We start from the raw sequence: 144179 nt of genomic DNA on the forward strand, positions 1-144179 counted from the left end.
TGAAATGTCCATTGAGTGCCGCCCCCATCATTGGAAATTGGGAGAGGATGACAGGGCAGAAGGGGGCAAGACCTTCTCTGACAATCATGCGCACAGACCACGGAGACACCAGCTCAGGTGTGCCTCATACATCCTGGGCTGCTCGGTGCAATGGGGGTGAGGCGGTGCCCTGAGACACATGCGCCCCACTGCACCTTGCAGTTAGAGCAGTGAGCGTGTAGAGGGGAAGCGAATGCAGGCGCATTCCATGGCATAACGTGTAAGAAATGTTTGGGGAAATGCTTATAGCGCTGATGTAGACGTCATCTATGCAGTTACACTAATTTAACGCATGGTTCTGATCCATGTCCTAATATAAACTGGTTCCTATTATTTCGCCTTGCAAACAGTGGAAAAGTTTAATAGGAGAAAAGGTCCCTGAGCAATCAATTAAATATGTTTTCAGAATGTATTTGTGTATATTCATGCAAAGTGTTTTTATAATACCTGCATTCTTAAATTTAAACCTGAGCAAGGTTTGTAAATTTCTATTGTTTAATAATAGTCTGCTATCGTTTTTTTTTCCAGTGTTGACAAGTTACTCGTTTTCAACGGATGAGTGAGTGCTTGTGAGTGATACTCGAGCGTGATTAGGCGAGGGCACCTTTTCTTCGCATATTTCATGTTATTCCTGAAAGGAATGTCTGTTCTGGCACTATGCAGTGCTACTGCCCACCTCTGTGTCCGGAAGTCTTCCTTTCTTTACTTCTAAACACTCTGCCGATAAAACAATAATCCGGCCTACAATGACCAGAATGCATATCGATATCTGTTTGAAAACCTGGAGTGGATTTACAAAACTTCGGACAGGGTGAAAGTGGAAACAGCATTGTCATGGAGCTTAGGGGAACCCGATGCGGGACAACAAACTTGGAAAGAGGAGCAGTCTTGTGTAGACTGAAAAAAAATGATTTACAACATGTTTGCAAATGTGATTTATTTGATTATTTAAAATACACCGTTTGGCAGGCCTTCGGCCATCGAGTGGGCTTTCCAACCCATTCCAGTGAGGGCGCAATTGGGTGCTGGAAAGGCACAGCGGCAACATTGAATACAGGATATTAGCACACTTCATTTCCCTAGGGGAACACGACCCGGGGAGCAGTTCCCATTTCAAAATGCATGACTGATATAAACCTGAGCATTGTGAACACGGTCATTTGAAAAACTCCCACAGCTCACAGTTGCACAGAACAGGGCATCTTTTCTTACAAGCAATGTAAACATAGTGTGCAGCTGCCTGCTGCAGCCTAGTTCAGGCGCAGGGTGTCCTGGGAAATCCATGTCAGTGGGACAGCACGTTTTCAGTCCTGTGCTTTCGAGTTATACACTGATGCATTCTGGGAGCTGTGGTCTTGGTGTTACGGCTGCGCTAGTGGTGATATGTACTAGCGGCCTTTCGGCATGTAGTCCTCTGGTCATCCAGCATTCAGGCAAAGAGGAAACCGCAGGACCTCGGAATTCCAGCCATTAGATGTATTCGGATTAGCAGTGTCACGTGCTGTGTTTCCTGTGACAATCTCCATTCACACATGTAATCCTTGGCGCCTCAAGAGCAGACTGCACCCCACCCTCCATGTTTCACAAATGAGTGGGGCTGCATTTATGACAGCTCTGGGGCAGGGCCTGGGTCCCTAACATGTTCACTGGTCCCAAAAATGTAGGACATGCTTAGAAAATACAGAATGGAGCAAACAGGGTTTCCCCCAATCTGTGTTATCTAAAAGAAATCTTTGCACTGGAGCCCAGTGGACCCCGAGCATCTTATTTGCACTTTATCTCCTGCACACAATAAAGATGCATGAGTTTCGTGCATTTCTTTGCATGCAACACAGCGAGCAGAGTAAATAAAACAATCCACCTCGTTATTGCCCGAGTGGAACCCTTTCTGCAGTCCATGGATTGGGCCTACACCTATTTGCTCCATTCTGTCATTTCTAAGAAGCAAAATTGGTGCAAAATCAATTTGCACTATATTTTTGCACAAGGGCAAAGTTTTGATAGTCTGCCCCGGGTGCATTTATGTTCTGATAATCGTGTTCTCCACGCAGGTGGTCTGCACTGTCCCACTAAACAGTTCTATGTGGTGTCATCAACCGCACTTACCTCGTCCAATTGATATCCGGTAATCTTATGCCCATACATATGGCCGCCGGTAAAAGGCAGTGGCAACTGTATATATGGTGGCCATATTTATGGGGTCAAGGGGAGCTGGGGTCAAGGGGGTGTCCCCCGCTCCCCTGGAACACAAGAAAAGGTTTTGGAGGTTGCAGGGGTGTCCCCCGCTTGTTCAATGTGATAATGTCCCTGCAAACCGCAGCCATTTTCTGGCGACATTTTTGTCAAACGACGACATTTTTGCAGGGAATCGTCGAATTGTAGTTCAGCTCCTTTTGGTAGAATGATTTTATTTCTTTTAATCGGGTGGGGGTCAACCCATACCCAACTCCCCCTTCCTCATCGCCACCCCCAACTCATACCACCTACCCACACACACACATATATATGAGGATCGACCGACCAACAGGAGTCGAACTAAAAGTTAAACTAAGCCCTTTTCTGTGATGCCTGGAGTTCATTATGACGCCTCTTTCACCTTCCCACTGCTGATAGAATTGCAGCTTCAAGGCACCAACTTCACCCCACGCAAAACAAACCAGCTTCCTCATTGAGCAATATGGCACCTCAAACCATGTGCTTGTCCTCAATGCTGGAGGCTCGTTAGCTATGAACAGAGGCGTAGCCAGGATTGTTTTGCAAATGGGGCCTGAAGCTAATGTAGTTGGGCCCACTGTAGTGACATTAACATCTGCAAATGCCCACACAGCGCTGCTGAGTGGGCACTTACAGATTTTGGGTGGGCCTTGCCCACTCAGGCCCTACCCTGTCTACGCCTCTGGCTATGAATTAAAATCAAGTACAGATGCGATTCACCTGTCTCGGGACTTGCATTTCCTCTCTCTCATCTTTACATTAGTAAAGCTGTTTATTCCATAATCCACAGCGGGCCCATGCATGGATTGTGAATTGCATGTGCTAAGTGCCAACAGGTGTTTCGACTAGTGGTGGAAATGGAAAAAATGTGGAGGGGGATCACACAAGGGCCGGTGTGGGACGAGGTTTGGAGGAGGCAATGGTCAGAAGGGGCGGAGCTGCCGGTTGAACTCCGATCAAAGGAAATGTTAAAAATAATATTTAAAAAATAGCTCAATTTCTTTAATTGCTTGAAAAGTACACAGACCATAGTAAGCGTACACAGACCATAGTAAGTGTACACAGACCGTACTAAGCGTACACAGACCATAGTAAGTGTACACAGACCATAGTAAGTGTACACAGACCGTACTAAGCGTACACAGACCATAGTAAGCGTACACAGACCATAGTAAGCGTACACAGACCATAGTAAGTGTACACAGACCGTAGTAAGCGTACACAGACCATAGTAAGCGTACACAGACCATAGTAAGTGTACACAGACCATAGTAAGCGTACATAGACCATAGTATGTGTACACAGACCGTAGTAAGCGTACCTTGCTAGGGTTTGTGTACTTTTCAAGCCAGCACCATCCGAGTCAAAATGTATTTTGACATCTCAAAATACAAATACCAGAACTCATTTCGAAAAGGAAACTTTTCCAACTGGATTCTGCTTTCTGCTCAGTCACAAGGTCTTTGACTCTCGGCAAACCTGGGTGCTCACCTCAGTGATGTGATCTGCTCTGTGCGAGCACGCTGGGCACAGATTAGGTCACAGAGGCGAGCCCCCGGGTTCGCTGAGGATCTGCCTTGGCTCCTGCTGCCTGTGACATAGGTGGGGCGGACCCAGAAGAATGTTCATGGCGCCAATGTGCTGTGTGCGGCTCCGCCCCCCACTCCCTAGCGTAGCACGGAAAACGCTTTTTTTTTCTTTTCAAAATCCTTTTTTTTGTGATGGGCTATTTGGTGCTGAGACTGGCTGGATCCCGAAATCCGGCTACACATCTGGTGCCGGATCTCGGATCCGACGAGAGCCAGCCCATTAGCCAGCGCTGGTTTCAACCTTTTCACGGTCCTCATCAAGGCTGGGCTTATTCTGCACACAAATTCATTGGGGACGTTGCCCAGCAAGAGAACATCTGTTCAGATGTGCTATTCCTGGTAGCAGAAATGACCCGTCCAGATGCAACCTAATGGGTTCAGCACTTTTAGGAATCCAGTCTCCTGTTTAAGGCGAGACCGCTTGCCTCATTGGCGTCCCGCATGCATCGACCACCAGGAGGTGCCATATTGTTCCATGTTTTAAGTCTACAGGTTGTGGGGACACCTACAGGTGCCTACCCAAGCAGCAGTCCACCTAGCTTTCATTATTTTCTCCCAAGTGCAGCTGAACCTAGTTTGCGCTGGAGCCTTCTTATTTGGTCTGTGCTTCCTGGGGAGTACATCCTCTCTGAGCGGAAATAGTTCACGCAGCGGCGTGCACGTGTCTTCTGCCAAAACATATTTTTCCCACTTTAAGCTCCTCAACAATTGTAAATGTTCAAATATAAATATACGCTTAATTCGGTTCCCGAGTCTTTCCAGTAACTGACCTGAAAGCACGAAGAATATAGCTGTGCCCAGGGTCACACAATTTGAGATGAATACCAGCACTAGAGTTCAAGTCAGTCTATTGTTTTTCAACTTGACAGCCGCTAACACCCTGTCCTCCTTTTTTCCAGGATAACGCGTTGCATCGAAGGTGCATTTACTGTACAGGTGGAGTAAAGCTTTTGTGCACACACGGGCCCTAGCCAACTTTATTCATAAGTGCTTTTTAATTAACAAATCATGTTGCCAAATGGTTCCTGTTGACAACGCTCTTCTTAGGCCTCGTCTCTCTCTCTCTGTCTCTCTCTCTCTCTCTCACACACACACATACACACTTCCACACAAAAAGGAAAATAGGAAAACTATGTACAGTGTCTAGTTTGTGGCCAAGTTACCACAGCAAACCCACCGTCCCCACTCTGATAAGTTCTCTCAGGTTGACCATCTCCTTAATGGCCTGGAACATTTACAGTGTGTTAACCACTCCTTGTCCTTCATGAAGTCATGGCCTGTGTTGGCAGGCATCCGGATTTCTCTGCACACACGTCCTGCGCCTTTAAAGTGTCCCTGCACACCCACCTGCACCTTCTAAGTGTAACAGTCCACAGTATTCGTATCTACTAAGTGTTCCTGCGGATGCCGCCTGCCCCTTCTAAGTGTTCCTGCGGACACCGCCTGCACCTACTAAGCGTCCCTGCGCACTGCCCCTGCATCTTCAAGGCACTCCTGTGCAGGCTCAAGCGTGGTCCAGGCTGCATTTGCAATCCCAATTCAAGGCCCCAACGAGGGGAGGCGTTTTGCCCGCGCCAAGCCAGTCAAGTAGCCCCTGAACGCTGTTGGACTTGGCAACATGTCCTCTTTCTGTTTCGCCTGTTCAGTGGGACGCTGTATCTTCTGGGGAGGGTGGGCGGGGCGTCGCCTCATACGTCGATCTCGGCTCTGAGCACTCAAGGTCCACATTGGCGCCCTCCATGTCACGTGCCTCGTCGTCTCGCGCGTCCTCTGGGCCTAGCGCCGCGATTGGTCTATCCTGCGCAGCCAGCTCGCTCATTTTCTCCTCCGCCTCGATCTCCTCCGAGGAAGGGATGGAGTTTTTCTTGGGGCGGCCTTTCGGTTTAGTGGGAGCCTCCTGACCCCCTTTCAGCACCTGAGCAAAAGGAGAGAAAGAGGTGGAACAATGAAACCAGTGTCTGGTGTGCTTAATGAGAATTTCTCCCCAAAATGACCAAGAAACAAAACGTATTTCGAAGAGTTAAACAGGGAGGTTGCTCTTTCTGCAAACTTAAAATGGCGAGAAAATGACGTAATTTAGTACCAGAAAGCACTATACTCATTGTACACTATACAGAAAATGACATGCGGGGTTATAAACAGGTGAGCTCAAGCATTCTACCTCTTAACGTTCAGGGTGCTTTCACGCGGAGTCACCTGACTGACCAGGGGCGGGAATAGCATTCAAAAGGGAAAAGCCCCTGTTTAATCAGGTGACTCCACAAATGGTAAACAAGCAATGGCAACAGTTTGGGCTTTTGTGTGGGCATGGGAAAAGCACTTGCCAGGCACTGCAATAGTGGTATTAATTGGCTATCGATGGTAGCGGTGTGACTACCTGGGCATCAAATAGCCTATACACAAGCCAAAACTATTGGTTTTGCCAATGCTTGTTTTTAACAGGGCTTCAGTGAAATGCTTATAAATCGAGTGGCTGAAGGCAGTCCCGGTTGACACATTTTTTTTAAAAAACCAGTAGTGGGTTTAAAGCTCCAATTAAGTCATTAACTCTCAGAAGACTGTCTTGTAAAAACACTGGCAGGCAATTTCCGTGCAAAGTTTGATGGTAAATCTTGTTTAAAGCGAACTCTAAGACTTCTGATGAGGAGGTGTTTGGGGCCCGGAGGATAGGAACTGGGTGGGTATGGCCGTAGGGAAAACATGGCCATGGACAGATAACAGTGGGTAAATATCCAACAACACCTACAGGCTGTTTGTCCATCCTCATATGAAACACGTGTGTATGAGCGCAATACAAATAAACTATCATATCATATGCCGGGGGGGGGGTGCGGGGAGCTTGACTTCACCTGTTCTTTTTTAACCCAGTCCAGGGGCCTGAAACCTGTTGCCCTCCAGATGTTTTGGACTGCAAATCCAATGACCCCCTCACCATTGACTCTGCTGGCTAGGGTTCATGGGAGTTGTAGTCCAAAACATCTGGAGACACAAAGAAAGAAAATGAAGCGGTTATAATGACGAGGTAAAAACTTAACAGAAAGTAATGCAAACAGTAAACATGTAAAGATTTGTTGAAGAACATACACATAAATAAATGTATTATTTTGCATCTGTTTCTTAAAAAGCACGTGTTTTTCATGATTTATTTTTGCTTTACCAGAAGCAAGAGAATACCCCACTTCACCCACCAGCTAACCCCATGACCACCTTATTTGTACATACCGTTTCCCAGTTTTACAGGCATACTTTCCAAATGGGGGAACCCCAACCCCCATCCCCCTCCCCCCCGCTCTCCTCACCTGTCCTGAACCAGAATATCTCTGACAGGTGCCCTTTTTTCTTTTGGTCTATTTTATGTGTTTAATCTTTTTTTTTTTTTTTTAGTTGGGATGTTTGCTTTTTTTATTTTTACATGTTATTTTCAGTAAAAGTAGTTTTTTCCTTTTCTTTTTTATGATTATTCCAGGGTTATTTTTACAGTCTATAATTAAAATAGTACATGAACCCAGATATGGCTGAATGTGCAGGCCTATTTTACACAACCTACCGCAGCCAATAATAGTCCCACTGAGGGGGCCGCAGATGTGTTTGTGGACCCCTATGCAATTCTTTGCGTGCGATTATTGTCCCACCTAAAATGAGCACCTAAGTATAATAGCACCACTGTCAGCGTTGTCATCCTCTTAAGCAGGCCCAGCTGAAGATGTGTGGGTCCCCATTGCAACATGAAGGCCGGGGTCCCCTCTTGCTTAGATCGGATACAGTCTGAGGCACCCGTGGTGTGCATACATTATAATCGCGACTAAGATTATCATGAGTTGGCCACTAAATGCCCACTGAAAAGCTATACATCCTTCTTTGTCAGAAAGTAGCTGATGTGGAGCAACTGGTGTTAAAAGGTAACAAAGGGACAGCACTTCGGTATACCTCAAGGTAAGTGCCGGAAGCGCTCCAGCGAGTGCAGCTTGTAAGGCGAGCGCTGCAGAACTCACATTTAAAGCCCCAGAACGAAAGTAACAGAGGAATTTATAAAACTGTTGCCTGGCAACATGAGGGCAGTTGCTGGGAGAACCCTGTGGCTTGAGGCTCCTGTTGTTTGAAAGACTTGAAAAGGCCCTGGTGCCGTTGCTGCTCCTAAGTGTCAAGTATGCGCTCAGCGGCCAGCCATAGGAAACATCTTAACAAGTTTAACAACAAGCGTTACATTGTGAGTTACAAAGAAGAGACAGACTGCTAGGATGCAGCAGGGGGTAGGGAGCGGCCCTCAACCTAGCCTTGTTCCCAGAAGGGGCAAGCGGGCCAGGGACTGCGATGCAACAGGGAGCGGCCCTCAACCTAGCCTTGTTCCCAGAAGGGGCAAGCGGGCCAGGGACTGCGATGCAACAGGGAGCGGCCCTCAACCGAGCCTTATTCCCAGAAGGGCTAAGTGGGCCAGGGACTGCTATGCAGCAGGGAGCGGCCCCTCAACGTATCCATGTTCCCAGAAGGGGTAAGCGGGCCAGGGACTGCAATGCAGCATAGAGGTAGGGAGCTGCCCCTCAACGTATCCATGTTCCCAGAAGGGGTAAGCGGGCCAGGGACTGCAATGCAGCAGGGAGCGGCCCTCAACCTAGCCTTGTTCCCAGAAGGGGTAAGCAGGCCAGGGACTGCGATGCAGCAGGGAGCGGCCCTCAACCTATCCTTGTTCCCAGAAGGGGCAAGCGGGCCAGGGACTGCGATGCAACAGGGAGCGGCCCTCAACCTAGCCTTGTTCCCAGAAGGGGCAAGCGGGCCAGGGACTGCGATGCAACAGGGAGCGGCCCTCACCCTAGACTTGTTCCCAGAAGGGGTAAGTGGGCCAGGGACTGCGATGCAGCAGGGAGGTAGGGAGCTGCCCCTCAGCCTAGCCATGTTCCCAGAAGGGGTAAGCGGGCCAGGGACTGCGATGCAACAGGGAGCGGCCCTCAACCTAGACTTGTTCCCAGAAGGGGTAAGTGGGCCAGGGACTGCGATGCAGCAGGGAGCGGCCCTCAACCTAGCCTTGTTCCCAGAAGGGGCAAGCGGGCCAGGGACTGCGATGCAACAGGGAGCGGCCCTCAACCTAGACTTGTTCCCAGAAGGGGTAAGTGGGCCAGGGAATGCGATGCAGCAGGGGGTAGGGAGCGGCCCTCAACCTAGCCTTGTTCCCAGAAGGGGTAAGTGGGCCAGGGACTGCTATGCAGCAGGGAGCGGCCCCTCAACGTATCCATGTTCCCAGAAGGGGTAAGCGGGCCAGGGACTGCAATGCAGCAGGGAGCGGCCCTCAACCTAGCCTTGTTCCCAGAAGGGGTAAGCGGGCCAGGGACTGCGATGCAGCAGGGAGCGGCCCTCAACCTAGCCTTGTTCCCAGAGGGGTAAGCGGGCCAGGGACTGCGATGCAGCAGGGAGCGGCCCTCAACCTAGCCTTGTTCCCAGAAGGGGCAAGCGGGCCAGGGACTGCGATGCAACAGGGAGCGGCCCTCAACCTAGCCTTGTTCCCAGAAGGGGCAAGCGGGCCAGGGACTGCAATGCAGCAGGGAGCGGCCCTCAACCTAGCCTTGTTCCCAGAAGGGGCAAGCAGGCCAGGGACTGCGATGCAGCAGGGAGCGGCCCTCAACCTATCCTTGTTCCCAGAAGGGGCAAGCGGGCCAGGGACTGCGATGCAACAGGGAGCGGCCCTCAACCTAGCCTTGTTCCCAGAAGGGGCAAGCGGGCCAGGGACTGCGATGCAACAGGGAGCGGCCCTCAACCTAGCCTTGTTCCCAGAAGGGGCAAGCGGGCCAGGGACTGCGATGCAACAGGGAGCGGCCTTCACCCTAGACTTGTTCCCAGAAGGGGTAAGTGGGCCAGGGACTGCGATGCAGCAGGGAGGTAGGGAGCTGCCCCTCAGCCTAGCCATGTTCCCAGAAGGGGTAAGCGGGCCAGGGACTGCGATGCAACAGGGAGCGGCCCTCAACCTAGACTTGTTCCCAGAAGGGGTAAGTGGGCCAGGGACTGCGATGCAGCAGGGAGCGGCCCTCAACCTAGCCTTGTTCCCAGAAGGGGCAAGCGGGCCAGGGACTGCGATGCAACAGGGAGCGGCCCTCAACCTAGACTTGTTCCCAGAAGGGGTAAGTGGGCCAGGGAATGCGATGCAGCAGGGGGTAGGGAGCGGCCCTCAACCTAGCCTTGTTCCCAGAAGGGGTAAGTGGGCCAGGGACTGCTATGCAGCAGGGAGCGGCCCCTCAACGTATCCATGTTCCCAGAAGGGGTAAGCGGGCCAGGGACTGCAATGCAGCAGGGAGCGGCCCTCAACCTAGCCTTGTTCCCAGAAGGGGTAAGCGGGCCAGGGACTGCGATGCAGCAGGGAGCGGCCCTCAACCTAGCCTTGTTCCCAGAGGGGTAAGCGGGCCAGGGACTGCGATGCAGCAGGGAGCGGCCCTCAACCTAGCCTTGTTCCCAGAAGGGGCAAGCGGGCCAGGGACTGCGATGCAACAGGGAGCGGCCCTCAACCTAGCCTTGTTCCCAGAAGGGGCAAGCGGGCCAGGGACTGCGATGCAACAGGGAGCGGCCCTCAACCTAGCCTTGTTCCCAGAAGGGGCAAGCGGGCCAGGGACTGCGATGCAACAGGGAGCGGCCCTCACCCTAGACTTGTTCCCAGAAGGGGTAAGTGGGCCAGGGACTGCGATGCAGCAGGGAGGTAGGGAGCGGCCCTTCAGCCTAGCCATGTTCCCAGAAGGGGTAAGCGGGCCAGGGACTGCAATGCAGCAGGGAGCGGCCCTCAACCTAGCCTTGTTCCCAGAAGGGGTAAGCGGGCCAGGGACTGCGATGCAGCAGGGAGCGGCCCTCAACCTAGCCTTGTTCCCAGAAGGGGCAAGCGGGCCAGGGACTGCGATGCAACAGGGAGCGGCCCTCAACCTAGACTTGTTCCCAGAAGGGGTAAGTGGGCCAGGGAATGCGATGCAGCAGGAGGTAGGGAGCTGCCCCTCAACCTACCCTTGTTCCCAGAAGGGGCAAGCGGGCCAGGGACTCCGATGCAACAGGGAGCGGCCCTCAACCTAGACTTGTTCCCAGAAGGGGTAAGTGGGCCAGGGAATGCGATGCAGCAGGGGGTAGGGAGCGGCCCTCAACCTAGCCTTGTTCCCAGAAGGGGTAAGTGGGCCAGGGACGGCGATGCAGCAGGGAGGTAGGGAGCTGGCCATCAGCCTAGCCATGTTCCCAGAAGGGGTAAGTGGGCCAGGGACTGCGATGCAGCAGGGAGCGGCCCTCAACCTAGCCTTGTTCCCAGAAGGGGCAAGCGGGCCAGGGACTGCGATGCAACAGGGAGCGGCCCTCAACCTAGACTTGTTCCCAGAAGGGGTAAGTGGGCCAGGGAATGCGATGCAGCAGGGGGTAGGGAGCGGCCCTCAACCTAGCCTTGTTCCCAGAAGGGGTAAGTGGGCCAGGGACGGCGATGCAGCAGGGAGGTAGGGAGCTGCCCATCAGCCTAGCCATGTTCACAGAAGGGGTAAGCGGGCCAGGGACTGCGATGCAGCAGGGAGGTAGGGAGCTGCCCCTCAGCCTACCCATGTTCCCAGAAGGGGTAAGCAGGCCAGTGACTGCGATGCAGCAGGGAAGTAGGTAGCTGCCCCTCAACCTAGCCATGTTCCCAGAAGGGGTAAGCGGGCCAGGGACTGCGATGCAGCAGGAGGTAGGTAGAAGCCCCTCAGCCTAGCCATGTTCCCAGAAGGGGCAAGCGGGCCAGGGACTGTGATGCAGCAGGGAGCTGCCCCTCAGTGCATCCTTGTTCCCAGAAGGGGCAAGCGGGCCAGGGACTGCGATGCAGCAGGGAAGTAGGGAGCTGCCCCTCAGCCTAGCCATGTTCCCAGAAGGGGTAAGTGGGCCAGGGACTGTGATGCAGCAGGGAAGTAGGGAGCTGCCCCTCAGCCTAGCCATGTTCCCAGAAGGGGCAAGCAGGCCAGGGACTGTGATGCAGCAGGGAGCTGCCCCTCAGTGCATCCTTGTTCCCAGAAGGGGCAAGCGGGCCAGGGACTGCGATGCAACAGGGAAGTAGGGAGCTGCCCCTCAGCCTAGCCATGTTCCCAGAAGGGGTAAGTGGGCCAGGGACTGTGATGCAGCAGGGAGGTAGGGAGCTGCCCCTCAGCGTATCCGTGTTTCCAGAAGGGGCAAGCAGGCCAGGGATTGCGATGCAGCAGGGAAGTAGGGAGCTGCCCCTCAGCCTAGCCATGTTCCCAGAAGGGGTAAGTGGGCCAGGGACTGTGATGCAGCAGGGAGGTAGGGAGCTGCCCCTCAGCGTATCCTTGTTCCCAGAAGGGGCAAGCGGGCCAGGGACTGCGATGGAACAGGGAGCGGCCCCTTAACCTAGCCTTGTTTCCAGAAGGGGTAAGTGGGCCAGGGACTGCGATACAACATGGAGGAGCCCTGAACCTAGCCATGTTCCCAGAAAGGGTAAGTAGGCCAGGGACTACGATGCAGCAGGGAGTTAGGGAGCTGCCCCTCAGCCTAGCCATGCTCCCAGAAGGGGTAAGCGGGCCAGGGACTGCGATGCAGCAAGGAGGTAGGGAGCTGCCCCTCAGCCTAGCCATGTTCTCAGAAGGGGTGAGTGGGCCAGGGACTGCGATGCAGCAGGGAGGTAGGGAGCTGCCCCTCTGCCTAGCCATGTTCCCAGAAGGGGTACGCGGGCCAGGGACTGCGATGAAGCAGGGAGATAGGGGGCTGCCCCTCAACGTATCCATGCTCCCAGAAGGGGTACGTGGGCAAGGGACTGCGATGCAGCAGGGAGGTAGGGAGCTGCCCCTCAGCCTAACCATGTACCGAGAAGGGGCAGGCAGGCAAGGGACTGCGATGCAGCAGCGAGCTGCCCCTCAGCCCAGCCATGTTCCCAGAGGGGTAAGCGGGCCAGGGACTGCGATGCAGCAGGGAGGTAAGTAGCTGCCCCTCAGCCTAGCCATGTTCTCAGAAGGGGTACGCGGGCCAGGGACTGCGATGCAGCAGGGAGGTAGGGAGCAGCCACTCAACCTAGCCTTGTTCCCAGAAGGGGTAAGTGGACCAGGGACTGCGATGCAGCAGGGAGGTAGGAGGCTGCCCCTCAGCCTAGCCATGTTCCCAGAAGGGGCAAGCAGGCCAGGGACTGTGATGCAGCAGGGAGGTAGGGAGCTGCCCCTCAGTGCATCCTTGTTCCCAGAAGGGGCAAGCGGGCCAGGGACTGCGATGCAGCAGGGAAGTAGGGAGCTGCCCCTCAGCCTTGCCAGGTTCCCAGAAGGGGTAAGTGGGCCAGGGACTGTGATGCAGCAGGGAGGTAGGGAGCTGCACCTCAGCGTATCCGTGTTCCTAGAAGGGGCAAGCGGGCCAGGGACTGCGATGCAGCAGGGAAGTAGGGAGCTGCCCCTCAGCCTAGCCATGTTCCCAGAAGGGGTAAGTGGGCCAGGGACTGTGATGCAGCAGGGAGGTAGGGAGCTGCCCCTCAGCGTATCCTTGTTCCCAGAAGGGGCAAGCGGGCCAGGGACTGCGATGCAACAGGGAGCTGCCCCTCAGCCTAACCATGTACCCAGAAGGGGCAGGCGGGCCAGGGACTGCGATGCAGCAGGGAGGTAGAGAGCTGCCCCTCAGCCTAGCCATGTTCCCAGCAGGGGTGATTGGGCCAGGGACTGCGATGCAGCAGGGAGGTAGGGAGCTGCCCCTCTGCCTAGCCATGTTCCCAGAAGGGGTACGCAGGCCAGGGACTGCGATGCAGCAGGGAGATAGGGGGCTGCCCCTCAACGTATCCATGTTCCCAGAAGGGGCAGGCAGGCAAGGGACTGCGATGCAGCAGCGAGCTGCCCCTCAGCCCAGCCATGTTCCTAGAAGGGGCAAGTGGGCTAGGGACTGCGATGCAGCAGGGAGGTAGGGAGGTGCTTCTCAGTCTAACCATGTCCCCAGAAGGGGCACGCGGGCCAGGGACTGCGATGCCGCAGGGAGGTAGGGAGCTGCCCCTCAGCCTAGCCAAGTTCCCAGAAGGGGTAAGCGGGCCAGGGATTGTAATGTAGCAGGAACTGCCCCTCAGCCTAGCCATGTTCCCAGAGGGGTAAGCGGGCCAGGGACTGCGATGCAGCAGGGAGGTAAGTATCTGCCCCTCAGCCTAGCCATGTTCTCAGAAGGGGTACGCGGGCCAGGGACTGCGATGCAGCAGGGAGGTAGGGAGCAGCCACTCAACCTAGCCTTGTTCCCAGAAGGGGTAAGTGGACCAGGGACTGCGATGCAGCAGGGAGGTAGGGGGCTGCCCCTCAGCCTAGCCATGTTCCCAGAAGGGGTACGCGGGCCAGGTACTGTGATGCAGCAGGGAGAAAGGGGACTGCCCCTCAACGTATCCATGTTCCCAGAAGGGGTAAGCCGGTAAGGGACTGTGATGCAGCAGGGAGGTAGGGAGCTGCCCCTCATCCTAGCCATGTTCCCAGAAGGGGTGAGTGGGCCAGGGACTGCGATGCAACAGGGAGCAGCCCCTAAGCCTAGCCAAGTTCCCAGAAGGGGCTAGGCGGGCCAGGGAATGTGATGCAGCAGGTAGGTAGGGAGCTGCCCCTCAGCCTAGCCATTTTCACAGAAGTGGTAAGTGGGCAAGGGACTGCGATTCTGCAGGGAGGTAGGGAGCTGCCCCTCAGCCTACCCATGTTCCCAGAAGGGGTAAGTGGGCCAGGGACTGTGATGTAGCACAAAGGTAGCGAGCGGCCCCTCAGCCTAGCCATGTTCCCGGAAGGGGTAAATTGGCCAGGGACTGCGATGCAGCAGGGAGGTAGGGAGCTGCCCCTCAGCCTAGCCATGTTCCCAGTAGGGGTAAGTGGGCCAGGGACTGCAATGCAGCAGAGAGGTAGGTAGCTGCACCTCAGCCTAGCCATGTTCCCAGAGGGGGTAGGTGGGCCAGGGACTGCGATGCATCAGGGAGGTGGGTAGATGCCCCTCAGCCTAGCCATGTTCCCAGAAGGGGCAAACGGGCCAGGGACTGCAATGCAGCAGGGGGGTAGAGAGCTGCCCCTCAGCCTAGCCCTGTTCCCAGAAGGGGTAAGCGGGCCCGGGACTGCGGTGCAGCAGGCAGGTAGGGAGCTGCCCCTCAGCCTAGCCATGTTCCCAGAAGGGGTGAGCGGGCCAGAGAGTGAGATGCAGCCGGGAGGTAGGGAGCTCACCTGCCATGACACCTGCCCTGTCCCAGCTTTTTGAAGTTTCTGTGCCCCTCTCTGCTTTTTGCACTGGTGAAATTGGCTTTTTAGGTGCAATTTGCGCCAACACTGCCCTGCACAGCAGCACACCAACACTGCCTTGCACAGCACCACACCGGCGCCTAATTGCGAGTTTTCTGCTATTTGCTCTTTCTTCCAGAGTGTCTCCATTATTTTGCCCCTTCTCCCGCTGCACTACCCTTTTAGAACCAATCTCTGCGCGTCTCTTCAATGTGAGATGTGAGAGGGGAATGATATGGGCGAACTCACCGAATGATTTCGTATAAAATGAAAATACTCTCAGTGCAAGGCCTGCTTTGGAATAATTTCAGTTGATAAAAAATTCCAGAGACGTGCTAATATTAAATAAATGCATGATATGAAAAATGAAAGAGAAAGCTCTGGTATTTTGAACAAGCTCTGCTAATCTGGCTAACGGCCATCCATCACTTTGCAAAGTGTGTTTCCATATTGGTATTACTTCATGAAATTGAGTGATTTCTCTGAGACCCAATGTAGCATATTGTACACTGTCTCCTCACTACTTAATTTGAAAATTAGCACCCATCACGGGATAGCTGGCCAATCAGCTCACTCCGATGCCGGGCTGGATCCTGCATTATGAGTCCACGCTCAGATGTTATGTTATTGTGATTTATACCACGCACCACTGCCATTTTCATGGTGTACGGATGAAGATAAAAGCTGCTCTTGTGCCCATTGGGCTCCCAAGTGCCCTGCCCCCACACCCCTGCATCTGTCTCTCTGCCAGTGCGCACACCTTCCTGCAGCTAGTCCATCACCACGCAGTCCGATCTTACCAAAATGGCAGGACACGGCCATGCGGCCTCACCTCTCCACCAAACCGCCATGGACAGTGAGAAGGGACTTGTTCCCGAGACCCACTTGCATATGCTTGGAGGCCATCTTGTTTTCGTTTGATGAATGGCTCCAAGCGTCCAATCATTAAAGAGAACTTTTTTATCATTTGCAAAAGATGCTCTTAGCACTACGAGTGACATGCCCGGGTGCTGATAACAATATGAAACAATTTGCAACACGACTGGATCAATAACAGCCCTAAGAACTCACAGAGGTCCTAACTCTGATTGGACCTGTCAAGCTCGGCCTAGAGGCCATTACCGATCCGTTGCTTGCAAATGCGGGCATTAACACAACAGTAGATTGTGAAATGTCATTCTGCAGCTAAGACAACTCGTGGCACTGCATGTCTCTGACTGTGGGATGTCATCGGCCCATTTATTGGGCCAGGCAAAGGGGGCGGCTGCCTGGGGTGCAATTGTCTTGGGAGGTGACATTTTCTGCGGGCGAGTAGCGGCAGCAGGTGCTGGCTCTGCCCCTTCTGACCGCTGTAGATACTTAGTACTACATAACGTGACATGAGTCAGAGGCTCTCTGAGCCCGTGCCATGATGGGGCAGGTTAAAGCAGAAGTAAGGAAAACAGACCGGAATGAGCTTGTGGTTCGTGGCGCCAATTACTCACGTGCAGGCTCCCCGCCAGTGGCTCCTAACTGACTCACAACAATAGGAGAGGGAAGGAACGGCCGGCGGGACCATTGCTGAACCAGGCAGGCACTCGATGGACGGGACCATTGCTGAACCAGGCAGACACTCGATGGACGGGACCATTGCTGAACCAGGCAGGCACTCGATGGACGGGACCATTGCTGAATCAGACGGTCGCCATGCTGGAGCCTTCTGATTTCAAAAAGACTGGTCTCTTTTATGACTTTGGCCCGCAGAGGTGTGCTTTGTGCCTCGAGAGTAATAAACCAAGTAGCGTGTCAATGGAATGAAGAGAAATCGGGCCCGTAGAGCCAGGACAGTCGGGGCAATCCTGATAACTAGTCGCCCCCGCCCTATTTCATCTACAGAGAAATCTTGGTGAGGGTCTGTGAGCTGCGGGAAATGTTATGTTAGCACCAGAGTGATTTTTCTTTCGGAGACCTGCGCAAGACCCTGTGTGAGCTTGTGTACCAATGGCTCAATGGGAAACTCAAGGCTGGCATTTGAGGAAGAGGGTGGAGGTGGCACACAATGCACAAGGGTGGTGGCATGAAAATGGCAACAGGTGTGTTAGAAGTTTATGGAGGGGGACAAGTAGGTGGCCAAGGGGGTGGAAGGGAAAAACAGTTGTCCCTTTTGGTTTGCTTTCCATCCTGTCTGTACAAGAACTGATTTGGGGCATTCTTCTCATAAAATTCCAGAAATATGTCACAAATGGAGGTCAAACTGAATTTCATTTCGTTATCAACTGGTTGATACTGGTTCACTATTGGGAAATTGGTTATTTCAATGGGCTGGGAATGGGTGTACAGCTGGTTCTCCAGGGGAGGGCGGTTCTCTCTACTAGCACTGAAGAACTCCGGGTGTACGTTAATTACCGCTTTCGCATGAGTGGCATTCATTCCTCTTTCCTGTAATGTGAGTTGTCTGAACTCACCCCGAAAGAGAATTGAGTTAAAAAAGTTGTTGATTCAAAGGCTGATTTGGCTTCCATTAAAATAAAACTATTTACGAGGGTGTGGCTCAGAGGCGTAGACAGGGTACGGCCTGAGCAGGCAAGGCCCACCCAAAATCTGTAAATGCCGACTCAGCAGCACTGTGTGGCATTTGCAGGTGTTAATGCCACTGCGGTGCGCCCTACTACATTAGCTTCAGGCCCCACTTGTTAGACAATCCTGGGTCAGCCTCTGGTGTGGCTGGCTGCAGCATTCCATGGCCGCTTACTAAAGGAGCACTTGTGGCACCAGCCCGTTTCATGGGCATGCGATCCGGGCAGCTGCCCAGGGAGAACAGCTAAGGAGCACGGGGGTGCGGTGAGCAGGAAGGGGCTGCAAGGGTGCAGACGTAAGGCTATGACACAGAGGGGTTGCTGGTGATTATTAGAAAAGGGAAAACCCCATCTCACCCTAACTCTAAGAGGGGTTTCCCTGCCTCAAATGTCAGAATGTCCAAAGCAAAAGTCCCAATGTCCGATGTCAGAATCCTAACACTGCCTAGCGCACACCAGATGGCACCTCAATGTGACTTGGCACCTTGGTTAGGAAAGTAGAGTTCATTGTGTGTCACCATGCAGACAGGAGTCGATGGCAAATCAATTCACCTATATGTTTGCAGCAACGTTTTGTGCGCTGCACAAGTCACCACCCTGTGGGTTAATGGCGTCTATGTGGTGCTCCTCTATTTAACAGCACATGCCTGTTTTTGTCTGATGGGACCTATGTCCATACAAGAGCACACTGGAACGTTTTTTGTAGGTGGCTCTGACGAGCATGCCATACTGTGCCCACAATTAAACTCATAAAGCAATCAAAGAAGTTGCCCCAAGTTGTACATCCACGAGGCCAAGCGCCCTTTCTACTCTGCCACACCAGGATTTTCACTAACTGCAGCCGGCACTAATAAGAGATGGCAATGCCAGCTCTCCTAGATAAAGCATGGACCTGCTCTTTTTTGCAGAAATAACCCATGAGGCCTGCATAATGGCGAGGAGGTAGTGGCTGAGGAACTGTGGACCATCTACCATGCATTAGAAGCCGGTTTGGTTTAAAACGCTTCATCAGCTTATTACTGGTCAGGCTAAAGTTTGTATGAGGTACAATCCTTTCTGTGTAGCCTTTATGTACATTGTTTATTTGGTGTCTCCTGTAGGGTATCCTTTCTTGTCTATAGATATAAATCCCTAATGATGTTTCTGTATTGGGGGTTGCGGATGCTCACACTGAGACCCAGCCCCTCCTCATCTAATATTATCCAGAAATAAGAAACAAAAGAGCCCTTGTACTCCATCTGAGTGGCTGATATTGCAGCCATTTTGTACTTGCATCCAAAAACTTAAGCTGTCCAAATGAGCATGTATGGTTCATGGTTACAAACATTTTAATGTTAGGGTGAGTGCTGTAAACAGTGTTGTAAGCACCAAACCATGTGTCTTTTGTGTATTCAGAGAGTCACACATGCAACCCTTTTATCACAGAATTGTTGATCAAATATAGAGATCTCCGATCACTGTTATATTCCTGAAATGCTCTGTGATTTAATGCAAAGCAGACAGGAACACCCATCGGTGCTATTTGTCCCCTTTCCCACTCTCATAGAGGTATTTTACTTAATAGGATTGTACTTGACTGTCCATCTTGGAATGTTAACCTTCTATCAGAAAATAATTCACATGGTTAGTCTAGTATTGCCCCTTGCAAAATACTAGTTAGGTGGTATGAATAGAACTCCTGCAACACAGAGTGAGATGACAGCAAGCTGGTCACACCACAGTGTGCCAGAAGGGAAAGTTTGAAACTGCATTGAGGCGAGGCCTTCCCTAAGAGCAGGTGACAGAAGAACCATTTATTTGGGCAGCAACAGCTGTGTTTTCACATTAGATTTCTTCTGTAAAGTACTTGAATTACAATCTAATGAAACCAGCCTCATTTGCATGGCAATGATTTATTGATGTTGAGGAGAGGTTTTGTCGCGCGACACAGAGGTGTAGCTTGGGAGTCACGTGTGGCAGTTAGGGGAAGAGGGGGAGCATTGTAGTGTTTCGCCCTGGGCACCATGTTGGCTAGAAACTTCACTGGATGTCATAGTACATGCAATACCACTCGTGGCACCGTATGTCTCCCAGTCCCGCATTACGAAATAGGCAAAGTGGGCACCAGTCTGTGGGCCCCACTTCTTTTAGGGTCCCTGCGACAATGGATCAAAATAATATTGATTTGATCTTGAAAGAAAATTACAATCAAGCGTTCTTAAATTGTTTCCAAAAGATAGAAAAGAAAATGAATCAACTCAAAGAAACAAAAACTTTACATTAAAGACCCTATAGAGAACATACTGTATTCATGTAATGTACCCATTAACAACTTAAAGTGCATTAACCAGAGATGTCAGATTCACATAAAAGTGTGTCTCTTAAAAGCTCATCTTCTGGCAGCTTTCAATATGTAAAAAAAATCCAGTAGTGATGGTCATCTCCATATAGCAGCCGACGTGCACACTACTTCTATGCTCTCCCACTAGTGCGCGTGCACAAGAAACCTCCAGAAACTAAGCTTTCTGTGCGTTAGTGTGTCACAAGAGTTTCTGCCGACGCCAGACCCTAGTAGAATATTCATGAGTAGAAACTACGAGAACATCGACAAGTATATATACCCGACGTCTGAGTTACTGTTAGTTAGCTTTTGTGAGTTATAATGGAGTTTGATTAACTTCACCGTCTAATTTAATAGAACAAAATCTATCTTGTTCAGGCACTTTTACTCATTTTTGGCTGAGACTGAAGAATTCTTTCATTTTCTTGAACAAAGCGTAAATATTCTTTGTCGTCGCTCACTCGCCATTATGGCCACTGAATACGACGTCTTGCAAAAGGTAGAATTCCAAGATATCCTGAAAGATTTCACCACAAACACGTTGAGGAAAGTGAATATTTAACGTTTTGTTGGTTTATAAACATTTTAAAAATGTATGTTTTAAATAACATTATTGATTGCTAATGTTCAGTTTTGTGTAAGAAAATTGGTTTATTAAAATTGTTGGTTGGTAAAATTAAAAACGTATTAGGAGATCATTTGTGAGGGGGCCCAGAAATCTCGACTGCCATGGTGGCCACCACAGAGTTTAATCGGGCATGGATGTCTCTGACTCTGTGAAATACTAAAGCATGAGTGTCTCTAATTGATTAACAGCACGTTGCTGAGTCACAATGGAGTGATGACAAAAGAGGTGAAGAATAATGTTTCTATTGTCCCCTCCTGTGTCACTTTCCGATTATTGCAGAGTGCGGAGGCCCTGAATCAGCGATAATAAGGCAACAGTTGCCTGGTAATTGCAGGTTGGGGCGCTCTTCTGTGTATTATAACAATAATGATAATAACAAAGCACTGCTATTGTGCTCCGCTGCCTACTCCCAGGGTAGGAAAGCAATTAAGCCCTTACGCAATGACACCACTGCCCGCATGGGCACGGCATGCCGGAGCAAGAGGAACAGTTAGCTGCCCTGAGTCAGCAGAAGATCTGCATATCAGAGCGCAGCCTACTGCGTGGCAGCAAAGAAGTAGTCACAAATGGTTGGTGGGAGCAATACGTTGAAGGCAGGGTCTGGTTTCCTTAAGCACGCAGCCTACACCGCATTAAGGCCCACATGTGGGCAGCATGGTGCGCGTGTGATTTATCACATTCTTTTCAGATGGTGGTCCTAAACCAAATCATGATACAGAGAAGTATAGAAACCCGATCAGATCAGCATCGGAAGCCCGTTGGGTGGTATTGCGGAATCGCTTGCCGCCCACAAAATGCACACAAGGCGCTTGCTGTTGTGTGGGCTGCAAATGTGCCCTTGGAATGTGCCTGTGGAGAGGGATGATTAGCTCTTGTGCTCCAATGCAGACCCTATTTGCTCCCACTGTTGTATGCTGCATCATTCTGTGTTATTTCAGGACAACACAAGTTCAGAAAAGCATGTGGGTCCCAAACAAAAAAAATCCTAGAGCGCAAATTCCACCTGCATGTACAAGTCGATCGGAATATCACCCAGTGTGCAATGAAGACGACTACTCAATTTCACCTGTTCTGAAGAGTTCAAGAGAAATATTTGCTAGTGAGGGAATCGGTGTCTAAAAAGCAGAATGAAATCTATTATTCTCCAGGGTTGTTTAAATGTATTGTGTGTTTATAGTTCTACCACGCAAGCTATAATCTATCCCTTTTTTTAAAAAAAGTTAGGAATGATATTCCATCGTCTGTAAACACATTTCCCTTCAGGATTCTCACTTTAAAATCTTTGGGAGGAACTTCTGGTGAAGTTGCAGCCCTGGTTTACAGAGACCAATATCCTAAGTAACATTGAGCTGGGCTTCCGTCGTGGACTAGCTACCAACAAACAAGTCCTCAAGCGCTACCTGGTTATTGCTCTTCCTTTGCACGTTGACTCCGATTCTGAAAGAGATTAGATTTCAAAAGTGTTGCCCGGGCTTTGCTACCTATTAAAGGATGATTTTCCCTGAATAGGGTGGGCCCTGCTAACCTATCTAAGACATGCTTGTAAAATTAGGAAAAATCATGCATTATCCTATTATTTTAAGATAGCATGGATTACATTGTGCAACCTGACATAGTTTTAGATATACCGGTTGCTATATTTTGTATTTTAATTAGATAAACTTACTGCTATATTATATGGATACATATTTTGGGCATTGGTTAAGGAACTGTACATAGAATTTGTATATGATATCTTCTTTATATTGTCAATAAATATATTGTGATTAACAACCATTTTGTATGGTTGGTTTTAGGAATGAATTTATACATTAGAAATAAACGTGATTTCATTGGATTTCAGTTTTAGCACCTGTTTTTGGAATCTATATCGGTCCCTCCATGCTGTTCTCAAAAGCCCTTTAAAGTACATTTGATGAACCTTTTGGCTCCTCCTGATCAAAACATTTGAAGAAAAATTATCTAATTTCCGCTATTGACATCACGAGAAAGTGGGAAATACGGTATTAAACTGATAATCACTAACCACATTTCATCACTGCCATCTCGCGGCATCTAATTGCTTCCCACCTGGCTTTGTGGATCTAAACATGACTGCACGTGAGTCCTCTCCTTCTGATTTAGCTGTAGGTTTTTGGGTGAAGAGGGACGGGGATCTTCTTCACAGAACCGGCATGAAAACTAGACTTATTCCGTTGCCTGAACACTGTTTACAGTGAATTGCCCTCAAATCATCGGGATTCCCACTATGGTCCTAATATACGAACATCAAAAAGTCAAGCGATTGATGAGTGGATGGGTCAGGTAGTCCTCTTACCATTTTCTTCCACTTCATCCGGCGGTTTTGGTACCAAGTCTTCACTTGCAACTGCGTCAACCCCAGTGACTGAGCCAAGTCCAACCTTGAAAAGACAAAAACAATGAGTTACTGACTTGGTCGCATAGGAAAGAGGTTCTTGCGCATCCGCGTGTCATACCCAGATGACATCCCTCCCCGCACTTCATTGGAAAGTATGGCTGATGGGCCTAATACTTTTCATGTGGTAGCTTAGATAACTATCTTTAGTTAGTGGAAAAAGAGTGATTGCTTTGAACGCCTCCATTATTTCCATGTCAATGATCAGAGGGGTGGGGGGGCAGGTGTTGTCTGTATGCCTCAGTAAATCTCTGGTCCTTGGTCTGCAGGATAAGGTCCTTTTTACTCTGTGCCTTTTGTAAACTTTCAGGCCTTCGTCTTTAGGGGCTTTTTACTGGGTGCCTCTATAAATCTTTGGCCATTGGTCGACAGGCCATTGTTTTATTATGTTATCTTGCATAGTTCATGGCTTTGACCTGCTTTGCCAGTCAGAGATGTGAAAGAGGAGTATCATAGTATGTATTGTCTCGGGAGGATAGCTGAGGGGTAACGTGTTCACCATGGAAGCAAGATGACGCTGAGCAACACAGGTTCAATCCCTGGGTCAGTGCGTAGAAACCTCTGGGTATTAAGCGTGTTATAAATAACCTATCATATCATATCATAGAACATTGAGTAGTGGTAGGGGGGAGCAAAGTTGGGTAGATAGTTGGGATGAGGGTGAGGGATAGATGAGGTGCCCAGGAAGGCACGAGAAGGAAAATGTAGAGGAACTATGTGTACAGTTGGACTGATTTTCCTGTGGGACTTAACTGTATTCTATGGGGTGCAGCGCCAAGATGAGAGATCGCTGGAGAGAGGGTATGTCTGGAAATTACTCACAGCATGGGAAGCCAGGGCATGATGAAGCCATGCCCAAGAAAAGACAGGTGGCAAAGCCCTTACGCTTACTTCTCCAGGCCCCCAACAACATTTGGCAGGGACTGTACGTCAGAAAACCAAATTTACCAAGTTTGCAAAAGCTCCCTGGAACGTGAGCAAAAACACCTCTTTTTTCTTTTGTTGCTTTCCACATTTATATCATGGTTACCAAAACCCTAGGTTTGTGCTTGTGTACATAGTGTTTAAGGACACATAAACTGTCTATGCCTGCCTCCCTTAGTTGAACCTTGTGTTAATGGTCAGTGTGACATGGTCCTTTTCTCCAGGTCAATATCATGTAATTGGGCAGCGGGTGAAAACACTTTTCGTTGGGACCATTATGAACATCTTGTCCTTGTGTATTGGGGCTGGGCCCTTGTTTTGGGTGCGTCAGAAACCTTGTCCCGCTACTCTACTATGTTCAGTCAGAGACAATCCTACAGGGTCTCTGGGGGCGGGGGGGGGCTATAGCCCCAGGTCTTTTGGTTGTAGCCCTGGATAGAAGCTCAGGGGCTACCATCAAAGGCTAGCTAGCCCAGCGTCCCAAAATTAGCATAGCCCTGGATCTTTTCCAGACCTAGCAACACCCCTAGGTCCAGTCAATAGTCAGATAGTTGCTACACTGGGACGGCCATTGTTTTTATTATTGTTGTCCCTTAATCCGTTGTCCTTCCACTATGTTGTGTGCCTGGCACGGGAGGATCCCAGTTAAACCCAGTGCCGTGACCTTTGGGCAGCCAGCACCTCCTTTCAAAATGCTGCACTGTTTATTGAAAAGCTACTCCGCAGGTGTAAAATCCTTTGACATTGCAGCAAGAAAGCACCCAAAAAAAACAAAAAAAACTTAAAAGCTAGAAAAAAGGACTAACAACTAGATATGTAATATTAATTGTTGGTAAGATTTTTTCACAGTAACATAAAATGGCAAAATAGATACAACAACATTGCAACAATAAGAGCAAGAATCTGTATTTTAGTTTACCGGCCTCTTAATTTGAAAGGCCAAATAAAAGCGAAATAATTTAACTTTCTTCCTATATTTATACATCCCAAAGATTATGGTCTAGAATATGGTTAAAAGTAGGAGAGCTGATTGGAGAGGTGCCGCTGATATTTGCAGCTTGTTATAATATGATATATGATATGATATTTTATTTATATCGCGCCCATACACAAGTGTTTCGCCGTCTCTCACCTGTCTGGCGTGGAGAGGTACTTCTGCTTTTCAAATTTCTTCTCCAGGCCCATGAGCTGCAGCTCGGTGAATATAGTCCTGCTGCGGCGCGGCTTCTTTGCTCGGGCAGGATGCTGCTCGGCCTCCGACTCGCTGCTGGCGTGTGTCTCGCTGGCCGGTGTGTCTGCACGGGGGTCTCCCGCAGAGGAGTGTGGGGAAAGGCGGGAGGTGCTGGATGTGGGCACCAGGCGAGAGGCCACGGCAGACGGCCTGCTGATGACGGAGATCAGGGGGTATGCTCTCAGCGAAGGGGGTCCTGGAAAAAGAAACACAAGACTCGGATCAGAACACTCACCTGAAGAAAAAACATGTACACTTGCCTCCCATGCCAGGGTTTAACTTTTCACATCATAAACTCTGTATCCATAGCATCCACACACAGGTTGTCTCCATTGATGCATTCTACGGGTGAGCTTAATTTAGGTTTTTAGTTTAATGTCTCAGTGGCTGATTCACACATGTTATTCGTAGTATTCTTCACTCAAATTTAGGGCTTTGCGATTCATAAAGCTGGTCCTCCTAGTAAGTCTAGAGTAAGTCAGAGTTACTCATGGTGACTTCTCTGTGAAACTAATAACACTCTCCTGGATCAAATATGGAGTAAACCGGGGTTACTCATAGTAACTTCTTTGTGAATCAAATAGCCCTCTCCTGGTTCAAATATGGAGTAAGTCTGGGTTACTCATAGTAACCTGTCTTGAATAGCCCTCTCCTGGTTCAAATATGGTATAAGCCAGGGTTACTCATGGTAACTTCTGTCGAATCAAACAGTGCCCTCCATAGTAACTTCTCTGTGAATCGAACAGCTCTCGCCTGCTTTCAATATGAAGTAAACCAGGATTACTCATAGTAACTTTTCTGTGAATCGAACATCCCTTTCCTGTATCAAATATGGAGTAACCACGGCTACCCATAGTAACGTCTCTGTGAATCGAACAGCCCTTTCCTGCTTTAAATATGGAGTAAATCAGGATTACTCATAGTAACTTCTCCATGAATCAAACAGCCCTCTCGTGGTTCAAATATGGAGTAAACCAGGGTTACCCATAGTAACTTCTCTGTGAATCGAACAGCCCTCTCCTGCTTTAAATATGGAGTAAGCCAATGTTACTCATAGTAACTTCTCTGTGAATCGAACAGCCCTCTCATGGTTTAAATATGGAGTAAACTAGGGTTACCCCTAGTAACGTCTCTGTGAATCGACATCTCAGCGTCTATCAAATTCATTATTCTTTCGGTTTCCTGAATGTTTTGGGTTCATCCAGACCAATATAGAATAACATTATGGGTGAATTGTGATGAACATGAGACACAGCATTCTTCCCAGTAGGAAGTACAGTGGTTGGGATGATATTTGGGTTGCTGTTTTCAATATGTATTTGGTGTAGCCTCTTGAGAAAGAATTGCTGCCCAGACGTTCCGTCGATCATAACGTGGGACCTGTTGCACTGCTTGGTTTCAGAAACCAGGATGTGGGCAGGAGGGTGGTGCTCGAGAGGGTACAGGGTGAAACAGCAGTCACAGAGCGGCCCGGGATCATGACACACCCAGTACAAACGAAGTCCACCAAGAGGGCCGGTCATGAATGGGTGTTCCCGAGCTGTACGGCCTGGGTCTTCACATGCTGAAGGAAAGGGCAGAATCCAGATGCAAGGCGAACAGGCAGTTTTGGGTCAAAATGACTTGAATTGTTACAAGAGCTTATTTGGTTACTAAGCAATTTTTAGTTTGTGAGCAGGTGTAACACAGGGCAGGGCTGTCATGCAGTGATGTGGAAGGAGATGATGAACTGTGCAAGGTACCATAGCGAGAACGTTTAGCGGGGCCAGTTGAGTGCACTGAGCCAGCATTCTAGATATCTGTGGGGGGGATAGAGGTCTGGGGCATTCTAGATATCTGTGAGAGGGATAGAGGTCTGGGACATTCTAGATATCTGTGGGAGGGATAGAGGTCTGGGGCATTCTAGATATCTGTGAGAGGGATAGAGGTCTGGGGCAGAGGTCTGGGGAGTTCTAGATATCTGTGAGAGGGATAGAGGTCTGGGGCAGAGGTCTGGGGAATTCTAGATATCTGTGAGATGGATAGAGGTCTGGGACATTCTAGATATCTGTGAGAGGGATAGAGGTCTGGGTAATTCTAGATATCCGTGAGAGGCATAGAGGTATGGGGCATTCTAGATATCTGTGAGAGGGATAGAGGTCTGGGGCATTTTATATATCTGTGAGAGGGATAGAGGTCTGGGGCATTCTAGATATCTGTGAGAGGGATAGAGGTCTGGGACATTCTAGATATCTGTGAGAGGGATAGAGGTCTGGGACATTCTAGATATCTGTGAGAGGGATAGAGGTCTGGGGCAGAGGTCTGGGTAATTCTAGATATCTGTGAGAGGCATAGAGGTATGGGGCATTCTAGATATCTGTGAGAGGGATAGAGGTCTGGGGCATTCTATATATCTGTGAGAGGGATAGAGGTCTGGGACATTCTAGATATCTGTGAGAAGGATAGAGGTCTGGGGCAGAGGTCTGGGTAATTCTAGATATCTGTGAGAGGCATAGAGGTATGGGGCATTCTAGATATCTGTGAGAGGGATATAGGTCTGGGGCATTCTATATATCTGTGAGAGGGATAGAGGTCTGGGGCATTCTAGATACCTGTGAGAGGGATAGAGGTCTGGGGAGTTCTAGATATCTGTGAGAGGGATAGAGGACTGGGCGGAGGTCTGGGACATTCTATATATCTGTGAGAGGGATAGAGGTCTGGGGCATTCTAGATACCTGTGAGAGGGATAGAGGTCTGGGGAGTTCTAGATATCTGTGAGAGGGGTAGAGGACTGGGCGGAGGTCTGGGACATTCTATATATCTGTGAGAGGGATAGAGGTCTGGAGAGTTCTAGATATCTGTGAGAGGGATAGAGGACTGGGCGGAGGTCTGGGGAATTCTAGATATCTGTGAGAGGGATAGAGGTATGGGACATTCTATATATCTGTGAGAGGGATAGAGGTCTGGGACATTCTATATATCTGTGAGAGGGATAGAGGTCTGGGACATTCTATATATCTGTGAGAGGGATAGAGGTCTGGGCAGAGGTCTGGGGAATTCTAGATATCTGTGAGAGGCATAGAGGTATGGGGCATTCTAGATATCTGTGAGAGGGATAGAGGTCTGGGGAGTTCTAGATATCTGTGAGAGGGATAGAGGACTGGGCGGAGGTCTGGGGAATTCTAGATATCTGTGAGAGGGATAGAGGTCTGGGACATTCTATATATCTGTGAGGGGGATAGAGGTCTGGGGCAGAGGTCTGGGGAATTCTAGATATCTGTGAGAGGCATAGAGGTATGGGGCATTCTAGATATCTGTGAGAGGGATAGAGGTCTGGGACATTCTATATATCTGTGAGAGGGATAGAGGTCTGGGGCAGAGGTCTGGGGAATTCTAGATATCTGTGAGAGGCATAGAGGTATGGGGCATTCTAGATATCTGTGAGAGGGATAGAGGTCTGGGGAGTTCTAGATATCTGTGAGAGGGATAGAGGTCTGGGGCGGAGGTCTGGGGAATTCTAGATATCTGTGAGAGGGATAGAGGTATGGGGCATTCTAGATATCTGTGAGAGGGAAAGAGGACTGGGGAATCCTAGATATCTGTGAGAGGGATAGATATATGGGGCATTCTTTATATCTGTGAGAGGGAAAGTGGACTGGGGAATTCTAGATATCTGTGAGAGGGATAGAGATATGGGGCATTCTAGATATCTGTGAGAGGGATAGAGGTCTGGGGCATTCTAGATATCTGTGAGAGGGTTAGAGGTCTGGGGCATTCTAGATATCTGTGAGAGGGCTAGAGGTCTGGGGCATTCTAGATATCTGTGAGAGGGATAGAGGTATGGGGCATTCTAGATATCTGTGAGAGGGATAGAGGTCTGGGGCATTCTAGGCATCTGTGAGAGGGTTAGAGGTCTGGGGCATTCTAGATATCTGTGAGAGGGATAGAGGTCTGGGGCATTCTATATATCTGTGAGAGGCAAAGCAGTCTGGCATAGAGGTCTGGGGCATTCTAGATATCTGTGAGAGGGATAGAGGTCTGGGCATTCTAGATGTCTGTGAGAGAGATAGAAGTCTGGGGCATTCTAGATATCAGTGAGAGGGATAGGGTTTGGGGGTTCAGACAGTGATACGAATGGTGGTCTTCAAGGTTGTTCAGAGATATTGGATTGGTTAGTGAGGAGTCAAGGAGGATAAAGTTGCAGTATTTCACTTTACTGAAGGTTACGGTGGCAATTTAGAAGGCCCTTTTTGGCATAATTTAAGCAAACTTCCTAATTACATAGAGGACTGGAAATTGATCGAAGGACATGAGCTCTTAATAAAGGTGTTAAAAAAGAAGAGAGTGTTAAATACTGCGTAGCTTGCAATTAATTTCATATGCTTTGGGAGCACCGCATTTTCTTTCAATATCTGTCATGCATGTTACAGTATGTGAATCACTCTGATATGAACAGCTTCGTCAGGCTGGATCTATATGTGTGTTTTTACTTGAGAAGTGATCATCACAGGCAAGTAAATGGCAGTAAATGACCCAATCAACCATATGTTATGTTATGTTATGTCATTTTTCTTATACCGCGCCAAAGCCCGTAGGCATCCAGGCGCCGAGAGACAGATACAGTGACAGAAAGATACCTGCAGGAGTTCATACTAATTGAAAAGGTGCGTTGTTTCCAGAACGCAAGAAGGTCCTTTGTCTTACGCAGAGGTGCAGGCAGAGCATTCCATGCCTTGGCTCCTTGGGTGTGAAAGGCTGTGCCGAGCCCACGAGATCGTTTCACCCGGTGCTGTATTAGTAAGAAATCTTCAGCTGACCTAAGATTTCTTTTGGGCTGGTAGATGCTGACAACGCCCTTCAGATAAGCTGGTGCATTCCCAAAGATGCGTTTATGGCAGATATTTAGCAGTTTAAACTGAATTCTGGCTTCCACAGGAAACCAATGTAGTTTGTTTCTAGCTGTGGTAGTAGGTTCTGAACGTTTCATCTGAAAGATGGCGCACATGACTTTATTCTGTATTTTTTGTAGTTGTTGGATATCAGCTTTGCTTGCCCCACCTAAGAGTGCATTACAGTAATCCACACGTGGCAGTATGACGGCTTTCACAAGTTTGGTACGATTATCGACTGAAACAAGTGGAGCGACCTGCCTAAGCACTTTGAGATGATAGTGCTCATAGTGATGGCTGTGACATGGGCATCACAATCAAGGCTATTCTCCATAAATGTACCCAAAGTTTTAACTTTCTGCACAACTTTGATATAGCTGCCGTCTATCCTGAAGCCTGAATACTCTTGGCCCAGCTTAGTTTGCGCCTAACGGGGGCCAAGTAGCATTAGTTCAGTCTTTGAGGCATTCCGGCAGAGCCAATTTGTGGACATCCACTGCTTTATCAATTTGTACACCATATCCACTATGCGTTGGTCGGCATCATGTTCGCCAGTGATATCGAGAACCAGCTGAAAATCATCAGTGTAGTTGCAAAAAAGGGCCTGAAAGAGTTCTAATTTGCCGCAGAGAGGGAGAATATAAATGTTAAACAATAGTGGGCAAAGACATGCTCCCTGGGGTACTCCACAGGTTATAAATTGTGATTTACAGGCACTATCCCCCTAGTGCACCTGTGACCGTCTACCCTCCAAGAATGATCTCAACCAGGCTATGGCATTGACAGAGAAGCCCCAACAGTCTGCATCCTCTCAAGTAGATTTTTGTGATCAAGCAAGTCGGAAGCTGCTGATAAGTCCAACAGCATCAGAAGCCCCGACTTACTTTCTTCTAATTTAGAGAGCATGAATACAGACCATAGAGAACCATAGTACAGACCTACTAGCGCCCCGGATGAGTGGTCGCGAGATAGGTACACACTCCCTGTGATGGGGACAACGAAAAAAAGGTGACCAACCTCTGAGTACTTTTCTAGAGGGCCGCAAACCAACTGGGTGTTTCCTCTCTACAATTTAAATATTTGACCCATTTTATCCCTTTTATGGACTTCCTTTTTATTTTGTACACTTTTTTTAATTGACATTTTATAATGCATTCAAGTACTCATTATACAATCTAAATGGAGGTAGCCTTTTGTCGACAGAACCTAATTCATTTGGTAATTCATGGAGGAAGAATTCATCTTTTGGGGGTCAAAGGATCAAGAAGTTGAATGCATATGTCTTCTTTAGAAAGCATAGGATTTCCTGCACTGGCCTCCCCCTATGACTCATATGCTGGTTGCCCTCACTCAGGCAAGCCAACAGTTGCCTCACCACAAACGTCTTACAGCCCCTGTCCCACCACCTTTCCTCGGGTTTATGGCCAGTAGTCAAGGCACGGCCTTGTATTTTTGTTTATAATGCAGAATTAAAGGAAATCATGTAAATAAAGCAAACATATTCATAATTGGAGCGAAATTCCAAGATACATACGTTTTACTGATTTGTGGTAAATTCATATATTTAAAATAATAAGTACAAAAATGGATATGTGAAAATTATACAAAATTGTTGTTGAGGGAAATGATGGGGGGGGGCAACAGTGCTCTGGCATCATTGGGTATGGTGCACGCCACAAGAAATGATTAAATAAAAACAAAACATACCAAACAAAATGTAAGAAGTCCATGTTCTCAAAGTGCTAGGTTGTGGATTGGCCAATATGATTTGCCGGTGCATAATTCAAGCGCAGCCGGAATCCAACGGTTTTGGCTCGAGTGCACTATACCTTTCTCGGGAGGATAGCTCTGGGGCAACGTGCTCGCCTTGGAAGCAAGATGACACGGAGCACCACAAGTTCAATCCCCGGGTCCACGCTTAGAAACCTCTGGGTATTAAGCGCCTTATAAATAACCTATCATATCATACCTTCTTCACAGTTATACCAACAATGAAAGCCTCTGTGTCTTTGTTCCACTGGCATGCGGGTACCCTGGCCGTGTGGGCCTCACCCATCAGATTTCATTTGATTTTGCTAAAAGACTTTGAAATGATATAGTTCAAATTATTGTTGGATTTTAATCTATTCCTGGAGCCAGATTAAAGAAGCTTTGGCCAAGTGCAAAGTTGGACAGTATTAGCACTCGGGCAAGGTTTGCCCTATTTTAAAAAGCACTGGGACATATTAGAAATCTATTGCACCGTGAAGCATACAGTTTGGCATGGTATAAGTACTAGGGTGAAAATTGCCACGGCCAAAAAACATAAATTTTCACTGCATTATTTCAACTGGGCAAAGTTTGCCCAAGTGCTAATACGGAATGGTATCAGCACTATGGCAAACTTTGCCCTGGTGAAAAAACACATTGAAAATGTATCTTTTTTGCATTATGGTAATTTTTGCCCTGGTGCTTATACCATGCCAAACTGTATGCTTCATGGTGCTATAGTTTTCAACTGTGTCCCAGTGTTTTGAAAATTAGGGCACACTTTGCCCTAGTGCTAATACTGTGCAACTTTGCACTTGCACTGGTGCAATGTTTCTGTAATCCGGCTCCTGGTGTGTCCTCCAGGTCAAAGGTTGTGTGATGGTCCTCTGTGTGAATTCTTGTCAAGTGGCAATACTTGCACCGATGTAATCTAGAGGTCGAAGAGCACTGATGTCACTTGTATATCTGTTCTGTAGTTACCTCTGAAAAGCGCTCTATTATGCATCTGTAATGATGTACACCTCAATGAAGCGCTTTGTTGCTTCTCGAAGCTAGGTCCAAGACTAAGAAGAAGAAGACGGGAAGAAGAAGAAGGGAAGAGAAGAAGGAGAAGAAGAATGGAAGAAGAGAAGAAGGGAAGACGATGAGGAGGAAGAAGAAGATGAGGAAGAAGAATGGAAGAGAAGAAGAAGAAGAAGAAGAAGAAGAAGAAGAAGAAGAAGAAAAAGGGAAGAGAAGAAGATGAATAATAAGAAGGGAAGAAGACGAAGGGAAGGAGAAGAGGAAGAAGAAGAAGGGAAAAGAAGGAGAAGAATGGAAGAGAAGAAGAAAAAGAAGGGAAGAAGAACTGAAGCAAAAGAAGAAGAAGGGAAGAAGAAGGGAAGCAGAAGAAGTAGAAGAAGAAGAAGAAGAAGAAGAAGAAGAAGAAGAAGGAAAGAGAAGAAGCAGGGAAGAAGGGAATAAGATGAGGAAGAAGAAGAGGAAGACTAGGATGAAGAAGGGAAGAGAAGAAGAAGAAGAAGAAAAAGGGGAGAGAAGAAGATGAATAATGAGAAGGGAAGAAGATGAAGGGAAGGAGAAGCAGAAGAAGAAGAAGAAGTAGAAGAAGAAGAAGAATGGAAGAGAAGAAGAAAAAGAAGGGAAGAAGAAGGGAAGAAGGGAAAAAGATGAGGAAGAAGAAGAGGAAGACGAGGATGAAGAAGGGAAGAGATGAAGAAGAAAGGAAGAGAAGAAGAAGAAAAAGGGAAGAAGAAGAATGGAAGAGAAGACAAAGATAAAGGGAAGACGAAGAAGAAGAAGGGAAGAAGAAAAGGGAAGAAGAAGAAGAAGACGAAGAAGAAGAAGAAGAAGACGAAGAAGAATGAGAAGAATGAGAAGAAGAAGAAGGAGGAGAAGAAGAAGACGAAGAAGAAGAAGAAGAAGAAGAAGAAGAAGAAGAAGAAGGAGGAGAAGAAGAAGAAGAAGACGAAGAAGAATGAGAAGACGAAGAAGAAGAAGAGGAAGAAGAAGAAAAGGGAAGAAGAAGAAGAAGGAGGAGAAGAAGAAGAAGAGGAAGAAGAGGAAGAAGAAGAAAAGGGAAGAAGAAGAAGAAGGAGGAGAAGAAGAATGAGAAGAAGAATGAGAAGAAGAAGAAGAAGGGAAGAAGAAAAGGGAAGAAGAAGAAGAAGGAGGAGAAGAAGAAGCAGAATGAGAAGAAGAATGAGAAGAAGATGAAGAAGAATGAGAAGAAGAAGAAGAAGAAGAAGAAGAAGAAGAAGAATAAGAAGAAGAAGAAGAAGAAGAAGAAGAAGAAGAAGAAGAAGAAGAAGAGGAAGAAGAAGAAAAGGGAAGAAGAAGAAGAAGAAGAGGAAGAAGAAGAAAAGGGAAGAAGAAGAAGGAGGAGAAGAAGAAGAAGAATGAGAAGAAGAATGAGAAGAAGAAGAAGGGATGAAGAAAAGGGAAGAAGCACAAGAAGGAGGAGAAGAAGAAGAATGAGAAGAAGAATGAGAAGAAGAAGAAGAAGAAGAAGAAGAAGAAGAAGAAGAAGAAGAAGGAGAAGAAGGTGGAGGAGGAGCAGAAGAAGACAAAGAAGAAAGAGGAAGAAGAATAAGAGGAAGAAAAGAAGGAGAAGAAGAAAAAAGAAAAAGAAGAAGAAGAAGAAGAAGAAGAAGAAGAAGAATAAGAGGAAGAAAAGAAGGAGAAGAAGAAAAAGAAGGAGGAGAAGAAGAAAAGAAGAAGAAGAAGAAGGAGGAGAAGAAGAAGAAGAAGAAGAAGAAGAAGAAGAAGAAGAAGAAGAAGAAGAAGAAGAAGAAGAAGAAGAAGAAGAAGGAGAAGAAGAAGAAGAAGAAGAAGAAGACGAAGAAAAATGAGAAGAAGAATGAGAAGAAGAAGAAGAAGAATGAGAAGGAGAAGAAGAAGAAGAAGAAGAAGAAGACGAAGAAGAATGAGAAGAAGAAGGAGGAGAAGAGAGCTAGCCTTAAGATGGTAGTAGAATGAAACTATTGAAAGTGGTTTGGCTGGTGCATTGGGCACCCGGCTCTCTGCATCATCCTCAATGCTGATAGGAGGATTCTCCCTCATGCGGGATAAGGCCACTCCCTCACAAATCCAGGTCAACATGGCGGCATGCAAGAGTTGCTTGAACATTGGGAGAGGGTAGGTGGAAACGGGATAGGATGGTCAGATCACTCCCTCTGCATGTGCACGAGCGGGGGATCCAGGAGTGACAGTTATGGAAACTCCAACAAGCAACTCACACCATTAGGAGACTTCTGAGATTTACCAAAAGGAAACTCCAGATTAAAGAATGTCACCTGATGCTGACTTCTCCCTGATCCATGTATGAATAACGCGGCAGATCTACAGGCGGCACTGTTATAACATGTCTAACCTTCAGAAGATCACCCTAACCGTTTCATGTTTTTTTCAAATGAACAATTATAAACTTGAGGTAAACACATGGTGAATAATTTGTCAATACTTGTCATGTTTCTTATTTTTGACTTTATTAAGCAACTATCTTGAAGTATTCAGGAATGTGCGATTTCAACAGATCCAATAAAAGCTTGTGATGTGGGCGTATATCACCCCAATATAAGCCTGTGATGTGGGCATATATCACCCCAATATAAGCCTGTGATGTGGGCGTATATCACCCCAATATAATCTTGTGATGTGGGCGTATATCACCCCAATATATGCATGTGATGTGGGCGTATATCACCCCAATATAATCTTGTGATGTGGGCGTATATCACCCCAATATAAGCCAGTGATGTGGGCGTATATCACCCCAATATAAGCCTGTGATGTGGGCGTATATCACCCCAATATAATCTTGTGATGTGGGCGTATATCACCCCAATATAAGCCTGTGATGTGGGCGTATATCACCCCAATATAAGCTTGTGATGTGGGCGTATATCACCCCAATATAAGCCTGTGATGTGGGCGTATATCACCCCAATATAAGCTTGTGATGTGGGCGTATATCACCCCAATATAAGCCTGTGATGTGGGCGTATATCACCCCAATATAAGCCTGTGATGTGGGCGTATATCACCCCAATATAAGCTTGTGATGTGGGCGTATATCACCCCAATATAAGCCTTTGATGTGGGCGTATATCACCCCAATATAATCTTGTGATGTGGGCGTATATCACCCCAATATAAACCTGTGATGTGGGCGTATATCACCCCAATATAAGCTTGTGATGTGGGCGTATATCACCCCAATATAAGCCTGTGATGTGGGCGTATATCACCCCAATATAAGCTTGTGATGTGGGCGTATATCACCCCAATATAAGCCTGTGATGTGGGCATATATCACCCCAATATAAGCCGGTGATGTGGGTGTATATCACCCCAATATAAGCCTGTGATGTGGGCGTATATCACCCCAATATAAGCTTGTGATGTGGGCGTATATCACCCCAATATAAGCCTGTGATGTGGGCGTATATCACCCCAATATAAGCCTGTGATGTGGGCGTATATCACCCCAATATAAACCTGTGATGTGGGCGTATATCACCTCAATATAAGCTTGTGATGTGGGCGTATATCACCCCAATATAAGCCTGTGATGTGGGCGTATATCACCCCAATATAAGTTTGTGATGTGGGCGTATATCACCCCAATATAAACCTGTGATGTGGGCGTATATCACCCCAATATAAGCTTGTGATGTGGGTGTATATCACCCCAATATAAGCCTGTGATGTGGGCGTATATCACCCGGTACGCGGGTGGTTAAAGCAACGCGGGCACGGATCCCGCTGTTGGAGGTGTAAGAAAGAAGTGGGCTTGTACAAGCACATCTGTGGGTGGGGTGGTGGCTTGGTTAAGTCATTTTGAGACAGGACACTGGGGGTGCTGTTAGAGTTGACTGGGGTTGGGGTCCAACTGACGGTGAAACATTGCCTCTTGGGACTATGTCCGAGGAAGAAAGGTGGGCGTAATAAGATGCTTGATAAGGCGCTGTCGTTAGGGTGAACAGACGTCCTGGTTTTCCAGGGACAGTCCGGGGAAATCCCCCTCTGTCCCGGGAGTTTTCCATTTTACAAACCCTTTCTGGGGTTTGCATGGTTTGGTGGCTACAGTCCCGGTTTTTGCCCAGACCCGAATTTGAAATCCCCAAATCGGTCCCAGCGCGACTCTTCCTGCGTGGATAGGGGCGTGAAATGCTTTTCACACCCCCATTTCCTCCCACTTCCCCTCCCCGCACTCTCCTCCAACGAGAGGATTGTGCCTGTGAGCACATCCCCGCCCCCTTCACGCCCTCAGCAGGCCAGCGACATAGAAGTAGGACTACAGTCTTATTTATATTTACTTGAGTCCTACTTCTATGTCTATGACCTGTCCCGGTTTAAAAGAAATAATCTGGTCACCGTCTATCCACTGATTGGCTGTACCTAGGTGAGTGGAGGCTGAACTGGGTGTGGCCAATACCAGGGGTACCACTGCGGATAGTGCTGAACGATACAGTGTCTGGCACGAAATCTGGAACGTGACCTCGGACTTCAGACCACTCTAGACTGCATGCCAATTGGTCGAAGGCTGGATGGTTGTTGGAAGGCTGTTTTGTTGCGTGGGTGTGAGGGCTTGAGGAAAACATGGGAGGGTGGGCTCTGAGACAGTGGGTGTGCCGCCAGTGGCCTGTGAGTATAGGGCTTTTGCCAGTGGTCGGACAGGGGCACGGACTGTGATGGACAATTGAACAGAGGCAGGTTGGGTTGGTGTGCAGTGATGTGAGCATGGGGAATTGGTGCAGCGGGACACCTGGATGGATGGGTGGTTGGTCCCGGGGTTTGCCTCCTTGGGGTTGAAAGTGTTATACAATAACAGGATAGCGATTGTTTCTGTGGAACATGACAAAGGTGCATATTGTTGTGTTGCACGTCTTGCACTTTTCTTCGTGTGCTTTCTGAATGAGACCTCACGTGCTTGATAGTGTAAGCAGGCTTTGGTCTTAACGTGATGGCCAGCGCTATAGGCCCGCACTCTGGGCCCACATGCCTGCCTGTCAAGAAGAGATGCCCAGTTATTCAGCACAGGTTGCACAACCCTAGTCAGTTTCAGGAAAACAAGCCCCAAGTCCAGCCAGTCAACAAACCTTCAAGACATGTCATTCAATCGAAGGCATGAGTGATGTTCCCCAGAGAACTAGCACAATAAATAGTAGAACAACAAAATCAACAGTTTAAGAAACTCCCCGCTCTCTGGTAAGAAAGCATATAATGGAAATTATATTTAAAACCCCTGCGAAAATGCCCATTTTGATCAGGAATAACCTTATAAACGGAATACACTTCCGATTCCAGCCGCTGGGTTGCCAGATAATGCCAGTCTGTCTTGCTGGTTGAGTCCTACATTTGCACCAATCTGACCAAGAAGGCATGGGAACAATTCCAATGTTTTGCTTTACTTGCATTATTTCCATACATGTGCATATTAGTCTCGAAAGTGTGTCAATAAAAATAGACTAAGACAATTATGTTGTTGAAATGAACACAACTCCTCCACCTCCAACCCCAAAAAAGAATAGAAACATAACATAGCGTCAAGCCCCCCCTGTGCCCCAATTCCCCCAGTGTGCTCCCATGGACGTGAAGCCATCCTTGTGGATATGATTATAGGGAGATGGGCATGAAGACGTCTGGAGCGGTGCTGGGGGGGCATTTAAGACCATCGGGGGTTGGGGTCAGACTCATACAGCTTTCTTATATGGTCATGGCACAGTTCTCTTAGCAGGCCACCACATGCCCGTCAAACGTTGAGACACTCTCAAACGGCCTCCATGTCTGGCAAGGGACTGAGCGAAACTGAACATGTGCTCATGCCAAGAGCTGTACAGCCAGGGGTCATTTCACTCGATACAATCATTCCAGAAGACTAGGACTTGACGTACTTGGGTTTGGGAAAGTTGAAAGATCTCATGAAGGGTTAAAAAGACAGAAACCGTTATGATCAGACCCAGAAGCAAAATGATTGAGTGTCCCCATGATGGGTCCTTTACTCGACTAATAAAATGTTATTGGTTAGTAGAGAAGTGGAGATCCTTATTAAGGCTAGAAACTGGGTCATATATCTTCTAAGTGGCGAATTCAGAAGAAGAGGAAAGAAATGATAGGACCAGTATGGGAGACTGGACACAGAACACAATGACAGCCTAAGGCACTGAAGCCTCAAAACCAAAAGAAAATAGGAGGGTGATCTTTTGAAGAGCCTCTTAGGCGTACCTCGGTCCACGTCACCCGTGCTGGTACTTTGGGAGTGAGCACCTGGTCTAGGGATAGCCGCTTGGAAACCTGAACCCTGAGATCATTGGCACAGCACTGGAGCACATAATTGCAAGAATGTTGCTTGTCAAACTTTGTAATATCAGAACTGAAAGGAATGGGCTGGGACCGTCGGGATAATATCAGGGACGGGACATGTCTGGCGGCATTGCTGGAAAAGTGGTGAACATTGTTTTTAGAAAGGCAAATCAATGAAGGGACCCAACTTTTAGGAGACGTGTGAAGAGTAAAATGCTAACTTATCCCGGATCTGGAACCACACATGACTCTAATTGAAGAAGCGGGCATGTGGCAATGGGCCACCAAACTGCGATTTCAACAGCTGCCCTGAAAAGAAGGTTTGTAAGATGAGCAGCAGGTATGCCTGGGGATTTCATCCTTAAAAGGGAGAAGAAGACAGGGAGAGCACTGCACACACATCTTGTATTACACTTTCTAGAGGAAAAGCAGGATCAACTAATTGAAGCCTGTTCGGGAAGTGCTCACATTTGTAAGGTCCCATGTCCCATGTGGCCACTTTGGCAACATATGAGAGCCACTTGGGTGCTGTGAAAAGGCGTAGGGAGCTTTTGTCGTGCGAGAATCCATCAAATTCGATTTCAACAAATTCTTTTGATCGATTTTTTGCCCCAAATATATGTGAGTGGTGGGTTTAGGAAAATGACTAATGTGGGGGGGGGGGGGGGTACCGGAGCTGGCTGTGGGGGTCTCCCCCGGATATAAAAATTGACCAAAAGAAGAAAAAGAAATTAATGAAAACGGATTTGATGGATTGTTTTGGACCAAATGACATAGAACGCTCTGGAAATACAGTGAAAGTGCCGTAAAGATTGGAAATCATCAGAAATCACCAAAGATGAATTCGAGTTTTTCTGTCTCAGCAGCAGATTGTGAAAAGCCATAACATAGTGTACTGAGGATGTCTATTTACGAAACGGATGATATGTTAAAAATAAATATTATAGTCATAGCCTTTGATCATGTTTGAAGTCCATTTGTTGATATCTTTGATAAAAGTATACATGCATTTAAAGTGTGTGCTTTACATACAGGTATAATTTAATTAGATGCCTTTACCTGTGTACCAGGGCCGAGTACATGTCGGCTGGTTTTTACAACTTCTCTGCCACGTATTGAAGAGACTTTCCAATAATGGAGTTGAAAGCCCTTGAGAATATTGCATTGCACCACTCATCGTCTCCCTTGAGGAGTGGGAGTCAGAGCAATTTTGCATATTTGTGGACTGGATGCAGAATGATCCGGATATGCACGTGTTACGTCATGCATTCTGTGCAGTGTATCAGCCCGGGGCACAGGAACAAAGAAAGGAAAAATGTTGATGAAAGAGAAGGGAGTGGGCGGCCATACTCAGTGAATCTTGGAGGAGGGGGGGCATCCTTTTGTGTTGGTTTTCACCTTTGGTAGACGAGGGAATGCAGTAATGTTTCAGTAATGGAAAGCACAGGGAGTGCAAGCGAGACGACACGAAAGAAGATGGCTGAGTGTCCCCTTGGTGGGTCCTTTACTCGACTTGCCAAGGCAGTTGGTAGGTAGCCATGCCCTGTTTACACAGGGGATAAGATTGGCACTGACTTTTTGACACTTGTCTTAATTAATCAACAGCCAGGAACTAACATGCATAGCTCTGCTTCCCACCTGCACTCTGTGGGTGTTCTATGTGCTAGGTCGCCAAAACATTCCAAAGTGGCGAAGTTAACCAATGGGCGCGCACATCTGCCGAAGATTGTCTCACCTGCCTTCCAGCTGTGGCAAGATTAGGCAAGTGAAACCTGCTCAGTTGTGGAAAGAAAAGTAACAGAGCAAGCTTGGATTTATGAAATAGAACATCTTTTGGCAGCATCTCAAGGCCAGGGGGCATAATGAGGTAAGCTTTTGTTAATGCGAGCAAATTAAGTTATATAAATATCCACCGTTTTCCCAGGAACACATCTGGATTCCGGACCCTGACACATCACTTACTGACATAAATCATGGTCTGGGCGATGAAGCGGATGAGATGAAGCTGTCTGCTGCACTTTCCAGCCGCACCTCTCACAATGGTACTCACCGAGCCCGAGCCACAGTGGCGCCGTGCCACAAGATTCTGCAAGCGCGCTGCTTGCCACGCACTGAGGCCCTCCATCTCTGCATGTTATGTTATGTTATTGGGATTAATACCATGCAGTGCTCTGGAAATGAGAAAGCGAGACGGTGGGTGAGGTTATTGGCGAGCGAGGGGAAATGCAAAATTGCTTGGCTGTTGTGTTGATGCACACAAAGTCGAAGATTCCTGAGGTCTGCATGTGGGCCTTTTAGGAGAGGTTGTCTGTTGAGAACATAGAGGCGTTTGTGTGCAGATGGGAGTCTTGTGGGGCCCCGGCGCTAGCATGCACTGGTCAGGACTGTGACATGTAAGTTGAGTGTAGCGCGTTTGAGAGTAGAGCAAGAGCATGTTAGTGGGGGGGGGAACAGTGGGCCACTCAGCACTTCCAGCCGGTGTGGTCATGGCACCATCGCAGTAGGGGCGCTGCTTAGGCAACGTCTCAATAGCAGTGCCCTTTGGGTAAGACACTTGAGAGCTACGTTGGAAGGTGCTGGCATCTCAGACTGTGAGCACTGTGCAAGACAGTGGGTGAGAAGGGCCCTAGAGGGGCGCTCATTGCAGGCACTGTATTGAGGGCAGGGTCTGTGCACGGTCTCTGGAAACAAATCAGCAGGCCACGAGGTCAAGCTGCCATACTCTGGAGCCAGTCACGCAAAGTACAGTGGGCATCAGAGACAAAAAGACTCGGGGAACAAATTACAGTGGGCTCAAGCGGGCAAAAACGTTATGAGATATCAAAATAGAAAGTGGCAAACTAATATTACAACCTACCCAGCCTCGCTATCAGTTCTTAGCGCTGTCACTCATGCATGGAGAGGATGCAGGAAAAGAGGGCTGAAGGCAGTAATGCCACAGCTTAAAGATACCACATGCAACCAAGTGGCAGGTCAAAAATGGGCCAGGAGGCGACTGGAGGAAAGAGGGCTGAAGGCAGTAATGCCACAGCTTAAAGATACCACATGCAACCAAGTGGCAGGTCAAAAATGGGCCAGGAGGCGACTGGAGGAAAGAGGGCTGAAGCGGGTAATGCCACAGCTTAAAAATACCACATGCAACCAAGTGGCAGGTCAAAAATGGGCCAGGGGGCGACTGGAGGAAAGAGGACTGAAGCGGTAATGCCAAAGCTTAAAAATACCACATGCAACAAAGAGGCATGTCAAAAGTAATTGGGGATGGGGAGCAGGTGCAAGTGGATCTAGGTCACCTGGCCTTAGCCCAGTCCACCTGGTGCCTTCCAGATTGCCGCTCTTTTTCCCCACTTAGCAAGACCCGCCCACCTGGTGCCTTCCTGGTTGTCGCTCTTTTTCCCTACTTAAGAAGCCCTCCAGCCTCTTTTCCTTGCAGATGGGGAGCAGGTACAAGTGGGCCTAGGTCACCTGGCCTAAGCCCCACCCACCAGGTGCCTTCCAGGTTGCTGCTCTTTTTCCCCACTTAGCAAGCCCCACCCACCAGGTGCCTTCCAGGTGGCTGCTCTTTTTTAACAATTTAGCAAGCCCCGCCCACCTGGTACCTTCCTGGTTGTCGCTCTTTTTCCCTACTTAAGGAGCCCTCCAGCCTCTTTTCCTTTGCAGATGGGAGCAGGTGCAAGTGGATCTAGGTCACCTGGCCGAAGCCCCACCCACCAGGTGCCTTCCTGGTTGCCGAAAAATGTATTATTTGATCAGGGGGGCCTTGGCATAAAACGTTTGAAGAGCAGTGCCCTACATGTTTAGGGGTCGCTTTGCAGTGTGATTGCTTCTTTAGCAGGATCTTTCCACATAGAGCCCTGGACATTAAAACGGCTCAGGCCATGTCATACCACTGCAGTAACATTGCATATAGTTGGCTACAAATGTAAGGACACATATTGGCCTAAACTTGCTTGCAAAAAATGCTTTTGTATAATTAAAACCTGTTTAAAGGCATGGACCAGGTGTATTATAAAAAGTGTCTAAAAGAGTGTGCATAGGTAAAACTGATATTGCTTAGGGCGCAGGAAACGGTGCAATCGCTTGCACAAAAATGAATTAAAAGTTGTCAAGCTTTATTTGGAAATTAGAGGAAACTAGAAGGTGGAAATTCAATGGATCTGGGGTTATTCCACCCACTCCTCCATGAATCTTATGGCCAGTCCTATGTTCCAATATGTTTCCTGTTGAAAATAAAATAGAAAGAGTGTTTATGGTCACAAGCAGCGAGGCATTACATGAGGTAGGTGGCTTGCCGAGGCGGATGGTAATGCATTTCAGCTCTTACAATCCTTCTCATCCTTTTCTTTTATTTAACAATGATCTAGCGGTGTGTGAAGGTGAAACGTTTGCATTTATTTTACTAAAATTAGCAGTCGTAACGTGGGTAGGGCCATTTGCCAATCGGTTGGCTAGAACAGCAGGCGAGAATATATTTATTTAGGTGAGGCAGCAACAGGGAGCTTATCCATGTTGCCTCCCTGACTCCTCCCCACTTACCTACGAAACCAGAGCTTTGAGCTCCGTGCTCCTTCCGATTCCGTCTGCCACAATGGAAATGGAAAAGGGACTTGGTCCATTTTCCCTATGGTGGCAGCCATCTTTTTTTCACCCCCTCTCCCCTTGGGAGATTGGCAGCGCAAGGGGGGAAAGTAACCCCAGCAGGGGTAGGGGAATGGCTGGTAACGGCCCAGAGCCCTCACTGAAACCCTGGCTTCACTGGGGCCTACTGTGGCTCAGGCTGGAACGCCATTACCGGCCATGTCTGACCCCTGTCCCCTCCCCCCCGCCGGGACGTGAACTCCATATTAAATGACATACATAAAACACTATAGTCCCCAGTGGGGGAGGGGGCAGCAATCTCAGAAACATGAGAGGCTGGGTCATTACATTGAGAGTAGAACCTGTGAGAGCCATACATCAACATACCTCATTGATCTAAGTCACTGGGTATATATGACATTGTCCATGTGCTTGATTGACTTAGGATTGGGTAGTTCTGTGGGCCAGAGATGGCTCTTTTGAGAGGTGCAGACTAATATCTTATACTGCACTACGCATCATGTTTGCTATTAAGTACAAGGTGCACACAGTTGGAAAGTCTTATAATGGTTGAAGCAATGAATAGTCATTTGTACTGAAAATGTAAACTGCAAAACTGCTGTCCATATGGTGTTTATGGTACCCTGAGTTATAATGAAATGTAGGTTTCAGTGTCATGTGTTTGGTGTCATTAAAGAGTGGTAAACAAGATATTCAGGTAGGGTGACCAGACGTCACGGTTTACGCGGGACAGTCCCGGAAAATCTCCTTCCGTCCTAGAGTCCTAGGAGTTTTTTAATGAACCCCATCCTGGGATTGAAAGTGTGGGTGGCTACGGTCCCGGTTTTTGCCAGGGACCCGATATCGAAATCCCAAAATCAGGCCCGCTGCATCTCTTCCTGCGCGTGAAAGAGCGTGTGAATCCTTTTCACGCCCCATTTCCTGCCCCTTCCCCTCCTGGCCGCTCTCCTCCAATGAGAGGAGTGTGCCTGGGAGCACACGCCTCCCCTGCCCCCTGCAACAGGCCAGCGACATAGAAGTAGGACTACCGTTTTTTTTGTGTTTACTTTAGTCTACTTCTATGTCTATGGCCTGTTGCGTTTTTTTAAATTTTTTGTAATCTGGTCACCCTATATTCAGGATTAAAATGAATGGCCTTTCATATTTTAAGAACCCAGAGTATTGATAGTAATATTGCTCGTGGACCTTGACTGTCAGTGCTGTTGCTATCAGAGCTGCTGCTGTTTTCTCAGTTAAAACCAAGCAATAGGGGTTTCCACACACACACACACACACTGTGCTGCCATGCGCATGTGGGGCTCTAAACTGCGAGAACCGATTGGTGAAGTGAGTGCACACACCCGAGTCTGCTGTCTTTCTTCCTTTGTTTCATTTCCTTAACGATGATGATGTGGACCTTGACACTGTCAGCTGTTCCAGACATGGACTCAGTGACACTATTGATCATGCAGTGGTGGGCTGCGTCGCACATCTGGACCTAGTTACACAGCTGTTTTGTACTGCAGAACTCCGTTGTACTACTTGGCTCCCCTTTTAGCAGGGCGCTGGCTCCAAGTGTACATTATGGAATGCCATCATGGGGATGAACTGTGCCCCCTGGTCTGAGCCACTCACACCCGGGGAAGGGCCATTGGCCATTCTCTGCCAGCTGTTCCAACACCCCAGGCCCTACCCCATGTGGGGCCATATTTTTCGGTAAATAAAATACGATAGAATCGTATTTACAGACTTCAATGGCTAAAGAATTCTTTTTTGCCAAAATGCTCGAAGAACAAGATTCCACGGCAGGAATGGATGCTTTTGCGGCAGAAAAATCTACGATAGTGTGCTTTATTCCGAAAATGAACATGAAATCATGAAATTAACTACTTTTTTCCAATATTTTTTGTCTACTTTGCTGCGTCTACTTATTACAATAAAGTACTTTAATTACAGGCAGTAAAACCAGATTTTGTTTGGAGTGCACTCATTTTTTAAATGTTGGGCTGTGTTGAAGTGAGTAGGTTTGTGGAGTCGAGGGTGTTGCACTAGGCCCTGATCTTTCTTGAAAATGCGTGTAATTATCCGAGAAACACAGTGAGGAAAGTCAAGGGAAATATGGTGTGTCCCTGTAAGGTGCTAAAAACTGACAGAGGAACCGGAGGTGACCTGGTATTTAAGGGCAGCCTCTGTATCATGAAAGACTCACAAATATCCAGACATGGGAGCGGGGTTGGGCGTGAAGTAGCTAATGAACGCAGCTGAGTGTATGACAAAACTCCAACACGCAACAAAAAAGCAAAGGACTGTACTCACTAATTTATGTTGTCATCAAAACAAAGTGGGGGAGGAGTCAGTGGAAACAGTATGTCAATTTTCTATGGAAATCACGGCTTAAGAAGTATTTATTCAAAAAATGGCAAAGTACCCCGGACCCTCGTATCGTAAGATACAAGGTCACCACAAGCAACTATTAAGGTCCAATTTGAAGACCCCATTTTGGTCAGGGTAAACAAACCACAGAGATGTACAATTTGCAAAACAACAAATTAACATTTGGACAACAGAGCAACAATTATGTCCATGTTGTAAATTTAAGCCTAAAATATTTAGGCTACTTCTGACATCACAACTAATCTGTAATAAGAAAATGACATCACAACTGGTCAGTAATCAGCTATTATGCTTCAGTTGTTACATCACAATGCCTACTGCTTGAGCCAGCAAAAGTCAGTATTCCAGTGGTCACTGCAGCACTTCATTAAAGCTGTGAAAAGCTTTTCAAATTCCTTGCTTACAGAGTAGTTTTCTGTGACACGTTGCAGCCGGTAATTGACAAGGAACTGTTTATGGTGGAATGTTTCGACTGTGCACTGCTGTAATTTAACACATGTTAGCAAGAATCTGCAGGTTACTTATCATAAAGTACAAAATGAAAACTTTTTTCAATACATTTTATTAAAATGTTTAAATTATATTTCTGCAACATATGCAGAGCTGCATATTAGCTTTTTAAAATCCACACAGATTGTGCATTGATTACATGGATGAGCAGCTGGAAGATCCCTGACATTAGATTAAGCAAGAGACGAGGAACTTAAGTGGAGGCCGCTTGTGGCCATGTTTTATAAGGAATAAAATACCCCCTGCCTTATGTGCAAGTCACCTCAGAGTTCTGTGACGAAATAGAGGAACAAGGCCTCGGTGACTGGCAATATCCTAATAATGCACGGGAGGGGGTACTTTCCCCATATATATCTAAACTCGCCAAGAAGCATCCCAGGCCTCCTGATGAATGAACACACACTTATTAATTGCCCTCATTCATTATAAATAACATTAAGGCTTACAGTGAAAGTAGCACATTCTGTGAGATTCAATTGTTACGCAGACACTCAACCCCAAACTTGACACAAAGTGTAACACACTTCCTAAAGGATCACACATTAAATCTAGGAGGTCACCATGGATCACACTACCAACAACATGATCAGTTACAGAACCACATGTTTTAAAGTGAGGAACTCCAAATGACAGACGAGGTCCGTTTGAAAGGCCGTCATTAAGATAATTATGGAGTGATGTCCGAAAATATAAAGCTATATCCTTGTGTATATTTAAGGGGAAAAGGTTCAGATGATGTGAAATCACATTAAGGGCAGAATATTGTTAAAACGGAAAAAGCAGAAGAACATGGCCGCCCTGTAGCGCCTAGAAGTCAACGTATTGGCTCAGGATGTACTTCGTGACATACAGAAGCCGATGAAGAAAGGGTGGATTTAGATGTTTAACCCCTAAACTGCCAGGCTATTATGCAAGTCTATGCAAAAAGGACAGGCATACTCATCGTTGGAACTTAATGTAGCGCACCTCAGAGTAAAATATCCCAAGCCATATGTAGAATGACTTAGGTTAACCCATGACAAACTGTTTTCTGTATCTGCTGTCGTTGTTTCATTTAAACGTATGTATGCATGTATATCTATGATTTTCAGGGCCATACAAACATGTAGCCACTGCCACTGCAAACAGACCTGTATGAGCAGAAAAGTCAAAGAGCCAATGAACGGGAAAACAAGAAAACTGCACATGAAAAAGTGGGTTTAAACTCTTTTTAGGATTCGAAGGTACGCATTTTAATATCAAATGAAAGATGTTTGAGAGAGGGGCAGAGAAAGATTGAGAGAGAACAACCAATGGCCAATTATTAGTTTAACCAAGCATTGGCAAAGCAAACCGTTTTTGCTTTTCGACAGGAAGGAATGTTTCCCTTTTCATATCATTATACCAAATGTTCCATATTAACAGGGTTTACAGCTCAGCCCAATACAATCATTAAAATGTTATTAAAAGACTTTACTTTAAAAAAACAAAATTACATATTTTTACTAGCCTGTACCATTTCTAACCACAAGAAAAGATTAAATGACTTTCGGCTGCCATTTACACGAGATAACAACCTGTACCACAGGCAAAACCTGGGGTGGATCATCCAATGAATGGCATTATTTACACTAGATAACAACCTGTACCACAGGCAAAACCTGGGGTGGATCATCCAATGAATGGCGTTATTTACACTAGATAACAACCTGCAGCACAGGCAAAACCTGGGGTGGATCATCCAATGAATGGCATTATTTACACTAGATAACAACTTGTACCATAGGCAAAACCTGGGGTGGATCATCCAATGAATGGCGTTATTTACACTAGATAACAACCTGTAGCACAGGCAAAACCTGGGGTGGATCATCCAATGAATGGTGTTATTTACACTAGATAACAACTTGTACCATAGGCAAAACCTGGGGTAGATCATCCAATGAATGGCGTTATTTACACTAGATAACAACCTGTAGCACAGGCAAAACCTGGGGTGGATCATCCAATGAATGGTGTTATTTCCAGGACAAAATATCAGGGGCAGTAGATATTTGGGTACAGTAACCTGTGCACTGAGAAAGAGACACAACATTTTCAACTGTGATTCGTTTTCTAAACCTTTAGGTTTAGCAAAGCAAGGTCAATTAATCCGACTTTAATTGAAGGCAGAGTTATTAACTTGTAAGTGCTTTGACCCAGCTGTATGTACTGGGATGCATTATTGCTTATGATAAATCAAGTTGCTTACATGCATTCTTTGTAAAGAGAGTTTCAGTACACCGGGAGCAGCTTAATAGCTGCCATCTGTGCATTATCAATCATAAGCTTCTTATGCAGTCCTAAATTGTATCTTCTAAATTGCCTTAATGCAACAAGACTCAATAAGAAAGACGGTGTGTCATTGGTAATGCATCGGGTGTATACATAGCCGTCCACAAATGGCAGAAAAATGTGCCACGCCAACTGATTATACAACACACTTTTTCAAATACTGTTGGCTACCATCAACTCTATGAGGCAAAAGAAAAAAAGATGTAAGGATTTGTGCCTGAAACATGACAACATGTGTAGCCTTCTAGACCGAGACAGGGAATGTTACCATGGGATAATGACCGCCACCAAGCTATGGTTCAATGAACTTCTTGTCGGGCCATTTCTTGGTGGCGGGTCATTATCCTAAGTGATAATGACCCCTCTGGAGCTCTAGGAGGCTTTTAAAACATAGTGGTTCGAGCAATACATGTTTTGGAGTTTTGGAGGTGAAGTAAAAAATGGACTTACAGTGAGTAAATTAAATAGACAAATCGAGTAATTAAATTAAATGTGGTTTTATTTTGTAGTATTTAAAAAACTTGGTTTTCTACATAAGCATTTTTATTTCAACCTTAGATGAACTGGAACAGGTTTAACATGACCGTTTTTTTATTTATTTATTTGCTGAACACAACTTTTCAAATAACATACATAAGAGAAAAACAGACTTCATACAAATTCCATACATAATCAATACAATTAAGATACAAATGTGAACATTAAACCATAAGAACATTATGTAAGGGACTGCATTGTGCGACTCCATTTTTTTCCTCTGATTTCCACTAAGCAGCCCTGCCACAGTTAATACGATATGACACACAACTAAAAGGGAATTTTCAGATTCAATGATAACAAGAGTACAATTTCAACCGTTTATAACCATTGAAATCGGTCATTCAAAATACCCATCTAGGTTGTCGATCATAATTAAAACAATGAGTTCAACACCAAGCATTCTTTGCTTTTACAACTATCAATTCGTTTTTTCCAAACCTTATATCGGGCAGTATTGCTTTAAGAAAGTGGACTATTGCCAATTTTACTGCCAATCTTGGGCATGAGAAAATGAATTGCCCTATTTCATCATGGTTTAACTGGATGTTCAAATCAAAGACATGCTGAAAGAACATTTTGCGAATTGAAGTCAGGCCAGTGCATGCTACCACAAGATGTTGTGAGGATTCGGTCTCTTGCTCATCCGAGCAGTAGCGACAATTCCTTTGATTTTTAGGAATACATTTCCTCCTATATAATACTTCTCGGGTATGCCACAAATGAAACCTAAAACGCATGTATTGACTTCGGGTGTGGGGTGAAGGAAATTTAATGCGGTTTTCCGCCATTTTCCTATACCCTTTCCTCCCAAAGAGAGTTACATCAAAATCCTTGTAATGGTCACAATCAGTTGAATTATATATCCAATCAGATTGGAAAAGGTTGATTTTAGCTCGTCCAGGATTATTGATCAATAGGTCCAGATCTATAGAAGCCTCAGCCATAGCATTAAATGTGATTTTGCACCAATTACTGGAGAACGTACTGGTGTTTGCCAAAAGATGCTGAGCAATTATGCTCAAGCTCTTAGGCATTTGTGCCCCCAATAAACATTTACGAAGCAACAAGCACATCTTCCACAATACTTGTGAGTATAGGGACAATGATCCCAACTCATAGCATATCATGGGTAGTGGAGTGCAATTGGATAAACACAAAACCTGTTTCCAAAATTTGGACTCCAATTTATTCCATTCCTCTCGCTTCTTAGAGCAGAATGCTTCCATGCCATAGACCAATATTGGTGCTACTTTCATTTGGTAGAACGCAAGTACACGTTTGAATTAATATTTCCCAAATCTGCGTGCCAGTAACTTGGCTTGTGATGTAAGAGCCTGTAGTTTGCATTGCAATTCCCACTTATGAGATTCAAGGTTGTTAGAATTTGAAAACATAATCCCTAGATATTTATACTGGGGAACGACTGTAAGATCTATATTTTGTAGCCTCCATCTATATGTGTTTTTTCTACATTTTGCACTATTCTTACACACTACCACCTGTGATTTACTGATGTTCATTACCAGGTTATTTTCCTTTGCATAGGTGTCAAGAGTATGCAACATGTTCTGTAAACCGATCGGTGTCTGGGATAGCATCACCAGATCATCAGCAAATAGAAGGTGTCGTATTTTCTGATTTCCCAATTTAGGCGCATCACAGGCTGTATTGACAAAGAGCTCACCCATATCAAGTAAAAAAAAAATTACCAAGAATGATGCAAGTGTAAACCCCTGTTTCAGGCCCCTCTCAGTCGTTATTGGGGCAGACAGGGTGCCCTCGAATGTTAATCGCACTTGCATAGTTGTTTCCGAGTGAAGCAGCATGACTAGTGCTAATACCGATGGAGGACAATTGTGTTTTTTAAATTTATTATATAGCAAAACCCGATCAATTGAGTCGAAGGCTGCTTGAAAGTCTATGAATGCTAGATATAATGATTGACCTTGGGCAGCATATTGCTTTTTGATCATATTTAAGCATAAAATGTTTGGAACAGTCCCCATGCCTGCAACTCAACCTGATCTTTTAAATGGTTCTCAGTGATCCATAAGTTTAATTCCTTTAGCAATAATCTCCCATAGATTTTATCAGGGACATCTAACAATGAGATGGGTCGGTAACTACTTGGAGACTGGCGATCCCCCTTCTTGAAGACTGGCAACGTAATTGAGTGTGTCCAGGTTTTTGGTAGTGCTTGGGCAACATTTATGACTGAGAATATATTGAATAGTATAGAGGCCCAAAGATCAGGATGCAATTTTAAAATGTGATTCGACTACCCATCAGGGCCAGAAGCCCTTGTACTGCTTGCTGTTTTAATGAGGCATAATAAGTCATCTTGATCAAAATTGAGATGGACATTTTTTGTGAACTTAATAGAGTCTAAACTTACACTGCCCTCCGGCACAGAATACAGATGACTAGAGTATTGTATCCAACTTTGTTCGTTCACTGCACTAGATTGAATAGCGATCTGTGAACCCACTGCTACTTGATTGATGATTGTCCACATTTTCACTGTATTTTTAGTTGCTAAAATGCTCAACATGGTAGCACCATCATTTTGATACATTTGTGCTCGATGTTGTTCTACCCAATTCACATAATTGGTTTGAATCTTCCTAAGGAGAATGACCTTTAGGTCAGAAGGGTATTGTGCAGCTTGCCTCAATTCGGCACGATATAATTTTTTCCTAATTTTTACAGCCTGATCAAATATTTGAAGATGGGGTTTTTCCTCCTTTTTTATATAATTTGATCTTGAATGATGGAATAGTTGCATTGTATTACTATACTCTATGCCTAGGTAACGCATTTCCCCAACGTTCTCATTGTGTAAATTTACCAAGTATTGACTGAAATTCTGCAACCCCTACTCAGACCATCAGAGTCGATTCCACCCAGCATTAACAAGTAAATAGCCTCCTAGTTGAGCATTTGCACACTCTGGACTTTGATCTTCTCTCTCCCATTTCATCGCTAAAATGTTATGATCACTTAGGTCGGAGTTTCAAACCTCAAAGTCCAGTACAGACGATAACAAGTTGTCATTCACATAAATATAATCGATTACAGATTGAATATGACCTCTTTTCCATGTTGAATGGGGCGGTATATCTGCTTTGAACATACCATTTAACATTTGAAGGTTGCGGTACTTGACAAACATATCCACCAATGTATTCTTGCCCTATTACCTTGTGCCTTTCCATTAAAACAATTGATATTCAAATCACCAGCTATAATTAAATAGGACATGGTCGGAACAAGATCAACCAAATCCAATAACATAGTTAGATCTCTGAAGAATATATCGCCTGTTATTGCAATTGAATTCCAATATATATTCAAAATGGCGTACCCAGATTTTTGAATCTTCACCTTCACCATCTGGTTGTTTGGCATTGCCCACAATTCTGATGATGTTTCTTTCATAAATTGAATGGCAATTAACAGACAAGAGGAAGGTCTGCCAGACAAAGGTTTAAAAGCAGGATTGAGATATATGCCATGATTATCCCATAGAGGAGGGGAAGTAAGCCACATTTCTTGGAGAAATACCATATCAACTGCTCGCAACATGACCATGCATTCGGTGCCATGTGCATGTGAACACTTTCTCCATAAGAAAGGGAACGCATGCTCCCATGTTTTAGCTCTCTCTTTCCTGTGTTGAACAGGATGTTGCAGCAAAAAGAAAAGTCCCGTCAGGGGGGCTCTAATGAACAGAGAAAGCTCTCAAGTTTCCCTGTGCCCTGCGCCAGAAAATCAGCCAGTCCTGTGGTGGTTTGGAATTATGGGACCTAAATTTAAAATAGGAAAGGCACAACCACAATTCCCAGAATCCCACAAAAAACAGCAGAACTACATGACTTTCTCACCCTTGGCAAGGAGAAACCTGAGCTCTGGTACATATGGTGTACGAAGTGATGATAAATAATTGCAACATGTTACATCTATGTTTGTTGCTTGTATATTCTGTTCCCCCCTAAGGCTGTTTGGGGGAACCGCTTCACCTGCCGTGCAAACCCTCCCTTGTTTTCTTTCCATATGGACCTAAAGACACTTCTATTCAATATGTACCTGACAGGTGACTCTCAAAAGCCTGAAACTCAGCCCACCTGACTAACCTTTCATGTCTTGCTCTCCACTCCCTCCCACTGCTTCACCTGCATATCAAACAACCCTAATTATATGACTGAGGGAATGGGGCAGAGCACCCAGTGTAATGGGCAGTAGAGAAGGAACATTCCCATGGACAATGGCCATCCAATGACGCCCCACAGCCCGTTATCTGCACCCTAAAATGACTGTGCGAACATGATCTCAGAGTACACCGATTTGTAGTAAATATGCACGGCTTCCTTGGTTACGATGGGACTATACAGAAACTTAAAATAACATCAGAATCTGATTGTGAGGGCTCTTTCAGGGACATCATTTCACCAAAATACCAGGGGTAGCGTAAGTGACAAAACACTACCATTGACCTCTGATGACATCACAGAAAGTGATGTCATTTGACCCAACCCCGAAGTGACATCACGGGAAGCGATGGAACACAACCTTTCACCCCGTGACAAAACAGCAAGGGGCATCACATACCATTGTTCCTAAGTACACTACGAAAAATAGGGTTACGATATCACTGTAATGTGATATACATTTCATACAGAAATGGATCACCATATGTATCGTTAAGATCAGTGCGTATAGGCCCATATTACCAAATTACTGTGAATGCAAGCAGACGTCCATGACCAAATGATAATAATGTGTTATTATATAGCACTTACACTTAAGCACTTTATAGAGAACAAATATACATACAATATCACCCAACCTGTGTTGGTACTCATTTATCGACCCCAGAAGGATGAAAGGCTGAGTTGAGGTGTTTAAGAACAGACTAAATCAGTGACTCGCCCCCTGAAGTGTGCCTGAAATAAACCTTTAATGAGTCTAGCAATTATTGTATAGACTTGCAGAAAGACAAATGATTTGTTATTCCTATTCTTTCTTATTTGGAGTCACTCCTCAAAGTGTTACACTTGTGCTACCGCCTGGGTTTTTGTTGTTGTTGAGAGGCCTGAACAAGAATACCAGCCACTCGAGAAGCAAAGAGCTACATGGCCCTGGCCACAGCCCAGGAGCTTACATTAAAAAAAAAATAACCTTTTAAAGTTTTTTTTTTTAGAGGTAGCAAAGAAGACCACAGGGGTCACAGTTGTGACCCCTCGTGACCCCAAATTACGTCCCTGGGATCTTCCCCTATGTTTGTCGCCACATCCTAAAAACATGTTTTTAAAGGTTGAACACATAAATAGGGGTATTATATAAATGCATGGGAACACACAGAATATTACGCTTGAAATGTAATTTGTAAAAAATAAAGATATTAACGAATGAAATGACATTATATTTGTTTATTCTACAACTTGCTGCACGTGAGCGGGGCGGGGGCGGGGGGTGCATGAGTCCTGTTTTTCAGACCACTCCATTTTCCTTATCCCGGTTTTTTGTATGTTTACATTTCTCGTAATTTCATAAACCCTGCGCCCACGCGGGGCTCCCCCTCCTATAGACACTTACATTGGATTCCTAGTGCAGCGGTCTTTATATTTCATTAGTGCGTGTCTTTTGTAATTTTACATTTTCCCATTCACAGCCCTTAGGACATCTACCTTCCACCTAAGGGGGAAGCGGGAGAGAGGGGCTTGATAGGGGACATGTGACCACCAAAACTCAGTATAATCCAATGGAAATGTGAACTCACTCTGTGGCAAAGGGGTTAACTACACCGACAGTATATATTGTTTAGCATAATCCATTTCCGGGCGTCTAAGGCCCTGATTTACAACAAAAAAATGCAATGGGACTTCTCCATGTTAAAACATTTTTGTAAATCAGGCCCTATGTCTCTCAATGATGACCAACAATCACAGACATCAAGTACATCGTTTCAATAAACGGTGACTATAAAAACCAGATCCAGGTGCAGTATGTAGCTGATATACCAATGAGTGTAAAAGGCCTTATGAAAAACATTAAAAGGGACATAAAAGTCTCAAGGTGTTGTGGGGATTTACGGCAACTCATGATCCAGCTGTGTAACTTTAAAGCACACTTAGCAGTCAGAGTTCAGGGAAATGTCTTCCATCCACCCAGCTGCCTCTCGGTCCAGGGGCCGACCTTGTAAAGAAACCTGACTTACTCTGATTTCTGACAAATCAATATCATCACCTGTGAATTTAAAAAACTCTACCCTTTTTGGTGTATGTCTTTTAAATACATAGGGACTGATTTACAAAAAAGTTTTCAATAGAACTTTTCCATTTGCATTTTTTGTGTGTAAACCAGGCCCTTGGACTCCACCGCCAGAACAACCAAACCGTCAAATTGTCGACATCTTTGCATTCAAGGCCAACCTCAAGTGTCATGTCTTCTACCTGCAAGGGGTTAATGGACCGTCCCACCACATTATGCCCCCCTGGACCCTCAACCTCCCTAACCCTGTCTGTCTGCATCACCCACATTTTTTTTTCCTCCACACTCCTACCCTCAACTGGTACATTCTCAAATTGCAAACTATCCACTATAACTCTCGCCCGCTTGTCGGACGGGCCTGAGCCCTGTAATGTCTCCCGTGCACGTGTTTCTGGTCGAAACCCCACGTCTTCCCAATAAATATAACAAATATGTAGAATGCCGCATGGAGCAAACTGCGGCTTCTGTATACTCATTGCAGAAAGAGGGAGATGGGGCGAGGGGGATGAATACTTTGATGATGATGATGATGATAGAATGATAAGAGTTTGTTTTTATATATAGGATAATGTATCCCTACCATATGTTAGAAGGATATAATGTATCCCTACCATATGTTAGAAGGAGGTGTTACATGACCAACAGATGAATGAGGTTGAAGGCTGAGCTCCTTTATAAGGTCACGGAACTCTGAGGTGACTTGCAATATTTTTTCTGCATAATGTAGCCGATGGTGTGTTCAGGGACGTCATTTATGGGTCACCAGGGGTTGCAATACCCCTCATATCTCCCTTGCTACTCCTGTGGTCTCCCTTGCTACCCCTAAAAAAGGGGAAGATAAAAAAATACGTATTTCTTTTATTTTTATTTTTTACAAATTGATGCTACTGGGCTGTGGCCAATGCCTGTGGCTCTTTGTTTGTAGAATGGCTGGCTTTCTTGTTCAGGTTCCTTACAAAAAACAGGGGGTTCCACAAGAGTAACACTTTGAACAGTGACCCTAAATAAAAAAGAATTGGAATAACAAATCATGTGTCTTTCTGGAATTCTATACAATAATTACTAGACTCATTAAAGGTTTATTTGCGGGTCACTTCAGGGGGTGAGTCACTGATTTACTCTGCTCTTAAACACCTCAAATCCACAATGCAGACATCCTCCAAAATGCATTTAAAGTATAATAAGCAGTCATTTCTGACTATATTTTGCTTTTCGCAAGTTGGAGTAATAGCATTTTTTTTCAGTCGATACATATGGTGATCCATTCTTGTATGAAATGTATATTATGTTACAGTGATATTGTAATCATATTTTTCATAGTGTACTTAGAAACAATGTTATGTGATGCCACTCCCTGTTTTGTCAAGGGGTAAACGGTTGTGTTCACTTCCTGTGATGTCATCAGGGGTCGCGTGATGTCACTTCTTCTACCCCTGGCATTTTGGTGAAATGACGTCCCTGAGTGTGTTACTTAGCATACCTGTGCATAAACTGCCATCGTTTTATGCCCGGCATTTGCTTAATGCAAGAGATCGCCCGGTTGCTGATACTTATAATTGATGTCGATTCTGTTTTGATTTTTTAGAAAATACAAAATGTGTCTTCTTGTGTGTTGCAGAATAGTCAAAGCAGCTTAATAAAATGCAGGAAAACCTTTTGTTTTCTGTTTTAAAATAAATAATAGCATACAGATTCCTGTGCTCACGTGTCAGTCTCCAGCAGTGCAAAAGTCAACATACTGGCATGAAGAGTTCATTATCAATTGATGTCTGTAAAGTGTCACAGAAAATCCTTCAATGAATTACTGCAGTGATAGCTGGAAGTCTACTCTCTGCTGGCTCAGGCAGCAGCCATCGCAATATCACAACCGAAGCGTAATAACTGATTACAGAGCAGTAGTGATGTCATTTTCTTATTACAGGACAATAGCAATGTCAAAACTAGCCTGTAAAAAGAACAGTATTTACATGTTTTTATAGTGATATTGCAGTTTGCCAGGTTTTGTAAAGAGCTTACTGCAGTCTCACAGCTTTTGAGTTCTGTAAGTAATAGGTTGTTCAATTGCTGAACAAAATGGTACCTATTTCTTTCAGTTCGATAGGGCGAAAATCTGAATTAGATTGACGTATTAAACCTGTAAGAGGCAACGTGCACTCACACCTTAAGAGGAAGCCTTCACACTCAGCTAAATAGCCGGCCATTTTAAATAAAAACAGAAAAGACCTACGAACTGAGAGTTTAGACCTAAATTACTAACTTCATGTAACGGTTTCCAACGTATTTTTTTCTAAATGGTAAAACGCGCTATCAGTTCATGACTGAAAAATCAAAAAGCACAAGTCGGTCGGAGATGACACAAGGTCGGGACACTGACAGGGGGAGACTGCCCTAAATTCAGGAGGCTTGGCAACTATTCGACATGTCTAAGAAACCCCCGCAGAGAGGCACTTCCAGCATTACAGAGGTGGGGTCCTCAGTACATCATTTATGTTTCTCTTCCTGTGAAGAAACGAAGCTTTGATACAAAGAGTGAAAACATCAAAGTCCACCCCAACAGTACCTTCTATGGCGGCCATTTTGAAATGGTCAGGAACAGGATGTTCACAACATGGCTCCAGGGGGACAGAGGTGGTAGAAAAGCGAATTAACCAAAGACCCCAAGGTAATAATGACTGGAGGAAAAGTATCTTTTTAAGTTTAAAAAGTTACAGTCGCAAAGTTACTGAGGAGGCCAAGAACAGGTCAATGTTGTAAAACGCTGTGTGTACAGAATTTTTATTGCGCTACTGCAAAAAGCAAAGCAACGTTTCTGCAACTCCTAAAGTAAATGCTATTACCCGCCAGCATGTTTTCCATGTACATTTCCCATGCATGTTTGTGTCTCCTATTACCCCTGATTTCTCCCTCGTTGTCAAGTAAGAACATGCAAAATATGCAAACGTGGTGTGCATGAGGCGTTAGGATGTAAAGCTGGAGACTAGCTAGTAGCTGCAGAGTAGTAGGAACTTTCAATGGACATGGGAATCTTTTTCACGACTCCCTTTTTCTTTTTAAATACATTTTTTATTTAAACTGCATTAAGAGGATCTTTATATGATATATGATATGATAGTTTATTTATATAGCGCCTATACTCAATGTGTTTCAAAGTGCTTCAAGGCAAGGGAGGGAACAAGGGAAAAAACAATAACATTCTTACAGACCATGAACAGCAAGGATGTGAAATTAACTAATTAACTATCGTACCATGAATCTTTACATATTAGGCCCTTCTCCATCACCACCTTTCCCGGTCTCCATTTTACCCATGTATAGTGCTTTTAATCTGTGTGTCTAGGCACTTTAGCTACAGCTCCCGTTCAATTGTGAACTTTCCCACTTAGAGCCAGATTCATGGAATATTGCGCAGAGATCCTGCAAATCCTGTGCGCCGAGAACGACTCTGCACGAGCCTGCGTTTAGATGTTTTTCAGCGTGCTCTGCGTATTCATGGAATTGTTCGCGCAAAGTAATCGTATACGCAAGCCACGGCTGGACCGCCACTCTACAGCAAGCCCTGCAGCCGGAAGGCCAGAGCGGGAAGCAGCCTGACGAGGCACCAGCAGAGGGATCAGGGCAATTCCCGCCGCTATCATGGGAGATGCCGCCCGGGCGCTACAGAACGCTGCATGCATAGAAGCGGGTTGTGCTGTGTGTGGCGAGTACCATAACACCGGACGCCACCCAGAGAACAGCGCGGCTCCAGTTGATATTATCAGCTGGAGCGTGTGGGGGAAAAGGAAGCCCCCAACAATGCCACCATGGAATATAGACCTCCACACAGGCCTTAACCCCACTAACCCGCCAGGGAGACTGGTAAGGGGTAGAGGCCTCCACAGAGACTTAGAGGGACACCAACCCACCGTGAGCCACTTCAGGTTCCAGGTCAGGAATGCAGATAGACTGCATTATGAAGGGGGAGGGGCATACAAGGTCTTTTAAACCCTCAGAAGTCCTTCCCTGTCACACACCCTGGATTAAGGTAAGTGGTTGGATAAGGTTAAGTATCCAATCTGGGGGGTAGTTGTGTGTGTGTGGGGGTATGTGCGTGCATGTGTGTGTGTGTGTGCGCAGGTGTACGTGTGTGAACAAGTGTGCATGTGTGCACATCTTTGTGTGTGTGCACGCGTGCACGCAGTGTGGGTTAGTTGGGAGAGGACATGAGGTGGTGGAGGGCATCCGAGAAACCAGAGGAGGCGAGAGTGACCTGAGTGCAGAAGCAATTGGACAGAATGGGTCTGTGGAGTGCTTGTGTGTGAGAGTGGAGAGTGTGATGAGTAGAGGTAGAGTAAGAGTAGTGGAGGTAGCAGTAGTTGTGGGAGTGGGATTGGAAAGTGGTAGTTGGTGGTAACAGATGGTAGTGTTAGTGAGTGGCAGTCGTAGTAGAGAGAGAGCAGTGGTAGTAAGAGATACGAGATGTAGTAGCGAGAGGGAGTAGCAGCAGAGGAAGAGAAGTAAGAGCAACAGGGAGTGTGAGAATAGGAGTAATTAGTGGTACATTCATAGAGGGAGAGCATAACAAGAGGAATAGGAAGAGGCAAGGAAGTAGAGTGAGAGGAAGGAGAGAAGATAACAGCTGAGGTACAGAGAGGGGTAGTTTGAGGTAAAATTGATAGTAAGAACAGGAGTAAGAAGAGAAGTAAGATCAAAGGGTGGAGGTGGAAAGGAGGATTGAGAAATTGGAGAGACAGTAGTGTGGTGGGTGGAGAGCATCAGTTGAGACCAGTTTAGGAAAGGGGCAGGAGAGAACGGGCGTGAGAGACAGAAAAGAGTGATACTGGGTGAAAGAAGGAACCATCGCTAAATCCATAAGACTGCTAAGCAGGATAGGTCAGGGAAAGCTAGAAAACCCCAAGGGAGATAGTTAGCCTACGTCTTAGGGAAGTCAGACTTAGCTACAGCAGGAGCGAAAGACAACAGGAGGGTAACGGCCGGGATAGGTGGCAGAGAAAGAGAGGGGAAGCCTTTACGCCAATTCCCAAAGAACCCTCTCAGCCCTGACAACTACCCGTAAAACCTTGGCCCAAGCTATTTGTAAAGTGCCAATAAGCACCTTGAACTTAGCAACAGAGTCTCTGTGGTTGTGTGTGGCGCGGCGCCCGTCCCATAGATGTGCTACATAGTCTTACTTTTGTTCTACAGATGTTTTGATGTACACCTCCCATCAGTCCCAGCCTGCATAGTCAATGGTGATTGGTTGTGGGGGTTGCAGTCTAAAGCACGTGGAGAGCCAAAGGTTGCAGATCTCTGCCTGGCAATTTTTCCCTATCTTTGTTCTTTTGTTTTTCTGCTGTTGCTTTCAAGTGCTTACTTTATCATCTTAAGCAGATGCAGGGTGTATACCCCTCGTGTGTCTTTGCCTCCTCCTGGGATGCTTCCTGGGCCCAGGTAGACCCAGACACAATGTTTGAGGACCAGTGTTGTACATTGTAGGCCACACAGCAGTGCATTTTCACTATGCTGCATGCTTATTGGCTGACAGCTGGTCAGTAATTAACAGGGAGATCCTTTCTGGGTCTGAAAACATCCACAACTGTGGCAGGAAAACCCCGAGGAGAGTTCACAATAAAAAACCTGCTCTGAAATGAATACTTATTTCACTGTTTAGATCTGACACAGACCAATGAGAAAAGGGAATGGATACACACGAATAACCATACACACGAATGACCCATTCCAGATCTGTCCATCCGGGCTGCACAAATTTAATAGGGGCAACAGAGGAGGCTTCGCTTTTCTAACCCTCACTGGTTCTCAAGTGAATCAAAACAAATACATAAAGAATAATCAGAGTGTGGAGGCAGAGTGTGGAGTCTGCTGGAGTCCCCGGGATCAGTGGATCAGCGGAGCTGAGCAAGCGACCTACCCAAGTAGATAACCCCTATTGTGCACAACCATCTAGAGCTCAACTAGAACACAAAAGAAACTGTGTTAGTTCAAAAGCCAGCTGCAGTTAGCGACTTCCCACGTCCCATAACAAGCCGGCAATCGACAGAACTAGGCAGACTTTAATCTTAATCATTTTGTCAACTGAAGCCTTGAAAGAAATTGAGAACGGGACTGCATCCTTTGACCCCCTCGCGGCAAACTGAGAAGTTACCACAAAGTACATTCAAATATACAGAACGTAACTTTCACCTAAAAGACACTGCGTAGATCACTTTGAGCTGAGAAGGAGAACTGTGTGGGGGGCTGTGGGACAAGATCTTTTGACCCCCACACACACCCAGGAAATTATAGAACTCCCCCTGCCATTACCTGAAGCCACAGCAAACTGAGAAGTTTCTACAAAGTACATTCAAATATACAGAACGGTATAGAACCACCGTGCAGCACCTTAATATAACTGTCTAACATTCAAAGAAACCGCCAAATAAAAGCAGGCGCCAACGTAACTTTCACCAAAAGACACAGCGTGGATCACTTTGAGTTGAGAAGGAGAACTGTGTGGGGGGACTGTGGGACAAGATCCTTTGACCCCCACACACACCCAGGAAATCACAGAACTCCCCCCGCCATTACCTGGTGCCGAGGCTGTCCGCAGTGTTGTCTCACCTGCGTGAGCTGGCGAGGAGAGTGGGCACCCGAGCTGGAGAGGAGGCATGGGACGCGGATAGTGCCTGCGGCATGCCGACGATTGGCTTTCGATCGCAGGATCTCCTGCTGACAGGAGAAGAACAGGGAGGGAAAGCAGAGAGGAACAGAGCAAGTGAAAGCTCCTCCCTTCAAATCCAAAACAACAAAATAATGACGAAAAACAGCAGAAGACATCAAAACAACGGAAACTAAACAATTACCACGGAGAAATACAAGGTCAAGAACCAAAATAATGTCGAGAACTAGATGAAGCATGACGACAGCAGTGCAACGGAGGAGGGGCACAGTCTGTGTCAGTTAGAAGTCCCTGGCAGTCCACCATTTAAAGAGACAGGACTCGATAAGAGAGGAAATAACAATATGAAGGAAAAGAATTATGACTCTGTGCTGCCCATAAAAGACAAACCATGTACAACACAAAAATACGAAGTAACTCAAAAAAATGTAGACCAGCATGGCAACAAGGGGCTAACCCATAACAAAACAAATACTGGAGAAAAAAAAAACCCACAGCTGCGAAGGGGAAAGGACCAAAACACAATGCCCAAACACATGCAAACTAGAGAGCCTGAAACATTTACTGAGCAAAATGACATTTCAAAAGAAATAACACAAGGAAGCGCATCTAGTAAATGTGACAACACTTTACTATCGCAGAAAGAGAAAGCCATCAAGGCAAAAGAACAATGGAAATTATATTACCAAAGAGCAACTAAATCAGAGCGATTTGCAAAAGAAACTGCACCTATCAGCCAACGTAGACTGGAACGACTATCGCTTGATCTAACGGAAATTGAAGCACTTATGGAATTACAACAAACAAATAGGAAAAACAAACAACAAGCTAATCTATTAGGAAGAAAGATGGAAACAAGTAACGAAACCAATAACTTGTCATGCTATTCTGATTCAAGCAACGCAACAGTAAATAAGACTCAAACAGCGAACATTGAAACGAACGATAAGAAAACAGCCCATAAAATGGAAGAATCAGTCTGTTACTGTGCACCTAAGCCAGCAAATCAACAGGAGTCAGTTGCTACATCAATGCTGGATTTACAGAATATGCTGATTGCCGTAACAACGCAAACAATGATAACCTACATAAAACTACAAGAAGCAAGCAATGAAACGACCAAAGAACATACCACGATACTTAGCTCCATATTTACCAAACAGAAGAGTTTAGAACAACTCATACATAAAATACAAGAACGTCTTAGCATACAAGCGGAAAACAATTATATATGGCAACAAAGTCTCGCTGAGATAGCAAGACAAGACAGAATGGACAAAGCATTGCTAATGGAAGCTTTAATCTCTTTTACAAAGACATTGTTAATGAAGAATAACACCGCAGAAAAAACTCAAAAGGAGAATGGCCGTATAAATGGAGGACCAAAGGCTTGCCTTTCTAAGACAAGAGTGGATAGAGCACAGACCATGACCAAGACGCATCACACAGAGTGTGCGAACGTAGATGACGATATCCTCTTGATTGATTTGACACCTAAAGAGCTACAGAACAAAATAAGCAAAAAGACCACAAATCGGAGTCTGGAATCAACTGCACATGAAATAAATCAACACAGTAAAATAGCGAAAGGGAATCAGAATTATATCATATTTGAACAACAGCCCCAGAATAATTCAAACAAAGCTAAAAAAGACAGCGGCAAAAAAATTGACCAAAAAACAACAAAGAGGCTCTAGAGCATTAATCAGGAATCTGGCCCAGAGTGCCAAAGAAGCCACCAAAAAAACTCAGCCCCAAGAACATAAAGAAATGAGAACAGCTAACCCTGTAATAAAAGAAAGAGACACTGGATTGGAGGGATAGAAGAGTCCACCCAAACCCAGGAAAGAATAAGAGTAGGCTCGAGCACACAGTCCATACGTTCACAACCACTGAACAGGGAAACATCGCATCCCTGATGAACCTTACCACATATTCAACACAGGAATCAGAGAGTGCCCAAAATGAAGAAACTATTGAAATTGAACAAGAATCACAGACAAATACTTCCTCAATGATTGTAATCGACTGTTATGAGGAAACTATTACAGGATCATATATATCGATTGAACTTTCCTGTGAAGAAATTTCAGATGAAGTATTCTATTCTAGAAACAGTACCTTGAGCTCAACAAGGCTAGAGAGATCAGAGCAGGAACACCAGTTCGAAGAAACAAGTAAATCTAGTCATGAACGCTCTGACTGGAACAAGAAACAAAACATCAATGAAGAAAGCCTCCACTCAGAACAACCACAATTTGTAGACCCTTACTACAAAGAAAAAGTAATTAGATTGAAGTTGGAAGGAAAAATAGAAAAAGAGGCCAATATTGTGATGAATAGAGCTCATTTATTACGACTTTTCAAGGCAATCCCAAAATTGAAAATGCTAAAGTCAAAAGATCTGAAATTAATTGAGTTTATAGATGAACAAAGATTGGATAAAATCTGGATATACTGTTTTTCATGGGAATTGCAGAGTTTAATATCATCATGTGCCAAAGAACTTGAAGCACGTGGATTCAGAGTGTGAAATGAGGACAGACCAGACAATGGGACCGAAGAAAACTTCCACATGACTCATGAAGAGAACAGCAGAATGTATTCTGACATTAGTAGTGCTACAAGCATTACGTGCAATGTTAATGAAGGAAAGAAAGAAAAAGAGGAGGAAAGATGGCACAAGGATTTTCAAAAAAGAATTAATCCTCAACAACATACAGACAAAATACCAATTGGATGGAATTATGAAAAATCCCCCTTTTGGCAAGAAATTAGTATAGAAACAAGCAGGCAAGAGAAGACAGAAAAACTGATGCAATAACAACGAACAGAAAACATCGAACAAACAGTAATACTTTGCTCATGGAATACAAGGGGACACTCGCATATTTTCCAAATGGAACAACCAGAGCTGAACTAAGCAAATGTGGTATGTCTGCAGGAGACATAGTTAACAGATCCCCCAGTATGCGAAGGATTCCTCACATAAATGAATCCTGCAATTACCACCAAAGCAGGAAGACCATCAGCAGGTCTCATTACCTTAATCAGACAAGAATTGGTCATAGAAATGATTGAATACCAGAATGTAGGTAATTGGGCACAAAATACGCTATTTAAGATGCAAGCTATGATACAACCACGGAGCACTAACATGACCACAAGGGCTAAATATTTAAACATCACTAATGTCTACTGGAATCCGAGAAAATTTCAGGAAGAAATAGTAATAGATTCTATATTTACTAAGATCGATATCATTTCACAGAAACATCAAGATGTTGAATTTATTATATGTGGGGATTTCAACTTGCATCTATTTGACGGGAACGGAGAAATAATAGAAGAACCATTGCTCGAACATAGAGCCCGAAGATGGATAACAGAGACAAGCAATAGGAACTTAGAAAGATGGGATGCATTTAATGTTTCAACAAATACACCTGCACCCACATGGTCCCGTGGGGAAACCAAGTCAATTATCGACTACATTTACACCAGCAAAGAAATCACTCAAACTAAAATCAAAGCCAAGAATCTGCTTAGTGAGCATAGTGCTCATTACATGCTTAAGGAAATGAAAACAGGCGAGCGCCTCAAAATAAATACTCCTAGCCTGACTGTATCAAATAGAATGAATCGACTAAGGATCCCGCAAAACAGACTAAGTGAAATCACAGAAACATTAAAGAATTCAAAGAAAGTAGATTGCAGTAAAATTAATTATGGATGGTTAACAAACCAATTCCAACTGAAGCAGAGACAGAATAACCATCTAAAGCCTGAACAAAAGTATACATATAACAAAGCTATTGCGGAAAAGAAACATGAAAAAAAATCTACTATAAAAGGAGCTCAAAAGGAATCCCCTCAGTCAAAAAAAAGAATAATAGGTCAAGCAAAACAAAAATTCTAAAACTGGCTTAAAAATGCAAAAATGATCCAAGATCAAGAAATTGCCAAAACCATGATGGATTCCCTTAAAAACTGCAACACCAGACTATTATGGGAATTATTGAAACAGAACAAAAACACAGAGGATGTAATGATAGTGGATTTCCCAGAATCAGCGTGGGTAAAGTACTTTATGGAACTCTACGAAGAAAGACCCTCAGTAGGGAACAAATACCTGCAACGCACGGAAAATACATGGAATGTGAGTTATGATATCAATGAAATTATCAACAAAATAAAAAAACTAAATACATCAAGAGACCCCGGCCCTGACGGCATGTCAAATGCAACATTAAAACAAAATGCTGAAGTTTGGGCCCAATTTTGTGGGAAAATCATAGATTTGATCAATCGTACCAAAAGCATTCCTGATTCTTGGAAAATAGCAACATTAATACCAATATATAAACAAGGATCATCTAAGGAGCCAAAGAACTACCGCCCATTGGCACTCTTGGGCCCTCTGGGGAACATCTTTGCCAATCTCTTATTGACAAGGCTAAATATTTGGGCAAAACAAGCAAACCATCTGGCAGTTCGTCAGACAGGATTTGTATGCAATGTTGGCACAAATATAAACCTGATAATCCTGAATCTGATGAAGCACGGAGCTGAAAGAACAAAAACAGAAATAATAGTAGCGTATGTCGATCTGAGCCTTGCCTACGATAAGATCAATAGAGACTTGCTTTGGAGCAAACTTGAGCAATGGAGATGCCCTAGCAACATCCTTGAACCAATAAAACTCTTGCATACTAATACAAAAATACAAGTGAGAATGACATCTGATGGCGTAATAACAAATCAAATCAATACTTGGCATGGCCTAAAGCAAGGGTGTCTGCTGGTTGCAGCACTGTTCAGCCTTTTCACGTCAGATTTCGAAGCGACTATAAATACACTGAGCATTAATCCACCGAAATTAAATGCGACTGCAGTACCATGTTTGATCTATGCAAATGACATAATTTTATTGGCAAAAACACTGTGCGGATTACAAACAGCACTCAACAAAACACAAGAATATATGGAAAAAAACGAACTTACAATAAACATCAAGAAAACAAAAATGATGTACCTAACAAATAGGAAACGAAAAGGGAACACAGCTTTTTCTTATTATCTACAGAAAGAAAAATTGATCCAGGTTATAACCTATAAATATTTAGGAATTGGATAAATCAATCACTCACAGAATCTACATTGGCAGAACATTTGAAGTCCAAAACCTGGGCACTAGCACGACAGGGTCTGTCGAACCATAAGAAATTTGGGAAATTTTCGTTTAAACCGGCTGTAACATTTTACAAGCAAAAGGTGACAGCGATCCTTGCGTACAGTGCTGAAACTATGATCAATCTGGACCAATCTATATGGATAAAACTGGAGGCGATGTACTGGTGGAAAGTATTGGGCCTACCTCAAAATATGCCGATGGCCGCATCCGTTATGAGCTGGGCCTTCAATAGCTAGAATCAATAATAGAATGGAAAATATTAGACATATTCAGAAAATTGAACAGTGAAGAAAAGATACCAGCTTTGGAAATATTAAGAACCTCACACTTACACGTCAATGATACAGTATTAAACAAATGGAAAGAAATGACAATGAGCATATGCAACAAAAAGGGAATTGCATTAGAGACATTGACGAAGATGCCACAAAACGCAAAAAAGAAGTTGAGACGAATCGATTGGATTGAGACAAGATTAGAAAGACCGATACAAACTGGCCCTAAAGTGCAATGGAGAGGCACAAGCACTCAACCAACTACCACACTACCTAAATCTTTATCCAGATCGAAGAATTAGAGACATGTTTCTAAGATTAAGACTGAACCTACTCCCAACAAGAGAAGTCCAAGGGAAGTGGAGCCAAAACAAAAGTGCAAACAGCGACTGCAGATTCTGTCTAATATTGGGAAAAACAGAAACTTTATACCATGTAATTATGGAATGTGAGGCACTCAATCAAAAAAGACTGCTCTACAGCGAGAAATACCAAAGCGCCCTAGTAGAAATGGGAAAAGAAGAAAGATGGAGTCAAATCCTAATGGGAAACAACAGAAAGATGGTCGCCAGAACCATTATGTTGGAAAGCAGTAGTAGCAAATAAGAATAGTAAACCAAAGTATTTTTTAAACAAGACAATGTAAATTGATGTGAATCATAAATGTAAGGTTTAAGATGTAAACCGAATGCATTTAAAAAATAAATAAATAAATAAATCAGACCGTCTCCTTTGGAGTTACATCAAAAATCCAGCGGTTAATCTACTGAATTTCTCCTGACTCACTCCAGAAAGCTAGTTACTAAAATGATGTGACCATAAGCCACAGGCGTGTATATGTCTTCGCTCTCTCAGTTATAGTTAGGTACGCCGATTTTACAAATGTAAGATGTTTTGTGAATTATGTGCAATTTTAGATTGCATATTGCGCAATTCACGCAAATTATGTTTTTTCCCCCGGCAATAAGTCACCTTTACACCTGGCAAAAAGCTTTGTGAACTGTGTCACCACTGGCTTGAACGGTTGTATTTTTCGTGCATATTTTTAAATTCTGTGTTAGATCACAAAGCCAAAAAAAGGACAGCCAATCATGTTGTTCAGAATGCAGTCCGCAATTTACAGTACTGGCCCTGAGCTGAAGCTCCCTTACACAGAAAATAGACGCTGGGGATTGCGGGGAGGTGGGACAAGCAGGAAGGCGGGAGGAGCCAGTGCTGGCGCCATTGTGGAGGTGATGTCATCTTTGATGTTGTTCATTGCCCTCATGGCCTGCACTGCTTGTTGGGACTCAAGCCTGTAACTCAGAAGCAGGCCCATCACTAGTTTTGTTGATCAAGCTAATATTTGGGTTTTTTACATAGCGCGGACCTATCTAGAAAGCAACGCAGCTCTGCTCACGTCATTGGGGGTAATATATGGGGTAATGAGGGGGGTGGGGTTACACCATATGGCATGGGATGCTCCCGATATGGGAGTTGAAACACTAGGAGCCTAGGTGGCACTTGGGTATTGACTGAATGTTAAGCTTGAGTTCCTTCCTGAACTGCAGGGGCATTGGCTTGGCCTGGATGGCCACGGGGTGGTGTTCCAGAAGGTAGGGGCCTAGCAAGAGAAGGCCCGCCTCTTGTTTTTTCCTCTCTGGCCTAGCGATGGCCTTGCTCCGGGAGGCATGCAGCCCACCCCTGAGCTGCAGCGTTCTGCAGGTAGGCTGGGGGTGGCGGTTACCTTATAGTTCACACAGGCTTTCTTCAAAAGAAGGTTGGCTGGGAGTGGCTGAATAATGGCCCGTGATCTAAGTTATAGGAGTTTGCCAACCTTATTAGCAGAGCCACCGGGACAAACCTTTCTCCTTTGAGCAACACTGTTAGTGCGCCCTCGAAAAGAACCGTAACTGTACCCTCTTTACCTATTAGATGCATAGAACTACATTTCCCAGCATGCAACGGGAACAATACGCTGTGGCAGTTGTGAGTGCAATCTCATTCGACTGGGAGTCAGTATTTAGTCCACCAGTTGCTACTTTTTATGCTTCACACTTTATTCTGGGTGAGCACGAGTGCCAGTACTATGCCGGCTTCACACTTTATTCTGGGTGAGCACGCGTGCCAGTACTATGCCGGCTTCACACTTTATTCTGGGTGAGCACGCGTGCCAGTGTTGTGCTGGCTTCACACTTTATTCTGGGTGAGCACGCGTGCCAGTGTTGTGCTGGTTTCACGCTTTATTCTGGGTGAGTGTAGAAGTAGCTTCAGTAATCATGGTACTCGTTTTATCAGTAAGGGTGACAGGGTGAGTCCACACTCCGGGGGGTAACTTCAGTTAGCACACAGACCGCTGCAGCAGCTGGATTACCAAGACACTCTTATTGCGTCCTGTTTTCTTAAGAATCAGTGTGTTTACTCTGTCATTGTGCCGACTACTTCCGATCATGTTCATGACTTTCTAGAAGGTGCTGTGTCGAAAAGCTGCTACTTGAAAGTGGCACACAGATCTCTGAAACAGGTGCATTAGCTCACAGAGCGTCGTGTTCTGAAGGGATGCGCTTGGCTCGTTCTCAGTTTCCATCGTCTGCTTGCCTACACAGTGCTGTGTTCCCTCTGCTGCGCCGCTCACAGTCTCCATAGGTTAATGCACGGCAGACGACCCAAAGCTGTAGCGGGGTAAGTGGGCCCATGTTTCACCTGGATCTCCTGAGCAAACAGCACTCACAGCACGGGCCATCACTCAGCAGCACTCATAGCACGGGCTTCACTCAGCAGCACTCACAGCGCGGGCCATCACTCAGAAGAGCTACTTCCAGGAAGCTTGCCATAAGCAAACATGATGGGGGCTGGGGGGACTGGGGGTGGAAGGGGTCTGTTTCCATGAGGCTTAACTTGAAATGTTTTAAAACATGGTTAAAAAGAAGTGCAAAGAAGTAAGTACAGAAGTAAACATTGTGCACCTCGCTACCCTCGGTAATAGTGTTATGTATTTACAGTATGGACTGGAGCGCAAGTACGCTCCAGTTTACATCCAGGCTTTTCCGTCTCCGAAGATAATACGCCAGGATCTTTTAAGGAAATATAATTGCAGTGAAACATTGGAGATTAAGGGAGCTATTTTTGGCATACCTGTAAGGTGGCGTCGCCTATGTGGCAACCTTGAACTGGAAACACTTAAGCATCTGTTATGTGATTGTGAAAGCCTAAATGGAATTAGAAGATCTTTTTTTTTTAAATGGGGTGATAACCAGTTCACGGGTGATAACCTATCAACATCGTGGAGTCTTCTTATGGGAGGACATGATGTGAATTTTATTTATTTTATCACCAAGTGTTATTGGAAGTCCATGGACATTTCAAATCAATTTTCAGAAGGTGTTTTCTAAAGGGTTGTTTTGTCCTTTAGGCCTTTGGAGATTATAATGAGATTAATGGAACACGCTGTCTGGATCTATTACATTTTATACATTGATGTTTTAAATTGTATAAGTGGTGTATTTTCCTATTTTTATTTTTATATATATATATATTGTATTAATCTTTTTGTATAAGTGGTGTATTTTCCTATTGTATTAATCTTTTTAACCATGTGCATTGTATTGTTTATATATTGTATATACAAAACCATATGGTTACACGTATATTATAGTAAATAAATAAAATGAATACATAAAAGTCATGCGTAAAGCTTTGATGCATTCATTTACCCTCCACCCCATAGAGATGTTTACAGTTTTCAGTTTCTGACAGTGCCCCATTTGCTAATGTTTTGAGCCCCAGCCAGCCGGTGTAGTCAATGATGAAGGAGCATGAGAGCTGAAGGGTGACAGCTGGGCCACGCCTGTTGTAGCCCATGTAAGTGCTCCTAAAGATGAAACAATACTTTGCCTACAAGTCATTCATCGGATGGGGCCTGATAGTGGTCCATGTTAGAGGTATTGTGGTTACTTATAATGCGCTTAATACCCAGAGGTTTCTAAGCGCGGACACGGGGATTGAACCTGTGCTGATCTGCGTCATCTAGGACGAGCCTGTTGCCCCTGAGCTACCCCCATGCCAGGTTGAAATCTTTAAAAGTTAAGTGGTGAATTGATTCACAAATTGTGTTGAACTGAATTGATTCAATTGTACAGCGCTTTGGCGTAAGGCGCTTAATAAATCAATAAATACAAATACAAAATACAAAGTTAGCTCAGTAGACAAAGTGACTGCTGCTGACACCAGTATGCCGCTGCACCTCTTATTGGGATGGACTTATCCCCCTTTTATTTTTGTGAAGAATTCAAGCATACTTGTGTTTGCAAAACTGTCTGAATTCTGATGTGTCAGTTATTGTCGGGTTGTTTGCTCATGTGAGTTTTTGCTTTGCAAGGCAGATTTATCAAAGCAAGGGCTTGGTTAGCCCTTGATAGTACACCATACAAGAAGCTTAGTATATTGATTCTCTCTGAAGATGGGCAAGGATACATGCAATGTACTCTTCTGTCTAAAGGTTAACATTTGCAACCAGGAAAACATTGCTCAAATCCTGGTTTCCTAACTTGACACATTATGTGATCCTGAGCATATCACTATGACATTGGAATAATGCAGATGTTATTCTGTTCAGTCTGTGTTATACAGAAAGTCACACTAATATATATTTCACTAGTCTTTAGTGTAGCTCTACATATAATGACCAGTATTGTTTTTAGATTTCTTTACACTACGCACGCTCACCACTGTTGTCGCAATGCCTGTAAACCTTGCCCATATATAACAAGAGCAACTGTTTTTATAGTGCACCCCATAATCTGACTTGTCCCTTTGCACACTTATGTCACACATCTCTTGTGAATATTGAATCCCTCCCAGAAAATAGAAAGAAATCATATATCACGTCTATTCCAAATGTGCACATATGTACAAGAATGCATGTATGTATTTCCAGTTGATTTATATGGCGCTTATACACAGGTGAAGTGCTTCAAAGCGCTCCAAAAAGACACATTGGTGCTGGTGCACCCAACCCTGTTCTCTAGAGAAATACTGTTAGGGCCACCGCACATGTCATTTTTTATTTTACTTTTCTCGGCACCCCCAATGCTACCAATGGAATTTGAAGTATCGCCATATCTCACAAGGTCAGAAATGCTTGCAACTCCTGTGGCTTTCATTATAATACAGAAAAAACTAAATGTGTGATGCTTGGAAGGTTTTTAATTGGTCCTAACCTCTGGCATTGCTCTGGGAAACCCTCCAGACCATCGTTCTTCATTCTGGCAAGCCACTACAGAATGGGAAAGACCATATGCAAATCAGGCTTGGTCCCACCCCAAACATTTCTCCAGACAAATGTGCTCTACAGTCCCACATTCTTACCAATTCTTTCAACAAACCTCTTCCAGGAGCCCCCCTTAAGTGTATGAGGTCCATCGCATCTACTTCGATTAGCAACTGGCTTACATTGGGGTTAACCAGGATATTTCTGACCCCACAGTGAACATTGAAACTTGTCACGATTCATGCAATATCGCTTCCATTGTAATGACGATTCATGCAATATCCCTTTCTTTGTAATGATTATTCATGCAATATCCCTTTCTTTGTAATATTAATAATGGTTCATGCAATATCCCTTTCTTTGTAATGATGATTCATGCAATATCCCTTTCTTTGTAATATTAATAATGGTTCATGCAATATCCCTTTCTTTGCAATGATTATTCATGCAATATCCCATTCTTTGCAATGATAATATGATAATTCATGCAATATCCCTCCCTTTGTAATGTCGATTCATGCAATATCCCTTTCTTTGTAATGATGATTCATGCAATATCCCTCCCTTTGTAATGTCGATTCATGCAATATCCCTTTCTTTGTAATGATGATTCATGCAATATCCCTCCCTTTGTAATGTCGATTCATGCAATATCCCTTTCTTTGTAATGATGATTCATGCAATATCCCTTTCTTTGTAATGATGATTCATGCACTATCCCTTCATGTGTAATGATGATTCATGCAATATCAATTTCTGTGTTCTTCTATGTGCTTCTGTTTTCAGCATACAGGCTGCCAGACCCATATGTTCATCTGAGATTGATATCAAATAATCACATCTTTCATTTTATAATTTGAGAGATTGCTGCTGTGTTTTGTATCCATACCGGATCATCAGGGCTACTTTGATGACTTAGTGCACTGAACGGCTCGTAATTTTCAGAAATTTAATGGATTTTAAAATACCCCAATTGCCACACATTTCCACTAAGGTGTGTTTGTACTACTGCTCGCTAAATTTATCACTGAAACCTCAAAATGCAATATGCAAATATGAGACAATCTTTGGGGGTAGGTACCAGGCAAATTGTTCTGTTCCAGTATAAAGCTAGGGTTTGGTTAATCAAACTTTCCTCTTTGGAGCTTGCTAAGAAGAATAAGGGAAAAAAACAGAGGACGGTGCTGGGAGATGATTACAGTTGCAGATCACTTTAATCGAGTGATCTGTGTTATTAGCAGAGCTTGCGGCCTTAAGGTAACTCAGTATTTTTTCATTTACTACTCACCACAAGAATTTTCACCACTCCCCCATTACAATCTCATCAACGCATGTTACACTCTCAGAAACACATGTGTACAGGCATGTTATTAATGACTTATATCATTACATCAAATCAACAAGTAGAGGTTGAAGTCACTTTTTGGGAGAACCATTCACATTGGCTCTTTACCAAATAAATGAACTGAGGCATAGTAGTTTTGAGAGTCATTTGTCTTCTGCTGTCTTGCGGAGCTGAGCAGTCTTTTTACAGTGCCTGCTGAAGGAGGAGCTACACAATCAATTATCCTGGTGAACGCAGAGCGTTCGCAGAGTCATTTGAAGAGTTGCTTGTCTTCTGGTGTCTTGCAGAATTGAGCAGTCTTTTTACAGTGCCTGGAGGAGCTGAACTATATAATATCCAGGTGAACGCAGAGCGTTCCTGGAGTCGTTTGTCTTCTGGTGTCTTGCGGCGCTGAGCACTCTTCTTACAGTGCCTCCTGAAGGAGGAGCTACACTATATAATATCCAGGTGATCGCAGAGCGTTCGTGGAGTCGTTTGAAGAGTTGCTTGTCTTCTGGTGTCTTGCAGAATTGAGCAGTCTTTTTACAGTGCCTGGAGGAGCTAAACTATATAATATCCAGGTGAACGCAGAGCGTTCCTGGAGTCGTTTGTCTTCTGGTGTCTTGCGGCGCTGAGCACTCTTCTTACAGTGCCTCCTGAAGGAGGAGCTACACTATATAATATCCAGATGATCGCAGAGCGTTCGTGACCATGGCCGGAGGACTCTGAGGCTGCTGCCTATGGCTGGGGACCATGGCTAGAGGACTCTGAGGACTCTGAGGCTGCTGCCTATGGCCAGGGACCATGGCTAGAGGACTCTGAGGCTGCTGCCTATGGCCAGGGACCATGGCCTGAGGACTCTGAGGCTGCTGCCTATGGCCGGACACCGTGGCTAGAGGACTTTGAGGCTGCTAACTATGGCCGGGGACCATGGCTAGAGGACTCTGAGGCTGCTGCCTATGGCCAGGGACCATGGCTAGAGGACTCTGAGGCTGCTGCCTATGGCCCGAGACCATGGCTAGAGGACTCTGAGGACTCTGAGGCTGCTGCCTATGGCCAGGGACCGTGGATAGAGGACTTTGAGGCTGCTAACTATGGCCGGGGACCATGGCTAGAGGACTCTGAGGCTGCTGCCTATGGCCAGGGACCATGGCTAGAGGACTCTGAGGCTGCTGCCTATGGCCCGAGACCATGGCTAGAGGACTCTGAGGACTCTGAGGCTGCTGCCTATGGCCAGGGACTGTGGATAGAGGACTCTGAGGCTGCTGTCTATGGCCAGTGACCATGGCTAGAAGACTCTGAGGCTGCTGCCTATGGCCAGGGACCATGGCCGGAGGACTCTGAGGCTGCTGCCTATGGCCGGGGACCATGGCTAGAGGACTCTGAGGACTCTGAGGCTGCTGCCTATGGCCGGGGACCGAGGCTAGAGGACTCTGAGGCTGCTGCCTATGGCCAGGGACCGTGGCTAGAGGACTCTGAGGCTGCTGCCTATGGCCGGGGACCGAGGCTAGAGGACTCCGAGGCTGCTGCCTATGGCCAGGGACCGTGGCTAGAGGACTCTGAGGCTACTGCCTATGGCCAGGGACCATGGCCGGAGGACTCTGAGGCTGTTGCCTATGGCCAGGGACCATGGCCTGAGGACTCTGAGGCTGCTGCCTATGGCCCGGGACCATGGCCGGAGGACTCTGAGGCTGCTGCCTATGGCCGGGGACCGAGGCTAGAGGACTCCGAGGCTGCTGCCTATGGCCAGGGACCGTGGCTAGAGGACTCTGAGGCTGCTGCCTATGGCCAGGGACTGTGGCTAGATGACTCTGAGGCTGCTGCCTATGGCCAGGGACCATGGCCTGAGGACTCTGAGGCTGCTGCCTATGGCCAGGGACCATGGCTAGAGGACTCTGAGGCTGCTGCCTATGGCCAGGGACCATGGCCTGAGGACTCTGAGGCTGCTGCCTATGGCCGGGGACCATGGCTAGAGGACTCTGAGGACTCTGAGGCTGCTGCCTATGGCCAGGGACAGTGGCTAGAGGACTCTGAGGACTCTGAGGCTGCTGCCTATGGCCAGGGACCATGGCCGGAGGACTCTGAGGCTGCTGCCTATGGCCGGGGACCGAGGCTAGAGGACTCCGAGGCTGCTGCCTATGGCCAGGGACCGTGGCTAGAGGACTCTGAGGCTGCTGCCTATGGCCAGGGACCATGGCCGGAGGACTCTGAGGCTGTTGCCTATGGCCAGGGACCATGGCCTGAGGACTCTGAGGCTGTTGCCTATGGCCCGGGACCATGGCCAGAGGACTCTGAGGACTCTGAGGCTGCTGCCTATGGCCAGGGACCGTTGCTAGAGGACTCTGAGGCTGCTGACTATGGCCAAGGACCATGGCCTGAGGACTCTGAGGCTGTTGCCTATGGCCCGGGACCATGGCTAGAGGACTCTGAGGACTCTGAGGCTGCTGCCTATGGCCAGGGACCGTTGCTAGAGGACTCTGAGGCTGCTGCCTATGGCCGGGGACCATGGCTAGAGGACTCTGAGGACTCTGAGGCTGCTGCCTATGGCCAGGGACCGTGGCTAGAGGACTCTGAGGTTGCTGCCTATGGCCAGGGACCATGGCCGGAGGACTCTGAGGCTGCTGCCTATGGCCGGGGACCGAGGCTAGAGGACTCCGAGGCTGCTGCCTATGGCCAGGGACCGTGGCTAGAGGACTCTGAGGCTGCTGCCTATGGCCAGGGACCATGGCCGGAGGACTCTGAGGCTGTTGCCTATGGCCAGGGACCATGGCCTGAGGACTCTGAGGCTGCTGCCTATGGCCCGGGCCCATGGCCGGAGGACTCTGAGGCTGCTGCCTATGGCCGGGGACCGAGGCTAGAGGACTCCGAGGCTGCTGCCTATGGCCAGGGACCGTGGCTAAGGGACTCTGAGGCTGCTGCCTATGGCCAGGGACCGTGGCTAGATGACTCTGAGGCTGCTGCCTATGGCCAGGGACCATGGCTAGAGGACTCTGAGGCTGCTGCCTATGGCCAGGGACCATGGCTAGAGGACTCTGAGGCTGCTGCCTATGGCCAGGGATCATGGCCGGAGGACTCTGAGGCTGCTGCCTATGGCCAGGGATCATGGCCGGAGGACTCCGAGGCTGCTGCCTATGGCAAGGGACCGTGGCTAGCGGACTCTGAGGCTGCTGCCTATGGCCAGCGACCGTGGCTAGAGGACTCTGAGGCTGCTGCCTATGGCCAGGGACCATGGCTAGAGGACTCTGAGGCTGCTGCCTATGGCCAGGGATCATGGCCGGAGGACTCTGAGGCTGCTGCCTATGGCCGGGCACCAAGGCTAGAGGACTCCGAGGCTGCTGCCTATGGCCAGGGACCATGGCTAGAGGACTCTGAGGCTGCTGCCTATGGCCAGGGACCATGGCTAGAGGACTCTGAGGCTGCTGCCTATGGCCAGGGATCATGGCCGGAGGACTCTGAGGCTGCTGCCTATGGCCGGGGACCGAGGCTAGAGGACTCTGAGGCTGCTGCCTATGGCCAGGGACCATGGCCATATGACTCTTGTTAGGCACTAGGGAGTGGGCTACGGCCTCGGCTGGTAGGCGGGGGGCCACTGTGACCACCCCTCTTTTAAAATCATTGGTGCAATAAGTAGCGTGGCTACAGCTGAAGCCAGTGGGCTGTGAAGAAAATATAGCATAACAAAACGTCCACAGAGATGACGCTTTTAATAGCTGGCATTGTGTTTTGGAATACGTGATGACATGACGGTAGGGTCCTGTTCTCCGTAATAAATCCCATCAGATCACTAAATAAACATTCAATTATGAATATTCAAAAAAAAGGTCTGGGAGCCCCTCTACCGAGAAGGAACACTGCCAAACGACCTGTTCCTGGGAGGGTGCCCACTCGTGAGGGGCTGCACCCACGTGTTCACTGAACCTTTCCCAGAGGAGAAATATCCATCTTTTTTCCAGCTAAACATAGAGGCAGGGAAATCCTTGCAAAGTGGCATTTAGGCGGCTGAAGGGTAGTATGGAGCCTTGTTTTGGGAATGAAAACGCCTCTTTCATGCTGGCTCTTATCTCAACGCAAAAATGTCTATACAAGAGTATATATACACAACCCAGGGCAGTAACTGCAACATGCAACATTGTGTAAAAGCGGCCAAGGTGGAGTTGATTCAACAGCACAATAACAAATAGTTGATACTGTCCTGTTGCTTTTGCCATTTATGCAAATTATTTGTGAGGTCACACTGCCAACTGTTACCTGGAGAGAAGGTAAGTGCAGGATCATAATACCTGATTTGATACACAAGCACACACTCAATCACACAAACAGACACACACACAGGAACTCATAGCCAGACATACACACAAACGCATTCTCACACAGACATACATACCATACACATTGCATGTAAACACACACACAATACACTCACATGACACACACACACACACAAAACACACACACACACCACAGACACACTGGTGCACACACCACACAAGCAAGCATGCACATACACCTACCGCACATACACAAAAACAACAGATGCACAGAGACCCAGCCAACACAAAACAGACAAACTCACATGACATGCGCACACACAACACACACACACAAACAAACGGAAACCACACACAAACACGCCACACAAATACATAAACATAACAAACCAGGACTCACAAACCACACAACCAAATACAATCACCACAGATGCAAACACACACATGTATAGAAACGTACACTTTCTAGACATGCAAACACACACTCATGCACACAAATCATACACCACACACATGCATACAGCACAAGTGCACCCATGCACCTCACATATTACACATGTAAATACACAACTGATACACACATCACACACACACACACACACCGCAAAGGCAAACACAGCATTCAAAACAAACCACACAAAAAACGAAGCGCATAATCACACAGACACACATATCGTAAATGCACACGCACACATAGCACAGAGGCACACAGGCATAGACAAACTACAAGTCACCAACACACACTAAACACATACACTCATCAAACATCCACAAGCACATGTCACCCATGGACACTACTCATGCACACAGGCGCACGCAAACACATACCACACACAAACACACACATGCACAGCCATACACAAAACATACTTATGTTATGAAATGCATTCACCAGTCGGCTTGTTTATCCTGACACTGAGAGTGTGACCTGTTTGCTGATCATACTGCAAATGTGTTCACTTAATTAGATCAGACACAGTATTAAATCTGCCCCTGCTTTGTATACAAAAGCCACTGATGTCTGTCAGAAGCAAATAAAGGCAGGTGGGTAAATAGCTGACTGAGAAGTCAGAGGCTAATGCAAAGAAGAAGAGCAGTGTGATGGCAGGGTGTGATAAAATAAGCCGAGAACCAGGGCTCAAGTCGAGGGTACCCCCGGGGGGACGGAGTCCCCCCACTTTATTCAGGGGGCGGACTCAGTCCCCCCCAGCTAAAAGAGAAACCTTGGATGTCTGAATATAAACTGAGTGCCACACACCTAGGCAATGAGATGCCCATTAGTAACGCCTGTTACTAAGCACCATGAAATTGGAACCTCCAGTAAGAGATGCTTTAAAAACCACTGAAATGCTCGCCTTCTTCTTCGTATTATTACTTCAGACTGGTCTGATGTCACCCCAGAATATGACAAACCTGAATGACCTCACAGTCGTGGTCTTGAAAGCAGATGTAGGTGTCCTAACATCTCCCCATTGCCATCAATGTTTAGCATCACAGGTTTAATATCAGACATTACGTCATAAGAAAGCAGTCTGTGACATCATAACCCCGAGCACGTCATGTGCATCGCTGCTGATGAGGATTCTTGGGCCAGACTATCACCTTGACGATGTCCCAGCTGTCCAAATAACGCTGACTCAGCAGCCTAATGCGACATTGCAATATGTCGCCGCAGTAGCCTTTCAAGTCGCAGGGACCTCCGCTCTTCTGTTACTCTACCGGAATACTCGCAACCCCCATGCATGTCAGCAGATGCTGCTACAAGTACTTTTCAAATGTAACATTTGGCGATTGAAAAAAGTGCAAATAATAGTGAATAAATAATAGTGAATAATAGTGAATAATAGTGAACAAATCCCCACGATGCCTAAAAAGTAGGATCATCGTGGAACTAATCTAGGAAATTTGTAATCATTTATTAGGTTTCGGGGGGACCACAGAAATAATGTTACTGACATTGCAAAACATTGGGGAACCTTGAATCACACATCAATGTCAACATGTCCAACCATACCAAAGACTGCAACTAAACATCAGGGCCTAAAAGCTAATACAAGAGCGGACAGTCAGTCTTTACAACATTCGGGTTAAAGATCAAATCTATTATTTTTTTTAAATCAAGAGAGATGAGACAAAGGGTCTGATTTACAAATTATTTTCCAATGGGAGGGTGCCAGTGTAAAATGCTTTTGCAAATCAGACCCAAAATGTTTTGAACCAGACTAACAAAAACACATGACAAATTTGGATCAATATTTCAATCATCAAATAAAATGAAATAATTTAAATTAAACATTCGCGTATGGTTGCGGCAAGTATGGCTTTGCTTGACCCTCTCTTCCTCAGGACTGAGTACGGTGTTTAAGTGCCACTTGCGTTCATGACATTTTTCTCCATAGGTCAACATGACAACTGACTTGCCTGGGCTAAAGGAATGCATAATGATTGGCTAATAACACATTAGCCCCAATCAACGCAGAGAAGCTCAGGGTGGGTGATGTCTTAGCAATAATCTACAGAAAGCATGCAAATGTGGCACCTAGCAACAGCCAATAGCAGGAGGTCACACGCTGACCCGCCTAGAGTGTGCGCTCAGTGTTCATCAATTCATGAGGACCTGCTTTGAATATGAGCATCGCTCATTTTTCTGAAGGCAAAGGTTATCCTCCTAAAAATTGGACAATGGCGTGGCATGCGCGATGCCTCCACAATCCCAAAACATGTGTTCCTGGGTGTTTATAAAGATGATGAAGAGAATAAATGAATCAACACCGAGTTGCCCGGATGTTCACAGTCTCTGATGAGTCACAAACTCTCTAAAGAAGAGCATGCAATGATTTATTGATAATATTTGTCCTGACGTTGTACTTTGACACTCTTTCCTTGCTCAATCTGAAGTCACTCATTTTCTGTTGCTACCTATAATTAAACATATCCTTGACTCTTAATAACAGGGTTAACGCTGAGTAAGGAAAAAATAACACTGTGTTTGGCATCTAAAGAAATTAAATTTCCCAGTCACCGCCCGCACTATAATTAAGACACAATAGATTTTATATTTAACCTGCTTCACTGAGCACAAACCATATCTCTTCTTGAGCACTCATTGTATATGTATTCATTTTGCTTTGTAAAGCGCAGGATGCCAACGTCACACTTGTCAGCCACTCCAGTGAAAGCATGAAGGACCGAAACAATAATGGCCAAGAGAGGGGTTATTTTACCAGGAATGCCTGGTCTCTCGGCCAGTGGACAGGCCGGCCTCTTTCATACCTAGTTGATGAGGGCAATGCTAAGACAAACACATGTCTGAACATGGTGCATGCAGCTGTTTTGTGAAAAGGTGGTAAACACTTTTCTTGCGCTCTCAGTTTGGGGTCTGCACATTGTAAATTAGGGGGCGGTGTCCCTCTATGGGCCTGCCTACTCTACTGGGCTATTCTTTGGGGGATGTGTGTGTCTTGAGGCATCACAGGTGTCTGGTGGAGGGGGGTGTTGTGAAGGGCAAGTTATGCAGATGTTATGGGCCTTCGCACCTGTAGTCTTGGTGCATTGCCTACTGTTTTGTACTTGACCCTGCCTAAGTGCAAGCCACTCAGGCCCAGAAGGGGCAGTGGTTAACTGCTACATCCTATTAGCTGACTGCAGTCTGATCACTAATGCTGCAAAAGGCCTCCTCATTGCAGGTAGTGTTTGATGACTGCGCGTGGGTTCTAATTTTCTCCCACTCCAAGGAGTCCGGCTAGAAATTGTTACTGATTGCGTGGAAGGGAATACTCAGAAAACAATAAAAACATGTCAACGCCTTTGTTTTCTTCTCTGGAAGAATTAGATGAAAGACTTCAGAGAGGGAAAACAGAGGGTTTTGACTAAACAGGATACCTTCTATGCCTTCCTAAATCCACATTGAACAGGAAGTGACGAAAGTACAATTGCAGGGAAGGTCTCTTCCACCAAACCTTGTTCTCCCTTCCCATGATTCTAGAGCTCAGTCTATGGGTTATGGCAACCCTTAGGGACAGGGGTTGTATGAATTCCTTAGGCCCTATGGGGAAGTGATCTGTAACCATAAGAAGGAGAATTCTAACAATGTTAGGATGGAGGGTGAACAAAATAAGTGTAAGTATCTAATCTAAAAGGACCACTGTTTCTGGTCCAAGTCCAATTTCCTGCTCTAAGTAATAAAACCTCTAGGTCTGCCTCTTCCCCATCCCTCCCTTGGCCCCCCTTCAAATCACACTGAGGCGTGTGGTATTTAGAGCAGCCCAGCACACTTCTTTCTTGGCCTAGGTGTTTGCTCCTGGTGCAGGTTTGGTTGTTCTCTGGTCCTGAGTGGTACTCTTGGGCTCCTGGTTTGTAGACACAGCACATGTGTAGCCAGCCGGAACTCCCCTGACCTTTTGGGGATATCTACGAACATAACCAGCAGGAATTCCCACCCCACTCCCCCCGCTTGTGTACTTGTCTGAAGTTATTCTCACCCACCTGCCATGGGTCAATCTCCTGGGCTTCAACCCACTGCAATCCCCAATCGTTTTTCAACTCTCCGATTCTTGCCAGGCCTTCGGTACCAGCTCACAGAAGACCTGTGATGTTCCTTCTCAGATTCTGGTGATTACTGACTTCCACCGTGGTCTAGACTATAGCCCCCAGCAGGCCAGTATGTCTGGTGGCTACTGACTTCCACCGTGGTCTAGACTACAGCCCCCGGCAGGCCAGTGACTTCCACCATGGTGTAGACTGTCGCCCCCAGCAGGCCACTGACTTCCACCGTGGTCTAGACTATAACCCCCAGCAGGCCAGTATGTCTGGTGGTTACTGACTTCCACCATGGTCTAGACTATAGCCCCCAGCAGGCCAGTATGCCTGGTGGTTACTTACTTCCACCATGGTCTAGACTATAGCCCCTAGCAGGCCAGTATGTCTGGTGGTTACTGACTTCCACCATGGTCTAGACTATAGCCCCCAGCAGGCCAGTATGTCTGGTGGTTACTGACTTCCACCGTGCTCTAGACTATAGCCCCCAGCAGGCCAGTATGTCTGGTGGTTACTGACTACCACCGTGGTCTATACAACAGCCCCCAGCAGGCCAGTGACTTCCACCATGGTCTAAACTGTAGCCACCCGCAGGCCACTGACTTCCACCATGGTCTAGACTATAGCCCCCAGCAGGCCAGTATGTCTGGTGGTTACTGACTTCCACCGTGGTCTAGACTATAGCCCCCAGCAGGCCAGTATGTCTGGTGGTTACTGACTTCCACCGTGGTCTAGACTACAGCCCCCAGCAGGCCAGTATGTCTGGTGGCTACTGACTTCTACCGTGGTCTAGACTAAAGCCCCCAGCAGGCCAGTATGTCTGGTGGCTACTGACTTCCACCGTGGTCTAGACTACAGCCCCCAGCAGGCCAGTATGTCTGGTGGTTACTGACTTCCACGTGCTCTACACTGTAGCCCCCAGCAGGCCAGTATGTCTGGTGGTTACTGACTTCCACCGTGGTCTAGACTATAGCCCCCAGCAGGCCAGTATGTCTGGTGGTTACTGACTTCCACCGTGGTCTAGACTACAGCCCCCAGCAGGCCAGTATGTCTGGTGGATACTGACTTCCACCGTGGTCTAGACTACAGCCCCCAGCAGGCCAGTATGTCTGGTGGCTACTGACTTCCACCGTGGTCTAGACTATAGCCACCAGCAGGCCAGTTTGTCTGGTGGTTACTGACTTCCACGTGGTCTAGACTTTAGCCCCCAGCAGGCCAGTATGTCTGGTGGCTACTGACTTCCACCATGGTCTAGACTATAGCCCCCAGCAGGCCATTATGTCTGGTGGTTACTGACTTCCACGTGGTCTAGACTTTAGCCCCCAGCAGGCCAGTATGTCTGGTGGCTACTGACTTCCACTGTGGTCTAGATTATAGCCCCCAGCAGGCCAGTATGTCTGGTGGCTACTGACTTCCACCATGGTCTAGACTATAGCCCCCAGCAGGCCAGTATGGCTCTTACTCAATTCATGGTGGTCACTCGGCTTTCGCGAGTGTCGGGCTTTAGCGCCCCCAGAAGGCTGGTAACACTCATTCTCCTCAATGGTCTATGGTCCTTGTCAAGCTCTGGGCTGCAGTCCCCCCCCCCCCAATTCTTTGCAGCACAGACTCCCTCAACGCCTGAGTCACCTGACTCAGGCACCTCTTCCCCTCTCCTACACACAGCCTCTGGACTGCGTCCTTACTGGTCTCCCGGTGCCCCTTCACATCACTTCACCATCAGGAGTCCCTCAAAAGGCTCTGCCATTGGTGGGCCTGCTTGCCCCTTTAACTCCGGCTAGCAGGATTGGTCGGGGCTTCTTGATCTCATCTCCCCACCTTGTGTTTCCTTTCCCCTTGCCATTATTCCTGTGCGTGATGGATTTGGGGTTTGTTTTTCATATCCTTTTGTTCCGCCTAACACCCTGCGCATGTCTGATGGCCCTACTTGCTGTTTGCGGCAGAAGAGCTACAGGTGTTCTTTTTTTAATTAAATGTATTTATTAGAATTTTAACTACAAAGTCTTATATAAGACCTCGGACTAGAGATGCAATAGGTTGGCATATACAAATAAAATAGAATTAAGGACCGCAGCACATCTATAGAAAAACAGGAGTTATAAACAATCAGGAGAAAAATAGAGCAAAGAGGAGAGGAAAGAAGGGGGTGGGGGGGGGGGGGCGAATATAAACAGCGAGCCAAACTTGAGCAAAAGATACATATAATAATGTAAAAACAATTAAAAGTTCACACATATGGACAGCACATTGCAGTCTAATCAGCTAGAGATTGCTTCCGTATGAAACAGCTTTTCCTTTGCTGCCAATAAAACCATTCCATGCCTCCATTCCCCATGCCTCCATTCCCAATGCCTCCATTCCATGCCTCCATTCCCCATGCCTCCATTCCATGCCTCCATTCCCCATGCCGCCATTCCATGCCTCCATTCCATGCCTCCATTCCATGCCTCCATTCCCCATGCCTCCATTCCATGCCTCCATTCCCCATGCCTCCTTTCCATTCCTCCATTCCATGCCTCCATTCCCCATACCTCCATTCCCCATGCCTCCATTCCATGCCTCCATTCCATGCCTCCATTCCCAATGCCTCCATTCCATGCCTCCATTCCCCATGCCTCCATTCCATGCCTCCATTCCCCATGCCGCCATTCCACGCCTCCATTCCATGCCTCCATTCCTCCATTCCATGCCTCCATTCCCCATGCCTCCATTCCCCATGCCTCCATTCCCCATGCCTCCATTCCATTCCTCCATTCCATGCCTCCATTCCCCATGCCTCCATTCCATGCCTCCATTCCCCATGCCTCCATTCCATGCCTCCATTCCCAATGCCTCCATTCCATGCCTCCATTCCCCATGCCTCCTCCATTCCATGCCTCCATTCCATGCCTCCAATCCCCATGCCTCCATTCCATGCCTCCATTCCCCATGCCTCCATTCCATGCCTCCATTCCATGCCTCCATTCCATGCCTCCATTCCCAATGCCTCCATTCCATGCCTCCATTCCCCATGCCTCCATTCCATGCCTCCATTCCCAATTCCTCCATTCCATGCCTCCATTCCCCATGCCTCCTCCATTCCATGCTTCCATTCCATGCCTCCAATCCCCATGCCTCCATTCCATGCCTCCATTCCATGCCTCCATTCCCCATGCCTCCATTCCATGCCTCCATTCCCAATGCCTCCATTCCATGCCTCCATTCCATACCTCCATTCCCCATGCCTCCATTCCATGCCTCCATTCCCAATGCCTCCATTCCATGCCTCCATTCCCCATGCCTCCTCTATTCCATGCCTCCATTCCATGCCTCCAATCCCCATGCCTCCATTCCATGCCTCCATGCCTCCATGCCTCCATGCCTCTATTCCACATGCCTCCATTCCATGCCTCCATTCCCAAAGCCTCCATTCCATGCCGCCATTCCCCATGCCTCATCAATTCCATGCCTCCATTTAATGCCTCCATTCCCCATGCCTCCATTCCCAATGCCTCCATTCCATGCCTCCATTCCCCATGCCTCCTCCATTCCATGCCTCCATTTCATGCCTCCATTACCCATGCCTCCATTCCATGCCTCCATTCCCCATGCAGTGGCTTATCCCAACTCTTGCATGTTCTTAAGATCATTTTCTGGGACATGATTAAAACTATGTGTCTTTTGTGGAATAGTTTTGATCGTATGGTATTTTTTTTAATCTGTTTTGTACCTCCAACCCTACTGTACACGACTGAGTAAGTGCGCACGTGTGTGTTTGTGTGCGCGTGTGTGTGCGCGTGTGTCTGTGTGTGTGTGTGCGTGTCTGTGTGTGTGTGGGCGTGTGTGTGTGTATGTGTGTGGTGGGGCCTGCATATGATTTTGAGCACTTTGTAGCCTTTTTTCAGCATATTTTTAGTTCCGTTTTTCCCTCCGTTCCTACTGTGCATGACTGAGTACGCGCGCGCGTGCGTGTGTGTGTGCGCGCACGTACGCACGCTCCTAATCTACATGTTCAGAAATATCAATACTTTTGAGGCAGCAAAAAATTGAATATCTCAGGTTTAACTGCTAGGGTTTTTTTTTTTAATGTGGTGGCATGCGCTGTTTCAGTTTAAGAACTGAGTGTCTGCAAAAAAAAAAATGAAAATGAAAATGGAAGTGGAAGATTTTTTTAAATATCATGTGCTTAAGAGTGCATTTTTTCAGGCTCCTTGGAAAGGCCAATGAAAAAAAATGTAATTACATTTTTGTACCTACATCTATTTTCAGTATTATTTCTTTCTGCTACTTTCCGAAAATATGTTAGCTATACTCTGCTTTGGTAAATGTTGTCCTACTTATTATCTCACATCCTCATAGTTCACTCTTTCCTTCACGTGTTTGTGAGCATGAAACTGTCATCCACCTTTTACGTGACACGCCTGAGTCTCCTCATGTTGTTCTCTTTGCAGAGAATTGTGTGCAATATTTAGGTCACAGGTTCCAATCCAGGAGAAATCCACATTTTACAGATGCAATAAAACTGATTGACGAGGGTATTATGAACGCCTGCAAATCAGGCACGAAAAGACACATATTTATTCTGTAATGTGTGCCATAAAAGTCTAGATTCCCCGTTGAAACGTCTTGTTTACCTGTATAATGCCACGCCACCCAAACCGTGCCAGAAACGCCTGCGGAAAATCCAGACAAGATGTCTGACCGCCAGATGCACTAGAAGACTCCATGTGCCTGGCCTCCAGCACTGCACTGTCACCACCCAACCTTCAAGACTTGTCGGGTTCCATCGCTTCACTCTTCTTTAAGCCCTTCTTGCCTTTGCTCATTTCTTGTCTGAAAGTGCCCAGAGGCAAGCACCTCTGCAGTTTTTGCTCGGGAAGCATTTTCCATCACTCGCTCCTTTAAACATTGCTTTTTGAACCTGGATTTTCAAAGAGTCCACCTTCAATACACGTCGGTGGGCAAATGTATTGGGCCCAATTCACGAAGCATTTTGTAATGGCGCAATCCCATTGAAAAAAGCCCTGGGACTCAGACCCATTGTGTATACACACACACACAAACCTATTTTTGGGGCTTTCCCTTGACTCTATCCTTCTCTCACTGCATTTCTCTAACATCACGCAGCTGCCTCTCCCATCTGCATATCATTCACAAAGCTTGGTCATTTCTTACTTTTCAAGCTTCGAAACTGTTCATCTCTTCCTTGATTTTTTCCGGACTCTTATAATGCTCTTCTACTCTTCTTCTGCTCTCTCTGGGCTCCCAATTTCCTGTCTTGTCCCTCTAAAATCTGTCACGCACCTGCGCGTCCGCTCTATCGTCTCTCTTTCCTTCTGAGAGTCTATCTCACCCTCCCTTGCTACTCTTGGTTGGTTATCTTTTCACTCTCAACTCAGATTTAATTTCTTACATCTCGTCTTCAAGTGCCTCTAGGGGCTTGCTCCTGGCTATCTTTCTGGCTTGGTATCCTTTTATACCCCTTCTCATTCTCTTTGCTCTTCTTCTCAATTTCTCTTGGTGGCACCTCGCCCCCCATGTGCTCAATCTCGCTTTCGTACTTTCGCTCTTAGCTCCTCTGCACTGGAACGCCCTCCCCTATTTTATCCGTTCTATTTCCGCCTATCCTCTATTTCATAAGTCGTTGAAGTCTCATTTTCTCCAGCATATTTGATTGATTGTTTTTTATTGTTTGTCCTTATTCATTTTTATTGTACCGCTATCTGTTTCGCTGCATAACGCCTTGACTTAAGGTGCTATATAAAATATAAATAACTAAAAATGTACGCAAATAATTTTTACAGGAAGTTCAGATTACAGATTATAAAATGTGTAGTCTAAAATGTTGGAAATACTAAGGTTAAAGTAAAAAACGAATTGGAAATCAACTATTTCCTGAATACAAACAAGGTCCACCCGCCCACAGATTAAATCTTGATCGTATGAGGTGCCACCCCTTGTCTCCTTGAGTTTGCCACTATCCTCCTATATTTGCCTCTGCAAATATCATCCTGTACGCGCAGCAGTATGGAACCAGTGGCGACCTTCTGTAGCGACTGTGTAATCTTCCCAGTGCCGCCTTGAAGTGCCGCCTTGAATCGACCTTCCCGCAAGCTGCGGCTTTATACAACATTGAAATAGAAAATAGTCGAATACACTCACACCACAGCCCTTGTTCGGAGCACTCCCTTAAATGATGGCATGGAGGGCTACCTACCAGTTAAGGGGAGTGCTGTGAAGTAGAGTTGTAGGGTGGGTTAAGGTTTCACTTAGTCTCGGGAGGATTACTCAGGGGCAACGAATCAAGACGACAGAGAGCACCACCGGTTCAATCCCCTGGTCAACGCTAAGAAACCTCTGGGTATTAAGCACGTTATAAATAACATATCATTTGTAGTTGGAGGACCCTATTTGTGTTGGAGAAATAGGTAATTTGCACTGGTTGTTTGCCCCTTGACGTTGGCATTGCTAATTTTTATAGGCAGTAACTTTAACTAATTGCACAACGTTTTTATTTTTGACCTACTTCTCTAAATTCCTTTTTTAGAGTGTAACGCCCATGGCTGTTTCGTTGTGACTGGGTGGCAGAACATTTCTGTCTTAATATAGGATATACTTTTTCCAAAGGAGGTGGAACATGTGCTTGTCTGTGCGTGCTTAATTGCCTTATTTGTGTGCATGTCTTCACCGTGTTGTGCACATGTGTATCAATGATCTGGTAAGATTGGTGCCTACGTATTTGCAGGTGTGCTCCATTTCCACACTATGTGCACCTGCCTGATTTGTAGGATGTCAATAGGAGTGTGGGGTGTATTGCTTCCATTACTATGTTGATATGTTTCATTTGTTTTCTTTGTGTGTGTGTGTTTTTGTCTCTGTCTGTGTCTCTTTTCCACCTGTTGCACACATGCCAGAATTGTGAGATGTCTATAATGGCAAGGTTGTGTTTTCTGATCATAGGTGTTTGTGTGTGTTTTCCATGTTCATACATGTTTTGTGTGTACCGAACGTGACCGAATGCCGGGTTTCCTTTTGGTATGTGCTGTTGCATTCTCTGCATGTTGAGTGCTTGCCCACACTCTACGGGTTTCTGCCTGCATTTGATTGTGCAGCGCATGGTCTGTTGCCATTCACAGTGACCCCACTACCCGTGGCACAGTAACCTTACCTGTGCCCCCTCGAGCATGCTGTGTATTGCCTGCCACCATGCATTTGGCAAAGTTTTTTTGGCCTTCCACCGGAGCTTTGCTCCACACACCCCCACCCCCACGGTAGACCTTCTTCAAACTTCTTATAAACGTTTAACCTAGGCTGTATATGTGTGTTCTTGCCTGTGATCTATTGTCCTCTAGGTTGGTCAGAGGATGCAAAAATGTGCTTTGCCCCTCCCCCTCAGTCGGTGCATTAGGCTTCACTCATGTTTGAGAACCCTTTTGCCAAATTGCCCAAATTCTTTCTTGAAAGTTCATATTCCAATCCTCTCAGCTATGAGCTTGCCCTTCCAATTGCCAAGTTATCCTTCAGGGAGCATCTAAATGCCCATTTTAATAACTAATTCAACGCAAGGATGAAAATCCAAGATGGCCGCCGGAAGCATACTTTTATGCTCGCTTCAGTCAATGCATTTTCTTGAATTTAAATTTGAATCCGAGTCGCTGGCCTGTCTGCGGGCCCACGGGTGAAAACGGCACAAATAGTTGCGGCCCACTTTGTTTTTTTAATGACAACGGCTGAACTGATTTTAAAATAATCAAGCGCGAGGAGGCCCGGAAACCAGATAATAATCCCACTTTGGTGTAAAGCCATCTACTGCTTTTAGGTCCCCTACAAATGTGCCTACCGCGGACAGAATTCCACAAATCTGCAAAAAAATAAAATAAAATAAGCGTGGGATGTATATTTTCTACTTCAAAGTTTCATGCAAGATTGTCCAATAGAAGCACAATTATAAGTATCTCCAAAAATGTTTTTCCAAAGTGGCGTCCAACATAACCGAAACTCCAGCGTCGCTATCACTGTCTCTGAAATACTTAGATATATAACTCGATTGCTTCCCGGTGAACTCAACCCAGGTGCAGAGGAGTGGGGGCTGGGGCTGCACCGGCACATGATGAATTGGTCAAAGCAGATGAAAGAAAATGATATGCTATTGGAAGTATATTTATGATTGGTGTGAATCATAAGATGGATTTGATCATGCCCAGAATGTGTTCCAAATTTAACATCCAGGTGGTTCAAGCTTGGAAAATGAGAAAATATCAAAAGCAGGAAGTTGTGCAAAACCTTATGCAATACCTGTTAAAAGAGGCACCTGAATCACGTGTAAGGTATTTAGATGGTGACTATCAAGTGCATCTTTTTCACTTATAAAAAGATATGAGCACCATGTTGCACTGTTTATGATACTGGTGTAATAGTGACAGGCACACACCTCTTCCTAAAAAAAACTGTCCTGCATCATATTGTGAAAAAAGGTTGCGTCAGGGAAACAAATGGGACCAACTAAACTGTTTGGAGGGCTTACGTAACTAGGTGTGAATATCTTTTCTGTCCCCCTAATGTGAAAGATTGAACAGGGAATCAGGAGAAACCAGTTTGCTGCTCAATTTCACATCTCAAAAAACTGGGCAAAAAGTAAAAAATCTGTTTCATTGGTTCACAAGCAAAGGATATTTTGGGTCCCTTTTTTCTTAGTCAATTTTTTAAAATATAATTAAACTGAATCCTAAATAATGAACCCTTTAAGTATTGTAAACACTTCTTCTCTATTTTCTGTAGTGCAAAAACCTTTGTGTAAAATATGCTGGAGAAAAACCTGTTTTTTAAATTCCTTTATATCCAAGAAGTAAAAATAGGGAAAAATGGATTTGCATCATTTCTGCCTCAGTGCAACCTAAACTCATAACGGTGCTTCTATCTATCTGCGTATAACTTACATTGCGCAAAGGCGCGCGCTCGGACGAATCAGACACAATGCAATCCTTTCTAAACAACAAAGGTAAGTAGTATTTTAAATTCACAAATGATATGTGTTTGAATGCTCTAGCTTGATTTGGACTCTCTGGAGTGAGTGCAAGTCTGCTCGCTGTTTTCCCACCGCTAATCTCCGTACGCGGATCATATCTGACACTAATACCCCGGTTCATCGCGAGCTTGACTAGGAGCTGTCATCAGATCCCTGTGAGCCTCTGGGCGAGTGCGCCAACACATCCCCGGAACATCTGTGCAAAATAATGACTTGTTATTATTTGAGCAAACTACCAGTGGCTCGGGCCTCTCATTGGGAAAATTCACTTCTGGACAGCCACTGGCTCTCACTCTCTTTACAAAACATAACAAAATCGCCGAGTTTTCTTCAACTTGTGTGGGAGAGCAATTCTTACAAAACTCTATTTTAAGAAATTTTTATTTTCGCTATGCCCAAATTCAATTCTGGCATTTAAAGATAATCGTAGAACCATAATATTATGAAAAATCACTTAAGCTGACATGCTAATAGATTATGTAGATGCTTTCAAACGAGTCTTTTATTACGTCTAAAGACACCTTAGATATCATTTTAATGGTCATTTTCCTTTTATATAATGTAGAGGCTTTCGAGCGACTCATTTATTATGTCTTAATAAACCTTACATATCATTTTAATGGTTATTTTCCTTTAAAATGACTTGCAAATTTGACAAAATCAAACTTGAGGGCATTTGAATCCAGAACCCTTGTTTGCTCACCTCTTTTATGTATACAATTATTAAAACATTGGTTAATACATTGTAAAGTTTTTCAGTAACTAAGAAACATAATAATGAATTAGTGTTTAGAGCTGTTTGTAGCACATACCATGGTTGCATCAAACTGTGGTAAGTTGCAGGTCACCTTCTTCTGTGAAGGTTTTCGGGTTGACATTATAACTAACACATGCTACAGAGACATTGGTGGAAACACGTGCAAAATGATGAGTTTAACACCTCTGCGTTGGGTGCATTGCTAATGGGTTTTCCAGGATATAGTAATGGATCCAGGCCAGTGAATGCAACCTGTTAAAACACATATTTAATTTTAACCACCGAGGTTGTTAAATGGAACTTTAGAAGCAGAACATTGTGTGGTGTGGCTAGCTGCGTTCTTCTCAACGTGTTAATTTCCCCGTGTTTACTCTGAGTAAACATTTGTAATGCTTATGCCCTTATGGAAAGTGTAATTTCTGAAAGAACCCGATCTACTGTCGCGCTCTCTCTCTCTCTCTCTCTCTCTGTACGTATTTCTATATACATACATGTATATGCTTGGATCCTATGGCTCTGAAATGGAGGTAAACTTCCATTAATGGCGACTCGGTGCCGATGTGGCATGTGTGACGGGTCTCACAAGGCTTATTCTATTTATACATTTTAGGTGGAAGTGTTTTTTCGAGCCTTTTTTAATCCACTGTATCTTTTTGGCTGTTTTGTAAACATGCCCCAACCACAAAACTGTCAGGTTATGCTTCACCAAGGATCACTAATAATGGTGAAACCGGTATGCAGCCGTGAGCACCGTCGGTCTTATGCTGAAGATGCTATGTATAAAACCGCACACCAGATCATGAAGTTGCACTTAATGCTTTTGTAGTAAATGATTTAGGGATATTTGGATCACTCATAGTGTTTTTTTTTCCATATCCCGTGCGTTCCTCTCCTGCTCCTATTCCTATTCGCTCTGTCTAATAATGGGCTATGCATTGTGTTATTATTGTGAGAACTTATTCATTTGGGTAAATTGTGTCCGCATTTGTGATTTATTCTGTATGCACATTTTCAACTGTTACTGTGATATTTAATATTAGTGTCAGCCCTGTTTCGAAAAAAGGCCCAAGGGGAACCGAAACACGTGTCACAATAAAGGGCAATTATTTTATTTATTTACATTTGTAAAGTGCACATCGGCCCGTAGGCAACGTGGCGCTGTTGCAGAGAACTTACTTAGTTGCGATGGTAGTACAGAAAGAAGACAATGCAGACATTTTGATGTTGAAATCAACAATCACTGACTTATTGAGTGATATCAACTGAGTGTCTGCCATTTGAGTGGGTAGAAGGCTTGGCACTTCGCCTAGGGCGCCCAGTGTGCCCTTGATCATATATGTATAAAATAGCACTGCCCTGTGAGGCAAAGAGAGTTTTTGGAGCAGAAGACTTGCATTTGGGTATATCCACAGTGCTTTGCTCATTTGTCTCTGAACTGGAGGTGGTCTTCCACTTCTGCCGTGTGCCGCTTGGCTCAAATGGCTTAATCTACTATGAACATAGATGCTCCCTGGAGGTGCAAGTGGAGGCGCATTTCACCCACCTGGAAGTGCGAGTGGAGGCGCATTTCACCCACCTGGAAGTGCGAGTGGGGGCGCATTTCGCCCACACTTTACCACACAGCCGATTCACAAGCAGAAAATCCAGTTTCCCACACAGTCATCCGCTCAAAACCAAACACAGTTTCTTTCTCACTGAAACTACAAATGGGCTGACACACCATCAGTGGTTCGGCCTACTTCCCTCCGACCCACACCCGCCACCAACATTATATAATAACAAAATATACATTTCTACTGAAAGTTATGGTTTCCAACTCTAAAGTAAAATTTCCAAATGTTAATGATTTCAACGATAAGGTTCAGCTGCTCAGTCCAAATTCATTCTTCCTGGATGCCAACAAAGTCCATCCCACTACATATCAAATCTTAACTCACTCCTGTACTACTTTCTGGGTTTTTAACATAACTATGAAAAAGGGTATTCTTTTGTCAGTTTGTTTCCTGTACGTGGGCAATGTGTGTGTCTGGTGTCTCTGCGTGCTGGATTGGAGTGTTTCTGGAACTCTTAAGGGTGACACAATGGAACAGTTTCCGTTTGTGTTCCGCGTGCTGCCCAGATACCTGATTTATACAGCTAGCTCCTTCAGGGCTCACCAGTCGAAACTCGGCAGTTCAAAAGTTACAGAGGGGAAGGATTTTCCAATTGCTGAAGTAATGCAACATGCACCTTCAACTGCGGTCAGTGAACATCGTGAAATACCAGTTTCAATACAGATCATCTCCAAACGCTATGAAAGGAGTCATTAAATACAAAACAAACAAACTAAAAACGTGCACGTTCTTTCATTGGGTTAACGCACAGACCAACAGGCACTCTGTCAAGCGTGAGGTTTGCAGGGTCTATGACAACGATGATGATTTATTATTTATTTAGTGATTTTGCCTGCGCTGCACATAGAACATATTCACATACAATTATCATCCAACCGAAGTTGCTACTCAAACTCTGCCCTCTCTGTCTCGGCTTCTCTTCTTTCAATAGTCGATGAAATGAGTATCATGGCGGGGGATAGCTCGGGGCAACACTCTGCTCTTGTAAACAAGACTACACTGTGCAGCACGGGTTCGGTTCCCAGTCCCGGCACTGCGCTTAGAAGCTGGAGTCTAGCATGAAGCTCCATATAACGAACAGATTTTGTTTTAAATAAATAACAGGAAAGTCTGTTAGTTACAGTCTACAAAGACAAAAGACTATTACAGTAAAATATATTATTAATGAGTTATTATTATCTCTTGAAATTGTGCTTTCAAATAAGCATATGCACCTATGCACAATTATGTGTAGCTCTATCACGTGTTGCATAAGGTCACTGTGCACTACGGTATTATGCTAAGAGTCCATTTTCTACTCGGTTGGTTTAGAAGGAGTTATTTTTGTAAGAGGAGTTATTTTCGTCACGCTCTGTTGATAAACACATAACTCTTACTACCATAGCAGAGCCAAAAACAACATATTAGGTATTTGGAGCAAACTCAGGGCCCCGACTCATGGAATTTTGTGCACGGTTCAAAGTGACTTTGCACTGCTGAAAAGTGCCTTGGCACTGCCGAGACAAACCCTGATTCATGGAACTGTGCAAAGTGTATTTTTGCAGTGCAAGGTCATTTTGTACTGCAAAATGACTTTGTACTAACTCTACACTGCAAAAATACACTTTGCACAGTTCCATGAAGCAGGGTTTGTGTCGGCAGTGCAAAGTCACTTTTCAGTAGCGCAAAGTCACTTTGAACCGTGCAAAGAAAATCCATGATTCCCTGAAGCTCTGCATCAACCAGACTCGCAACCAAAGAAGGAATGACTTTCTGAAAGCGTTTCAACCCATGAGCCGGGCAAGAGAGTGAAACAGGCCAGAGACTAGAGTTGGAACCCCTGGTGGAAATTATAATCGCAAAGAAATTCAACACCGTCGGAGTAACTCAAATATGGATTGTGCTCTCTTGCCATTTGTGCACGTAATTGCCCTCCTCTGGAACCAAAATAGCTCTTTAAGTGCTTGAATGTGGAGTTTTGCTCCCTGAATGCATAGGGCCTGCATTGGGTCGCTTGATTTGTCCATTATGTTTATAAGAAGAAAGTATAAAGGAAAAATACAAAGTTGATTCAAAGTCCTAATTATAGGGGAACAAAAAAGGCAGCAAAACAGAGTGAAAACAGTGAAAGAGAAACAGAACAAGGCGACCATAAGAGAACGAAACATGGAACCTGAGGAGGAAATCAGCAGCAGACGTGTAAACAGAGCCGCAGAAAGAATCCAAAGCATAAGCACAATTACAAGTGCAACAGAATCCGAGGAGCACTAGCAGTGACAAGCACACGCACAATCACACAAGTCTACCGCCACTGGGATGAGACTGGTAAACTGAATCAAAACTGCAGGCAAAATCAAAGCCGCAAACAGAACCAGAAACTCTTCACTGAAAGCAGAACCAAGATTATCAACAAAAACAGGAACTTACATAAAATCAGAATCGAAACCCAAGAAGGATCAAGACAGGCTCAGAAACACAAATAGGAAATTATTCACCAGAAAGTGCAAGATGACACACTGGATCAGAAACATAATTAGATTGAGAACTATTTAAAGAATCACACCTGCAGACAGAAGAATGACCACAATCAGAAGCCGCGCTCTGCGGTAATGCGGTTAGCAACAAGACGCGCTACAAAGCAGCAATACAATCAAAAATGAAGTACAAATCAAAAATCAAAATAGAATGAGATGTACAGGAAAAACAATTAACAGAATCATGATATTAGCCAGAAACACATTGTTAAATCACAACACAGATGTTATTGGCATAAGAGCAGCAAACAAAATCAAACTAGCAAGCAGACTCAGCACGACAGCTGTGTCTAACCCATAGTGCTGAACACACTGAAAACCACAGACACAAAAGCACAAACTTAAACAAAAGTACAAAATGGAACAAAGCCGCTCATCGAACAAAAACAGCATCCAGAACTAGAAATGATGATATAATGGGAGGCTCGAATGGACTGGGAACCACAAATACAACGACGAGCGCAAGCAGAATCAGAAACCAAAATGAATTAAGCTGGCAAACTGACAAGCAAGCAAATGGAATCAGGCCTTTAAATAAAAGCTGAACCAACAATCAAGAACAGGACGTGAAAAACTAGTAGCAGAATGAGAAGCACACACACCACGTACATGGGGAACACAGTCAGACACCCCAAAAGTATCAGAAGCAAACAAAGAGCCACAGACTGAAAATCACCAACTAAAACACAACCACGAATGTGACCACAAGCAACAACAGTATCAGAATCACAAACAGGGCTGTAACTGTCATTGCAGTTAAGGCACAATCAGACCTGCACGCAGAATCATAACTACAAACAGAACCAAAAGCTTACACCGAATCAGAGGTACAGACAGATAAGAACAGCACTCAGAATGAGAACAACGCTCAGAATGAGAACAGCACTCAGAATGAGAAGAGCACACAGAATAAGAACAGCACTCAGAATGAAAACTTTAATCAAAATGTTAAAAACAATTCAACAAGAATCACAAAGGGATTCAGAAAAACAAATGATTTCTGAACTGAAAACAGATTCAGGTCCTGATTTACAAAATCGTTTTTCAATTGGACAGTCCTATTGAAAAACGATTTGAAAGTCAGGCCTGCGGAATCGAAATCAGGATGACAACCGAAAAATGAACCATAAACTGTAAATTAAAATAATCAGGATTAGAACAAGGAGCCGAAGGAAACCCCAAGCAGCACTAGCTCTGAAAGGAGAACCCAACTGGCAACAGGCAGAATGTGGATCTACAAACAAAACGGAAACCACAAGCACAGCCACAAGATTAAGTGATCAAACGCAAACTAAAACCGATCAAAAAAAGATTGAAGCACGTGAACATTGAGACCTCCAGACAGAAAAACTGGAACCCGGGTGAAAAGGGAAAGCAAGTGTATTACTTCAGGTACAATCTGCTCTTTAATCAGAATTGTCAATTAAAACTGAATTAGAATGAATATCAGAAAACAGCTGCAAGAACCAGAACTATAAAGCAACTATTTACAACTTCAAGCAGAATCAGAGCTTCAAACAGATTCAGAACACAAATGCGAACCAGATCCACATGTGAAGTCAGAGCTCAAAGCAGACTAAGGGCCCGATTCATCAAATTCTGCGCCAAAAATCAGGACTTTGCATGCCAAACTGCGTGCAAAATCCCGTTTGTCAATTCATTGAATCGACTGTGCAGCACTTTTTTATACTGTGGGGACTCCGCGCAGGCTCGGCACATCACTTTGAGAGGCAGAGTGCCTTGCACGAGACACCATGCATGGCGTGGGGCGTGAGAGGGATGGTAGGGGGCCAGAAATGAGGCAAAAAGTGGGCATTACAAGGGACGGCCCGCAGGCAGTCCATTGCACGCCCACTATTGTGTGGAGCGATATGTATTCATGGATCCAAGCATACAACCTCTCGGCCGGAAAACGGCCACGCAAAGCCCTCATACTATCCGCCACCCGAAGGCAGGCATACAGACACTTGCGCATAGGATTCACTGCGCAGCAGTAAGATCGGGTGTCGGACTTCGGAGTGTGTGTACGCAGCCGTGAATCTGATCTGACTTAGGGGTGCACGTAAACAGGGTAGCAGGGTGCAGGAATGGTTTACGGGGTTCACACACAGATTTTCAGAGTTTTACCACAGTTATGATAAATCGTACGCATGTTGTGATGGTGCCGATAGCAGTTACGGGTAACCCCGCGCTAGGTCCCCAACATGCAGGCCTGCTTGCGGGGAGCCCCATACACTGTTTGAAGGGTGTGTGTATTCGCGCCTCGGGGAGAACGCAAAGGTAGCTGTTCTGGATGATTTTTTTTGCTTTGCATGGGGGCGTGTCAGGGACGTTCCGGCCGCAACTTACATATATGGTTACGTGGCACAGACAATTCCATGAATACGCAGAGCATGCATTTCTTAATCTGCGCGGAGGCTCGCGCAGCATAGTTCTCGGCACGCCGCCTTTACGGATCAATGCACACTTGTCCATGAATCGAGCCCCCAATGACCAAAGAGTATCAAAACTCCAAGCAGAATCTTAACTACAAACAACGACCAAGATAGAGCCACAGACATAAGCAGTACTGGATAAAGAAACCAAAATGGTTCTGAAATTAGAATCAGAACTACAAACCAGAATTAAAACCGCTATCCGAATCAAAGCCTTAAAACCAATATATCAGAAATACGAACAAATACATCAGAAGCATGGATCGAAGCCACAAACCAAATTGGAGCTGCAAACAGATTCAGGGCCTTATAACTAGTGTATTAGAAATGCAGACAGAACCAGACACAAAAATCAGAATCACAAACAGAATTGAAACTTCAGACAGAATTACAAGCTGCCAAATCATAAAATCAGCAATATGAACAGAACCAGAGGCATGGCTCAGAACAACACACAGAAAAGAAACTGCTAGGAAAATAAGAGACTTAAAACAATGTATAAGAAATACTTACAGAATCGGGTGCATAAATCAGAGCCACCAACAGAAGGGAAACTGACAGGAAAATAAGAGGCTTAAAACCAATGTATCAGAAATGTATACAGAATCAGAGGCATGGCTCAGAGCCACAAACAGAAGGGAAACTGACAGGAAAATAAGAGGCTTAAAACCAATGTAACAGGAATACATACAGAATCAGAGGCATGGCTCGGAGCCACAAACAGAAGGGAAACTGACAGGAAAATAAGAGGCTTAAAACCAATGTATCAGAAATGTATACAGAATCAGAGGCATGGCTCGGAGCCACAAACAGAAGGGAAACTGACAGGAAAATAAGAGGCTTAAAACCAATGTAACAGGAATACATACAGAATCAGAGTCATGGCTCAAAGCCACAAACTGAATCAAATCTGCAAACAGAATCAGAGGCTTTAAAACAGTGAATCAGAAGCATTGATAAGAGTCAGAGACAGAATGGAAACTGCCATCAGAATCAGATTTTGAAAACCAGTGAAAGAGAAATACGGACGAAATCAGAAGCCTGGCTCAGAGGAACACATAGCATCAAAGCCTTAAAAGGAGTGGATCAGACATACAGACAGAACCAGAAACCTGGACAGAGTCACAGATTTAATCAAAACTGCAAAGAGGGTTACAGCTGGAAACAGGGCTGCATGGTAGGGCACGGAGACTAACTTTAGCCAAAGTGCTCCACGGCGGCACTCGAGCCGCAGAAGATGGGCTGTAGCTGCATTTGTATTTAAAGCTCTGATGAGGGCTAGTTCTTGTGGCGTCAATGAACATAAATTGGAGTGGTGGAGGGTGGGTGGATGTTTGTGTGGCAAGATGCAGTTGGAGGTTGTCGCGCGCTGTTTCTACCTTCGCCTTCTCTATGGCTAAGGTTGGTGATCTGGGGTGCAGGGCCAGGAATCAGAGAGGGTCTAGTGATGTGCAGGCAGACACCCCCTGTGCTCTTGCCAGCTCCCCATTCTATGCCCAGAGACCTTGAATTGCACATACGAAGAGCACAATGTGTTTTCAGTGAATTCATAATGCGACTTGGATTTTGTTCACAGGGCAATGTTTGATCCAATCGTACTCTTCTGCCGTGGACCGGAAATAAATTGAAAGAATAGGTTCGTGCACAAGGGCAAAGGTTCTGTAATAAGGTCCAATGTGTTCCTGGGCCATTCACTTGTTCTCCCTATTCGTGAGCTCCCTTGCCTGCCTGCATATGAAGCGCTTAGAAGCAGGTTAAATGGCAGTACTAAGTGTCGCGCAACAGACATCCATCCAAGGTTGACGGATTGAGTGGCATTTCAGTGAGGAACCAGGACAGGTGTTCACACAATTGCTAGAAAGACTTGTGTACTGGCACGTTATAAATTACTTATATCATATCAGGCGTCCTGGCGTTCTAGCGCTATATGGTGGGACTGAGTGTTGAAGGATGATATGATATGATATGATCGTTTATTTATATAGCGCCTATACACAATGTGTTTCAAAGCGCTTCAAGGCAAGGGAGGGAACAAGGGAAAATACAACCACATTCTTACAGGCCATGAACAGTAATGATGTGAAATTAACTATCGTACTCGGCCTGACGACATTTCAGATAGTGCAAGAGCTAAGACATAGATAAGGAAGGGAGGGGGAGAGTGGGAAGGAAATGGAAACAGACGGGCGACTACCGTACTAGGCCTGACGACATTTCTGGTAGAGCCGGAGAAAACAAAAGGTGAGGGAGAGGGGTGCAGAAAGGGAGGGGAGGAACAAAACAAGCAACTGTTGTACTAGGCCTGACGACATTTCAGATAGTGCTGGAGGGGTGGTGCGGAGGAAAAAAACAGTAATGGGAGGGTGGAGGACACAGACGAGGTTGCTATCATATTAGGTCCAGGGAGAATTCTGATGGAGTAAGTGCATAGAATGCATAGATGAATAGTTGATTGCATTCCTTGCATGGCTCGCCCCTCAGGAGAGCAGTGCACCGGTTCTCGGTCTCCACCAGGTGGAACCAAGGGTGGGGTGGGCAGTGGTCTTTAGAAGGATTTAGCGAACTGTGTCCTTCGAGCCCATCTGTTCTGGAGCAAGTCTCCACTCCCCTAGCTTCCAGGCCCCCATCATTCCTTAATGGAGAAACAAATCAAACCCCAGTGATGTTTGGCTGACTCCGCCCCGGCCCTACTCGACATTTAGAGGCCCTAGAATGTTGTTTTCCATCTAAAATGTAATATGCTCACAAATGTCACCACGTGAGGGGTACCTGGCAATGTCCAGTACTCGAAAGCGTTGGGCACGGCCAATCCCCTCCACTTCCTAAAAGGAAGTCATTTGTGGAAAGAGCACTAGGATAAAGCTGGAGACTGAATAGTGTCGGCTGCTTTCTACAAAGGTTAGTGGAATGGGAAAAAACATGGCCATTGGGAGTTTTTTTACTGGCAAGGTATACTGTGAATCTATACAAATATTTTAAATGTAAACCATACAAATATTGTACACCAATCATTCCTGGCTACCCCACACGTCCCTCATACACGTGAAACTGGTGCCTTTTAGTTTACTAAGTGGAGATGAGTTGTTTAGATGCTGGACCTGAAGGCTGCCAGCCCTTCCGCAGACTCTCACGCAACTCTTGGGGACATACAGAGCACCCTAAAATATGAACGTTAATTCAGGCCTTCAAACATGCATGGGGTGTGCTTTATAAGTTCAAAGGTGGAACAGGGAGACCCGAGATCTAATCCCGGCTTCCTCTCTTGATGCGATCTGTGTGATCCTGGGAAAATATGTCATCTCCTTGAGCCTTGACTTCCTCAGCTGCCAAAATCAGGGGCACTTTGAAACAGACTAACCGTCAATAAAAATATCTGCACAAAATGAACTTTTACAAAGGTTGGACATGGTCCTGTAGTCCCCCCCCCCCCACCCCCCCCACCACGGGGTGGGGGGGTACTGTGCGGGGGGTGAAGAATGAATTATGTCTATCATCTTCCATAGGTAACTCAAGCCTAGAAATGGGCCTTCTGCAGGCGGGGAAGGAATACCGCTTGTTACTTCCTTCCTTTAGTGCCCCTTTTTCTCCGAAAAGACCATCAGAATGTCCTGTGGCCGCTGTGCTATGCACATTTGCTTATTGTATGTATTGTGCATTTGTAAGGCGCCTACACTTCAAGTAAATTGTAAAGTTTCAATATCACATCAGTGATATTTATTCATGGAAGACTGGGTGTATCAAATACGCATGTATTTTCTGCCTTTAATAGCACCAGCCATACTACTGAGTGGCTATGATTCATGCTACATTCAATTTACATTAATAAAAAAAGCAGAACAGCAAATATTTGATTATAGGTGAAGCACAAAGCCTGTGTCTTTGGCAATCCACGAACAGCTGGATATAAAATAGGCTCTACAGTCACTATCATTTCATCTTTCAAAAGAAACATCCTTGTTTAAGTTTTTCCTGGAAGTTAGCGAGGGCATTGAACACTTTCGTATTTATTGCGTGATAATGGCGGCAGCCCGGCCATCCTGAGGTGACCTGCCGGGCGCACGTGCCCAGGCTGCCCCGGTGGGCCTGGCTGCTACTAAAGGGTCTTTACTCCTCTGCAGAAGGCTGTGGTGTGCGGCCTGGGCCCCCGGCACTACCACGGCGTAGCAACCCCCCCCCCACGTAGTCAAACTGGTGAATTTGCCGATGCGCTGGTTCTCAATAGTGTAATTAACAAAGGATTCATTTCTCAATTAAATCCCACAATTTAACTCAATTTCAGTGCAAGTTGGGGATCTTTTACACAAGAAGTTGTCCTCCTCTTTAGAAAAGAAAGATTGTCTGTGGTGTTTAAAATAACGACCTGCCCTTCCACACAGCCACCTACAACCGGATGGGCAGGAATTGCACACCAAAAAAGTCACAAACAGAGGATGGGTGCTCGTTCACTTAAAGAAACAGACAGCCGTTTGGGAAATGTTACCTTAATGGCCATTTTAGTGCGTGCACGCTGCATAAGCAAGCAGGGCGAGTTCTTCTTCAGGGCATGCATGTGCCCTTTGGGCCTTTCACAGGACTTGACACTGACATGCAGCCTGTGGCCGGGCCCTTCCACATGTGGCAGATGTGGAAAGTAAAGGAATGTCGGAATAAGGCTTCTTTGACCAGGATCACACCGTTTTGGTTGAGCCAGGATATTAGCATTGAGTAAGTCGACGGTGCATGGGTAACCGCTGGAATTGTGTGATTCTGTTGAGACTCTTGCCATGGTTCCAGGTCCTCATGGGCCTTAAAAGCTCCCCGTAAGCCCAGCAAATTCTCGGAAAACGGTGAGCACTGGGGTTGTGATGTTCTTGAAAGACGGCATAGTTTGATGAGTTCAACCGTGGAGAAGTATGTGACACCTAGCTTTAGGGAGCTGAATGCATGTACGGAGAAAGTTAGCTCCATAGAACCAGGCAGACGTGCTTGCTTTAGGACTTCTGAATCCATGGGCCACCGGCTTGGTCCCTGGCTAGTAAGTCTGCAGAGCCCTGCAAGTGGTGTCAGGCCTAAAGGTGCCAGTGGCCATTGGCCTAGGCCGCGGTGGAGTTATGTGCTGGATATCGCGTCTGCAGGTTTCAACCCGTCAGGACTAAACAAACCTTTCAAGTGAGTGAGCACGTTCATTAAAGGCCGCTCCATCGAACGAGCGGACAGTAATGTCCCCAGATAAAATGTATGGTGTTCAGGGAAAAAATGCCTTCCAGGCTATGTATCATCTATCGATCTATCCATCTGTCTATCTGTCTATCTATCTATCGATATATTTGTCTGCGCTTTCGTCTAAACCAGCTGCCAACCTTGGACCGTATCGGCAGTTGGACAGATTCTACGGCAGCGTGCCCGCTGGACCGTATCGGCAGTTGGACAGATTCTACGGCAGCGTGCCCGCTGGACCGTATCGGCAGTTGGACAGATTCTACGGCAGCGCGCCCGCTGCACTGCAGATCCTGTGGATGTGTTCCAATCCCCGAAACTTTAAAACATGTAGGGCCTGATTCACAGAAGTGTTTTATAATGGCGCAGTCCCACGGGAAAGTGCTCGGAGAACCAGGCCCAAAGTTTCCACGAGCAGAATCCAGTATTTTAAACGTGTAACACCAGAAGGTTTAAAGGGATTGGGAGAACATTTTTGGGTTCGCCTTATGTGGGGCGAAACTGTCCCACTGGTCTTAGCCCTCTACAGGTTCCTTCCTGAACCTTTGGTCCTACTTGAACCGAGGGGGAGCCAATCATCGCGCTCGACGCATCATTTTCTTTCTTCCCTATTCTGGTTAATGGGGGGAACTGTTTGTTGTTTCCCCTCTTCTGCAATGCATTGCGCGTGAGAATGTAGCATCATTTTAGGTTTTTAGGATTATGTCTGTGCCTATGTATTTTATTATTTACTGTTTTTATGTTTTTACGTGATATTAAATATGATTGTGAAAAGTTTCAATGTTTTAAAACAAAGAACACAATAAAAATATGAATAATAATAACAGATAAAGCTATGTGTATCTATTCATGTATCCATATATATATGTCTGTCTATTTATCAATTAATAAATGGCTCTATATGTTTATCTATCTACTTATCGATCTATCTGTGTATCTATCGATTTATCTATAAATCTGTCAGTTTATTAATTAATAAATGGTTCTATGTGTTTATCTATCTATCAATCTATCTATTTATTTATTTATTTTTTACATTTGTAAAGCGCATTGCAGCCCGGAGGCATAGAGGCTCCATTACCTATATAGCTATGTCTTAATAAATGGCTCTATATGGTTAGCTATCCATCTGTGTATCTATGTGTGCATTTATATACGTGTCTTTTTATTAGTAGCTGGTGCTATATGTTTATCTATCCATTTATCTATATATCTCTATTTATTAGTTAATTAATGGACTTATATGTTTATCGATATGTGTACCTACCGATGTATCTATATATCTGCCTATCTATCTATTAATTAATAAATAGTTCGATATGTTTATCAATCTCGATCTATCTGTGTATCTTTCTATCCATTATCTATATATCTATTTATTAATACGTGGCTCTATATATTTGTCCATCTGTGTATCTATCTGTTTATCTATATATTTGTCTATTTTTTAATAGCTGGTGCTATATGTTTATCTATCCAATTAATGGCTGCATATGTTTATTGATCAATCTGTGTACTTACCATTTAGGTGGGGTGGGGGTGGGGGTGTCTGTTTGTTAACTAATACATGGATCCATATGTCTACCTATCCACCCGTCTCTCTCTGGAGACCCCTGCCGACCTGTGCAATATGTGGTATGTGATTGGCTATTTGACATGCCTGTCCCTGGCAGGAGGCAGCGCGCAGCACGGAGGGCCAGGCATAAGGCAGGGCATGGCATATCACTGGGCCTCGTGTTGTGCTTTTTAGCAGTGCTGGATTAAACCCTCTAGAGGCCCCTGGGCAGTCAAAATGTTGCCCCCCACTCCCCACCCCACTCGTGTTTAAGGTTCTGCACCGCGTCGTTTTGATCCGTTGCCGCGGGGCCCCTACAGGGACAGGGGCCCACATGCCGGCGCCTACTTGGCCCAGTGGATAATACGGAGCTGCTTTTGAGGATCCGGCCTTCAGGAAAGTTCTCTCTCGAGCGCAGAGACGCGGGGAGTGAAGGCTTCTGCACGCAGGCGCCGGGCCGCGTGCCAGGCACACTCTCATGGCCAGCCTTTGCCCCTCCCGCCGCTGTGCCCCTGTATCTTCCAGGGCAGGCTTTCTGCTTATCTCGGGGGTCTCTTGCCGGTGCAGGGTATGCCCGGGCCCCCTCGCCCTCCTAGTGTCAGTGCGTCTGTTGCACGTGGTGTATCAGGAAACAGGTTGTGCTAAAGTTGCCCGGGTAAAGGTTGTGTGCAGTGAGCTACTGCCCGCAGTGTGCTGGTTCTGCCAATACTCCGGCTGCGTTAGTTCAACGTGCCAGGGACCGGGTTACCAGATTCTGCCAATGCTGCGTCCACTAGAACCCGGAAAATGCCCAGTCCGGTGGCATTCCTTGCCCGTTACTCTGCTTGTCCTGGAAACGCAGGTGCCCGCTGAGCCTCGTTGTTTGCCAGTGCCCCCTTTGCGGTGCTCATGTGTCACACATTTAGACGTTATGCCAGTTGTGCCTTTTGCCATTGTCAGCGTTGGGCTATTTTTAACAATGGCGACCAGCTCTGTTGACTGTGCCAGCCCCAGCGCCTGCTCAATTGACATTAGAGCAGGCAACCACCCCCCAAACCCACTCTAAACCCCCCCCCCCTCCGCCCCCCAGACCCCGTGCAAGGAAGCAGCGACACAGGGCCGAGTTTATCCTGTTAATACATCACTCCACGGACTGACAACACAATGCTTTGATGGGGGTTGGTAACTGTTGATAACTGACGGAAAACCTACTTTTCCCGTCGGTAAGTCGCGTGACTCCTGCACTACACAGCGCATTTGAGCTTTTATTAAACTAAAGGCAGAATCGGTCGATTGCTTCTCCCGCAGTAATACATTGTATACCAGACGTTATCATAAGATAATTGACCACCATTATAAAACGCATCTGTGAATCAGGCCCTTGGACTCGTAGGAGGCCCTTTCCTTCGGCAAGGGGCGAAGGAATTGGCTGTCAGTCAGTTATCGTGGGATATTGCCGGCACCCACGCCTGCCCACACAACATGGTGGGGAATTCTATATGCACACCCCATTTTTCAATCCATTGATCTAAATGTTTGCAGCAAACGAAATTGCCTCCAGGTGCTGACAGCCAAGGGGGTAGGAAAGCTTGTTCTGTTTCACTTGCTGGTTTAGTGCCTAGTGCCCGGGTATATTCAGTTTTCAGCGCTATATAAACACAATGAAATGCTTATGCACCCTGCAGGCCTGATTTACAAGGGGTTTTCCAATGGGATGGTATCATTGTAAAACACGTGTTTAGAAAAGTTTCATGTATTTCCTGGCCCTGAGACTGGGTGGAGAGGCTGTGCAGGGCCCCCAGTCTGCCACCCAGAGGGGTGCCAATACCTGATGGCCGATTCTTCCATCTACGGCCACAAGTACACCTGCTGGTGATGCTTTCATGTGTGTGCTTCAAAGCGCCCAGAGGCCACAGTTTAGTAACAGCGCAGCATTAAACATAGCCGACTTAAAGCTGCCTGCGCCCACGGGCACCGGCCTCTTTAGCCCGCTCCCACCACCCACTGGGTGCCAGGCGAATGTATTACACGCACCGCAAACACCGCGTGACTTTTAAAACATGTACGGGTCGCCTCCGAGAGACAGGGTCACAACAAAGGTACGGCGCTTTCCAGCGCTTCAGAGTGGCAGAGCATATATGTAAACAACGCGCACGTCCTATGTGTGGTGTGTGTCTGCATGTGTTGTGTGTGGGTGAGTGCAATGTTATGTGCAAAGCTCCTCACGAGTGCAGGATTCCAGTGGTTGCCTGGTACATGCATGTGTACAAGAGCGTGGAGAGGTCGTGTGAGTGGGCGCGCGCGCGCGTGTAAGGCTCTGTGCAATGCCCCCCACCTGTGTAGTGGGTGTGCGGGCGTATGTTTATATGTGCAGTAGGCTATGCATGCGAGATGCCCTTACCTATGCAGTGTGTGTGTGACAGATGTGTGCGTGCGTATGTGTATGAGTGCAGCAGGCCATGCACGCGCGCTGCCCTTCACCTGTGCAGGGTGTGTGTGTGTGTGTGGCAGGTGTGTGCGCGCGTATGTTTATGTGTGCAGTAGGCTATGCGTGCGAGGTGCTCCTCACCTGTGCAGGGTGTGTGTGTGTGGCAGGTGTGTGCGCGCGCATGTTTATGTGTGCAGTAGGCTATGCATGCGAGATGTCCCTGACCTGTGCAGTGTGTGCGTGTGGCAGATGTGTGCGTGCGTATGTGTATGGGTGCAGCAGGCCATGCACGCGCGCTGCCCCTTACCTGTGCAGGAGTGCAGCGGTTTGGGCCTCACCAGCAGCGACGGGCACACCGAGTAGAGGGACAGCTTCTCGAAGTAGTCGCACGTCTCCTTGGACAAGATCTCGTCCATCATGAAGGTCTTGTAGCGCCGCCTGGCCGCCTTCATCTGCCCCGGGGAGGAGAGCCTGAGCTCAGCCTGGCAGTGCATGGCGCCACGGGAGGCACAGCCAAGTCCCGTGCTGTGGAGGTTGCAGGCTTTGATGGGGGTCTGTGGGCGGGAGCCCCCTGCAGGTTCTGGCGAGGAGGAGGTGTGTGGCATGCGCCGAGAGGTCCTGTGAAGGTATGATGGGCGCCCGGTCCCTATAAACTGCGGGGGACTGCTGCGGGTTAGCTGGAATCCTCTTTTCACAGATCTCCTGGGGCGCAGAGATCCCTTGCTCTGTGGGGCAGAGATCCCCGGTGATGAGGGGCGCTGGACTCCCCCACACGCTCTGTCTCTGGAGGTGTGGAGCTGTGCGCACCCCCTGCAGCCGGTGTCCCTGAAGCTGCCCCGGCTCCCAGCAGCCTACCTCTCCGGTGTCCCCTCGCGCTCTGCCCGCCACTGCCGCCCTCTCTCCTCCTATATAAACCACCTGCTCGCCATCCCTGGACGCCTTTTTGGGGCACTGCGCTTGTCAATCACAGGCGGCGGCGCGCGCTCAGAGGGTCGATCCGCGCAGAGGTGTTTGTTCAGGGCAGGGTGGGGGCACAGAACAAGTGCGCTCTGATTAGGGCTGGCTCCTCGCCCCCTCCTCTATCCCCTACCCCCTCCTCGCTCTCTCAGTGCCCCTGGCCTCTCACCCCCCCCCCCCGTCTCACACCGAGGAGCTCTTCCTGAGGCTGTCCCTCGTCTCTGTCCTGTGACAATCTCTCCGTGTGCGCCTCTCACTCCTCCCCTCTCTATTTTAAGACACGTTTTTTTTTTCAGAGCTGGAAAATGTCCAGACACTAGAACTGCAATTAGGCAATTGTATTCGGCACAGCTGCGATGCCCCTGTACTGCGCACACAGCGGAGCATTAGCGCGTGACGCTTCTGGGCGCACGTCGCTGGCATCCGAGGGTGTGTTTGGGATCTCGTTTGTAAATGATTTGGAGAATATTGTTGTGTTGTGTGTAGTGTGTTCTATTCACCTCCTTTGCCTCGCTGACAGGCAAAGGCGCTTCAATGCCATGAACTATGGCAGGAGGCGCTATACAAATGCAAGATAACATATCAGTTGGAATGCAGCAACAGCTGCTTGTGTTTTGTAACACCGCGCACATATGTTGTCGTGCACTGCCAGCAATGCATCCGAGTGCTTTTGTTGTGGTCTGTGTTCGTGTGTCTGTTTCTTTCTTTCGCCTTCTTGGTGTGGTTAAGCATGTGTGTGTGTGCTTTCCCCCAGCTTGCCTGTGATTACATGTAGGCTACACCACACGTTTTCTTATTAGTATTGCGTACACACTTTGTGGGCGTGCTAATCGCAAATGTTCTATTCGTTTTTGAACTCCTAAATAAACACGTCTGTGGGTTGTGGTGAGTGCTTAAGGGTGATTGCCCGGGATGAACTGGAAACTAAAAGTGGCCCTGGAAATGTTCTTCAAAGTGGCCCCATGTTACACTGCGCAAGCCAACGAATCTGGGGGGTGGGGGGGGGGAGGGTGGGTCTCCCGCCATGAACATTTGGAACAATGGGTGCAAATAGTGCATTTTAAAGCACATGTAACCCCTTATACATTTTGAACCCCAATAAACACCCTGATTAACAAAGCGTTGCACGGTGTATTTTTGCCGTGCAAAGTCACTTTGCACCTCGCTAAAAGTTCCATGAATCAGGCTTGTTGTTTGCAAGGGATGTGCAGGGTGAGGAGAGGAGGAAAGATGGGGGTGGGGGTGGGGTGACTGGGAGGGAGGGTGCAAGAAGCAGAACACCAAGGTGCCCACACAATAGAGACACCTGGGGCAGCTACCCACACACTGGGAAATCAGCAGAGTTCCACGTAGGCCAGTCCAGCAATGGATATTCAGCGCATCACTGCACACAAGGGTCAGGGGTGGGAAATGATGAAATGCCGTCCAATGGGGGGGGGCGGGGTCAAGAAATAATTTCGGGAGTATTCGCATCGCATGCTGTGTTCTCTGTCGGGCACTATTTGGGGCCCATTTCATGGAATTATTTGTGTGGAAAATATGGAACTTGTGCGACAAACTGTGCACGTAAGCCTGTTCGTCGATTTATGGAATCTAATGCGCTGGATTTTCCTTGGACATGCGTGGATTTTGCGGTGGCCCGGCACGTTCCTGCGAACGGCCGAGTGCTTTGCACGACACACCACGCATAGCGCAGGCATGGCTTGTGCAGAGGGCTGGAAAGTAGGCGGAGCACAGAAAATGGTGAAGAAAATTCGAAATAGTGGGCGTTACGAGGAACGGGCCGCAGGCACTCCATCGCATGCCACAATTGTGCGAAATGACACGTATTCATGGATCCACACATTCTCAGCAGGGAAATGGCCATGCAAAGCCCTCACAATGTCCACCACCCGAAGGCAGGCATAGAGGCACTTGCGCATAGAAATCATTGCGCAGAAGTGGGATTGCATGTTGGATTTGGGGGGTGCATGTATGCAGCCAGGGTTCAGATCTAAGTTAGGGAGGAGCGTACGCAGTGTAGCGTGGTGCAGGAACAGATTATGGGGGTTTTCACGCATCATTTCTGAGTTTTATCCGAGTTATGAAAAATCCTACGCATGTTGTTGGGGTGCACTTGACAGTTGCAGGGGACCATGCACAGGGTCCCCGAGGTGCAGGCCTGCTTACGGGGAGCCCAAGCACTGTTTACAGGGTGTATGTATGCGCGCACTGGGAGCACGCAGAGGTAGGTTTCTGACTGTTTCGGATTTGCGTGGAGGCATGTTGCGGCCATTCCAGCCACGCCTTGCATATACGGTTAATTTGCACAATCAATTCCATGAATACGCGGAGCGCGCAGAGAAACTTCTGCGCCCAGGCTCGTGCAGAGTCAGTCTCGGCATGCATGCTTTGCGGGATAAATTGACACTTTTCCATGAATCGGGCCCTACTCTTCACACTTCACACAATTAGAAGAAATGGGGCTTCTTCTGATGTGCACAAGGTGACATGGGTGCACGGGCATAGAAGCCAGGAATCTACAGCTGGTTCCACAGGTGGCCACTGGACCACACCTGCTGCACTCGCCCTGCCCCCAATTAGTGCAGTGCAGCAGTGGTCGAAGTGTACGAAAAGAAGTAGTGGAGCTATGTTCCCTGCTGGCCTGCCCCTGCTCCCCACAAACCCCAATGCCACAACCCCTCCCACACACAATACACCCCCCCCCCCCAAAACACTTGCACCTGCTGTTTAAGGGAACGTTCAGTGCAGTGCACTGAAAGGGAAGGTTTCAACTTCTTCCTATACTTTTATTATAAAACAAAACCATTCCGGAACGGTTTCTTTTTAAAATAAAAGTATAGGAGCTGTACAAGCTAATTAAAAAAAGTATAGGAGCACCGCTCCAACCGCTCTCGCTCACTTCGACCACTGCAGTGCAGTGGACAGTGTGGCCGCCAGAGGTGTGCACGCGCAGTGTAACGCCTGCAGGGGCCGGGAGGACACGTGGGGATTATTCCCGCTCTTGCTGCTAAACCTGGCATTTGGGGGATAACCAGCAAAGTCGAATTACCAGCAGACCCCGTGGAGAGCCCCAAAATACAGATCACGGAAGCTCCACCTCCCATGATCCCATGATATAAGCGCGCTGCACGTTCACGTCATTCGGGGCGATTTCCTGTAGCGTGCGCCACGAAGCGCGACGGCGCAGACTATAAATACAGTACTATGCGCGTGTAAAGCGGTGATGTCGTGTACGCGGCAGAAACACACAGCAGAAGCATAAAAGGCGAGCCTGTAGCGCCCTGTGCCACGGGAAGCTTTCATGTGAATTATGTCACCGCCCAAATATGCAGGCGTTTAACAGTGTAAGGCATGCAGCGAGTTCAGGTAACATGACCCCCCCCATGGACCCTCCCCCAGGGAGCACCGTATACTGGCCACTCACAGCGCTCTACGCCGGGCGAGGGCCCTGTGGTGAAAGGAACCGCGGTACTGTAGCGCTACTGGGATGCATATGCCATCAGGATAGTGCAAGTATTCGCGAAGCGCTATCAGTATGCTCGGCGCCCTGCTGCTCGCAACGCTGCACGGCCTACACGTGCAAACCTCTTACACGTGCACAGAGTTTTCCTGGATAAATATTCGTTTTGGAGTGCTTTAAAAGTTCTCGGGACCGTAGCTATCAAGGTGCGCGCTGGGCGCTGCGCGCGTGTCGTACAGCGCCGAGCACGCTGAGAGAGCACGTGCCGCCGCGGGCGCATGCTTTAAATGGATATGATATATAATGGGCGATGTCCAGCCTGTCCCGGAGAGCAAACTGCCAGGGACATCACATCCCAGACGAGATGCCGGCTTTCATGCGGGAACGCTGTCAGAAAGGGATGTCATATTTAAGGTCTGCTCCTCCGGGCCGTTAATGGGTTGGCCCCGTGCCGCGGGCTCCAAATGGCTTTTTAAGTTTAATAGAAATATCGCAGTCCGTTGACAGGCGTGATGTTCGCGGCTAGCGCTCTGTCTACGCTACGCTACGAAGCGCTTCAAGGTCGGAACGCGTGCGCGCAGGCACTGTGCAATAAGAAAGGCGTGTCAACGACGAAGCGCTGCACAAATAGCGTCACGGTGCAACCGCACATCGCACCCCAAAAAAAGAGCTTTTATAAGAAGCGAACATGGCCATTAAGATATTAGGCGCTCATTGGCGCCCGCTTTCCGCGCGGGGCGAAGCTTTTCGTGTTCCCAATTGCACTGTTCGGCGCTGTAACTGCGCGCGGAGCTGTGCGGGCAGTAGCGGGCTTTACCGCCGGGCTTCTTACCGCCGTTTCTGACCATAGACCGCTCTGAGCAAAGAACTGTTTTTGAGACAACCACGACATCAAAATATGCACTCGGGCGTCCGAGGGTTTCTTCGGTGTTCTGCTATTTCCCCTTAAAGCACGCGGCGACAGACAGACCGACGGGGCGAAACACGTCTGTGATTGTTACGCAAAGTTGAGAGCTGCCTGGCTTTGGCTGACTTTGCGATGTTTCCAAATACTTCGCTCGGATGGTTAGTTTGACATCCTTTGCGGGTTTTTTTTTTTTTTTTGTTGTTTCCTTTTGTAGCTGGAAGGTGTGAATTCTCCTGCGAGTGAGTCTGTTTATTCGTGCATTTTCGGTGCGGACTCTTTAGAAACCCGACCCCCTCTTATTGCAGGGGGTGGCTTCGTTCTGATGGTCGATTTTAGTGATCAATGGATTTGCCCCACGGGCCATTATAGTGCACATTTTAAATAAAAAGCGCATTAACGCAGCCCAAGAAAAAAATCGGGAAAGTATTTCCCATCAGAATCTATTGGAGAAAATCTCCTTTAAAGTGGAACTTTCATGAGGCGGCACCAGAAGCGACTCCGGCAGGAGTACGCACGCATGTGTGCTAAGGTGTGTGCTTTTCCAGACCAGGCGACACGTGCGGGTGTGATTTCTCTCTCCTTGGGCGGGGGCACCGCCCACCCCCTCAATCTAACGTTTGAGTTCAGAGAATAACTTCCAGTCCGAGAGGAAGGGGCGCAGAAGAGCGTCCTGTGTTTGCACAAGTCGTTTGTCAAGAAAGGTTAACCTGCGGTTTCTGATTATTTTTCGTGTTAATTTCAGTCTACTGACACTGCTAATATCATTAGTAAAAATTAAAAATAATTATAGTGACGGCGATGATACTACGCAACGAGTGCTGGTTAAGTGCCACTTGCTGCTTGCTTAGAATCCGTTCATCGTGGGTATTTTAGGGAGGTTTTAATGTCAGATCATGAACTAAACAGCGGCGAGTCACTCAATTCAAGGCTTTGAAATGATGAACGGATGAAAGGGGCAGCGCGCGCGGGCCACTGCTGTTTATTAAAGCCTCGCGAATGCACATCCAGCCAGGACTCTTCACAGCAGCCCTGGTGAACGGCGCGTGCGTTTAGTCGTGAAATGTTTAACTGGCACTGAACTATGTATAGCCCCCAGTCTTGAAATGTTTAACTGGCACTGAACTCTGTATAGCCCCCCACTCTTCTCCCTGGTCACGAAGGGTTAATTGACTGGGTCAGCGAGTAGGTCATTTGATATTAAAGTGCCGCACTTTATTTAATAAGATATTGGGATCTACAGTCGACTTAGGACCCGATTCATGGAATTTTGTGCACGGTTCACAGGGACTTTGCACTGCTGAAAAGTATACACTTTGCACAGTTCCATGAATCAGGGTTTGTGTCGACAGCGCAAGACACTTTTCAGCTGTGCAAAGTCACTTTGAACCGTGCACAAAATTCCATGAATCGGGGCCTTGCTGAAAAACTACTTCACGAAGACCGTGTTTCAGAGAAATTGATGCCATGACCCAACCAGCCGATTTTTCATTTGTTATATATCGACGTTCTTCTCTCTAAGGCCTTTTACAGGGAAGGACGGTGTGCCCGCCGTGCTGTTATTAGAAACATCTCTGAATTGCTAATGAGGGAATTCATTGCATGCGCGTGAGCTGAAATTAAAAGGTGAAGGCAGTGGGCACTTGCCGACAGGGTTTCTTTTATGGTCCAAAACAACACACCACGACAATTATTACGGCATTACAAAAACGGACGGTTATTATTAAAATCAATTAATAATATTAAACACGGCCTGCGCACGCACCCCCTCCCACTGTTCCTAGCAACAGTGATGCTGTCGGAAAGATACATGTTCTATAGAGAAGCCCCCAGCCGCCGCAGCCCACCTGGGACCCTTCACTTCGAGGGATTAACCCCAAAGCAGGTGGGCATTGCCTAATTAAACGCATCTCCCGTCCGCCTTGGCACACGCCCCGCGTGCTCTGCCACCTCAGCAGGTTTCGACTCAACTCCTTTTCGATATTTCCACTGAGCGGGAAAGGGGCGGCGGGGTGTACGAGGTACATGCTGAAAAGATGGGCAATGCCAAATTGGGGAACTGAATGCACAGTGCCAAGAGCAGGGATGAAGCCGCCTAACTGTGCATTTTGGACCCTAGGCCATTATTATTGCGCTTAATTTACGGACCTTTCCTTCTAGGCGCTCCGTAAACGACAGGATGTCCCGACAACAGATAAGAAGCGCCTGCCAAGGTTGACGCCTTACTCTCTCGACAAGCCTCCACAATTCTCCTCGCATCTCCCATGTCGACGTACTCCTAACAATGCGAAAAGTGCGCATATGTCTGATTTTGAGAGAAAAACTAAAAACGGAGAGTTACAGCGACCGCCAACTCCGAGTGGTAATGATTCGTTTGTAGTGTTTTTTTTTTCTGTTCCGCCGCCCGCTTGGCGCTTTCAACTTTATAACCAACCGGAATCCGAGCTGGTTTCCTGCTGGTCCTCCATCGACTGCTGCAGTAGGATCACTAACCCACCGAGCTGCAGGGGCAGCACGCGAAGGGTGACATGTATTTTCATTGGTTCAGACACACCTGTGACATTTTACCGGTACTCATTAAACATGTACCATCAAATACATCCTAGGGGAAAAAAACAGAAATAAGGGTAGCTATGGGGAAAGGGAGGAAAAGAGGGTGCAAAAGGCGCCCCCGCCTGACTGAGCTGCGTTCAATGAAAACACAAAGCACATACATGATTAAAGTCGCACAGAAGACCCCCCACAGTGGCGTGGAGACTGTGTGGAGGGCTTCTGCCAGTGTGGGCAAGAAACGCGCCCGTGTCACCTTGGATCCGGAGGTGTGGGGGGAGGGGAGGGCTGCTTGTAGGAAATAACGCCCTGTTTGTGCAGATACTCGGAATTCGCAGCCCCCCCGCGGTCCCCGTGCCGGAAACACACTTTGAAGTAGCATCGAGGCAAAACGCAGCGCTCTACAGAACACCTGCTTAAATAAATAATTAAAACGGGCTGATTATCGATACAGACGAATTGAAGGTCACGGCTCTTCCGTTTACGGGGCGCCAAACGTAAAAAGGTCATGAATGGGCCCTAGACGAGAGGGGGTACTGAATATATAATAACATCTTGGGGTCCTAACCAGGGTCGGACTGGGGTATAAAGTTGTCTCGGGCGCCAATGAAAAAGCGTCCCATAGTTGCAAGCGGCAATTCATTCCTTTTGTGGCACTGTTTGAATAGTACCTGTGGGGGAGTTGTTTGATAAAATGTGATACAAATTGTGCATTTTAAAGAATATGTATCCAACAACACTGGTCAAAACTACTGGCTGCAGAGTGAAGTAACTCCTCAAACTCCTCCACACTGGCCAGGGAAGTGCCCCACTCTGACTCATAAAACGGGTCCGCGCCAGCATTTTGCGCTTCTGGTTCGGGCATTGCCCTATTGCCTACCTGGTCATAAGCTCCATTGAGTGCGTGGCTCGGACACGTGAAGTGGAAGGCAGGGCAGCTGCCCGGAGCTCCTGGGCACGCCTCACACACTCCATCTCAAAGTCTACCAAAGATGGTTCCAGCGGTAGCCAGTCTCCTCGGCTGAAATCTGGGCGGTTAAGCACGATAACGCCCTGGACTTAATCGAAAGGACATCTTTGGGAACCTCGGCTCAGTTTCCTCTAGACACTACTATAGAGCACCTATATCTGGAATATGGTATGTGCAGGAGACGTACCGTATTACAAGGCAGGCCACTTTTGGACATACCCACCGACCCGCTTCTATTCTAAATGGTCCAGTTAGCGACTAGAATTCCAAGCAGCACTTTGGATCACTTTCATGGATGGGCGAGTACTCGTGCCCGCCATTTCCCTGACTGCGTGACACTATACACTACTGGCAGCATACGCGATGCATGCGTGACACTTTTCAAATGTATGAGAGGGAAAACCATAGCGCAGCCCTGGCTGCTATACCCGCCCCTGGCTTATTATATGGAGAGCGAGTAATGAACGCCACTGCGCTTCCGGCTTTCACGACCCGGAAATACACAAGAGTCAAACACAACATTCCTTACACTTCCGACACGACAGACACATACCGAACACTGCACCCGATCGCAGAGTGTGGGGGGGGGGGCACCTTGGAGACTGAGAAGCACGTACTGCTCCAGTGTACTAGCCTCTTAGCTATCAGTCCAAGAACCTAAAAGGCGTGTGGCAATGAAGACTTGACCATTATTTGGTATCAGGTAATAATGGCCCCATACATAATGACATTAATTGACTGGAAATGACATTCACATGATACATCATGTAACTACATTTCGCTGATACATTCAGGATATTTTAAAGGATCTTACGGGTTTCTAGGTTTTTTAGTTGAAAGCTTATTTTTCAGGTGGTTGATGTGTATTTCTTGTTTGGTAACATCATGCTGTTATGAGATCAAACAAAGTAATTATGTGACTATATTATCTAAATATTCATAAATAAAATGAATTCATTGAAATGGCATGCAGTCCATCAAAAGGGCTCTAATGATCATTAGAGCACGTTTCCTTATCTTTAGAATATCAGAACACTTAGAATGCAGGCTGTAACCACCAACAGGAGCCCACATTCCTTGCTTCAACTTTTTTTATTCTCACATTTTCCATCTCTCTAGCCAATCAGGAAGCTTGCAACAGAGTAATCCTGGATTCCAAGCTTCCCTTTGTGTTCTGTGAACACGGGTCACGGAGACCCGGACGCTCCCAGTCACAGGAAGTCCTGTGTGAGGCTTTTCTTCTTTCCCACTGCACAAGCTCCAATAGCATCAGAGCCCTTCTCATCGGGCTCTAGTGTGTGTTAAGGGACTTTCCCTCTCATTAGAGGCCCTCGTGTAGAGGAGCAGCTGAAATGCCTTTGCAGGAAGTCCCGCCCCTTACCTCCTGTATGTTTGGAGGCCTGCGATTGTGCCACGCTAGACACCAGCAGTTGTGACAATACCCTGGCGAATATTCAAAAGAAGATACCCTCTGAGAAAACACTATCAAACATATTCCCGAAGAGACGACAATCTGAGGGAGGAACTCCCTGAAGGAATATGAGAAATGCGAGAAGAGGAGCTGGTGACGTCATAAAAGACGAGCGTGACTCCCTGAGAAGACTGGCTCCAGAGAATGCATGAACCTTATAGAAACTGATGACGTAGTAAAGAGTCGAGTAAACTATCATATGCAAGAAGACTGCACATGTGTGACGCACTGCAGAAAATGCAAGCCATTCAATAACTGTACAGATGCAGCAACGCAAGTAGATTAAGTCATCATAGACGCTGGCGATATCTAGTGAATAAACTGCAGGCAGAGCCGCCATTTTATAGAAACTGGACACCAGTGTCATGAATTTAATAAGCACAGACCCATGGAGAGGAAAGGGTGAGAACTGTGTCGTACAAGAATATGCTGTGATGATGAAAACAAATGGCGAGGCTGTGTGGCCTGGTACCAAAGCTGAAAGAGAAAAGGTTGGTTTCTATTCTTGAAGGTGGCAAACGAGGGAGGCTGAATCATCCCTTGTTAAGGTGCAAAGAAAGAACACCAAACATGCCAAGTTGTATTCATTTAAGACGAGAATACTCTGCAAGGCCAAGTTCAAAGACAATCTTCATGGCTGAAGGCATGGGTGATGAGAGATGTTGTGCTAATTGGGTGGGGAGGTGAAGTCAAGTCCACCTCCTGGCACCTGAGTCTGAGTATACGTACTGCTAAGTGTAACCGAATGTTCCAGACATGCCATGAGCATGCCAACCAAATGTAGAGGGCCATATAATGAAGGGCCTTATAGTTTGAGAGCCAATCATATACCGTGTACTTAATAAAGTTGAAGATCGCTTGCATTAGAGGTGGCCACGAGTTGTCCACCTTGAAGCGAAGGTGTATACCAGTGCACACCCAATGGTACTGTAAATTCACTAATAAAGTCTTTATAGTGAGGTGCTTGGGAGTAAATGACAACCTTGACACTAGGTTATAGTTGAGCAGAACAAGAGGAAATGGTGTCCAAGGTCTGTGGAACACTCACATCCCAAGCACACGCTTGATTTTGTATAAATACAAACAGTAATAATTAAGATGTTGGTGCAAGTTAAATAGAACATTGGTGAAGGTGGATAGTGCACCTGTATTGTATTGATCCAAACAATTTCTTAAACACAAATATTTCAATGTTTTTCTTCAGAAAAAGCTTTTTACTCAAAAAAGGAATTTATCATATATGTATATATATGATTGTGTCTCATAAGTATCATATTATCATATTTCCTTCATATTGTACAGTATTTTCCATACATAATATATAGTGCAGAAGAATCACAGAAGTGATTTTTTTTTCTTCGAATTCATAAACTCAACGTGTTTCGGGATCTAACACCCCTTCTTCAGGATCAAAGTTTCACATAAGTCCAATGAATCCTTTTTCAATGTTCGTACATTCTGCAAGGGGGAGGAGACAATGGACAGAATGTGCATTAGTCATTATCCTCTATTGGTAATATTTTCAAAAGTCACTTCAAAAATAACATCCCATCTGGTAATTTCATCATACCTCGCCTGGGTGCCAGCTGGAGGTTATTATGTGGATCCCTAGTGTAAGGGGTTCTTGGGGCTCCTCTAGGAGATAGTTAAAGTGTCACCCAATGGGGCTGCATCCTAGAAGAATTGTGTGTACATGTAAGAAAACGTGCCTAGGTCTATACAACGGAATGTTAGTTTTACAGTCCTATCTCGTCACTAGTTAGCATTGCAATTAGGAGTCCTACCTGATGACGGGTAGGGATGTAGAAAATCTTTCAGATGGAACAAGTAATAGCCCTCATTACGACCCTGCCGGTCCGGAAAGAACAGTGGTGGTAAATCCGCCACCAGCGTTCTTTCTGGACCGGCTGATTAAGAGTCCTGCAGGCGGGAGGTGTCACTCCCGCCATGTCTGACCTGGCGGGTTTAACACCACCCGCATGAAGGTGGACATGGAAACACCGGCACCATTAAAGCATGGTGCCGGTGTTTCCACTTCCCCATTCCCATGGAGTCCTATGGGACTCCATGGGAATGGGGATTTACAGAATTCCGCCTCCGGAATTACCGGGTCACGGGGGTTATAATGCCCCGGTGATTCTGGCAACCACAGAGGCAGAATCGTAATACGAGTCCGGCGGTAACCTGCCGGAATTTCCGGCACAGTTACCGCCGTACTCGTAATGAGGCCCAATGCCACTTTGTCACAGCATATAAGGTCAGATATGTTTAATAAGGTCACTGTTGTGCTATGTACTCCATAATCTGTTAAGGGCAGGGTTAAGGACCTATTGGGTCAGTTGTATTGAAAATATTGTATTAAAAGTATTCCTCCTCTATAAGAAGTTGAGAAGAAACATCCGTCCTACCTGCAGTCGGCAGAAAAAATGGCTTCATGTTCGTGGATATAAATACCCCTTCAAGATCAAATTCATCTTGTTTGTACGTGTTTCTAACTGTAACAAGAACTAAGGTGATCATGTAAGTGCGCCGGTCTAATGAGTCATCAGAGTGACGCTATGTGTGTCTCTATCGTAGTCCACTTACCAAGATAGATCTAAAGGGGAGATTCACTCGGCAGTCCTTCCGTCTAGACGCCGTCGGTCACAGTCTTCAAAGGAGAAAGGTCCGTGAGATGCCAGCATTTAAGGTTTCAGAGGAAACCGCGTTTACTGGAGAGCACGCCAACGTGTTGACATCACATGTAAACAAGTGGCATAACCACGCGGGTGATGGGCACGTCATAATCCCCATCAAATCAATGCATGTCTCTTGCCTTATGACTAGTGTTCTGATGCTTGGCGCAATACCAATAAACAGGCCGATTCATGGAATTAATGTGCGCTGAAATTTCAGCGCAAGCGTGCAAAAGCGTGCGAATCGCAGTGCCAATGCGAAAATCTCAGCGAAACCCACACACAGCGATTCATGGATTCTGTGCACGTGTAAATACCAGGATGTGCGCCAAAATTCTGCGTGGCGCACGCTGGCGCACACGTCTCCAGACAGCGTGCGCTACGCGCACAGCGAAATCGCACATAGCGCGGCACACACAACAAAAGTAGGAGGAACAGAGGACGTGACACGAGGAATGGGGAACAAGGTGTGAAAATGTGGACGTCACGGGAAAGTACAGGAGGCAAATGCGCGGAACGCCCACACGCACGTTCAAAACATGTATTCATGGATTCGAACGGGGCTAACGCGTGCGCCAAAAAAAACACGCTAATCCTGAAACAACGCCGGGCCCTGCCCGTGGACATGGTGGTGCCGCACATCCCCAACCACATGCACGCCCGCTGCGCATGGGAGGGGAAAGGGCACGGGGTGAGGCAGCCTGTACGCAGCTGGTGGCTAATTACTTCACCTAAAATCACACCCCTGTGGAGTGCACACAGCCCTGGCACATACCATCTGACTATTAATGATGATGACATAAGGGACAGTCAACTGTCACAACCATACCAGCCTCCGACGGAGGAAGATGACATGGAGTCATCCAGGTTGGTGGGGGGTTTGGTGGAGGAGCAGGCCATGGAAGGGGCACACACGGGGTCTGGAGGTGGGGATTCCACTGGTGCTAGTGGTGCAGTGCAGGACCAGGGACAGGAGGCAGCGCAGGCCGCCGCAGAGGTGCCTGTGTGCAATCCTGTCCCTGATCCTGTCACTGCATCATCTGGCACCAGCAGGGATGCCTACGCCCAGACCCGTTTTCAGGGAGGGGATGAGCGCACAACAACTGGCCTTCCTCTCCCTGCGGACGTGGCTATCCGGGTCTGTGTTGAGCCTCTCCTGGCCGGGATAGCGCTGCGTCAACGGGGCATGCGAGGTGACATGCAGTTTTTTCGTGAAGAGACTGCAGGTCATCTCGGGTGCCTCTTTGACCGTGTTGACCTGCTGGGACGGGTCATCAGTGCTGGATTCCTCCGTGTGCTGGACCTCCTTGTGACCCCCCCTCCTCACCTGAACCTCCTACGCGCCAGTCGTCCTCCATGCCGTCCTCCCACCCATGTATCTCCTGGGTACCCTGTGGAGCTGCCTCTGACGGTGCGGCCAGGCTGGTGGAGGACACATCCCTGCCACAGTCGGGAGTCGGACGTCCAGCAGGGGTGGCCACCTCAACAACTGCACCCCAGCCGGAGGAGGATGTGCAGGCAGCAAGAGCCAGGCCACAGGCAGAGGCACAGCAGCAACAAGGTGGGAGCCATCATGGCTCAGGGCCTTCGACATCGGTGGGGCAGGCATCGGCCAGATGCCAGGAGGACCCAGGACTGGAAGTGTCTTCCGTGTGGCAGCGGTTAGACCATGCTATAGATGCGGAGCGGCAGCGGGCAGAAGAGGCACGGCTCACGATGGTCAGGGCGGAAAACTCCATGCAAAGGGCCCTGAGGCGGGTCGAGTGCCTCGAATTGGAGGAGAACATGTCGTCGTCCCTGCGAACCCTCGGGGCCATGGAAGAGGACCGCCTCCAGGACATTGAGCAGGAGTTCGATGATGCCATGGCCCGGGACACCCAAAAGTGAGCCGTCGGACTAGCCCGCTGCCCTTGTAAATAGTTTTTAGAGTTAGGTTTCCTTTTTCGTTTTCCTTTTATTTCTGGTCAATGGACAATGCCACACAAATGTGTATATAGTTATAATTTTTAGGCAGTTTGTTAGGTAGGTTTCATTTGTTTGGTTGGGATCATGGACCCTTTACATCCTTGGACAATGGATTGTGTATAGTTTCATCATGTTTTCATTTCTTTTTTTTTTTTTAAATTATGAACATGAAGCAATGGAGATTTTTTTTTACTTTTCCTTTGGATTTGCGTTGTTGGAGGGTGACTTTGGACTGTTTTTCTTTCTAATTTTTTTGGATTGGTTATCATTTTCATTCAATCATCTTTTTCACATGCTTTTCATTTCATGTTTCATATTTTGGTATGCTTTCCTTTCATTTTTGATTTTATGTACATAATACATTTTAATTTTTTAGTTCCATATGTGGGATTCGCTCATTGGGTTGATGCAAGTGAAAATGTGGGTTTACACAAGCAATGCCAACCAGTGTATGTGTGTGACGGACATGTGTTGATGTACATAGTTGACTTTTGGTTTGTGTCATGAGATCGGCATTTCACTGCTAGGGAGTGGGGGTGCAGGGGTACATGAGTGGGGGCCAGCTGGCAGGTGCCCCCCAGTGCTGGGGGGGTGGGGGTGAGGGGGACATGAGTGGGACATGAGTGGGGGCCTGTTGGCGGGTGCCCCTCAGTGCTGCGGGATGGGGGTGCAGGGGGACATGAGTGGGACATGAGTGGGGGCCTGCTGGCAGGTGCCCCACAGTGCTGGGGGGTGCGGGTGCAGGGGGACATGAGTGGGACATGAGTGGGGGCCTGCTGGCAGGTGCCCCTCAGTGCTGGGGGGTGGGGGTGCAGGGGGACATGAGTGGGACATGAGTGGAGGCCTGCTGGCAGGTGCCCCACAGTGCTGGGGGGTGGGGGTGCAGGGGGACATGAGTGGGGGCCTGCTGGCAGGTGCCCCACAGTGCTGGGGGGTGCGGGTGCAGGGGGACATGAGTGGGACATGAGTGGGGGCCTGCTGGCAGGTGCCCCTCAGTGCTGGGGGTGGGGGTGCAGGGGGACATGAGTGGGGGCCTGCTGTGATGTGGGCTGCCTGCAGGGGCCGTGGAGGGTGTAGAGGGAACACCTGGGAGGACCCACACTGCCAATTCACGTGTAGGAGTCCCCGGCACCCCCGAAATACACGTACCCTGCTGAAATCGCGTGTGAGACTTCCCGCAAACCCCAGGAATGCACGTACCCCACTCGCACAGGCCCTTTCGCGTGTGAACCTTCCCGCGAACCCCAGGAATACACGTACCCGGCTCCAATCGTGTGTGAGACTTCCCGCGAACGCCGGTTATACACGTACCCCGCTCGCACAGGGCCCTTTCGCATGTAAAACTTCACGCGAACCCTGAGGCCACAGCCATTGTGGCAGACGCAGCACCAGCCCCCTCGCTCCCAGATGATGGTAATTCCTGGGAGGGTGGCTGGGCCTTGCGTCGCTGCCCAGTGGAGGCATCCCCGCCTCTTAGTTCCACAGCGCCGTCTCCGCCCTCTTCTTCACTTGACGCTGCGTAGAGGGAGACATAGAACACAAGCATCAGGGTACAGTACAAAATACCCTAGAGAGGAACCAATAACACATGAGTGGCACTGTCAAATTTCACTTCCATCCTGTCATTCCACAACACATGGGTGAATGCACACAACACACCTGCAGAAACAGTCCTGGCGCCTGCAATCAACATCAACATCCATGTAGAAGGGCCCCTGTAAACCAAGATGTTGCCTTCAAAGTCACAAGCATCCATGGGTTTTCAAAGTCACACACACACTTCTCAGGCACACACACACCCATTCCTCACCCCCCTTCATGTCCCGGAACAGAGACAGCCATGCTTTCATGTGTGCATTCTGCATAGAGCTCCCCATGTTGCTTTAAAACACATGCACCAACCATGTGGTTCACACATAACTGGTCTCACATGCATGACCATGATGTTCCTACACACACACATCCATACATGGCCTATGTCACACATACAGGCAAGCATCAGACTACCAGCACACTGCAACATGCCCTGTCTCCAACTCCAGACAGGTCTGCCTCCGAAGGATCTGGGCGTGGAGCACTGGGCCTATGTGTTCCAGGACCCTCCTCTGGATGTTACTCATGCGTGCCTGGCCCGCCTCTGCGAGGCGCCGGGCCTTGTGGAGGGTCCTGGACCTGAAGTCCTCCCAGCGCTTCTTGACGTGCTTGATGTCGTGGGTTGCCACCCCCTTCGCGTTGATGGCAGTTACGGTGTCCATCCAGATCCTGGTCCGCCCTTCATTGTCGGCGCGCAAACTTCCAAAGAGGGCATCATACTACCCCAGGACTTGCTCCACCAGGACACCAACATCAGTGGCAGTGAAGCCGGTGGCCCTCTGACTCTCTGGCTGGGGGTTGCCAGTGCTGCCAGATGGTGTTGTGCTGGAGATGGCAACCCCAGAGGCAGGAGTGGGTGGGCAACTGTGTCCTGGGGCTGGGCTGTGGAGCGATGGTATCCCAGTCAGGAGTCTTCTGTTCCAGCAGGGGTGGACACAGCAACTGGACCCCTGCAGATGGCTGATGTGCAGGCACCAAATAGCAGGGCACGTGGGCAGCAGACAGTAGGCAGCAGCAGATGGCAGGTGGGAGCGTGCTTGGGGCTCTGGGGGGCAGGAAAATGGCCATCAGGGCAGGAGCGTGGTCTTCCGTGTGTGTATGCGTGGCCAGCTTGATACGAAGTGATTTGGCACGTGAAAAAATTGCGGGTCAGCACACGTACGCGATTTCATTGGACCAAAGGCCTTTAGCGCATAAGCGTGTCTGTGACGTATCGCGCACGGGCATTGCCCTTTCGCATGTAAAACTTCAGGCGAACCCCAGGAATACATGTACCCCACTCACACAGGGCCCTTTCACGTGTAAAACTTCACGCGAACCCCAGGAATACACGTACCCCATACGCACAGGGCCCTTTCGCGTGTTAAACTTCACGCGAACCCCAGAAATACATGTACCCTGCTGAAATCGCGTGTGAGACTTCCTGCGAACCCCAGTTATACACGTACCCCACTCGCACAGACCCTTTCGCGGGTGAAACTTCCCGCGAACCCCAGTTATACACATACTGTCATGATGCCTACCCCCGGGGACCCAGACCAAGTCCAACAACCTCGGAAGCAGGCATCAAGTTATCCTAAGCAGGCCCAACAACCCCTACTAGGGGCTATTTGGGTCCAGTCCTGGCGCCTATGGCGCCAGGCTCATATGGAGAGTCAGTCCTGGCGCCATAGGCGCCAGGCTCGTAGATTAAAACTTACCTGATGCAGACCATACATATTGACATTATTTTATCGAACTGTGTTGGAAAATACAAATCCTTACCAGAACACTACCATTTGCCACGAGGAACTCTTCATTAGGGTCAAGCTGCAACCTGCAAGAAATCGGACAAGAGTGAAAGTCAGGCATTTGAACTCTTATGAACTTTATACTTACGGCGTCTTGTCAGGAATCTCGGAGTCAATAAAAATTCCTTCGAGCCAGTGAAGCAAATGGTTATCAACGCGCCCCTGCGCTCAATGCAGGATGGAGAGCTCACTTTTCAAACCAACAGGTGAGACTATAAGAGGGGACAGCAAAGGTGATCTGTGGGGAGAACAGCGGGGGTGCAGGGATTTTCACTCAACTCCACAGGTGGTTAATTCCCTTTCTCCATTTGCAGAAGAATATTCCTACGGTCCAAGCAAACGAAACTAGGTGGGCTAGTCCAGTCCGTCATCTCGGAGACCGCAGCTGTCCAGTTCCGATTGACGCCTCTGTGGGAGCCAGGTGAGCGTAACAAAACGCAAAGCCTACCCACAAATTCCCACCCGGGTGTTATGGATACCTCAGAGGCTGACCAATTGGCCCAATTAATAGGGGAACTGAGGGCCGAAGTGCATTCCGCCCGTCAAGACACCAATGCTCTTAGGAGAGAACTGATTTTGTCAAAGGAGCGAACTGATGACCTTGCTAGGCAACTATTGCAAAGCCAGGCTGGACAAGCACCCCTACCTGGTTCCGGGGAAAATCCAGCTCCTGTGTTATCGAGTAACCCTGTGCAAATAAACCTACCAGGAAATATTCCATTAGCTCCACCCGAACGCTTTGCCGGAGATCCCAAAAGGTTCGCTGTGTTTATGAACCAATTGCGCTTGCACTTTTTATGCAGACCTGGAGCCTTCCCAAACGATCAAGCCAAGGTAGCCTTTGTATTGTCATATCTCAGCGGCAGTGCAGTTAATTGGTCAATTCCATTAGTTACTCAGGATGACCCAATTCTTCGGGATTTTCAGGGCTTTCAAACGAGCATGGAAAGACTATTTGCCCGGCACTCCCAAGGACCGGCCCTGGATAACAAACTTTTGTCCCTACGACAGGGTTACCAGGACCTTCTATCCTACATCGCAACCTTTAATAAGTTGATAGTGGAAACTGGATGGCCTGAGGTAAAACGAATCACGTTATTTCATCGAGGGCTTCGAGGTGAACTCAAGGATGTCTTGGCTCAAGTCGTGAACCCACCTCAAGACTGCGCTGAATATATAGACTTAGTGGTCCAGTTAGATCACAGACTTTAGAACAGAAAGGCTGATCAAGCCAAGTTTGAGAATCGGGTGTTGGTCAAAACCCACGCTAACCCCAAAGGAGCAGAGGCTTCAGAACCCATGCAAATCGGAGGTGTTAAAGGATCCTTAACCCAGAAGGAAATAGAAAGGAGACGGCAAATGCAATTGTGTCTATATTGTGGAACCTCTGGGCATTTTTTACGGGATTGCCCTGTAAAACCACCCAAGAAAGTGGTAGGAGCTGCTGATAAAAGCCATATGGAGTCAGACTCGGGAAACGACCACGCCCGACAAGCGTAGAGGTCCGCTTGCCGAGCTTGAAGAAAGATACTCAGACCTTTCATTTCATCATACCAATGGTCCTCGTAGATCCAGGGCAGCAATCGCGTATGCACGCAGTAAGGGCATACATTGATAGCGGGGCCATAGTAAACTATGTGGACTATGAATTGGCTTCCAGGATGCTGAAAAACCACCTCAGATGTCATCACCACAGTCGATGGAACTGAAATTGCCTCTAGGCCTGTAACTCATTCCACTGCAGAGATGACACTATTGTGTTATGCTCACCTGGCTCCCACAGGGGCGTCGGTCGGTCCCGGACAGCTGCGGTCTAAACCCACGTGATACGTAGTGCAGCGATGACTGACTGGATCTGCCCTCCTAATCATGCCTGCTTAACCTGTAGAAATATTCTCCTGCAAGTGGGGAGATGGATTTAGCCACTTGTGGATTCAAGTGATGGCACCCACATAGTCCTCCCCAACTAATCATCTCCGAAATGCCCTCACAGCAATCTCACCTTATATTCTTGAAAGATGAGCTCTCCATCCTGCGTGGATTTGCAGGGGCGCGTCGATTACAGTTACTTCACTGGTTTGAAGGCTCGGGAGAGTTCCGGAGAGTATTGACTCTGAGGTTCCTGGTGAGGACCTGTAAGTATTAAGTTCATAGAGTTCAATATGTCCGATGTTCACTGTTGTTCCCACCTTCCTTTCTTGTCTTGCAGCTGGCTCGTGAAAAGATGCTCGTGTGGCAGCTGGTGGCGCTCAGGTAAGAGTCTGTATCACCCGGCGCTGTCTGGTAAATGTTGCACGAGGAAAACGTGTTGTTTTGTCTCTCTTTACAGATGCGGCACGTGAAAATATGGAGAGTCACAAAAGGATGCCTACGGTGGTAAATCAGGTAAGTCTATGGTGGTAAGAATTATATTTGTTGGTTCCCTCAACTCACCTTGTGGTTTTCTTTTGTCTCCTAGGTGCCGAAGTTCAGTGAAGAAATGATGGAGGCAGCGCCGACCCGAAGGTTGCTGTGAAGACTGGTGAGTATGGCGCGGCGCTGCAGCTGGAGGTGCGGCGCGTGCAGAAGTGATTTTCTTTACAGGTCCGGAGACAAGATGGATCCAGAATCAGGTGTGGAATAGAAATAAGTTCATTTTCTAACCTTGTCCCTTTCTTTCCTCTTTGTTTTAGGAGCTCTGGATTCGAGGCGGGTGTGACAGAAGACTGGATGCAGGCTGCAGGCACGGTGAGTGTTACGCTGCTGGATGCAGAATAACGCGAAGCGTGTGTTGCTGGTCGGGCGTGGTTTAAATAGCCTCACAAGTAGTCCTAGGTAAGAAGTCCCTAGAACCACACCAGTGTAAAAAATAGTCCCTGTAGAAAAATAGTCCCTTTCAGGCTTCATGTTGGATTGGAGTCATTTGCAGCATGGTCTGCCTGAGGTAAGTAATGACTATGAGCCTGGCGCCAAAGGCGCCAGGACTGATTCCTACTATGAGCCTGGCGCCAAAGGCGCCAGGACTGAACCCAGATAGCCCCTAGCCGGGGCTGCTGAGGTTTTACTAAATGTCTAGGTGCCTGCTCCCGGGGCTGATGGGCTTGGTCCGAATGCCTGGGGGTAGGCATCATGACAGTAACCTCTTACGTGTAAAATGAAGATTATACGTGTGAAAAGCACAGAAGAAAATTGCAGTTTGTTCTTATAAATGTACAGAGCCAGTGACTCAAGTAGACTAAGGGCCTCATTACACGGAAGGCGGTAAGGGTTAACGGTCACCAGTAAGGGTACCGGTGACCGTTAACCCTTACCAACGCACTACGAGGTCCCTTTGCGGGACCCGACCTTAACGGCTGGTGTAGACCAGCCGTTAAAGTTGGGACCTGCAAAGGGACCTTGGTGCTAATTATGGTACCGCAATTTGCAGTACCGTAATTAGCTCCTTCCCCATTCCCATTATGTCCTATGGGGCAAAAATAGGAATGGAGAAGGGCCATGGAGAAAGGGGGAATTACCGCTACGCCAACCTTGGAATGGGGTGGTAATTCCCCTTTCCTCCATGGTGGTACCGGTATGGTACCGGCGGCAACCATGGTGCTACTGTGTAATGAGGCCCTAAGTATTCATAGAAGTTAGCTATGCATAGTATAATAGATGCAGGCGGTGCCGCCAAGGTATTTATAAGCATAAGAAATCTGGATATTTCACATTGTCATGAGCAGGAAGTCTGAAGTTTCTCGCAGTTAACAAACATTAGCGGACGAGCAAGAAAGAATCAAAGAGGCTTGTCTCGCCCAGTGTCAAGAAGGCCAGTGCAGCCGAGAACTGGTTGTCTATTCAAAGGATACAATTAATACAAGAGACGAGCCAAGTAAGAGTGATGATAGTGATGTTGGGCTAATTGGGAAGGGAGGTATGGTCAAGACCAACCCACCCACACCTAGAGTAAAAGCTTGTGCGGTGCTAGCGCGTGGAATATTCCAGAAGGGTACAAGCGTGACAACCAATGATAGAGGGCAACATAGCAAAGAGCCCTATAGTTTGTGAACCAATCGCTTGTCGTGTATTTTGTGACGATGGAGATGACTTGCACTAGAGGAGGGCTTAGTTGCCCAGCTGATAGTAGAGACCCAATCACGACATGAAACCCCATAGAAAGTATATGTAGATGTTTTCCATTACCCAACCACAGCCCCATATAAGTTTTTACAATTTGCCACATAGCATGACATCAATGATGATGAGTTTTTAGTATAAAAAAGTGTTTTTTATGAAAATCGTGGAGCTTGATATTGTTGACATCCGTAGATGTCCATTGTACTCCCTGTTTTAGATAATTGTTAATAAAAGAGCGTACCTTTTGCCAAATTCCTAAGTCAACCTTATTATTGGTGTTTGAGTAATTTCTGCAGCCCCATCCTTCCCATAAGAGCACCACCTCGTCTTAAAGAGCCCCTCGGGTTCAAGTGGTAGCGGGTCAAATGGTTTAAATAAAAGGTCAGTGGATTTAGTAGACTTGAGATTCTCAGATCATCCGACACCCTCCACAATCTAGCTGGAAGGACTTGAAGTTTCCTGTGAAGAATGGCCAATATAGTCAAGCTTGCAAGTAAAGAAGCTACAGGTGGAACGGGTCACTCTTTGACAAAATCCCTCCTTGTTTCCACAGGCGCCAAGTGGACTGAAGGCAACAGTGGCCTGATTGAAGGAGGGGAGACGATATCAAGGGCCTACAGCTGAAAAGCAAATGGCAAGTAGACTAAGAGACTGGCAAATTGTGGGGTAAGAGGTTATAATAGAATAAAGTAACAGGGATTGTCTTAGTGTGTGACGGGGAAACATCGAAGATATATGATAGAATGTTAAGGTGAGACATATAGCGTCTCGAAGCCCGGGGGGTCCTCGTTCAGGAAGCGTAGAAAAAGTCATTTCAAAATCCAAGTGGATAAAAATAGGCTACATGCAGATGGATATGTGAAAGGAATTGACTTAAACTCCCATTTGGGGGTATTTTAGGGGCTAGTGAAAAGAGGTGTCATGGCTTGCATGTGAGAGTCGACTAAGTGTGTCTGTTTGTGGATTTTAGGTTTTAAAGAAGTATTGGAAAAAACGGCAAAGATAGGCTGTGTTGAAAAGAGACAAAAGTTATTATCTACTCTAAATTAATATCGACGTCGATCGTAGAGAAGATTGAAATTATTGTGAAGTAAAGGTTTTGAGCGGCGAGTGTGGAGCACGCTCATATTTTTTATTTTTCTGAAAGTGTATTCTTGTGTAAACACTGGTAAGTAAAGACAGTCAATTGAGACTCGTCAAAATGGGAGAAGACACACCACTAATGCACATGTGCAAAACGTTGCCAATACATATGCCCAAGATCTAACAGTACAGTGCAGAATGGGTAAAAGGCATGGCAGATAAGATGTTTATGCCGTGGCCCCAATGGGGATCAATGTCAAAAACTGTTTTGCAGCACATGACCACATACCTGCAAGCAGCATTCACTGGAAAGAAATTAGAGCAAAGCTTAGCTATTCTAGAGCTCTGGAAAATGTACCAGGAGGGGTGAGAGGATCTGCCCCCTGAAGAATGGATGCTTAGCCAGAGCAAGGAGAAGGGTGTTGAGCCTTCTGCTCCCCCTACTCCGTTGGAAATAAACGGCGATAGTACAGATGATATAGGGCTGTATCCATTAAAGGAACTGAAAGCAGCAACAGGACATAGCAATCCAATAAACGAACCACCTGTGTATAGCAGTGGCAATAGTTCAGAAGAGAGTAAGAGAAAGGGAGAGATCTTTAAGGCCTTGCAGAGCAAAGGGCAGCAAAGTTATCGATCGAATGTATCTTAAGCGATAGAACGAGAAATGAAGTGATGGAAGGGGGAAAAAGATAAAGCTGACGAGATAACGCTTGTGCAGAACAAATGGATGGGTAGACAGATATTGCTTAAACTTGTTGGGAAAAGCATCAAGGAAGTTAGGCAAGGAGAAGATCAAGCCTAGCAAGATAAAAAAGACAGGGAATGAGAAAAAAGATTGAGGGAAGATGAGAATAAGAGAAAGAATAGACAACAGCGAGAACAAATCTATCAGGAAGAACAGCAAAGAAAGGAAGAAAGGGCAGAGGAACAAAGGAGACATGACAGAGAGCACTCGAAGAACATGACAGGTTAGAAAAGAAGAGAGAAGAAGAAGAACACAACAGAAATTGCAAGACAAAAGATTGCAAAGATGAAGAGATGAGGAAGTGCGTAGAGCAAATGAAAGAAGAGAAGAGAAAAGGAAGGAGGAGGAAAAAATTAGATGGGAAGCGAAGAAATGAAGAGAATTAGATGAAGAAATGGAACGAAAAAGGAGACAAAGAGAACTTAACATTGAGCATATTCGAAAGGGGTTATTGGAACCATGTCCACAAATATCATCGAGCCATATAGAGAAGTTCCTCCCGCCACAGGGAGCAGCAATAGAGCCACTAGAAATAAACTTAGAGGAGTTTGCTCTGTTAAAGGAGGCAACGCCAGGACTGACTAGGGTAAACATAGATGAGAGTTCCGAGATAGGAAGCATCAAAGATGGGATCGATAAAGTTTATCAAGAGATGAGAACAAAAGGTGAATCAGGAAGCAAGGGAAAAGAAGATCTATAATTGCCCAATCGTGAGGCAAAGAAGGAAGTCAGTTTAATCTCGAGCATAGATCTTTGTTGTTAGACAGGCTGACATTGAACAGAGGAGAGAGGGAAGAAAGCCATACTAGTTGGGGACTAGATATGTCAGACGAGGACGGGAAGCCTTACAAGGGGAAGAAGGAGAAAGTGCACGTGGTCCAGAAGGATGCATGTTGTCGGACAAGGAAGTAAAATGGTCAGATCAAGAAAAATTCAAAGATATGATGCCAGAGCCTATAGTATATTCTAAGCACCCTAAACAACGAGTGCATAGTGAGAGAGGAGAATTGCCGCCATATGTGAGCAGACTAAGGTTATTGCCAGGAAGAAGGCGATACGGAACCATTGTCTCTACTATGGATAAACAGACAATGGGAGCCTATGGCGAAGCTGGGTATAGAGCTAGAGAAAGGAGAAGCTGGTCCACAGTATATCCCATGGCCACAGATGGATAAACATAATTTAAGATGTAAACTTCCCAGTTTAAAGACGGGTGTGGGAAAATGGATTTATGAACTAGAAAAAATGACAGGAGAGAATACTCTAGCAATAGGGGACATTAAGGGTTTCTTAGCACCCAGTCTTGGGGAAAGGGCTGACGACATTTGGGCACGAGCAAGCTATTCTAGTATCACGGCACAGAATACCGCTCATGATGGAGCGCCATTTAACAATTATAGGGTAGATATTTGGAAAGCCCTGAGAGTACAGTATCCTGATAACCCAGATATTAGTGCAATTATGGCACGTAAATTGCAAGATGGGGAAGATCTGCTTGCTTACATTCAGACTATTCAGGAACGATGGTCTTTGGAAATGAGAGAGCTTTTTGGGGAAATCAGTGGCAGTATTTGAACACATTTTATGTCAAGGACTGCCAGAGCAAGTGCAGAGGCAGCTCAAGAAGTTAATGGATATGGAAGCAAAACTGTTGGCAGAAACACAGTTGACTATAGTGCATCACTGTCGACTGCGGCAAGAGAAGAACAAGAAAAAAGAAGAAACCCGAAAGCTTGAAGAAGCCAAGCTAGTACAGGATAAATGTCAAAATACACGTTAGAAGGGGCGGTTTCGACAAGCGGAGAAGGGCTAGGAATTTAGCAACCCATGGGTGCATCACAGGGAAATAATCAACATCAAATGGACCATGAGGAAGTGGGTACATGCATAGAGGCCAAGGAATAGGTTTCCGAGGAAGGGTGAAGGGATTTCAGAATAACCAAAACAGTTTTCAGAACCTGCAGAATGACAATCAGAATATGCAAGGAGGGCAAATTAGAAGAATGTCTCTTGAATGTTGGGCATGTGGCATGACAGGCCACATTTCACGCATGTGTGGAAGTCAAGGGTAAGTACAGAATGGGCAATTTTCGAGAGGGGGACAGCTTACCCTCCGGCATATAGTCCACAAGTTAGAACTGGATTTGCACAAGATCATACAGCGTATCAGCAGGAAGCGCTGCAAATGCAGCAGGCACAGCAACTACAACAAGCCCCATTGAGTCTGCTGCAAGGACAGTCACAACACGCACCCATGCAAATACAGCAGAATGCAAACATGGGACAACTAATGACACCTAGCGTGGGAATTGCTACTGTGATGAATGGGAATCCTTTCACGGGTACTGGGATGAGCACATATCCACAATAGTACAGCTCAAAGGGTGACTTGATGTGTTCAGTACTGTCGCTAACACGAGATCCTCAAAAGGAACCGAGAGTTGATATATCGATAGGAGGCAAATCTTTTTCTTTTTTGGTAAACACGCGTGCAACTCGCTCATGTATACAGGAGGGAAAATTTCCATTATCGGGAAACATCATGAATGCTCAAGGCTTCTCTGTAGAGTTCTTTTTACTGATGAATTGCCAATTTCTGTGGGAGAAAATGATATGTCTGTGCCTTTATTGTATTCATGGCAGCTGAAAGCAAAGGATAATAGGTCGCCTACCCCTACCTTACGACCCTGAGTCACACCAGGTTAGATCCAAGGTAATATCATCTAATTTTAGGATTACTCATACCACACGTGATTATCAAAAATGTTTTCTTTTTCTTTTTATTGTTCAGACAACACATGCCTAAAATAAAACAGGCGTGCAAGCGCCTACATATGTAAAAACACTGTGCTAGTCACTTACAATCTAAATGGTGTAGACACACCAGACCTTTCAAAATGCCAAATTACATGGAGAAAGGTAACGGGAAAAACAGTGTATATTACCGCAAGCGTGGACACATGTAGTTTCAGGGAAGAATCAAGATATATTAAAGTCTCCCAACTGTGATGTATGCCTCAAAGGTTTTATGAGCAGAGCGGGTCTGCTAGTTCTGTGCTTTATTTATTAGCCGCTCTGTGCTGATTTATCTGCGTTGATGTAGGGTGACTGAGAGTTGCTTAATACATATCAGCTACCCTTTTTGCAATTTACTGAAAATGAGAGATAGGAATCAAAAAAGTGAAAAAGTTCCTATTAGCAAGTCGACATATGTTTCGGCCTTTCTGACTCATACGGAACTCTCTCTTGGTGCCGTTGGTTCTGATGGTAATAGTGGCCGTCTTCAGGACAGAAACAATTTTGTTGTTTTCAGTAATAGATACTTTCCCATTAGTAGAACATCTTAGTGTTTCTCAATTTCTTTGGGATGTATATGGTAACTTATTCGCCATTTTCATCCGGCACTTAAACGGATGCCACGCATTCAATTTATTTTCATGCACTGTATCTTTAGTGATTAGACTTGTGACGAACTGGTGAGGGCAAAAAAACTCCACTCAGCGTGGTTCACGGTGGTGCTGTGTTCACACTGTTGGCACTTTCATCTGTTCATATGGATGAGCAGCGGCTGCAAGCGTAGATCTTGCAGCATTGTCTCTCACTCAGGGCGTCGGATGTGGAAATAAACGCCCTGAGTGAGAGACAATGCTGCAAGATCTCCATGTAATTTGGCATTTTGAAAGGTCTGGTGTGTCTACACCAGTTAGATTGTCAGTGACTAGCACAGTGTTTTTACAGATTTAGGCGCTTGCACGCCTGTTTTATTTTAGGCATGTGTTGTCTGAACAATAAAAATAAAAAGAAAACATTTTTGATAATCACGTGTGGTATGAGTAATCCTAAAATTAGATGAGATTACCTTGGATCTAACCTGGTGTGACTCAGGGTCGTAAGGTAGGGGTAGGCGACCTATTATCCTTTGCTTTCAGCGTATCACTCTCCCATTGATAGCGTCGTCCCCCCGATAACAAAAAACAGGGAGTACCCAATTTTGAAATTGTATTCATGGCAGACACCAGTTAATGTCTGGGGCGAGATTTAATGACAAAGCTTAACATGACAATTTCATTTACTGATGATGGCATAGTGTGTTCCACTCCTAGGATACACTATTTAAATGTGGGCACATTTATAATGGCATTTACAGGGCATGTGGCTCTGCCAGGAGTGCCACTCGAACCTGAGATCTTTCTGTATGGGATATGCATTTTGTTAACATAATTGCCTGGCTTAGTGGGAAAGACTATGAGAATACCTGATGAGCTTCTGTTTAGACCACAGATACCTATGGACGAAGAAGGGGGAGGAATTATCCCTCTAGAACTAGTTGCAGCTGTAGTACAAGGGCAAATAGCCATGCTTAAAGGATGGGATGAGGCAAGGCCATGGAGAACAGTCATTGCTATTGGAGAAGAGGATAGACTGACTGATGTCACAGATGAGGATTTGTTTATAGATGATCCAGCAGATGATGAGTTGAAATTAAAAATGAATATTACATATTGGATTAAGAGAGAAAAAAGAGAAGTCCTGCGGCAAATGATGATAGTACGGCAGCTTCCAGAATATTTTGACAGGGATTTAGACAAAGTGCCAACCTCGTTATGAACTATAGGCCCCTATGATGTAAGCCTATTGAAGGGGGTAGGAGAAGTTCCGATTAAGCTGAAACCAGGAGCAATTTTACCATGAGCAAGGCAGTATCCCATGTCTCGAGAGGCAGATGAAGGAATTTTTAAAGCCATTTCAGCATTAATGGAACAGGGTATTCTAGTGATGTCAGAGTCACCATGCAATACCACAGTGTATCCAATTAAAAAATCTAAGAGAGGGTCATGGCATTTAATTCAGATCATGAGACCAATTAACCAGATTGTAGCGGCAGACTTCCCTCTAGTCCCAAATACTGTGACGATATTGTGTAATATTCCTGCTGAAGCACGATATTTTATGGTAATTGATTTAAAAAATGCACTTTTCACTATCCCGTTGCATAAAGACTCTCAGGATCTGACGTCATTTACGTTCCGTCAGACAAAACTGAAAAGCACAAGATTACCTCAGGGGCACTGTGAGTCTCCATCGATCTTTAATAGGGTCCTTCAGATGGACTTAGGCAATGTTAAATTGAAAGGGAAAAGTGTTGTACTGCAATACGTAGGTGATATTTTAGTTTGCAGTACGACAGCAGATGAGTGAAGGGAAGACTCGATTCAGTTAATGATTATTCGGGCAGAAAAGGGATATAAGGTGGACAAGGAATAGCTACAGTATTGCTAATAAGGGGTGTTGTATATAGGCCAGTTGATTTCACGTGAGGGAAAAATGGTTACACCTAAAATAGCAGTGGCAATTATAAAAACAGCAAAAACGCACACGATAAAGCAGATGCAACAGTTAATGGGATTGTGCAACTATGTTAGAGCATGGGTATTTGATTATAGTTCATACACAAAACCACTTTTGCAGGCTCTTAAGAAGGCACAAGTGAACCAAGATGAAATAGAATGGACTGAGGAGATGGAAGAAGGATTTGATGAATTAAAGAAAGCAATTTGTACAGCTCCAGTGTGCAGGATTCCCAATTATTCTGAAGAGATTTACCTGTTTTTGCATACAAATGGGACAGTTATGACAGCAGTGTTGACACAAAGAACTACTCGCCATTGAGAAGGCTACAAATATAGTGATGGGATGTTCTATGACATTATTTGTGGAGCATGCCTTGTTTGCAATTTTGGAAAAACCCAAGGAAACATTGATGAACCAGAGAGCTTCTTCATATGAAGTAGTTATATCGAATCCTTCTATTAAGATAGTCAGATGCAGGATAGTGAACCTTGCCACATTTGTAGCTGAGCCCATGGCAGAGGGTGTGCAGGTAAATGATTGCGCCAGCTATGAAAAGTTGTATGATGACATACCATGTGTAAATAAAAACACATTTGTCAGGAGGGGAGATTCTCTTTATTGGTTGTTCGTCGAAGATTGATCAAAATAATGGAAAAAGACAGACTGGTTCAGCTGTAGTGAGATAGAGGGAAAACTGGGAATTTGAAATGGTGGCAAGCGTAAGGCTGCCATCTCATTTTTCGGCACAGGCAGCAGAATTGGTGGCGCTTATTATAGCGCTTGAGAAATACAAAGGATAGGAAGTGACGTGTACAGTGACTCAGCCTATGTGATGTCAACCGTGCACGCAGGGTTAGCACATTGGAAAAGGAGGGGCTACCTCCAAGCGGACGGCACTCTAGTGCAACACGCAGTATTATTGGACAGGCTTATTAAGGCACTACAGCTACCAGCAGCCATTGCAATAGTTAAGTGTGCCGCACCTACTAAGAGAACTGATTTTATTTCACGCGGAAATGAAGCAGTAGACCAAGAGGCCAAAAGGGTTACGAATACTTCAGATATTTCAAGTTTTGACACTCCTTGTATACATAGGGTGGTGACTTTGGCTTTGATAGTGCAAGAAGGATTCATTCATTTGCCGAGAACACAGTTGATGGAAGTTCAAGGAAGTGCTCCACAGGATGAGAAGGAGCTATGGGAAAGGAGGGGGTGTTCTTTATCCCCCACTGAAGCCTTATGGCGGCAAGACCACACTGGAAAACCAGTAATGCCAGCAGCATTATTAAAGGTAGCACTTGAACAGCTGCACTACCCTGCTCAGTTAACTAGGGAAAGCCTTGCAGCAGCTATTGCAGAGGACAGGTTTGTTCCGAACCTGTTAGAACACGTTGCATTTTATGTAGTAAATTGCATTGTATGTCAAATGTTTACTGCTAAGCACATTCTGTGAACAATTAGGGGAGTAATTCCTAGACCGACCGGTCCATTTCCGCATTTACATATTGACTATGTTGACATGCTGCAAGTATGTAATGGATATAGGTACATGAGAGTGGTAGTGTGCCTGTTTTCAAAATGGGTTGAATCCAGCCCATGCACACATCCTGATACCACTTGCACAGTGAAGTTTTTACTACAAGAAGTATTTCCTAGATTCGGAGTATGTGAGGTGCTGAGATCCAACAATGGTCCACATTTTGTAAATTTATTATTTGAGCAGATACATTTGCTATTGAATATTAAGCATATGTTTTAATCTGCTTATCACCCGCAAGCAAACAGAGTATGTGAGAGACTCAATGGTCTTTGCAAGGAAAGGATTGCCAAGTTGAAATTAAAACTGAAGAAGGGATGACTGTATTGCCTTCTCTTGACATTATATGCATTAAGGAATCATCTGGGTCAGACCACGACCTCACACCCCATGAACTAATAACATGGAGGTGAATGAGAATGCCTCTGACTCCTCCATAGAGGAGTAGAAATGATGCCCAGAAAACAGCAGAAATGTTAGGAAATGAGATGAATGACTATTTGACATGTATGACAGCTAGTATCTCTGTCATTTCAGATCAATACAGAAGCAAGGGGTGTCGGTCTCAAGATGCAAGCAAAGACCATTCAGCAACCATAATTCAAGAATGTTTACCTGTATCTAGACTATTTATTGTAGATTCAATCCTAATCCGCAAATCCACAAGGAAGTGGAATGAGCCCCATTTTATTGGTCCCTTTATAATAGAGAACATTACCCCTTCAGCAGGAAAAGTCCAGGAAAGGCATGCCTGGATACATTTGTGTGACGTCAAGACCTACACCGGTGAGACGGATCCACTCCCACCCGTGCTGAATCAGAAGCAAGTCAACATGTAGTAGTTCAGCACATGCAGACTTTATCGATGACAAGGAAGAAGGACGCAGAAAGTGCTGAATTTGGACTGTGTATTTTCATGAAAACTCCTTATAGATATTATAGCAGGTGTGCATACCTGTTGCTTGAGCCACAGAAATTACTTTAAACTTGGAGTTTAGAAAGCATTGAATTCCAGAAAAGTATGCAAAATCTTGAGTTTTTGTTTAACGACTGGAAGAGGGAGCAGTTCCTAGACTCATTCCTTACTGAGTTCTTGTTTGGTCTTCCTAATGGTCGTGTCTGATGTCTTGGACGTTTACTGCTGAAGGAGTAACATTTTTGACAAGAAATAGACCATTAAATCTTGGCTCATGCCACTTCCTAGTGAAGTTTTTCATTTGCATGATCTCGCAAACAAATAGTCTAGGTGCTGATAATAATTCACTTGATCTGGTTGCTGAATGGTTTTCATCTGTGTTCTGAGACCACCCCCCCGCTGAAGCTTGAGACAATCTGAAATGAGAGAGATACTAGTGGTCATACATGTCAAATATGCACGTCACTCATTTCCTAACATTTTGCTGTACTCTGGGTATCACTTCTACTCCTTGATGGAGGAGTTAAAGGAGTTCTCATTTGCCGTCCTGTCACTAGTTCAAGCGGCGTGAGGTGGTGGTCTTAACTAGGCTTATTCCTTAGGGCATATAAAGCTAAGGGCAGGCAATATAGCCATCCCTTTTTCAACGTAAGCTTGAGCTTGGCAATCCTTTCCTTAAGGAGGCCGTTGAGTCTTTCACATATCCCATTCGCTTGCAGGGGATAAGTAGAAGAAAACTTGTGCTTAACATTCAATAATAGTGCTATTTGTTCAAATACTTCATTGACAAAATGTGGCCCATTATCGAATCTCAGCACTTCACACATTCCCTATATAGGAAAGACTTCATGTACTAGAAACTTCACTGCGCAAGTGGCGTCAGGTTGTGTGCATGGACCTGTTTCGATTCATCTGGAGAAGGGACACACCACCACTATCAAATACCTGTATCCATTAGACACCTGTATCATATCAACATAGTCAATATGTAAATGCTGAAAAGGACCATGCACTTGAGTAATAACTCTTCTAATCATTCGCAGTGCATGCTCAGTGGTAAACATTTGAAATACGATGCAGTTTACTGCATAAAATGTAACATGTTCTAACAAATTTGGAATAAACCAGTCTTCCGCAATTGTTGCAGCAAGACTTTCAATAGTTACATGTGCAGGGTAGTGCAGCTGTTCAAGCGCTACCTTTAACAATGCTACTGGCATCACCGGCTTTCCAGTGCTATCCTGTCACCATAATGCTTCAGTGGGGGATAAAGAACACCAACTTTGCTTCCATAATTCCTGCTCTTCCTTTGGTGCACTGCCTTGAATTTCCATTAATCGAGTTCTTGGAAAATGATTAAATTCTTCTTTCACTACCATAATCATGACTACCTTCTCTTTGACATCTGGAGCATCAAAACTTGAAATATCTGGTGAATATGCAACCCTTTTGGCTTCTGCGGCTTTGTTCCCGCAAGAAATAAAGTCTGTACATTTAGTGTGAGTGGCGCATTTAATGACCGCTATGGCTATTTGGAGCTGTAGTACCTTGATTAGCCTGTCCAATAAGGATGCATGCTGAACTGGAGTGCCATCCGCTCGGAGGTAGCCCCTCCTTTTTCAACGGGCTAGCCCTGCGTGTACGGTTGACATCACATTGGCAGGGTCACTGTACATGGTCACTTCCTGCCCTTCATGGTTCTCGAGCGCAACAATGAGTGCTACTAATTCTGCCACTTGTGCTGAAAAATGAGACGGTAGTCTTGCACTTGCTTCAACCTCAAACTCCCCTTTTGTTCTATGCTTCACTACAGTTGCACCAGAATGTCTTTCTCCACCTATTTGATCAATTATTTTTGAAAAACCATCAATAAAGAGGATTTCTCCTCCTGACAGTGTGTTTTCTTTTACGCGCAATAAATCATCATAGAATCCTATAGAGTTTGCACAATCATGCACATGGTCACCCTCTGTCACTGGCTCAGCTATAAACGTGGCAGGATTCACAAGTTTACATCTGAACATTTTTATTGCTGGGTTTGAAATTATCTCTTCATAAACAGAAGTTCTCTGGGATGTCAATGTACCTTTGGGTTTCTCTAAAATTGCAAACAAAGCATGCTCCACAAAAAGAGTCATAGAAAAACCCATTACAATGCTTGTAGACTTCTCAATTGCGAATGCGGCAGCTGCCAATGACTGTTCACAAGGAAAGTGTCCCTTCATAATTGGGTCTAAAATCCAACTATAGAGGTTTTGTGCCCTAATGTAGTCCTCCGTAAGCACTGCTGTCATGACTGTCCCATTTGTGTGAGAAAATAAGAAATACTCCTCAGCGTAATTGGGAATTCCTAAAACAGGAGCCGTACAAATAGATTTCTTCAACTCTTCAAACCCTTCCTCCATCTCCCCAGTCCATTCTATTGTGACTTTATCTACCTGTGCCTTTTTTAAAGCCTGCAAAAAGGGTCTTGTATATGAACTATAATCAAACACCCTTAATTAATTACATAGCCCCAAAAACGGTTGCATTTGCTTTACCATGTGTGGTTTTGCAGTATTCATAATCGCCTCTCTCAGGTGTCACCTTCTTTCCTTCATATGAGATCAACTGTCCTATGTACAGCACCTCTTCTTGACAGTACTGCAATTTTTCCTTGTGCACCTTTTATCCTTTATCTGCTAGGATAGTCATCAACTGTATCGAGTCCTGCCTGCACTCATCTTCTGTGGTGCTACAAATTAAAATATCATCTACGTACTGCATCACAACGCTCTTCACATTAATATTGCCTAAATCCATCTGTAGGACTCTATTAAAGATCTATGTGGACTCACAGTAGCCTTGGGGAAAACGAGTGTGTTTCAAACGAGTCTGGCGAAACATAAATGAAGTCAAGCCTTGTGAGTCCTTGTGCAATGGGATTGAGAAAAACGCATTTTTCAAATCAATCACTGTGACATATTGTGCTTCTACCGGGATACTGCATAGTATCGTTGCCGGGTTAGGAACTAAAGGAAACTCTGCTTCTACAATCTGGTCAATCGTCTCATATCTTGTATAAATCTCCACGACCTGCCCTTTGATTTTTTCACAGGGTACACCACAGTGTTGCACGATGATTTTGACAGTACCAGAATACCTTGTTCCATCAGTGCTGAGATAGTTTTGAAAATACCCTCATCAGCCTCTCCAGACATGGGGTACTGTCTTGCTTGAGATAAAATTGCTCCTGGTTTCAGCTTTATCTTGACTTCCCATATCCCTTTAACAGTCCTACGTCATAGGGGCCTGTAGTCCATAAGACACTTGGTAGCTTCTCCAAGTCTTCATCAAAAAATGCTGGGTGTTGCCGCATTATTGCCATTTGCTGTTGGATCTCCCTTTTTCTATTCTAATCCAATATGTAAAGCTCATAAAGAACACTACTTCATCATCTGTTGGGTCATCTCTAAAAATGTCATTGTCAGTTATGTCAGTCAGTCTGTACGCTTCTTTGATAGCTATCAC

The 144179-nt window shown here is 46.2% G+C and overlaps 1 protein-coding gene across 1 annotated transcript; it reads right to left on the reverse strand.

The window, feature by feature from the left end:
* Window positions 1–961: 961 nt before the first annotated feature.
* BARX2 (BARX homeobox 2) lies at window positions 962–109725 on the reverse strand. The gene is made up of 4 exons (XM_069614155.1): window positions 108908–109725; window positions 25001–25295; window positions 22846–22930; window positions 962–5757 (listed from the first exon to the last, which is right to left on the reverse strand). The coding sequence occupies exons 1-4, from the start codon at window positions 109203–109205 to the stop codon at window positions 5485–5487; spliced, it is 951 nt and encodes a 316-aa protein (XP_069470256.1). The 5' UTR covers window positions 109206–109725; the 3' UTR covers window positions 962–5484.
* Between the last annotated feature and the right edge of the window lie 34454 nt (window positions 109726–144179).

Source organism: Ambystoma mexicanum, chromosome 9 (genome assembly GCF_040938575.1).
Source record: "Ambystoma mexicanum isolate Mex_15411 chromosome 9, UKY_AmexF1_1, whole genome shotgun sequence".
Lineage (NCBI taxonomy): Eukaryota > Metazoa > Chordata > Amphibia > Caudata > Ambystomatidae > Ambystoma > Ambystoma mexicanum.

Bases quoted from the DNA above. Each gene is read 5' to 3' on its own strand.
- BARX2 (XM_069614155.1), bottom strand. From the start codon at position 109,205: ATGCCACACACCTCCTCCTCGCCAGAACCTGCAGGGGGCTCCCGCCCA. The intron at 25,296-108,907 runs GTAAGGGGCAGC...TTCTTTTTCCAG, and splicing joins ACCGCTGCACTCCTGCACAG to GACCCCCTTCGCTGAGAGCA. The intron at 22,931-25,000 runs GTGAGAGACGGC...TGTCTTTTCAAG, and splicing joins TACCTCTCCACGCCAGACAG to GTTGGACTTGGCTCAGTCAC.